At 47.7% G+C, this 133,768-nt stretch overlaps 1 protein-coding gene and 1 non-coding gene across 2 annotated transcripts; both read left to right on the top strand.

Annotated features, from left to right (window-relative positions):
• The first annotated feature begins 20,396 nt into the window (after positions 1-20,396).
• Positions 20,397-109,725, top strand: KCNK12 (potassium two pore domain channel subfamily K member 12). The gene is made up of 5 exons (XM_070379616.1): positions 20,397-20,498; positions 35,693-35,742; positions 57,608-57,758; positions 58,408-59,813; positions 108,707-109,725. Exons 4-5 carry the CDS (start codon positions 59,423-59,425, stop codon positions 109,606-109,608), a joined length of 1,293 nt encoding a protein of 430 aa, XP_070235717.1. The 5' UTR covers positions 20,397-20,498; positions 35,693-35,742; positions 57,608-57,758; positions 58,408-59,422; the 3' UTR covers positions 109,609-109,725.
• TRNAG-UCC (transfer RNA glycine (anticodon UCC)) lies at positions 39,751-39,823 on the top strand. The gene has a single exon. It is a non-coding gene; the product is annotated as a tRNA-Gly (tRNA).
• Positions 109,726-133,768: the final 24,043 nt, after the last annotated feature.

The following is a 133,768-nucleotide window of genomic DNA, read 5'->3' on the forward strand; positions in this document are numbered from 1 at the left end:
GCAGCAGGTGGGCTGGGACTCAGGCTTTGCCCAAATGTCAAGTCCTCACGGTCATTAGAGGACACACCTGGGCCAGGCCCTGGGCTAGCTGGCCTTAGGGGATCTCCCCCATCATAGCGAGCATCACAAGGCCCCCAAACTCCATGCTAAATATCTCTTTGCTCTAGAAAATTTGAAAGGACTTTTATACTTTTTAAAATAAATTATCCTTATTGTTCTTACTTTTTTGTTTGTTTTGCCATGCTGGATCTTAGTGCCCTGACTAGGGGTTGAACCCATGTCCCCTGCACTGGAAGCAGAGTCCCAACCACTGGGAACTTCCCACTACTGTTCTCTCTCGTGGCTCAATGGTAAAGAACCCACCTGACAAGCAGGGGACATGGGTTCTATCCCTGGGTTGGGAATATACCCTGGAGAAGAAAATGGTAACCCACTCCAGTGATCTTATCTGGAATATTCCATGGGGAGAGGAGCCTGGCAGGCTACAGTCCACGGGGTCTTACAGAGTCAGACATGACTTAGTGACTAACAACAAAGAGTTAAACTGTAGGTGACCACTGACATTTTCTGGGCATTTAATTAACATTTACTGATTTCAAATTAGAAACTTTTGTCTCTTGGAACCAATATATTTTAAACTCAGGTTTCAGATATTTTCTACAAGCCCTTAAAAAGCCAGTAGGCCCCGGGCACGGTGCCCATAAAGAGGCACTGCGCCACCTAAGGCAGGTTTTTCCAAAGCCATTTGGGGCTGGGCAGGAGGCCTGGGTTGGCACAGGCGTAGGGAGCCTCCGTGTTGCCACACAAGCCCCCGGGAGCCATCCTGGCACAGCTGGGGTGGTGAGCACAGTAGTGCTGCGCTCAGCATGGCCCATGTCCATCTGCCACCTGGGCACTAAATATAGCCCATACACAGAGCCCTCTCTGCCTGGAACCTGCAGAGTAGGCTTAATTGGCTAGAACTGTCACAGACAGAAGCTCTGTTAAAAGGAATTGAAAACAGACTTCGCCCCACAATTCTGGGATGTGGCGGTTCATAATTAGACAAAGGATTTTTCCTGCCAACACAACACAAGATTGCTGGATCTAGTCCCTGATAAATCCTTCAGCTTGATCATTTCAGGTGTTGAGGTCAGGCCTGTGCAGGTGTCCAGGGAATAGTTGCTTTTCCTAGGGAACCGACAAAGTAGGACTTTTCCCCTGTGTTCTTATGCTTAGTGCTATGGCCCGAGTGAGTGTGTCCCCCTAATATTTGTATGTTGAAAATCCAATTCACAGGCTTTCTTTGGAGGTAGGACCTCTAAGGAAGTGATTAAGCTTAAATGAGGACAAGGACTTCCCTGGAGGTCCAGTTGTTAAGACTATGTGCTCCCACTGCAAGGGGGCGTTTGGGTTTGAACCCTGGGTGGGAGACTAAAGAACTCAGGTGTCCTTCTGATGAGGACAGCAATCCTATTGAATCAGGACCCCACCCTGTGTCCTCACTTAACCTTTTTTTCTTTATTTTGGCCTCACCCTTGAGGTATGAGAGATCTTAGTTCCCCAGTTCAGTTCATTCAGTCGCTCAGTTGCTCAGTCGTGTCCAACTCTTTGCCACCCTATGGACTGGCTGCAGGGCTGCAGGTTCATAACTTAGCTTTGAACTCAGCTAAACTGGTGGTGTGATGGGGAAGTCTTTAAATAGCCTTTAACTGATACAGGGTTTCAATTTTTCCCAAAGGAGGGGTGGAGGTGTTTAGTCATTGACTAAACTAAAGCCTTTGACTGTGTGGGTCCAACAAACTGGAAAATTCTTAAAGAGATGGGAATACCAGACCACCTTACCTGTCTCCTGAGAAACTTGCATGCAGGTTAGAACTAGACATGAAACAATGGACTGGTTCAAAACTGGGAAAGAAGTATGTCAACGCTGTATGTTGTCACATAGTTCTTATATGACAACATAGTTCTGTATGTTGTCTTATAGTTCCTTGGTGGCTCAGCGGTAAAGAATCTTCCTGCCAATGCAGCAGGTTCAATCCCTGGGTCGGGAAGACCCCTTGGAGAAGGAAATGGTAACCCACTCCAGTATTTCTGCCTGGAGAATCCCAGGGACAGAGGAAACTGGCCGGCTTCAGTCCGTGGGGTTGCAAAGGAGTCAGACAAGACATAGAGATTAAACAACAACAACATGCAGAATACAACATCCAGTGAAATGACAGGCTGGATGGCTCACAAACTGAAGTCAGGATAGCTGGAAGAAATATCAACAACCTCAGATATACAGACGATACCTCTCTAAAGGCAGAAATCGAAGAACAAAAGAGATTCTTGATGAGGGTGAAAGAGGAGAGTGAAAAAGTTGGCTTAAAACTAAACATTCAAAAAACTAAGATCATGGCATCTTGTTTCATCATTTATTGGTAAATAATGGGGAAACAGTGGAAATAGTGACATTTTATTTTGGAGGCTCCAAAATCACTGTGAACAGTGACTGCAGCCATGAAATTAAAAGACATTTGATCTTTGGAAGGAAAGCTATGACAAACCTAGACATATTAAAAAGCAGAGACATCACTTTGCCAACAAATGCCAAAGCTATGGGTTTTCCAGTAGTCATGTATGGATGTGAGAGCTGGACCATAAAGAAGACTGAGTGCCGAAGGACTGATACTTTTGAACTGTGGTGCTGGAGAAGACTCTTGAGAGTCCCTTGGACTGCAAGGAGATCCAACCAGTCCATCCTAAAGGAAATCAAACCTGAATATTCACTGGAAGGACTCATGCTGAAGCTGAAGCTCCAATACTTTGGTCACCTGATGAAAAGAGCTGACTCATTAGAAAAGACTCCCAATGCTGGGAAAGATTGAGGGCAGGAGAAGCGGACGACAGAGGATGAGATGGTTGAATGGCATCTTCGATTCAGTGGACATGAGTTTGAACAAACTCTGGAAGATAGTGAAGGACAAGGAAGCCTGGCATGCTGAAGTTCGTGGGGTCGCAAAGAGTCAGCCGTGACTTAGCAACTAAAGAACAACAACAAGAGGTGTTTAGAGTGCATATCTAGTCTTGTTGAAGAACTGATAACAGATTTAGATTTTTTTGCCCTTTCACTTCCACATGTTCTGAGTGACTATTGGCTTGGCGCATTTAATCTATGTTCAGACTCTAATTAGCTGCTAATGGCTACCTGGAATACTGTGTTGAAAAGGATTTTAAGGCCTTCTTCTGGGAACCATGAAAAATAGATTCCTGATGGATTGACAGTGTCTGCTAGGAGCATGGGATGGGAGTGACTACCTGGTATTTGTTGATATGACCCTAATGCAAAAAGCAGTTACAACTGTTACATAAAATAATCAACCAAGTGATTATATGTTTCTGCTTCTACTATTGTCATTTATTTATTTGTCATATATCATCATCATTTATTTATATAAACAATATTTCCTAACTTTACTTGTAGAGAAAAAATGACCAAGAATAATTAGGGAAAAAAATGGAAAAGAAGAATAACTGGGGGAATCAGTCCTACTAGATAAGTACCATAATTCATTGGTTCTGCTTCCTGTTGACTGTTGTTTTTACAATTTAACATCTGCCACTGAGGTGGCAGTCAGGAGGTAATTGTCATCACCTGTCCATATACAAAAACACTGGCCAAGATTATCAGCAACTTGGAAGAAACTCTTGGACACAATAGTGGGGTATTCTTTTAAGAAATGCTGCATCATCAAAGTGGGACTCTTGCAGACACAGAGGACAAAATTGGTTGGAAAAACAAGGACATCAATGGTCAGAATCAAAATATGAATGTAAAGACACTTTAGAAATACTTTAGTCAATTCATTTTGCTCATTCAAATTTTCTTTCTTATATACCTCCAAGTGTGATATATGATGGGCTTCCCTAGTGTCCAGACAGTAAAGAATCTGCCTGCAATGCAAGAGACCCGGATTTGATCCCTAGTTCTGGAAGACCCCCTGGAGTAGGGAATAATAGCTACCCACTCCAGTATTCTTGCCTGGGTGATTCCATGGACAGAGGAACGGGGCAGGGTTGCAAAGAATTGGACACAACTGACTTAGCACGTGACATATGATAAACTTCTGTGTCCACATGAGGCTATGGAGGACTTAGTATATGCCTCTTCTAGATGCAAAAGACTGTCAGTAAAAGAAAATAATACACCTCTGCCCTCGTGGGGATTTTCAGGCTAGCAAGATAGACAATAAACAGACATAAATAAATATGCAATATTTCAGGGTTGTAAGTACACCACCCTTATGGCAGAAAGCAAAGAAGAACTAAAGAACCTCTTGATGAAAGTGAAAGAGGAGACTGAGAAAGTTGGCTTAAAACTCAACATTCAGAAAACTAAGATCATGGCATCCAGTCTCATCACTTCATGGCAAATAGATGCGGAAACAATGGAACCAGTGAGAGACTTTATTTTCTTGGGCTCCAAAATCACTGCAGATGGTGACTGTAGCCATGAAATCAAAAGACGCTTGCTCCTTGGAAGAAAAGCTATGATCAACCTAGACAGCATATTAAAAAGCAGAGACATTACTTTGCTGACAAAGGTCTGTCTAGTAAAAGCTATGGCTTTTCTAGTAGTCATGTATGGATTTGAGTTGGACTATAAAGAAAGCTGAGTGCTGAAGAATTGATGCTTTTAAACTGTGGCGTTGGAGAAGACTCTTGATAGTCCCTTGGACTGCAAGAAGATCAAGCCAGTCCATCCTAAAGGAAATCAGTCCTGAATATTCACAGGAAGGACTGATACTGAAGCTGAAACTCCATACTTTGGCCCCCTAATGTGAAGAACTGACTCACTGGAAAAGACCCTGATGATGGGAAAGATTGAAGGCAGGAGGAGAAGGGGATGATAGAGGATGAGATGGTTGGATGGCATCACTGACTTGATGGACATGAGTTTGAGGAAGCTCCGGGTGTTGGTGATAGACAGGGAAGCCTGGCGTGCTGCAGTCCATAGAGTCACAAAGAGTTGGACATGACCAAGTAACTGAACTGACTGACTGAAGTACAGGGTAAGAAGACAGAAAGTTGGGGTACAAGGTAGGGTTTCTATTTTATACAAAGAAGTCTGGGAAGACCTTCCCAGGAGGTGGCATTTTAATAAATACACAGAGGTGAGAGAGAGAGTCTCAGGTATACCTGGAGGAAGAGCATTGTAAGTAGAGGAAACAGCATGTGCTAAGGTCCTGAGGCAGGAGTCCTCTTGGTATAATCAAGGAACAGAGGGGGGACTAATGCTGCTGGAGCTCAGCAAAAGAGTGGGTGCACGGAAGAAAATGAAGTTCTGAGAGTTGGCTGGGGGCGAGGTTAGGTGGGTCTTGGGAACTTCTGTGGGGCTTTGGAAGTCATTGGAAAGTTATGAGCAGAGGAGGAGAGGATCTGACTACTTTTTAAAAGGATTGATTTGGCCACTGTGGGGAGAATCAGAGATGTCACAGAAAGACTGGTTAGGAAGCTACTGCTATAACCCAGGTGAGGGGTGATAGGGCAGTGGTGGAGGTGGTGAGAGCTGATTAGATTCTGCATGTTTGCAGGCAGAACCGACAGGACTTGACAGAGAGAGGGGATGTACAGAAGGAGAGAGAAGTCAAGACTTGAAGATTTGGGGAACTTCCCTGGTGGTCCAGTGGCTAGGACTCTACACTCCCAATGCAAAGGGCCCATGTTCGACCCCTGGTAGGGGAACTAGATTCTACATGCCACAACCAAGAGTTTGCATGCCACCACTGAAGATACTGGGTGCTGCAACGAAGATCAAAGACTCCGCATGCTGCAGCTAGGACCTGGCACAGTCAAACAAATATTTTCTAAAATACTTGAAGATTTTTGACTTGAGTTACGGAAAAAATGGGGCTGTTGTTTCTTGACTGGGAAACTTCGTGGGAGAATCAGGTTCTGGGAAAGATAAGGAGTTCAGATTTAGAAATGTTAAATTTGAAATGCAGATTAATCCTCCAAAGGGGAGACGGAGAGGACAGGTGGCTACATGGGCTTGGAGTTCAGGGGAGAGGTCTGGGCCAGAGAAATAATGTCATATACCATCAATGCATGGAAGCTGGATGAGATCCGTTTGGCAGAGAGAAGGGAAAATGTACTAGCACAGCACAGGATGGGTGCAATGAAACAGAGGAAGGGAGAGAAGGAAGAGCCAGAGACACAGATGAGAAACTGTGCCTCAGAGAGAACCCAGAGATCCAAGGGCAGAACAGAAACCTCAGAAACAGATCCCAATACTTGGAGAAATTCTATGTACAGTAAAGGCAGCATCTCAAACCAGTGCGGGAAAGGAATTATTCAATAAATGGAGTTGGGAAAAACCACGAAGTTGGATGAGGATAAATATCAATTGTGTCCAATATCTAAATGTACAAATAAATAAAACTTAAAAACATACTACAAGAAACCATAGGGAAAAGATTTGTGAATAATCCTTTGTTGGTGTAAAACAAAACCAAAAAGCTCTAAAATAGAAGATCATAAATATGCCTACATAATAATGAAAACTATACAAAAGCATCTTTAAAATTTACATTTGGGGTAATTTCCATCATGTGTAGAGGTCCTAAATAAAATCAATAACATAACTACAGAAATAAAAGAACAATAGCCAATAAAAACATGGCGAAAGGTTGTGCCCCAATCACTCAAGGAAAGAAAAATACAACTGGCTTCTGAGTCTCTCTGAAAGATGCTCAGACTCATTCACAATAAGAGAAATGCAGATTAAAAGTACATTAGAGGGACTTCCCTGGTGGTCAAGTGGCTAGGAGTCCCAAGTTCCATCCCCGGTCAGTGAACTATTACTAGATCCCACGTGCCACAACAAGAATTTGCATACTGCAACTAGGACCCGGCACAGCCAAATAGATAAATAATTTTTTTTTTTTTAAGTACTAAAGAGAACAGATTTCATCAACTGAATTATTAAAAAAAATTTAAATTTGATAAAACACTGATTTGGGGACACCATTCGCTGTTGTGCTGTGCTGTGCTTAGTCACTCAATCATGTCTGACCTTTTGCGACCCCATGGACTGTTAGCCCACCAGGCTCCTCTGTCCATGGGGAATCTTCAGGCAAGAATCCTGGAGTGGGTTGTCATGCCCTCCTCCAGGGGATCTTCCCAACCCCGGAATCGAACTCAGGTTTCCTGCATTGCAGGTGGATTCTTTACTGTCTGACTAACAGGGAAGCCCATCCCCTGTGCTGGGAGTGTCTATAATTGATAAGGCCACCATGGAGGGGGATAGGCGTGATAGTCATTACAATTAGGAATGCATAGGCCCTTTGACATAGCATTTCCCTTTCCCTATGTAAGAAATGACACATGCAGGGCTATTCATTGTATGAGAGCTTTAAAAAAAATATTTTTTTTTTGGCCATGCTGTGTGGCTTGCAGGGTCTTGGTTCCCCAATCAGGGACCAAACCTGCATTCTTGGCCCTGAAAGCACCAAGTCCTAACCACTGGGCACTCAGAGAATTCCCTATGAACACTTAAAAAATAAATCTATTTTGCAAAACCTCGAAGAAAAGTTGCAAGTATGGTTTGGAGAATTTTTTTTCCAGAATCATTTGAGAGTAAATTGCTGACTTCATGCCCCATCACTGGATATTCAGTGTGTATTTCTTTCAAATAAGGACATTCTCCTTCACAACCACAGGTTGGTTATCAACATCAGTAGATTAACACATATAAACAGAGAGAAAACGAACATTAACCCCGTAGTATTGGTTTGCAATTGCAGGCATCCATGTGAACTCTCAATTTTTCACGTTCAGAGAGACAGAAATAAATGTAGACATATGTGGGTGTGTGCTGCGGCCAGCACAACAGGTAGGGATCAAAAGTGGTCAACGCATGGTTTGGGAAAAAGAAACTAGAGACAGGATTAAAGTTTTAAAGATGGGACCGGGAGACTCAAGACCTCTTGGGTCCAGAGCCCTGTTCCTCAGAGCCACATCACTCTTATTTAGTCTTGGTAAGCAGAAAGTATCTGTTGTGCTACGATGAAGTCAGCCTCCTGTGTTCCCAGTCACATCTCCCGTTTTATTGATTAATTTAAACTGTTATTTTCTTGTACAAGGGCTATCCCTAGCTGGAGGTCATAGACCCGCATATGCCTTGGGAAAACATCTCAGTGTGTGCACAAGCAGCGTTCTGAACTTGCGCCGACGTGGCATTCCAAGGTCCACACTATGTTTTTCCTTAGCTTAGCAGGGCATGACAACCCCAGCTGATCAACCCAATGTACTTTTATTTGGGTTATGCTATATTGCTGTATTTTGCTTTTATTCTTTTCCCACGATGATTTTCTCACGGCTTAGCCAGAGCAACAGGCGGCTGACTATTAACCCCTGCAGGTGTGACTCTGTGTGTATGTGTGAATGTTCTCTGCCTCTGTCTGATCCCTGAAGACCCCTGGAAGCAGCAATATCCTAATAGCAGTGAGGATATCTAGAGACCAGATCTTGGCTTCTGAGTATCTTTTTCCACAAAAGGAATGAGGGCTCTTCAGAGAAATGAAGCAAGGCAAGTGGAAGATGAGCTGCTTTCCTCTTCTGGCCCTGTACCCCATTTTCAGGGAGTCCCAGCAGCCTTTTCTGCACCTGTCCTCTGGCCTTAGCTGATGTATTGACCAGGAATGTGATACTGAAACCAAGCTGGATCAAGCAGACGCTTAAGAGATGTGAGACTTGAAATTAAAGAATGAGAGACACATAGATAAGGAATCATGGAGGTTGAGACAGGTTAGTAGCTGTACTCTGGAGAAAGGCCACTGACATCTACTGTTGAATTGTTGTTATCAACCCTGCCTTATGATCCTTCCGGCAAATTCCCCTTTTGCCCTTAGGCAAGCCAGAATCCATTCCCATTGCTAGCAACCAGAAGAGTCCTTTTGTAAAAAATAATTTGTTTTATTTTTGATTGTGCTGGATTGTGGTGAGCAGGCTTTCTCTAGTTGCAGAGAGTGAGGGCTACTCTTTTTTGAGTGCACAGGCTCAGTAGCTGCAGCACACAGGCTCAGTAGTTGTGGCACACGGGTTTAGCTGCTCCGTGGCATGCAGGATCTTCCTGGACCAGGGATCGAACCCGTGTCCCCTGCATTGGCAGACAGATTCTTATCCACTGCACCACCAGGGAGTCCCCCAAAAGAGTCTTAATTAAAGTGCAAGAATCAGAAGTGGATTTGAATCTTAGTCTCCAAATTCCTGTTCTTTTCTACTATATGACACCAAGACTCCTGGAGGCCAGTTATCCACACTAAGAAATACACATATCTGTGGCTCTCTATTCTAACAAGTGTTTTAATGGGATCAACCCAGGCCCAGAGCAGTCTGACCATCCTGTTGGAAAGACTATGTTGGAGAGGGTGAGCCCATGGGATGACATAGAAAAACCCAGTCATCCCAGTGCTCCAGCTGGAATGTTCCTGCCAAGTAACCATCTTGGTTACTGTGAGTGAAACCATTTGAATGTCTCAGCCCCAGTTGCTGTCCGATTGTGGCCACTTAAGAGAGCCCCAGGACTTTCTTGGTGGTCCAGTGGCGGTCCAGTGGTTAAGAATTCAACCTCTCAATGCACGGATCCGGGTTCGATCCCTGGTCAGGGAACTTGATCCCAGACACTGCAACTAGGAGTTCGCATGTCACAACTAAAAATCCCGCATGCCACAGCTACGATCCTGCACAGCCACATACATAATTTAAAAAAGAGAGAGAGAGAAAGCCCCAAGCAAGAGCAGCACAGGGACTACCAGCTAAACCCAGGTAGCTTACCTAGGGTAAGGTTGTCTATGAGAAGAAGATGGTTGTTTTAAGCTACTAGGTTTGGGGATGATTTGTTACAAAGCGGTGGATAACTAAAACAGATGGTTTCTTTGGAAAGGTGGTGTGTAAGATGAGAACTAAAAGATGGAAGGGAGTCGGGGCACCCTGGAAGGCAAGCCCAGGCAGCGGGATCAGGAAATAGCCTGGTGCATCTGAGGAGCTGTAACAGGCCAGCGTGGCTCAAGTGCTCACTGATGGTGACAGAGAGAGTGGTACCAAATGAAGTGAGAGGGGGAAATGGAGCCTGATCATGCAGGGCCTTGCAGGTCTTGGAAAGAGCCTGGACTTTATTCTAACTGTCTCAGATGCCACCGAGGGGTTTTAAGCTGAGGGATGACACGATCTGATGTGGAGTTTTCAGATGTCTCTCTCGCTGTTGCATGGAGGCAGATGATGGGAAAGCAGGAAAACCAGTTGGAATACCAGTAGCAGACCCCATGAGAGGCAGTGGGAAGGCCTAACTGAGGGTGGAGGAAACAAAGGTGGGAGAAGGAGAGGTGCTCAGGGCACATTTTCTGCTAAGTCATTTCAGTCGTGTCCAACTCTGTGCGACCCCACAGATGGCAGCCCACCAGGCTCCTCCGTCCCTGGGATTCTCCAGGCAAGAACACTGGAGTGGGTTGCCATTGCCTTCTCCAATGCATGAAAGTGAAAGTGAAGTCGCTCAGTCATGTCTGACTCTTAGCGACCCCATGGACTGCAGCCTACCAGGCTCCTCCATCCATGGGATTTTCCAGGCAAGTGTACTGGAGTCGGGTGCCGTTAGGGAGAATAAACAGGGCTTGCTGATGGGCTGGATGTGGAGTATGAATGAGAAGGAAGTGCCAGAAATGATTCCCAGATCCCTGACTTGACAACTAGGTGGAGGCTGGTGCCATTCACCGAGATGGGAAAACTGTGGCAGGATGAGATTTGGGTTAGGGGCACAGATCAAGGGTTCGCTTTTGCACACATTATTTTGGAAATGTCAGGGAGATATCAAGTGGAAACGTGTGTCTGCAGTTGAATACATACGTTTACATTTTCAAAAAGTTATCTGGGCCAGGGATATGCTTTTGGGAGTCATCAGCCTACAGACGACATTTAGAGCCAGAAGAAGAAGTGAAATTTCCTAGCTAGGGAGGGGGAGAGAGAGAAAAGCTCCAAGGGACACCAAGGTTAGATGCCTGAAGAAGAAGCATGTGTGCATGCTCATTCAGTTATGTCCAACTCTTTATGACTCCATGGACTGTAGCCTGCTGAGGCTCCTCTGTCCATGGGATTTCCCAGGCAAGAACACTGGAATAGGTTGCCATGTCCTCCTTCAAGGGATCTTTATGACCCAGGGATCGAACCTGTGTCTCCTGCGTTTCCTGCGTTGGCAGGCGGATTCTTTACCACTGAGCCACTGGGGAAGCCCACTTGGAGAAGAAAAAACCCCAGCAAATAGCCTGATTGACAAAATAGGATTTCCCTCTGGAGCACAGGAAGCAAGACCAAGAGGTTTCTACCTGGTAGCTGCTTGGATATCTGAAGGCAGAGTGGTGTCCCCCGGAGGACCCTTCTCTAGATAAGATCTTCCAAGTTCCCTGTGTCTTTCCTGGGAAGGCATGCACGTAAGTCCATCACCGTCTGGGCCATTCTCCTTTCAAAGTTCCTTTAACTGAGTGTAAACGTCCAGGTAAGACTGAGCAGCCCAGAGTAGAAAGAGCCTAGCTGATCGATGTGAGGGACACTAAACAAAGAGTGAGTTGGGGACAGCTGAGGACAGATGGGCCATTCAGGCTTGTTGCTGAGAGATTTTCCATTGATTTTTCTCATCTATGGGAAAGGCCTGGGGATTCAGAGAAAGCCCCATAAACAACGGAGTGAGCTCAGGCACTCTGTTACTGCCTGACAGCCTCAGTGGCAGAGAACTAGATTGCTTCCCAGGGCAAAAAATAAATAGTGTGAAACTTCTAACAAGAGTGTCAGAGGGCTGCTTGCCTGCTTGATGTGAGACCTCAAGATGGATCGTTTGGGAAATGTCAAAACCTATAAACACAGAGCAGAAAAGTTCTCCATCTTCTGCTCATTTACTCCACAAAACTTCTTCATTGCCAAGATGGCAAGGTCTGAATAAATACACAACCTGTATGATTGTTCCAAGTCCTGGCTGGAACAGGAGGCCTGTATTCTCCACCAGTGTCATTCAGAGTCCCTGTGTGAGTTTTCTGCTGTGGTTACTACCAATTACGGATAAGGACACAGCCTCCTGGATGTAGAGTTTGGAAACGTGTGTTCAGTATAGCTTTGTTAAGAAAGGGGTCTTTGCTACTCTTCTCATCTCCTGTCTTCACAGCTACCCCACATGGATGGAGTCTTTGCAGGGACAGAAAAATGGTCTGATAACAACACGAAGATTCCCCAGGAAAGGCCATCAGCATTACTGACAAAGGTTGGTCTTACAGACTCTATGGTCTGAAGAAGGAGGGAGAACAGAGAGAGACCAGACCATGTGATGATCTGGGTGTTTTAAATAAAGGCTTGAACTTCCTTTGGGCTCAAGGATGGAATGAGGACAGTCTTCCTAGAGCAGTGATTCTCAAAGTGTGGTTTCCCTGCCCAGTGATGGCAGCAGCAGCGGCACCTGGAAACTCGTCCGCAGTGCATATTCTTGGGCACCCGCCCAGACCTCCTGAATCTGAGTCTCGGGCGGGGCCGGTGTTCTCCTGCTAGAGAGACGCTGTTCCAGCAGTATGCCTTTCTTTCCAGTAATGAACTGCACCTTCATGCTCTGTTAGGTGGTATGTGTATATAATTTTACATTTGGGGAGTGATGGGGAACTCTTATTTTTATAACACAAACTGTAGAATATTTTGGAGGAACAAGAAGAGGGGACATAATGACACATTAGAATCCCTGAGGTAGTTTAATGTTCGTTAACGTGGAGCAGGGCTAATAAAGGTCGTGAAACCCTGATTTAGAGAAAAGAAAGAAGCTCTCTCTGAGGCAGGTCCTGAGGGCTCAGTTCCTGAGGCTCCACACAGCAGGGCCTGTGAGAGAAGGCCCGGAACTCCTCCTGGCAGAGCTGGGAACAGGGTTTTCTTACGGTCTGTTAGTCACCCAGCAGACCTAATGGGGAGTAGTATGCAAGTGCACATGTGTCCTCACCCCTGTGTGTGCACACATGTGTGTGCATGGGGGATGAGCAGGTGGAGAAACAAAAGGGTGTGGCAAACGTCTGTCATCTACCACCGTCAGCAACTCCCAGTATCCATCTTTCAGCCGCAGGGGTGGTATGATCTGCAATATACCGGAGACCCCAGAATGCAAAGGTGGTCAATTTCTAGTTTCCAGGGGCTCCAAGGATGGTTCCTGAGATACTCCCTCACTAGCAGTGGTTCCCAGATTCGGCCCCCACCCACCCCCCTGCCCCATTCCCGCAGAGATCCTCATTCTATTGGCTTGGTGCAGAGCCAAGAAATCTGCATTTTAAACAAGCCCCTCCCACCAAGTCATTCCATTACAGCCTGCATCTAGGATATTAACAGACAATTTTATCTGGGGAGACGGTGACTCTTGGGGGAAGGGAGGAATGACACTCAGGAGCTGGAAAGAATATCCTCGGACATCAGAGCATCGGATGGGTCTTGTCATCCAGTGTCTACCAGTTACTAAATAGCAGTGAGACAGGACAGCCGAGTGAGAGCTGTCACCGCCAGAGACAGAGTGGTGTTCATTTGGGTAAATGTCAGGTTGTTATTTCATCCTTGGGGTTGCCTAGTCAGCTGGATCAGAGGCATGCTACCTATTCTTTCTGGAAGGGAGGTTTCACAAGGCTGGGGCAACCAGGTCTCTGGGTTGAGAAAGAAGCTTGTGGGTGTCAGCAGAGAGAATGAAGCCTCTGAATGTCCACCAAAAGGTCAGAGAGGCATGAATGCAACATCGATTGTATGGACAGGTCAGGGTACAGGGGATTTGATCAATTCTGTCAAACTTCTCTCCCAGTCACCTGCAGGGCTGTCCAAGAGAGCCTTCTGTGATGACAGAAGTGTTCCGTATCCATGCCATGTGATGAGGTAGCCACCAGCTACATGTGGAGAACTTGAAATGTGGCTAGTGCAATAGGAACTGTTTTTTTTTTTTTTTTTGCCTGTCACGTGGCATGTGGGATCTTAGTTCCCAGACCAAGCATTGGACCTGCACCCTCTGCAGTGGAAAGGCAGAGTCTTAACCACTGGACTACCAGGCAAGTCCCTAGGAACTAATTTAGAAACTTTAATTTACATAAATGTAGGTTCACATACTCTGGCATGGCTATGACCACCACATTGCATAGCGAGAATCTCTGTTATCAACCACATCCCAGTACTGAGGTGGAAGCATTTCACCAAGGGCCCCTCCTCAGAGGAATGGTGGCCTTCCCCCACCCTGGGGGAGGGCCAGGTGCTTTGTCAGCCAGAGGTCATGGATGTGAAGCATCTTGTGTCCTTCCAGCTCTTCCCTCTTTGCTCCAAGAAGGAGCACAGTCTCTGCTCTAGGATGACATCTCAGAGTTATTTCAGAGCAGCCACTCCGGGGGTGTCAGAGTGTGAACCAGCTGTGCCTGGTTCAAGGTCAAGAGGCGCATTGGCGGCTGGAATATGAGCTCTGCTCTGGAGCTGTGGAAGGAAGGTGCAGGGGCAAACCGGGGGAAGGGATCTTGTGTCCCTTGCTTAGAGCAAGCCTCTCAATTGCTCCCTCACTCTGGTCTTCTATTTCCCACTTAGAAGACAGAAAGGAAGACCGGACATAAAATAAAATAAAGCTCTTCTAGATGATGACATTTTAAAAAGGCAAGTACCCAGACATTATAAACATCCAGTAGAGGAACAAAAGATGAACTTTTCAGCTCGTCTAACAAGACTGCCCAGCGTCATCAAGCAGAATCCTGGGAACGAAAGTCCTTCACACAGGCAGACAATGGCCTTCAGCCTCTCTGCCGAGGTTGGCCAAGAACTCCCAACTTTAGCTCCCACCCAAGCTGCCCCAGCAAGGCTAAAGCCTGCGGCACTGGCCCTAAGCTGCACACCCATCTGAGACCAGGCATAGAGCAGGGGAGAGGCACAGACTGAGGTGAGGCAGAGGGGCTGGGCTGGGCAGGGGTGAGGGTGTGACCCAGGAGGCTACAGAACATAGACGAGATAAAAGGGGGCTCTGGGACTTCACTGGTGATCCACTGGTTAAGATTCCATGCTCCCAGTGTAGGGAGCCCGGGTTCCATCCCTGGTCAGGGAACTAGATCACACCTGCTGCAACTAAAAAAATCCTGCATCCCACAACGGAGACCCGGTGTATGGCAACTAAGACCCCGTGCAGCCAAACACATTTAAAAGGGGGTGGGGGGCACTAACTCTCACTCTCAGTACTGGGAGGAGACCATGACTCTGGCCTCTGGCTCCTTGAAAGTGGGTCCCAGAGGCAAGCACCTGTCCTCAGCTGGAGTGGTCCTGACCCACCCAGCTGCCTGGCTATGTCACCTGGTGATGGCTAGCTTTACAGGTGCTACCTTTCCCGGGGTTAGGGCCGAGATGTTCTCAGAACGTTAGAAAAGACCTCCTCTCTGGGCAGACGAACTCCTGCATGGGCTAAGGGTCACACAGAGGAAGGAACGAGAGCAAATTGAGGCCTTGGGGGAGAACAGGCTGCTGTGAAGATGACATGAGTCTTTCCTTCCTCCCACCTTCACAAACCAGCCCCCAAGCAGAGAACAGTCCCAAGGAGTAGAACTATGACTGGGTGGCTCCAGCTCTTCTGGTCAGAAGTAGAGCTTCTGATGGTTTAAGGGTAAAGAGTGGCAGGAGAACTATGAACAGAGGCCACTCAATCACGTGGCTTTGCAAAGGTTGCTGATGAGGGATGACAAAGATCTCTAGCCTGAGGCTACGGTGAGAGGCAAAGCCTGGCATTTGGAACCTCCAGCGCCTGCCTGCTCCCTCCTTCTCCCAGAGAGGCCGGGTGCTGGCAGGTCAGCGTCTCGGGGTGTGACTCATGTCTCCCTGCCTGGGACGCCGGCAGCCGCCCCCACTCCCAGCCCGCCCTTGCAGGCCTGCTGGAAACAAGACTGCTCACTCCTTTTATTTATTCCCTGTTCCTCAACCACCCCTCCTCACCCCAACCCATGACTAATGTGCTCCCACCACCCCAGGGCATACTGGGAGGGCATCACCACCACTACAATTATCTGGATCATTCAGTCCCTAAAAGTCTCTCCACTCCCCAGCATCAGTTATATTTTGAAATTATCCACATAACCCCAGTGATTCAGATGCTTGGCCTATGCAGTGAGAATGACTCTTCAATCACTGGTTTTCCTCTGGTTGTGAAGGTCAGCTCCAGTCTGGCCAGGAATTCCTACAGTTCCCCCATTTTACTGTGGGAGTAACTCAGAACCCCAAAGTTGGTATAACGATTGTTTTCAGCTGTAGACATTTGAGATTCAACAGATGCAGAAAGAAAGCTTCTCGGAGCTTCCCCCTAACTGACCAAAAGCAGAATCTTCTGAGAAATCAGGACTATCATAAATTCCCTCTAGGGAGGGGTCCACTTCCAGGAAAGAGGCCAAGAGTAAGTTTACCATAATTTGCCAATCCACCAACTCTCTCTGGGGGAGTTTTATGGCCCTGAAGAAGAGGTAAAGGCCACTCATAGCTGTATAGACAAATGTTATCACAAATTCTCTTATCTCCCACTTATTCTCCTAAAAAGTCATTTTTCTTTCTTAAAGAAACCCATTTGTTCTTCCCATAGGAGACTTTTTTCTCTCTCTTCCATTTCCTCTGCTAAATTAGGTATCAGTTCAGTTCAGATCAGTCGCTCAGTCATGTCCGACTCTTTGCGACCCCATGAATCGCAGCACGCCAGGCCTCCCTGTCCATCACCAACTCCCGGAGTTCACTCAGACTCACGTCCATCAAGTCAGTGATGCTATCCAGCCATCTCATCCTCTGTCGTCCCCTTCTCCTCCTGCCCCCAATCCCTCCCAGCATCAGAGGCTTTTCCAATGAGTCAACTCTTCGCATGAGGTGGCCAAAGTACTGGAGTTTCAGCTTTAGCATCATTCCTTCCAAAGAAATCCCAGGGCTGATCTCCTTCAGAATGCACTGGTTGGATCTCCTTGTAGTCCAAGGGACTCTCAAGAGTCTTCTCTAACACCACAGTTCAAAGGCATCAATTCTTCGGCGCTCAGCTTTCTTCACAGTCCAACTCTCACATCCATACATGACCACAGGAAAAACCATAGCCTTGACTAGACGGACCTTTTTTGGCAAAGTATTGTCTCTGCTTTTGAATATGCTATCTAGGTTGGTCATAATTTTCCTTCCAAGGAGTGTCTTTTAATTTCATGGCTGTAGTCACAATCTGCAGTGATTTTGGAGCCCAAAAAAATAAAGTCTGACACTGATTCCACTGTTTCCCCATCTATTTGCCATGAAGTGATGAGACCAGATGCCATGATCTTCATTTTCTGAATGTTGAGCTTTAAGCCAACTTTTTCACTCTCCTCTTTCACTTTCATCAAGAGGCTTGTTAGTTCCTCTTCACTTTCTGCCATAAGGGTGGTGTCATCTGCATATCTGAGGTTATTGATATTTCTTCCGGCAATCTTGATTCCAGCTTATGCTTCTTCCAGTTCAGTGTTTCTCATGATGTATTCTGCATATAAGTTAAATAAGCAGGGTGACAATATACAGCCTTGACGTACTCCTTTTCCTACTTGGAACCAGTCTGTTGTTCCATGTCCAGTTCTAACTGTTGCTTCCTGACCTGCATACAGGTTTCTCAAGAGGCAGGTCAGGTGGTCTGGTATTCCCATCTCTTTCAGAATTTTCCACAGTTTATTGTGGTCCACACAGTCAAAGGCTTTGGCATAGTCAATAAAGCAGAAGTAGATGCTTTTCTGGAACTCTCTTGCTTTTTCCATGATCCAGTGGATGTTGGCAATTTGATCTCTGGTTCCTCTGCCTTTTCTAAAACCAACTTGAACATCTGGAAGTTCATGGTTCACGTATTGCTGAAGCCTGGCTTGGAGAATTTTGAGCATTAGTTTACTAGTGTGTGAAATGAGTGCAATTGTGCGTAGTTTGAGCATTCTTTGGCATTGCCTTTCTTTGGGATTGGAATGAAAACTGACCTTTTCCAGTCAAATTAGGTATATACAACCCCAATTCTAACCATCCTTTTGAGTTACTCAATACTGAGCATATGCACATGTTTGCATGATGCACATAAATGAACATTTTCTTCCTGTTCATACCTGTTGTCATTTGAATTCACAGACCCCAAGAACTGAACCTACGAGGGTGGAGGAAAAGTTTTTCCTTCACTACATCACCATTCTCTCCTATCTCAGAAATATGACCATTTTACAATTAATGGGATTTTAGAAATGAATTTGTCCAGTGATACACATAAGAAGCATCAGCATCTTTTAAAACACAGACAGGTCCAGGCCATAGACATACCCACCAGGAGGACTAGTGCTAGGTGTAAGTGCCCGTCCACAGGCCTCACTTCCTCTCCTGCACACAGAAGAGCCTAACTCCCTGGACAGACATTCAAGGCTCTCTGAGTCTGTCCAACACCCTCCAGCCTGTCACCGATGTCCCTGAGCTTCCCTTTCAGATTTTTGGTCAGACCATTACTCCAGCCTGACATGTCCTCACCATTCCTCATGTCCTCTCCTGTTGGAGGCATGTCCACTTTCCACCCAGGTTTCCAGCCCTTCCTCCACCAAATCTTCCCTGCGTGCACCCGGGGCAAGACACTCCTGACCAAGAGCTCGCACAGCACTGTGACACAGACCTTGGGATTTCACCAGCTGCAGATTTGTCTTTTTCATTTTGGAATCTCCAGGAGGGCAGGGCCTCTTGCCTCAGGTGCTGAATAAACGTGAGGCTGTGAGTTGACGCTGCACCAGCTTCGCCCCATGGACCACCCTTAGGGGAAGCACACTGCACCTTTGAATGTTTGCTTTGGGAACTTCCCCACCTGGGTTCCTTTATAGATTGAACTCTGACATTTTTCATTTGTGTAAACATTCACAACAAGACAAAGGCCAGCTTGCTCTCCAAATAGACCGTAGAGGAACAGGGAATAGGTAACACTAAGGGTTGGGGGAGGGGACCATCCTACAGCCTAAGATGACCAAGAGTATGCAGGTAGCATGTAAGAGGTGGTTAAAAAAAGAAAAAGGACTAATGGTGTCAGCAGACAGAATGGGAAACATCAAAGTCTTGATTTAAAAAAAACTCAGGGAGCAATTTGGAATCCAGGTCCTTCCTTTAGCCAGTTTCATCTGCAAGGACACAGTTGGCTGGAGACTGATGGAACTGCCAAGTTTGGACACCTGGGAGGGCGGATATTGGCCTTCAGGCTCCTGCCATCTCCTGCACGATCCAAAGGGCACCGCCGGCCCAGCGAGGCTGTCCAGCTGGGAGGACGGTCCTTGCCATCTGCCCACCCCCTAAGGGCACAGGTGGCAGAGGAGGGTTCAGTCCAGAGACCAGTTCTGCTGAGGTCTCTGTCCCCAGGAGAGTAGATGAGGAGGTGGCTGGGATCTTTAGCTGCTGCTGGCAACTTGGAGGTATGGGGGAGGCAGCTCCCCTTAGGGACCTACAATCCAAATGAAAGCAGCCATGACCAGGAGTTTGGGGCAGCCCCAGGAGAAGGATGGGGAGCAGCTGCGTGTTCACAACTACCTATCTTCCATACTCCTCACTCCTCACAGTCAGCACATCTTGTTGTTCTTTCGTTGCTAAGTTGTGTCCGACTCTTTTGCGACCCCATGGACTGTAGCCTACCAGGCTGCACCTAGGATTTCCCAGGCAAGAATATTGGAATGGGTTGTCATTTCTTTCTCCAGGTGATCTTCCTAACCCAGGGATTGAACCCACATTTTGGTAGGTGGATTTTTTACCAGTGAGCCACCAAAACCCTACCTTTTGCCTCAATGTCAGGCCCCTTTCCTCCCCCTTGGATTCATCTCCCTGCCTTGTCCCACATGCTTATTTCCCCCTCACCCCTGGCACAGGGTTTCTTTCAGTTCTCTATGCAATCCTTTTTAGGGTTCAGTGACTTTGCTCTTATTATTCCCTTTATCAGCAGTACCCTTCCCCTGATATCTGGCAAACTCCTGTGCGTGCCTCAATACCCAGTTTAAATGTTACTTCTTTGGTGAAGCTCTTCCCAACTCCACTATGCACTCAGTCTGGCAGTGAGGTCCCTGAAGTGACTCAAGTGACTATTTCTTTAAATCCACTATGTACCAGAGTGTGAAGTACGTAAAGGTTGTTGATAAATACCAGTTGAATGCAGGAGTACATGCAAATTCTGCTTTCATCCTGCTATTCCCTGCTTCCTAACCTTCAGTGGTGCTGTCTTATCTGGAGACTAAATTCCTGGCAATTGAACTCATCAGGCATTTCCTGTACACATCATGAAGTGATTAGTCCCATGTTTGGCATTGTAGAGAAATACAAAAATGCAAAAGAAAGTGTCTCCACCCTGAGTTCCAAAGAGTAAGACAAGAGAGCCCAGATGAAACAATGAGGAAGGCAGTGAGAGCTTCGGGGACCTTCCAGATGAAGTGAGCATCGCATCCAGCAGGGATGGATCCAAGACAGTCCCCTGGGGCACCATGACACATGTGAGTCAGCCTTGAAGGAAGGGCAGGTCAATTTTAACAGTTAGACATGGGCTGAGGGCATGAGGGCCTGGGAAGGGGGCATTCCTGGTCCCAAAGGCAAAACTATCCAGGGAATGTTTGGGGCTGTTTGGCTGAAGCAAAGTCCAGGAGGGAACAGGGCTTGCCCAGGGGTGACTCTCATCAGCAGGGTGGGCTCCCAAAGGACTCATTCAGCACTGGGTGCCTCCGGGGCTTCTGGGGGACAGGGTCTCACCAGCACTCTAGCTGTCAGAACCCAAGCAGGCAGAGAAGGAATGGAGCAAGGTGGGAATGTTTTAGAGTTTCCTCACTTCTCTGACATTTCCTAAATCCCATACCTAGTAGGAGATTGTCAGGGACCATCCCAATCCATCAGCCTCCTGCATGATAACCCACAGAACCTCTCCACCCTCTCTCCTTCAGAAGATGGGGACCTGTGGATCTTCAACCTAGGACACACAGCTAACATCTTAGGCACCATCTACCTGAAAGGGGCTTCCCTGGTGACTCAGATGGTAAAGAATCTGCCTGCAATGCAGGAGACACAGGTCCAATCCCTGAGTCAGGATCATCCCTTGGAGAAGGGAAAGGCAACTCACTCCAGTATTCTTGCCTGGAGAATTCCATGGACAGAGGAGCCTGATGGGCTACCATCCATGGGGTTGCAGAGAATCAGACACGACTGAGTGACTAACACTTCCACCTGAGAGGTAGCATGTGAAACACGGTGGGGATACCCAAGGATAGAGGACATGGACTTCTAGTAATTAACCACGTCCACAACCACAGAGCCAGGCCAAGCCAGGGAGTGGTATCAAGTGAAGACAGGAAGCAACAAATCTCAGCTTTTCCAGGGTACCATATACATCACTGTATGAACCAGGCAAGTGAAAGAGTGAGCTATTAATAAATATGCTACAATATAGGCACGAATAGGCCAACTCCAGGATAACCAGATGGTGGTCATCTGACCCACAAGAGTCTTAGGATTCTAGTATCTCTATCTCCAGACCTGTCCTCGGTCCTGAGCTCAAGACCCATAATTAGTTGCCTGCTGGTCATTTCCACCTGGACATCCCATAGCTACTCAACCACAATATACCCAAACTGAAGTCAGCAGCTCCCCTCCTCCTCTTCCCCTCACCACTGACTTTCCCCCTTCTGTGTTCCCATCTAAAGAAACAGCCCTGGTTTCTATGCATCTGTTCCAAACCAGACCTGGGGAGCCATCCCGTGTTATTCGCTGCCTCAACAAACCCAGGCAGTCACCTCCAGAGCTACTGCTTCTCCCTCCTCCTGTCCTCTCCCACCTGTCCTTGTCTTGGACCACTGTAGCAGCCCCTAACTGGTCTTCTATTTCATCCTTCCATTTGTACTTCTCAAGTCCGGGTCTGTCATGGCAGTGGAGTGATCTATAAAATACACAAAATTTCAGTGGCTCCCCTTACACCTTTTAAATACATCTATGTATGAATATTTATGTATTGATTTATTTGGTTGCGTCAGGTCTTTCTTGTGGTATGCTGGCTCCAGAGAACATGGGCTCAGTAGCTGTGGTGCATGGGTTTAGTTGCTCCGAGGCATGTGGGATCTTAGTTCCCTGACCAGGGACTGAACCTGTATCCCTTGCGTTGGCAGGCAAATTCTTATCCACCGGACCACCAGCGAAGTCCCTCCCGTTACACTTGGACCCTTTCGGGTGGTTGTTTAGTCACTAAGGCGTGACCAACTCTTTTGCGACCCTGTGGACTGTAGCCCTCCAGGCTCCACCGTCCACGGGATTTCCCAGGCAAGAATACTGGAATGGGTTACCATTTCCTCCTCCAGGGGATCTTCCTGACCCAAGGATTGAAGCCAAGTCTGTTGCATTGGCAGGTGGATTCTTTACCACTAAGACACCAGGGAAGCCTTTTGAGTGGTAGCTGAGAACTTTTGGGTCCTCCACCCCCACCCCCACCCCAGGGCTTGTGTGTTCAGCCTCACCTCCACTTGCCATCCCACTCCCTGTTGTCTAGCTCAGTAAACGCTCTGTGCTGCCATCCTCCAAATATTTTTTCAAGCTGCTCTCTACCTGGGGTGGGTGGCATTCTGCCTCTGGTTCTCCTGTGCCACAGCTGAACTTCAGGTAGCACCCACTGCACAAGCCACCTTGCCCTTTAAGGACTGACTTTCCTGCCACTGCAGCCATTTGTTCGTTCACAGAAAACAGTGTTAGATGTTAAGGGGTTAGAAATACATATAACAACACAGAGATAAAGCAAATGTGGCAAAAATGCAATCAATCAAACCATCTAGGTGAAGGACTCGGGGTGTTGATTGTATCATTCTTACAACTTTTCTTTGGGCTTTAAATTTTTCAAAATAGAAAACTAGGCTAAAAAAAAAAAAAAAAAAAGAATAGAATATGGGCCTGAATAGAATTTCATTCAAACATAAGTTTACTGTGACCCGATTTGAGGGAGACCAGTATCCACTGAAATTCAGGCATGAGGTTTGCTGTTAAAGTTCCACATTTATCAGTAAATTTGTTGTGTTTAAATTTGAACATATAATATTTAAATGGGGGTGGGGGGCAGATTAGAATAAAAAACAGAGAGGTGGACAAAAGAAAATAAAATTATCCACAATGTCAGTACCCAGAAATAACAATTTTAACTATTTCAGAATATGCCTTGGTGGTAATTTTTGTGTGTAGATGTACTTTTTAAAGTAATTTTTACTGGAGTATAGCTGCTTTACATTGTTATGCTAGATTCTGCTGTATAGCAAAGTGAATCAGTTATTCATATACATATTATGTGTAGATATATTTTTAGATACAAAGTGGGTTATGCTCCACAGTTTTGTAAGTTCTTATTTTTACTCTATAGCATATTACAAATGACTTTCATATTGATAAATACACTGGCATTTTAATAACTGTACTGCTTTCCATGGAATAGGTGCCCTATAATTTATGTAACCCCATAATCTTTTTCCTACACACATGAACAGAAGCCCCATCTTTCTGATTCCTACACCTCCCATGACTTTAACCCAAAGAGGGGGCCAAAGTCAATGCTGGCCCTTTGTTTAGGGAGGTGACACGTAGCTATTTGGGCTTCAAAAGGCAGAATGAATACTGACAGGTTAGAATTAACTGGGAAAAGCTCCTCATCGCAAATGCCATGAGCATTTTAATAAGCAGAGTTCAATCTTCCTGGCAGCTCTGCTCTGGGAGGCCAATCGAACTTCAGGCCACGCCTGGCAAGGTTGAGAGGAGCTAAAAATAGCCCTAGAACTAAGCCTCGAGACTTTTCTGAATTCACAGGCATACAGGCTGCCCCAGAAGGACTTGCCACGCCAACATTTTCCATCTGCTGTTGTATGTTATGGTGCCTGAAATTCCTAAGGGTTACGGTTTTCTAAAAAGCTCCTGTCGGAAAGTAGGCAGCTGTCCTGGGAAGAGGATGGAGTGAGTCCCCATCAGGACCCAGAGGAGACAGCCAGGGCTTTGAAGTTAAACAGAATGAAGTTAAACAGTTCCACCCATCACCAGCTGTGTGAACTTTGGTCCAGTCTTCAACCTCTCTGAGTCTCTGAGTCCTCATCCAGTAACAAGGGGATAAAAGGAGATAAAATACATCTACTTGTTGTGAAGATAAAATGGGATGATGCCTGGAACAGGGTTTAGGAAGTGAACAAATGCAGCTTATTGTTATTACTGAGGACTTGAATTTGTTTCTCCGATTGGCCAGGTGTGGTTTTGGGAGAGCTGAGTTTTCTCAGGGGGAGTAGTGAGCATGAGAGGAGCACAGCAGAGTCCCCACGCGTGATACACCATACAGGAGACATGGCTGCATGTCCAGGGTCACCTGAGACTTCAGGCAGGCCAGACATGTGCTAGAATGGCGCAGGGACCTTCACTCAATGCCATACCTTCATCATTCACAAATTTACCATTCAGAATATCGAGTATCCTCCAGTTGATCCTGAAGGTTTGTGACCTGCGATAATTTCTGTTTGGCTAAAAATCCAGTCACATGGACTCAGTGAGCAAGCGTGTCTAGTAGATTTCCCAGGAGCGGCCCCTCACAAGGCTCTGTAGCAGACATGACCCCAGCTCCTGACCCCAGGCCTGACCTCTGCCTGAGGTCCCCGTGGACTCATCACACAGGACCCCTGGCCCTGATTGTGATTGCATCCCATCCAGGGTTCCAGCAGTAGAGAAATGAAGGGACAGATGGCAGAGGATGACTGCTGGGTCAGATTGGCAACATTGACAGACAGGGCACAGATAGCGAAACTGATCTTTAAATGGGTGCTCTGGACGGCGCTGGCCTTCACCTCTGTCTTACTTCCTAGGGCTGCTGTATTATAGCAGCACACGCTGGGTGGCAGAGAACAACCGAGATGCATTGTTTCCCAGTTGTGGAGGCCAGAAGTCAGAGAGAGCTGGAGACTGGGCCCCACTCTTTCTGAAACCTGTTGGGGAGAATCTTCCTTCCTCTTCTAGCTTCACCAGCAGCCCTTGACTTTCCTTGGCTTAGAGACACCTCATTCCACTCTCTGCCTCCCTTGTCGCATGACTGTCATCTGCCTGAGTAACTCTGTCCTCTTCTTACCAGGACACCAGTCACATTGGATCGGGGCCCCCCACCCCAGTTTGACCTCATCTGAACTGATTGCATCGGTAACAAACCCTATTGCCAAATAAGATTAATTTCTAAACCAAAAAAAGAAAGAAGGATCACTTTCTGAGGTACTGGCGGTTAGGCCTTTAACATATCATTTTAGTGGGGTATACAGCTGAACCTATAATACCCATAAACTCATCTTGAGATGAACATTCTCTCCTCAGTGCCCAAGCTCAGCTCAGAGCAACATCAAACATCCTCTCCACAGCCAGAAGAGCCCTTAGGACAGACCCTGGGGACCCCTGGCCCATGCCCTGCAGCCTGGCAGAGGCACATCAGAGAGGAGGGAGGCAGGCACCTCGCCCCCCTTTCTCAGTGACTGTCATCACTCAAGTCCTCCTCACGCCCTGTAGAGTACCCCGGGAGCTGGGAGCCCCAGAGTCCCGGGCTCTGACTCCTGGAAACTTCCAACCCCTGTAAAACAGGGAGTGAAGAGACAGAACAGAGAGAAGCACCCACCCGCCGCCTTCTCCTGTACTCAGATCATTACAGCCCAGGCAGGTTATGTGGCCAGAGGAATGGCATGAAGGGGACTGAGCCCCTGCTTCCTGCCCCTGAGACAGCTGGCCACCCCTGGTGGCCCGCCAGTGCAAGAGGCCAACAGGGACTTCCTGATCCAATCACTCAAGTACATTAGAAAGGGGAAAGTGATGACAAAGCTCTTTGCACTTTTCTTAATACATTTTAAAATCCTTAACAAAACAAACCTCAGGGCCTGAATAAATTGGCTCCCAGACGCTGGCCAAGGAACAAACTGCTTGGAAAGAATGGGGAGTTGGAGAGGGGATGGTTCAGGAAGCAGGGTGAACGAATAGCCTGTCCCCACACCCAGAGTCAGGGAGCTTCCTAATGAGATGCCTCTGCAACCTGTCTGGAACCCGGAGCCCCAGAGCCCCCAGGCAGGCAGGGAGGGGCTCCCTTGGTTCCCTTCCCCAGCAGTACCAGGACAGTGGCTATGGGCAAATCTCCCCCACCCTCAACAACCCCTAAGACAAAGCAGGACAAGCACCTAAGCCTGGACCTCCCCCAATCTCACCTGCCCAGAGAGAGGCTGGCCCTGAAATCCCTCCCTATGAGGTGGGTCAGCTCTGAGGCCAAAGGGCAGCCACAGACACAGCCTGTTAGAGCAGAGCTGGAGGAGGCCTTTGCCAATTCTCTCCCGTTGGCAGTCTGCTCTGCAGCAACTGACATCTGAGGGGTCAGGTGGGAAATTGCCCTCCTGGTGGAAATGACCTCTCAAGGCTTTTCCCCCTCGTTCATCTCCCCAAATCATGGGGATGAGTTTTCATTCTCTGAGGGCACTGTCCTCCATGACTGCCCCCAGCAGTGGTCAGGCTTTGTCTGGTTTTGGGCCTCCCGCCTCAGCCCCTGGTCCGCCCACTGGACACCAAGTGGGGCTTGATGGGGCTTGATGTGGACTCCGCAGCTCAGGGAGCAGGCAGGGCTGGAGACAAATGCCGGTGTGGTGGGGGCGGGGGAGCGTTTGCAGACCAAGAGGTTTCTGTCTAAGGCTTGGCCTTAGACAGGAGCAGGGACGGGTCCTCCACTGTGACAGGAGCGAGAGGCAGGTGGGCACTGGGGACTGGGGAGAGGTCAGTGAAGGAGTTCCCGTTAAAGGTTTGTTTTCTCCAGGAAGGATGAGATGGACAAAGAACACGGCAAGGGTGCAGGCAGACAGGGCTCCCATAGGAAGCCGAGTGACAAAGGCCTGCTGGTGTCTGGTGTTGTGTGAAGTTTGGGGTCATGAACAGAAAGAGGCCGCACAGTCAGCCCAGATGCAAGCTCTCCTGCAGCCGCAGAGTGGGAATGAGCTTGGGTTTAACAGAAGGGGAGGGAAGGCAAGGAAGTTAAGGGTATTTGGTAAGTTGGACGGTGGACTCTAAGCCAGATAAGAGAGGGTGGGGGAAATGGCAGGATGAGCATGATGCCACTCTGTGCCCTAGGCCGACTGACCTTAGACAAATGGCTTGCTGGGCCTCAGTTTCCTCATCTGTACAATGGGGATAAGACCCATCCTGCTTAATTATTGTGAGACCAACACGAGAGAGGGTTTCCCAGGTGGCACTAGTGGTAAAGAACCCGCATGCCAACGCAGGAGACATAAGAAATGCGGTTTCTATCCCTGGGTTGGGAAGACCGCTGGAATAGGAAATGGCAACCGACTCCAGTATTCTTGCCTGGAAAATCCCATGGACAGAGGAGCCTGGTGGGCTACAGTCCATGGGGTTGCAAAGAGTTGGACACGACTGACGCGACTTAGCACACATCCAACATGAGAGAACAAACTCAGTATCTAACATTGCCTGCTTTTCAGCACTCACTTCATAACTGCTAACTCTGGGCCTTTGATATCCTCCAGGGCCCACCTGCTTTGTTCTGGTAAAGATTCCAAGGATAGGTCTGGAGCTCATTCACAGGGGAGGGTAAATTACTAAGGCACTGTGACCCTCCCCTGGGCATCTGCATTTGAGCTGCATGCAGCACAAGGATCAGATTACAATCTTTTTTTTTTTAAAAAAAAAGGAGGTGGTGGGGAGGGGAGGCATCCTTCCCAGCACCTGAAATCACACTTACTCAAGGCTCTCTCCAGTGTCTGGACCCCTCGGATCCCCTCCCCCAAAGGCCTTTGACCTTGAGGAGCCTCTAGTCTCATAAAAGTGCCTCTTTTTACACGCAGCTGAGCAAACCAGCTGAGCTTCAAGTGGCTGTGCTTGGAGCTTTCAAATGAGCCTCGAGCGCCCCATTTGGATCGGAGTGCAGCTCCTCCCCAGACTTGCTTCTTTTATCTGAAAGTTGAAGATCATCCCCGAGACATGTCATGGCCCAGATCTCAGGGTTCTCCAAGGTCAGCCTGACTCAAGTGAGGAACTGCTGGGACGCCAAGGAGATTTCATGCCCCTAAAAACCCTCTCTGAGCTGCTAGTCAGGAATTGAGCATCCCTCACCCTGGGCCAACACCTTCCACTCTGCCTCGGGAGACCAGACACCTGAAGGAGGAGAGCCACACAGCTGCCACTTGCACCAGCAATGAAGTGACTGGCAGCAGGACTTTCCTGAGCGCTTGTGCTGGTAGGTGGAAGCTCTGGGCAGCTGCAATGGGAGCGTGGTCAGATCACACCAGCCACAGATTCTAGTTCACCAATCACACTCAACACAGCGTGAGGCTGGCATTTCATCCCAACTCTTGCTTTTCCCTGAGGTCTTCATTAATTCTGCAAGTTAACTTTCTGTGTTCTGTGTCAGTGGTCAGTTACAGGAGGAATCCATTCCTGTCACCAGATCCACAGTCCGTCCCCTCCCTCCACAGCACTGCTCTGAGAGGCTGTGTGTTTGAGAGGTTCAAAGCATGCATCGAGGGAGTCAGGCCTTGCAACGTCTGTCTCCAGGGCAACCCAGGAGTCAGTAGGAATCACTCAACTCTGTTGTATCTTCCAGATCCTGCGGAGATCTTGTGCCACGTCCTGAGACAGGGGACCTGGAACCTTGTGCTAAGTCAGCGCCAGTTATGACCATTGATATTAGGACAGAATGTTCTGGAACTCCCTGAGCTCTTTCCCACACATCTCATCTGTCCTCCCCTCTCGCCTGTGAGGAAGGGCAGGCAGGCTTAGACAGGAAGCAGGCTCAGAGAGGCTACAGGATTTGTCCAAGATACACAGTTATTGGGGGGTGAGCTGGGGTTAATTTCCAAGTCCTCCGTCTCTAGATCCAGGGCCGTTCCCATTGCTGAAGGAACAGTACTGGTAGCAAAACCTAAAGCAGGTCTGCTCCCTACCACGCCATCCACCAAAGAGGAAGAGGAAAGAGGGAGGTCAGGGCCGAACGCCATCCTGGAACCCAAGGGAAGTACATGCAGGCTAAGTTGCTTCAGTCATGTCCAACTCTTTGGGACCTCATGGACTGTAGCCCACCACATTCCTCTGTCCATGGGATTCTCCAGGCAAGAATACTGGAGTGGGCTGCCATGCCCTCTTCCAGGGGATCTTCCTGACCCAGACATCGAACCTACCTCTCTTGTGTCTCCTTCATTGGCAGGCAGGTTCTTTACCATTAGTGCCTCCTGGGAAGCCCCACCCAGGGAAGAGCCTGCTGTATTTCCCCAGTGTGATCGTTCTTTTCCTTCCGTGTTGTCCAGACACGTGTTTGGGGATCTTCCAATGGCTTTCTCTTGTGGTTGGGGATAGCACCTTACTTCTCCAAGAAGACAGAGACCTGAGATTTGATGAGTTATCTTCCCAGAGAAGGCACTTTGTGTACTGAAACTTTTTCTCCATTAAAGACTCTAACATGGATCAGAATGAGTGAGTTTTGATTTAGAAAAGTAGACGGAATCTAGATGCAGGCCTGGGACCTTAGAGAGCTGCGAGCTCCTGGTCTCCAGAGACACGACTGAATGTTTACCTAAGGTCATGTGAGTGCTACTGCAGTGCCAAAGGTCCCCCTGGAAGGGGGTGCAGTGTGGGGCTTGCCTGGTGAACTGCCCAGCATGAGTGGTGCTGCTGACCCCTAAGTGTTCCTACCAACATTGGTATCTTTTCAGACCCATCGAGTCAGTTACATTGAAGAAACTGAGGCAGCTTGGTAGGTTCTTCTCTCTGTGATGTCAGAACTGGAGCCAGGCTGACTCCTTCAAAGACTGCCTTGCAAAGCGAAGGATGTCTGCTCCATCCAGGAACAGCATCTCACACTCTCTTGGCTTCCCTGGGACCTCTCACTGAATCCTCCTATTTTATTCTGAGCCTTCTTAGAGCTACACTGTGGTGGTGAGAAGGGTCTAAGTGCCTATGAAGTTTGGGCAGTAAGAAAAAAACTTACAGGTTTGATGCAGCACAAAAAATGTCCTTAGCATGGAGAAGTCTACTCTATGACACCATCCTAACATTTCCTATTAATCTATTAAGCAGTCTTCCTGGCATCAGCAGGCGAGGAGTATGTTCTGCAGCTATTTCATGCCCACCTTCCATGAACATGTTTGCTCATCCTTAAAGCAAAGATCTTTCTCATTGTTTTCTCATAGAAGCCAGTTCACCATAATCAAAACACTGCAAATTTAGCGGCCCAATTAAGATCTTTAAATATATCTTGGTAATAAAAAGATGCTCAACATTGCTAATTATTAGAGAACTTCAAATCAAAACTATGGTAAGGTACCACGCCATTCCTGTCAGAATGGCCATCATTAAAAAGCCTACAAATAATAAATCCTGGGGAGCAGATGGAGGAAAGGAAGCCCTCCTACACTGCTGCTGGGAATGTAAACTGGTGCAGCCACTATGGAGAACAGTATGGAGGTTTCTTTAAAAACTGAAAGTAGAGTTGCCATATGATCCAGCAACCCCACTCCTGGGCATATACCCAGACAAAACGATAATGCAAAAAGATTCATGCACCCCTGTGGCTTAGCAGCACTGTTTACCATAGCCAAGACATGGCAACAACCTTAATGTCCAATGACAGATGAATGGATAAAGAATATTTGATATATATACACAATGGAATATGACTCAGCCATAAAAAAGATTGAAATAATGCCATTTGCAGGAATATAGATGTACCTAGAGATTATCATACCAAGTGAAGTCAGAAAAAGAAAAATACCATATATCTCTTGCATACACAATCTAAAATATAACACAAATGAACTTATTTATGAAACAGAAGCAAAGTCATTATAGAAAACAAACTTATTATTATAAAAGGAAAGGGGAAGGGATTAGGAGCTTGAGATTGGCAAATACAAACCAGCATATATAAAATAGGTGAAACCGGTCATGCTGTGTAGTACAGGGAACTAACATATTGAGTATAAGATAGTCAATATCTTATACTAAACCATAATGAAAACAAATATGGAGAAGATATGTGTGTGTGTGTATATATATACATATATATATAACTGAATCACTCTGCTGTACATCAGAAACTAATAACATTGCAAATCAACTATACTTCAAAGAAAAAAAAACAAATATAAATATATTTTGGTAGCTATTCTCAAAACCTTATTCAAAGAACATGTTCAGTGGATAAAGGCTTCTTCATTTTGCACACATACAGGACCATGTGTAAAAGCAAACTAGTTAATTTCCAGCCTCTGTTAGATCAAAACAAGTCATAGATGAATAACAGTATGATTTAAGGAAGGGCCATTGGTCCGTCCCTTGAGTGGTCAGAGACCAAAAGGATTTGAGAGCTGGACATGTCAGGTCAGGCCAACTGTTGGTTATAAATGAGCGTCTAGCTGATCTTGGGTTCACATTTTTTGGTCACTTAATGTTTCCTGAAAGACTGAGATGCCTGTGACTGCACGAGACAAGGAACAGGAATATGATTCACCCTGACTTCTGAGTTATCAGTATTTTGTCTTATTGTCCTGGAACAGACACTGTTGATGTTCTTCCCAGAACTCCTAGACATCCCCTTGAGCGTTGCTGTGCACCCCCTCCCCAACTTCCATGCGTCCACACCTACGTTAAGAAGACAGCCCTCAGGTTACTACTATTCTCGGCTGAAAGCGCCTGGGAGCTTGTATCCGCAGGGGTTAGCCCACAGCCAAGGACAGGCTCGTGCAGAAACAGGGCAGACTGGAGTTTCCCAGAATGGCCACATCAGTGTTCTACATGTTCTTCCAGAACACTGTTGCTGCCCCACCAAGAGCTGGCGAAATCGAGTGGGCCTTTGTGACTACCTCAGCACAGAATGTGGTGAAAGTGATACTGTATGATTCATGAGGCTAGGCTAGGAAAGGCAATACTGCTTCCATCTGCCTCTCCCGCTCTAGACACGTGGTCCTGGAACTCAGCCACCATGTTGCGCGCAAGCCCAGGCCATGTGGGGACGGTATGGATGGATCTGTTGGTCTCTGCCTGCTAACTGCAGCTGGGATGAATCCCCAGACATGTGGGTGAGTAAGCCTTCAGAGGAGGCCAGGCCACAGCCTTCCAGCTGCTTTAGCTCAACGGAATGAAAAAGAGATGAGCTATTCCCATCAAGTCCTGCCCCAAACTGAAGACGTATGAGAGAAGTGAGTGTTGTCATTGTCTTAAGCTACCACTCTTGGGGATGGTTTCCTGTGCAGCAAGAAATACTTCATACAGACTGAGGGGCCTGGAGGCAAGATGCTACCATAATAAAGCTGCCAGGGACTTCTCTGGCAATCCAGTGGTTAAGACTTCGTCTTATAATGCAGGGGGTGCAGGTTCTATTGCTGGTCGGAGAGCTTAGATCCCTCATACCTCCCAGCCAAAAACATAAACAACAGAAGCAATATTGTAACAAATTCAATAATGACTTTTAAAATGGTCCATATGTTTTAAAAAGACCTTAAAAAAAAAAATAAAGCCTCCAAATGCGTCTTTGGGACTGGGTGCTGGCGACTAAATGGACCTTGAAGAAATGACCGCTAAAAACCTAAAGGGCTTCAGAGGAACTGTCTGGACAAGATGGGTGGCTGTGGATCCACAACAATATTCCACTTGCCCTTCTAGAATCATGCCACTCCCCAGGAAGAAAAGTGAAAGTGTTAGTAGCTCAGTCCTGTCCAACTCTTTGTGACCCCATAGACTGTAGCGAACCAGGTTCTTCTGTCTATGGAATTCTCCAGGCAAGAATACTGGAGTGGGTTACCATTTCCTTCTCCAGGATTCTTCCTCACCCAGGGATGGAACCTGGATTTCTTGCCGGATTTCTTGCATTGCAGGTGATTCTTTACCATCTGAGCCATCAGGGAATCCACACCCCCACCCCACCCCCGCCCAAGAAAAAGTGGAGCTTTATTTTCTCTTCCCTTTGAAGTTGGGCAGGCTGCAATTTTGCCTAAATGAAAGAGCAAAATTATTACTGTCACTGTGTTAAGCCACCATGGGGGATGGACAGGGAAAGATGGAGTCATGGGGCTAATCTATCAATTACTCTAGACAAACACTTTAAAAACCAAATATACATTGGTTATTCCTAAATTTAATAAGAAAAAACCCAGCAATACCATGATTTTTATTACTTTTTCATGTTCCTACCTAATTCTAAGCCTTCTCTGGGTAAAAAAACCTCCAACTCACTAAAGGAGCAATAACTTTATCATTTGAAGGGGATCAGGGTCACCATTCCAGGCAACTAGGTGTGACTTTCTTGCCAGGCTAGAGTCACCCACAGACCACATTTTTGGTTGGGGTGAGATCTGCAGCAATAGACTCGTGAGATTTTTCTCATGACAGTAGGGACAACTGTAGCCCCGCTATATTGTAGCTCGGCTTAAACTTTGCAGTTTAAGACCACCCTCCAAACAGGGTGGTCTCACAGCCTGTGCCCTGCGTGACACCTTCCCTAATTATCAAGTGTGGTTTCAGTTTGCAAACCTCACTCACCCCCCACTCTTACCCCCATTCCTTCCACACTCCATTAGAACTTGTCTATTGACTGCTTAATGCTGTTCTAAATTCTTTTTGTGCTCTTCCAATCTGGCAGGGCCACGCCTCTTGAATATATTTAAATCCAATTGGATTCTGAGCATCTCTCCTGTCTTTGTCTGGCTCCTTTTGAGGCCATTTCAGTGACAGACAGAATGAACAAAGATGACCCTTGCAGCATCATTTATAACAGCCTAACAATTGGAAACAAGTGGAATGCCCAATAAAGAAGCTGTTGAGTCTTCAGTTGGGTCACATTTGGGGTAAGACAGCAAGAGGGGAAACTGCCAGCAGCCCATCCAGGCCTAGGAAAGCCTCTAGAACAGGCTGGGGCACTGGAGACCTTGGCCACACACAGCACTTGGGATCTATAAACCACATACCTCCTTAAACCCAAAGCAGTGCTGACTGCACAAAGCAAAGTTGTACAGCTGCCAGAGGGTGGAGACAGCCTGTGTCTGCTCACTGCACACATGCTTCCAGGTACACACAGGCACAGAGCACATAGGCGAGGACCTACCTCACATCCGCACCCAGAGCCCGAGATGCAGAAACCTAACGACTACAATAGGTCTGCGACCTGTGTCTCCCTTGCAGGAAAAGGCCAAATGTACTCATTCAAACCAAAATTCGGAGGTGGCTCTGGAACATCTATGTAGGAAGGGCTTAGGGAGGACAATCTGGTTGAAGAGGAAGCTGGCGGATTTGGGTGGAAGCCAGGTCAGCATATCAAGTATGGTGTTTGTAACTGGAGATTACAGCTCACCACTCTCACAGTCAGCCCTTGGCACTGTCTCTATTAGAGACAAGCAGCAGTAAAAGAGTCTGTTGGAGACTGCCTCTATTAGCGATCCTATTCCCCTCTCCGCCCCCAAACCCAAGACCCTCCAGTGTGGGATTCAGGTGCCAGAGGTAGGGACAGGAAATTGGACTTGATGAGGGAGGTCCCTGGAGAGCAGAAAATCCCTTTTAACAATATGTTATCTGGCTTAGTGAGCAGGTAGGGTGGGAAGAATGGCTGGGACTTGCTTTCCGGGTAGGAAAGCTGAAAAGTGAAGATCACGCTTGCACAGGCAGAGCTCTCCAGAAGGCCCCAGGGTTTACCGCTTGCTCCTCCAAGTGCTGAGTCAGCAGAGGACCTTGGCAGTCATTTAATTCTGTATCCAGCCGTGTCTGTACCAGTATCAGCCCCTGACTCGGAATTAACTGGCCTTCACATCTATCTCTGATGCTTGTCTTGTGCATGTTGAAGAATCACAAAGGAGGAGGAGAAAATTCAAGCTGTTGGGGAGTGCTGCATAGGCAGGAAACACACCAGTCCAGGGCAGACAGCCCTGGAGAGGGCACCAGCCCAACCCCGCTGGGCAGGACGTGGGGGGAGGTACTCAGGCTTAGTGCTGATGGCTTGACCTGCAGAAGGCTGAGAGGAGACCACAGCTGAGTGGTGGAGGCACCCCCCAACCCTGCCTGCTGGGCCCTTTGTGTCAGAGGAGGTCAGACACTCTGCCAGCTGCAGGTAATTCAACCAGCACGAGTGTGCCCAGGCTGCCCAGCTCTGTTTCAGATGTTGTGTGTTTGGGGTGGGAGTAGGGTCTGGGAGAAAAGCAAGAAGGGGGGCTTCCTGAATTAGAGGAAATGCAAGACTGTGGGCCAGACTCCAAGCGTGAGGGCAGGCAGAGAGGTGCCTCTTTTTGGCCACAGCCCAGGGATCAGAAAACCTGGGCTCCAGACTATGTATCACCATTCAGGGCTCATACTATTTTGATACAACCATTTGACACATGATTTTAAACTATAACATAGATGATATGTCTCAAATGGCAGTATTAAATGAAAGGGCCCAGGGACAAGAAGCTAGTTATAAAAGGCCAAAAATCGTATGATTCCACTTTTACATAGTGTTCAGAAAATAGGTGGTTCAGATGGTAATGAATCTGCCTGCAGTGTGGGTTCGATCCCTGGGTTGGGAAGATGCCCCAGAGAAGGAAATGGCAACCCACTCCAATAGTCATGCCTGGAGAATTCCATTGACAAAGGAGCCTGGCAGGAGTCGGACACAACAGTGCAACTAATACTTTCATTTTTTCACTTTCAGAATAGGCAACAGAAAGCAGATTAGTGGCTACGAGGAGCTGAGGGCAGCAGGTAAGAGAGAGAGACTTCTCAGTGAGTACAGGGTTTCCTTTGGGGTGATGAAATAAGTTGAAACTGAAGAGTAATGTTGGCTGCACAACTTTGGGAGTGTACTTAATGCCACTGAATTGCCCACTGTAAAATGGTTAAAATAGTACATTTTTTGGTTATGTGTACTTTATCACAATTTTTTTTTTAATGGAAGGTCCCATTGATTTCCTGCATGACCTTGCAGGCAAAAAGCTCTTGGCCTTCAATCCCTTTCCTCTGTAACATGAGGCTGTTGGGCCCGCCTGTGTCCAGGGCTGTAGGAGTTTGTGTGGGAGTGGAAAGGACACAGGCCAGGACTCCAATCTCACCCACAAGCCTCACCTGCGGTGTGACCTGGGCCAGTCACTCAGGCTCTCTGAATCTCCCCCCATGTCATCTTCTATAACCAGGACTGTTGGAAGTCCAGACTTTTGATGTGTGTTAGAAACAATTTTTTATAAGAAAACAAATATTTATAAACAAAGGAAAGAATGTAAAATTGTGTGTGACGTGTGTGTGGTGCCTGGCATAGATACAAGGGCTCCTCCTTCATTAAAAGGAAGCTCTTATTATTAGCTAATAATTATTTTAAATAAAACAAATGAAGGTGAAAGAAAGTTGTAAAGTAAAACTCCTAATTAAACCTGGAACTGTTAGTAGCATCTCATAGAAAAATGGGATTGGAATCAACTCATTTGGGATTTGAAAGGTGAGATTCGGACAGGTGTGCGTGGGAAAAGGGCAGGACAGGACGCCCATGAGTAAAGGCTTAGAGGTGGAAGCATGCTGAGGCCAATGAGAAGATTAGTTTGGCTGGAACAGACTATTTGGGATACATGGAGAAAGACCAGATTCTGGGCTTCTTTGAACATCAGGTCAAGGAGTTTGGACCTTATTCTGAGGGCACTGGGGAGTCATGGATAGTTCTTGAGCAGCTGAGCAACATGATGGCTATGGTGACATAAGAGGATGTATCTAGCCCTTTCCATGCAGAAATGATGTGGAGCTGAGAGTCTAAAGGCCAGGAGACCAGCCTGGCAACCATTGCTTTAACCTGTTATGAGGTTAAAGGATGGGGCATGAGTGTGGGAACTGACCAATCTAAGAAATACCCAGGGGAAGGACCTAGAGAAGTTTTTCTGGACTCCTGACTCACCTGACATCACTATGTCTTGGCTGCTGGCGTTAATAGCACCAGTCTGGCTATTTCTCATCTGTGGGTGTTTTCCTTGAAAAACTTAGAACGTGGTGTCCAGGAAAATGATTCAAGGGGCACACATAGATCTGAGATGATGAGCCCAGGTCAGAAATGATAAGCACAAAGCTGAGTGTGAGGAAGGAGCTGGCCTTCTGCAAAAGAGGCTCAATCCTGCTACTGTGGGTTTGGGTGCCAGGCCTGGATTGGGCACAAATTTCCAAGGCACTTGGGCTGGGCTCGCAGGTCTGCAGGATGGCATCCAGAAGGGCTTGTCAATCCCCAAGTGGCAGCTACAGGGCACCCTCTGGCAGGGAAAGTCGGCATTTATACCACTTATTCATAATCACCTCTATTTCCAGCAAGTGGTGCCACATCTATTGCTACAGATCTGGAGCTCACCTAGTAGATGACCATCCTACGTTAAGATATGTGGGAGCACAGTTACCCTGCAGAGACCTGAACACTGAAAACTGCAAAACACTGCTGAGAGCAATCACAGATATGAACAAATGGAGGGATATATAGTACTCTGGTCACGGCTCATAAGGCTCAGTATTGTTAAGACACCAATTCTCCCCAAATTGTTCCCTAGAGTCAATGAACCCCCAATCAAAATCCTAAAAGGCTCTTTTGTAGAATCAACAAACTGATTCCAAAATTTACATGGAATAGCCAAAAGGACTTCGAGAAAGAATAAAGCTGGAGGAAAATAAAGATAGACAAATAGATCAATGACACAGAATAGAAAGTCCAGAAACAGATCCAAGTAAAAGGACAAGTGATTTTCAGCAAAGATGCAAAGGTAATGCAGAGGAGAAAGGAACCTTTTAAACCTACCACATTGAACCAACTGGAGGGCCAAATGCAAAAAATGAACTTCCTATGCCTCGCCATATACAGAAACTAACTCAAAATGAATCATAGCCTTAAAGGTAAAGCCTACAACTGTAAAATTTGTAAAAGAAAACAGGAGAAAAATCTTGGCGGCCTTGGGTTAGGCCAAGTTTTCTTGTATTATCAAAAGTATGAACCGAGAAAGAAACTCATGCATCAGACTTCATCCAAATTAAGAATTTCTATTTGAAAGATACAGTTAAGAGAATGAAAAGATAAGCCACAAGTTTGGAGGAAATATTTGCAAATCATAAATCTGATAAAGGACTTGTATCTAGTATATAAATAATAAACTCTCAAAATTCAATAATAATAATATAAGCAACACATTTTTTAAAAATTGGCAAAAGATTTAACAGAGACTTCTCCAAAGAAGACACAGATGGCAAATACATGAAAAGATGCTCAACACTAGTCATTTTGAAATGCAAATCAAAATCACAATGAGATATCACTACACATTATTAGAATGGCTAAAATTAAAAGACTGATTCTGCCAAATGTTGGAAAAGACGTGGAGTAACTGGAACTCTCATATACTGCTGGTGGGAGTGTAAAGTGATACAATCAACTTAGAAAATAGTTATTTTCTTATAAGTTAAATATTCTACTCATAGATATTTACTCTGGGGAAGCCAAAGCATATGTCCATTCAAAGATAAATACACAAATCTTCATAGCAGCTTATTCACAATAGCTCCAATCTGTAAACACCCCAAATAGATATTTGGGGAATAGAAAAACAAATTGTTTTATATTCATACAATGGACTAATACTCTGTGATATAAAGGAATGAATTATTAATACAAGCAACAATATAGGTAAACCTCAAAATAATTATGTCAAGTGAAAGAAGCACACTAAAAATAACACAAATTCTAGAAAATGTAACTAATCTGTAGTTTGATCAGTGGTTGCCTGGGAGTAAGTAGGTAGAGAGAGAGACAGGTAGGAGGGAGAAATTAAAAAGGGGCACAAGGAAACTTTGGGGAATGATGCTTACTGTCTTGTGTTGATAGTTTCATAGATAGATACACGTTAGACCTCATGAAATTATACCTTTCATGCATGTGCAGTTCAATGTTTGTAAGTTATATTTCAATAAACCTTTTTGGAGAAAAAACAAACCTTTAAGTTCTTTGCATCCCATTTAAAGCAAAAGCCAAAGCCCTTACAGCAGTAAAGCTACATAGCTGGCTGACTTCTATTCATAGTGTTATCTCCCCAGCTCCCAGAAGAGTGCTTGGAGCAGTGAAAGAGTTAAATAAGTATTTGTTGAATGACTGCCTAGGGCCCCAGTTAATCAATTAGTCGTTTGGCAATTATGGTTAAGAACAAGGTGAGAAAAAAAAAAAAAAGAACAAGGTGGATTTCCTTGAATGATTAAACATGCAGGTACCACGTGACCTCGCAATTCCATTTCTAAGTACAGTCTCAAGAGAAATGTAAATATGTGTTCTTAATAAAAAGGTAGAAACAACCCAAATGTCCAACTGATGAATTAGTAAATAATAGATAATATATCCATACAATGGAATGTTATTTGGCCATAAAAAGGAACCACATACCACAACATAGATGAGCCTTGAAAACATACTATGAAGCCAGTCACATATTATATGATTCCAGTTACATGAAATGTCCAGATTGGGCAAGTCTATAGAGACAGGAAGAAGAGTTGCTGCTTGGGGTGCTGACATGGTGATGTGAGGGGAGTGATAGCTAAGGGATACAGGGTTTCTTTTGAGGGTGTTGAAAATGTTCTAAAATTGTGGTGATAGCTGTATATATCTGTGGATAAACTAAAACCATTGAATTATACACATAAATGGATGAGCTGTATGGTGTGTAGATTATATCTCAATAAAGCTGTTTAAAAATAAAGAGCATGGGGAGTTCCCTGGTGGTCCAGTGGTTAAGACTCTGAGCTTCCACTGCAGGGGGCCCAGGTTCAATCCCTGGACAGGGAACTGAGATCCTGTATACTGTGAGGTGTGGCCAAAAAATAAATAAAGTAGTTTAAAAAATAAAAATAAAGAGCATGGTGGTGGGTCAGGGGAAGGCACAGCTCTTGCTAAGATTTTGAGTGGAGAACAGTAATCCCTTGTTACAGTCCATTCACGGGGTCTCCAGCTCACATGCCCTCTCCTGGCACTGCCACCCACAGTTAATGAATCAATCAAGAGTAATTCCATTTTTGAACAATGCGTGCCTGCTGCGGGGGAGAGCACTTCACTTGTCCTGCCTGGAGAGATGCAGATGGTTTGAAAGATGGGAGCCTGAGAATACCTCCCAGGGCATGAGGAAGCCATGTGGCACAAAATTCTCAAGGGGTGCAGTCCCATCAAATGCCCACTGAGAATGGACATGGTCCAATGTGTCCAGCAGAGAAGGGGTTAAGGGCTCAGAGAGGACTCTGGGTTTGCTGAGGTCACCCTGAGGGTGAGCTCTGACTGGAGGAAAGGCCCTTTCTCTCGGGACAAGCAAATGAGAGCAGGTGGCTGACAGCCCCACAGCCCACCGCTGGGGTTCTTACAGCTGCCTTGAGCTGCCTGAGCCACATGGCATCCCCCAGTTGCCTCACAATGATAATACCTTCTATTTATACCAAACACCTCTCCTCCCAGGAGAGTGCTGTGTTTTCCCAACATCGATTCAGTAAGCCAGCCAGACAGAATTGAATTAAAATTCACAGCAACCACTCACATCAAGCCTCCCCCCTTGCTCCTGCCCGTTCCCTCCTTCAGACACTGCAGTGACTCTCACAGCAAAAATAGAGAAGAACATTGGCCTTCTACACACCCACTCCCCTTCAGGGTCTTCCACCCCCAGCCTGTTCCAGATTTGGGGGGATGGGGGATTTGTGACATCCCAGGGCACTTCTCTCCTAGGAGAAATACAATGCAGAAGAGAGGGGTCTTCAAGTGTAACGTCCTCCCCTTTCTGTAAACATTTAAACCTTTAAAACTCAAAGATGACAACTCCTGATAACCAGAGATCAGGCACAAAAGCGAGATGTTTCTCAGGTGGCACTGGAGCCTCTTCCACGTCTTAACTGTCATCACAGAGAAAGCTATCTCTAAGCTATCACAGAGAAAGTCTATCTCACCCAGGCAAAGCTGTGACACCGACTCCTTGTTGGCTTGATCAAAAGGGTCTCCACTGGGCAGAGACCCCTGGCTCACTGGAGAAATGAGAAGGAAGGGGCTGATGGGTGGGGTCTGCCAGCCCTTTCCCTTTAGTACAGATCCAATTGGCCCTGCCAGTCCCTATCCCTGGCCTGAGGGACTGCAAGCAGAGAGGAAGTAGTCTGCACTGGTCCGATTGGAATGATGGATGGATGTCTCCCCAAATCCCCTGCCATCACCACCCTGCTCCCCCCTCAACAGCCTCACCCTCTCTGTGCCTCTATTGTGCTCTGCTGCATGGCAGAGGGCCAGGAGCCAGGGGAATAAGGATAAGGGGTCTCCAGCTCACATGCTCTCTCCTGGCACTGCCACACACAGCTAATGAATCAATTAAGAGTGATTCCATTTTTAAACAATGCGTGCCTGGTGTGGGGAAAAGCACTTCACCTGCCCTGCCTGGAGAGATGCAGATGGTTTGAGAGACGGAAGCCTGAGAACACCTCCCAGGGCATGAGGAAGCCATGTGGCACAAAATCCTCATGGACTACAGTCCTAGAGAGCCTGGGATCTCAGGGTGGGGAACACCTAGTGGTCATTTTGTCATCCCCTGGCCAACCCCAGCCCTCACCCATCACCTGCATCCCACTGCCAACATCAGCAGCATTGAGCAGAAGCCCAGTGCTGGTCTCCTTCACCAAGGCCTTGCCCACCTTCTCTTCCCTTCATTACCAAGGCCTCTTGGGGCTACCTGTCATGAAGAACCCTTATCCCATCTGTAACCTCAGTAACCTCTGCTCCTTGAGAGGAAGTAATCTGGGAGCTTCCTGGGTGAAATTGAAACTGACCCTCATACACAGAAGGCAAGGAGAAATCCAAGGAAAAGGCAGACTACTTCAGACTGATGGGTGGCAGGCTAATAAGTAAGGGAACTTACACACGAGGCTTGTCTTGCAATAGACACACAAACAAGTAGACCCCTGCACTTGACCACCAGCATCTTTAAAGTTTATATAAAGGATTTAACTGGGTCCAGTTAGACTTAGTGACACATTACTCTCTCAAGGCTGCATCTTTGGAAAAGTTCCCACTGTGGGGACAGTGGGCAGAATGTACATTCCAAGGACAGAGGAAGGAGTGAGGAGCCTCTGACCGCCTGGGTCCAGCTAGCTGTCATGTCCTATGACCTCCTCTGATACCTGGGTTCAGCTCTCCCGAAGGCACCCAGGCCAGCATTCCCATCGTGATGATGGGTGGGCAGCTGTTCCCTCACCCATCTCACCCATCATAGCCCTGGGTCTATGGAGAGAAAGACCATCCTACAGCCTTGACCCAACCTGAAAGTTGGCCCAAAGCAGCCTGGCTCCTCTCAGCACTGCAGCCAGGCAGAAAGCACGGACAGATGGACTGAGGGACATTGTCCGGATGTGTTTCTCCCAGCTGCAGAAATGGAGGCTGTTCTGAGACATGGTTCCTTAGGGGCCTTAGGAGGCAACAGGGCGGGGCTCCGTAGCTGTGATCATTCCTGGGTGTTGGATCGCACCATTGCAGTCACCAGCCCAAGAACTGTTCCAAACCAGTGAGGATATCCTGCTGGAGGCACTGGAGATGGTCAAGGGCACAGCCTTGGCTCCTTGAGTCATAGTGAAGTCTCTCAGTCATGTCTAACTCTTTGCGACCCCATGGACTATAACCTGCCAGGCTCCTCTGTCCATGGGATTTTCCAGGCCAGGATACTGGAGTGGGTTGCCATTTTCTTCTCCAGCGGATCTTCCCAACCCAGGGATCAAACCCGGGTTTCCTGCACTGCAGGCAGACTCTTTACCACCTGAGCCACCAGGAAATAACCTTGAGTCATACACGACAATAAAGGAATTCGCATTCACCTGTTATGGAGAAAGAGTCTGGCTGCTCCTCAAAAAGTTAGACATAGAATGCCATATGACCCAGCAATTCTACTCCTAGACATATACTCCAAAGAATTAAAAACAGGTGTCAAAAAAATACTTGTCTCTGAATGTTTGTAGTGGTGCTGTTCTTCACAATATCCAAAAGGTGGAAACAACCCAACTGTCCATCAACAGGTGAACAGACAGACAAAATGTGTCTGCCCAAACAATGGAACACTATTCAGTCTTACAAGGGAATGAAGTGCTGAAACAAGCTATAATGTGGATGAACCTCAGACACACTATGCCAAATGAAAGAAGCCTGTTACTGAAGGTCACACATAGTATGATTGCCTTTGTGAGGGTCATGCTGCACAGCTTGTGGGTTGCAGGATTTACTTCCCTGAGCAGGGATTGAACCCAAGGCCTTGGCAGTGAAAGCTCTAAGTCCTAACCACTGGACCGCCAGGGAATTCCCAGTATGATTCCATTTAGAGGAGATCTCCAGAACAGGTAAATCCACAGAAAGAGAAAGTGGATTGGTGGTTGCTAGGGTTGAGGGGAGGAGACGTGAGGAGGACAGGGTATGGGGTTTTATTTTGGGGTGCTGGAAGTGAAACTAGACCAAGGTGGAGGTTGCACAACATTGTGAATGTCCTCCATGTCACTGATTTGTTCACTTTAAAGTAGCTAAATCAAAAAGTTTTTTTTTTTTTTTTTAAAAAAGCATTTTATGGGCTTGAGTAACCAGAAAATCCAGGAAGGCACTCACAGGACCTCATCTTCTCTTTTTCTTCAAAGACAGGACGTCTTCTCTCTTTGTCTCCATCTCTCAGTCTGCTCCCCTTGGCAGGCTTGGCCTCCTGTTGGCCTCTGGTCCCTCTGCTCAGATGTGATCCACATAGCTAATGATGCCCACTGAATGAGAACTTCACTTTCCTGATGGATCCACCAAATGTCCCAGGTCTGTCTTGTTTGCCTGAGCGGACACTGTAGCAGGTGGATGGAGTGCACTGCTGGGCCTGGCTGGGTCTCAGCCCAACTCTGTGTTTGGGGTGGCAGTGGGGGGTGAGCTCCACAGGACCAGCCTCCCAACCCCAAGACCAGAGAACTGAGGGGATGTTTCCCAAAGGGAATGGAGTCTGGGTGGACAGAAACCACCCATGTCTACTCCAGGACCACGAAGACCATGATTTCTCCTGTCTCTTTCATCCCTGATCCCTCTCTCCTCTTTCTGAGAACTTTTTGGAGGACACAGCACAAGAGGAATAATTCCTGTGTAAGTGGACCTGACTATGGGTCACAGGTCCCCTGGCACAGCCCTGATTTTCAGTGATCTGTCCCTATGCTACATTTGGATCAGACCATGTGTCCTGGTTAGAAAACATGGCCAGTATCCCTCACAGCTCCACTGACACCTTAGACTCTCGCTTAATCGTCTCTGCAACCACCTGACAGTCTTAGCCACACCGGAACAAGCTAACAGGAGTGTTCTTCTTCCTGCCCCTTCCCTCTCCGGGGGCTGCCATTTCTCTCACACGGGATCCTAGTCCTCCTTCCATAATCTCCTTCCACAACCACTTCCCTGGTGGCTCAGTGGTAAAGAATCTGCCTGCCAATGCAGGAGCCAAGAGTTTGATCCCCTGGGTTGGGAGGATCCCCTGGAGGAAGAAATGGCAATCCACTCCAGTACTCTTGCCTGGGAAATCCGAAGGACAGAGGAGCACAGTGGGCTACAGCTCATGGGGTCGCAAAAGAGTCAAACATGACTTAGCAACTAAACAACAAGGTAATGCCAAGTTTCTGTAGGGATCCCAGATATATAGATTATTATAAAGAGTAAAAGAAGTCATAATGCCACTTCCACAACCACTGTGGCCCATGCCGGGCTCTTTCTTCCCAGAATTTGCTCAACACACACAGTTAGAACCACCATGGCTCTCACTGTAGAACTGGTGATGATCAACCAAGGAATATACCTTGGTCAAGAAATGCAGAAGGCATTCATTCCGGAACGCTTCTGTCCTCTGGAGCAGGGAATGATCCACCTTAGGGTCCTCACTTCCTGTCGGCCCTCAGGTCCTGTACTTGTATGAAGAAATAGTGTAGTTGCTGAGCTTTTCCAGAAGTAAGGAGGTGGGAGTAGGGTGGGGGCAGGGAGAAGGTGGGTACCAGGCCCTTTGTCTGGGCACAAGGCAGGCAAACATCCAACTTACATTCAGAATTTGCTGAGTCGCTACAGTTTTCTTTTTAAAGAACTAGTGCTGACTTGTCTACTTACTTGAAAATTTAATTAACTATCTTTGCCTAAGAAACAGGGCACTTCTCTCTAGAGGACAAGGGAGGTGACTTTTGGTCTTTCTGAAATGCCGAGGGAATCTAGTGTCTTGGAGGCAAGGACAGGAGGCACATGAAGACTGTAGTCTGGAGAGCGCCAAGGAGGATGGAGACTGGGAGCTGGGTAAGGAGGCTGACCTCACCTCCTTCACTGCCCAGACCACTTAGCTTCGCTCTGTTTCCCAAGAGCAAGGCTCCTACGTCTTTAACCTGGCTCACCTGCCAGTTCACAAGGATGAAAACAGTCCTGGCAGATTATCCCCTCTCTGGGGAAAAAAGCAAACTGCACAACAGAAAGCTTTTACAATCACAAATTAAACCTCCAGTGAGATCCTATTAAATGCAGATTTACTCCTGTGTATTGTGTCCTCCGCTGCAAATGTTTCAGCCAAAATATTTGCCCTGATGGCCTGACCGACTAACCGCACTACCCTGTGGACTCCACTTGTTGGGTAGACTTTGGGGCTAGGTTGCCTGCGTTCAAGTTCCAGCTCTGCCATCTGCCAGTTGTGTAACTTTGGGCAAATAACCGAACTTCTCTGTGCCTCAATTTTCTCATCTATAAAATGGGGACACCAGGAACATTCATCTTTTAGGGTAATTGTGAGGATTAAATGCATTAATCCATCTAAAGCATTTAGAATAGTGTGTGGCATATAGTATGTGCCCAGGAAGTATTAGCTCATAACAAATCACTCACATAATTTGTCTGCAGTATGGTTAAATTCTCCTTTGTAATATGAGTGAGGGTTTCCTTATTAATCCATGGGAAAATATTTACACAGGTTTTCATAGATTAATTCAGTCCCTGATCCACTGCAGATGGTGACTGCAGCCATGAAATTAAAAGACGCTTACTCCTTGGAAGTAAAGTTATGACCAACCTAGATAACATATTAAAAAGCAGAGACATTACTTTGTCAACAAAGTTCTTTCTAATCAAGGCTATGGTTTTTCTAGTAGTCATGTATGGATGTGAGAGTTGGACTATAAAGAAAGCTGAGCGCCGAAGAATTGATGCTTTTGAACTGTGGTGTTGGAGAAGACTCTTGAGAGTCCCTTGGACCGCAAAGAGATCCAACCAGTCCATCCTAAAAGAGATCAGTCCTGGGTGTTCATTGGAAGGACTGATGCTAAAGCTGAAGCTCCGGTACTTTGGCCACCTGACGCGAAGAGCTGACTCATTTGAAAAGACCCTGATGCTGGGAAAGATTGGGGGCAGGAGGAGAAGGGGACGACAGAGGATGAGATGGTTGGATGGGATGGATCACCAACTCAATGGACATGAGTTTGGGTGAACTCTGGGAGTTGGTGACCAACAGGGAGGCCTGGCGTGCTGCCATTCATAGGGTCTCAAAGAGTCAGACACGACTGAGCGACTGAACTGAACTGAACTGAAACTGGTCCATTATTGTAAATCAGGTCTTAAGCGTCTCTATTGAGAATTCTCTAATCACAAGAGTGTTTGGGACATCTTGGGGAGAAGCAGGTTTGCTGTAATTTCCACTTAATGGTGTGTCTCATAGGTCTTTTGGAGCTGGAGACGGGGATTTGAGTCAGTTGTTTGAAGTGGAGTCAACACAAGCATCTTCATTAACTGGGGTTTTTTGTTGTCTTTCTCTTCTGAAGTGACCATAGTGATGTCTTCAATCTTGTACCTTCTAGTGTTTTCTCATTTTCCTCAAAAGGCTGCATTACTCAGTGGTAACAAGTTCAATTTAAACAACAAGTACAAGAGTAACAAGTAAAACCCATATGTAGAAAAATGTTCAGCTCATTCTCTCTCCCTCAGGAGCAGAAACGATGGGTCAGAAGAGCTCAGCTCAGCCCCTCTGGTCACTCTTGAGCTAAGAAGGACACATGGTTTCGCTCTCCCTCAAAAGGACCCCCCTCCTCAGAAGGTTTTCATGATAAACCAATGAGCTCATGGGCATGAAAGGCTTTGAAAATTTATTTTGGTCACAGTCTAATGAACAATCCTAGTGATAACTTGTTTCTCTGATACTAGTCCAAGTTTGGTCTTTAGCAAAGTGGGCAGTGTACATACTGAAGATGACACAGACCTGGTAGCTTCTCCCCTTCAAAGTTTCTACATGAGCGAGAAAAAGACACATCACGAGAGAATCAAATCCCATTGATCTAACACTGCCAATTGGTATTATAAGTCAGACTTTATCTGTGATTGGATAAATTTTTCATTTCAAGTAAAATGTTGGCTAATGGGGGACTGAATAACCAATAGGGAAAAGACATGAGATAAAAGGAAATTAGAAAATAAGATAAAGTGATCCGTTACTCATTTATCTTTTTGTTTCTTTTCCAAAATTTTCTGTTGAGAGAAAATTCAGAGTACATAAAATTCACCATTTAAACCCTTTTAAACTGTACAATTCAGTGGTTTTTTTTTTTTTTTAGTATATTCACAATATTGTGCAACCATTATCTAATTCTAGAACATTTCCATTACCCCAAAAGAAACCTCATATCTCCCAATTCCCTCTTTCCCCCCATCCCCTGGCAACCAGTAATCTGTTCTCTATCTCCTATGGTTGTCTGTTCTGGACACGTCATATAAATGGAATCACATAATATATGGTCTTTCCTTTCACTATTTCTTGAGCATCCATTATGGGCCAGCACTGCACGAGTGTTTGCCCTCAAGAGAAGTTTGCCCTTCCTAACCAGGGAGAAAAATCTGTAGCAGCAGAATTTTCCTGCCTGGGGGTCAGGGATGGGGGGTTGATGGTGTCCTGGTACAGGAGGTGATATGCCTGCTGCTATATTAACAAAGGAGGAGTTTCCAGTAAAGAAGAAGGACTGGCACTGCAGGAAGAGGGAGCAGCGTAGAGATGGTACGTGTGTGTTGAGGAAGGCTGAGAAGTCCTTCATCTGCAGTTCCTGCATCAAGTGTACAGGGAGGGCAAGCCATGCCAGGGAGGAAGGAGACAAGGTAGCGGGTGGTTTAGGTCAGAAAGAGCAGAGATGAGAGAGCTGCTCTGAAGAGACCGGGACTGCTCCTCCAGGCTCTGGGGACCACCAGAGCTGCACAAGTCAGGGAGAGGCCGAGTGTGTGTTTTCAGAAGGAAGCTGCTGTGGAGCGTGGACTGCAGAGGGAAGACTCTCAAATGGAGAATGCGGAGGATGGCAACAGTCCAGGGAAAGGAAGGCTTGATAGTGGCAGGGGACCAGGAAGTAAGGTCCATTTGAGAGCAATTTCTAAAGTGGGATGGATAGGAGTTGGGTGTCTGCTTAGATGTGACAGGTGAGAGAGAGGAAGTCAGGACTCCAGACCAGTCTCCCCCTGACCCATAATGAGACCCTGGGAGAATCAGAGGCAGCCTGAGAATCCAGCACCCCTGCGTGCAATGTGACAATGGCTTCCCTTTCTGGGAGCCATTCTCTTAGGGCTTCCAAAGCTTTGAGGGGTGAGCCTCTGCTGGCCCCACCCACTCCACAGCACCCTTCCTCAGTTCCTCCCAGCTGCCCAGAGGCCTTTGCACAGGCTGTTCCCTCTGTGTGCCCACTCTCTGGCACTCACACGCCCTCCTCTTGGTCAATGCCTGTACATCCCTGCCCTGTTTGGTCAAAATCTCCCTGGATGCATTTTTTACAGAACCATGGCATTTCCCTCACAGTGTTGTTACATTGTTAATTTCTCATATGCATGTTTGATTTGTGATTCCCCAGGGGCTTGAAGCTGCAGTGAAGGCCAGAAAACCTCAATTTTGGCTCTTGTAGCTGGCACTTACCAGCACACCTGACATGTGGTTGATGCCCTATAATACTTGTTGGGAAATGAAAAAGAAATGAGCAAATGAGCCTGGGATCTTTTCCATGAACCTGCGACCTGTTGAGATGCAGTTCTCTTCAGGGAAGTGGGAAGACAGGAGAGTCACTGAAATCTCAGCATTTTCATGAGGGCCCTCCCCATCGCCCCCAGCCTGGACTTTTCTCCTCATAATATCTGCTTTTGAGGAAGGCGGCGGGCAGCCATACCTCTCAGAGTGAATCCAGCCACTGGCTTCTTACCTCAGGTTACAGTATCTTATGCTTTTTGTGTGCAATATATTGAGGGCTCATGAGAACACCTCCCAGATTGTAATTAATCTCCAATTTGCTTTTACTCAGCACTTTGCTCCCGGCTCAGCAAAGTGGGGAGAGACTGGAACTTTTATGGCAAATTTTCTAGAGCTGGTCCCTCTTGTCTCCGTTTTCAATCTCCCTCACCTCTCTGCCTGACGATTCTCAGCTGTTCTACAAAAGAATGTGAGTTGTTGAAGCGGGCTTCAGGCTGACCTCCTCGGGGGCCCTGGAGATGAACTCCTCGGGAGCCCTGGAGATGATACAGATACATTTCACTACAGCTCCTGGGAAAGATTGGGTTCCTTGGCTCCAGGGAACTTTCTAACAAGGCAGGAGAGTCTGGGATAGAAATAGAATGTCCTCCAACTCTGAAGAGGTTTCTCTTAAGAATCACTCAAAGGAAAGGTTTTTAATGACATCACCTCTTTGTCTGTGGGCTGGGCATCCAGGATACCTGGACATAATCATGATTCTAGATCAAGGAGGGGTATGTTTGTTGGTGGGTTTGGCTCAAATAATTACTCATAGGCTGTGGTCAACTAGTTAAGGTCACCTAGCCAGTAAGTGGCAGAGCTGGACCCGGAGCAGGCTTTGTATTTCTTTTACCTTTCCTCATGACACTGGAATTACAGCCAAATATATTTCCAGGCAGGCTTCCCAGGTGGCACAAGTGGAAAGAACCTCATTGTCAAGGCAGGAGACATAAGAGACACAGGTTCGATCCCTGGGTCAGAGAGATTTCCTGGAGGAGGACATGCCAACCTACTCCAGTATTCTTGCCTGGAGAATCCCAAGGACAGAGGAGCCTGGCAGGCTACAGTCCATAGGGTCGCATAGAGTTGGACAAGACTGAAGCGACTTAGCACACATGCACACATATTTCCAGACTCTGACCCTCTAAGGCCCACTTCAGCTGATCCAATGGCCCAAACCCACCTTCCACAAACTGGAGGGTCCAGGAAGCTTACTTGGGAAGTCTGTGGCCCATGAAAGTTTCCAGGCCCAATCCCTAGATATTGGGATTCTGCAGGTCTGGGCTGAGTCCTTTGAAGTGAAGTAAAAGTTTCTCAGTCAGGTCCAACTCTTTGCAACCCCATGGACATATAGTCCATGGAATTCTCCAGGCCAGAATACTGGAGTGGGTAGCCTTTCCCTTCTCCAGGGGTCTTCCCAACCCAGGAATCGAACCCAGGTCTCCTGCATTGCAGGTGGATTCTTTACCAGCTGAGCCACAAGGGAAGCAAAGCCCTGAGTACTGCATATTCAGTAAGAGCTCCAGGGAATTTGGTTGCAAGAGGCTCTAGTACTAAATAGATGTAGAATTCACTCTACTTCAAGCCCAGTAGTACAGTGGGCTTTTGGGTGGATAGATTACAAATGCACTGCAGGATATAAGTACCTCCGACTCTCTGTCTGGGCCTTAGCTTTCTCATCTATGATTCCAACCCCCCCAGTGGCACCCTGCCCTCCTTCCTACCCCATCCTAAAATCACCTGTCATGAGTCAGAATCCTTAATAGCACAGTGCCTGGCCCAGAGTAGAGGTTTGGAAATATTTATTGTATAGGTGGATGGAAGGAAGGAAAGAGTGGAAGGAGAGGGGGGGAAGGGAGGAATTAAGGCAGGCTGATCACACTTGCATATTCATCTATAGAGAAGAGCTTCTATCCACAAGGAATATTGTTGCATCTAGAAGCCCTACTGACTTACGTAATACTGGAAAGGGTCCCCAAGATTCTTCCCATCCTATCTCTGCATCTACCTCCATCAGTCCTACCCCTCCAGATACCATCCCCATGTCCATGCCCTCCTCCAGCCTCTCTACCCACCAAGATTCATCACTGGACTGTTAGCAAGGGAAACAGCACATGTCTCTCTCATTGTTTAAGGTGAGCATGATGCTCTGTGCTGTGATCCATCTTCAGCACAAGGGTTTTAACTGATGCCTAATGAACACACCTTGTCTTTGTACATGTTTCACAGCAACAGTTAACAATCTGAAGAATGATTTGGTTATGTGAACAATTTCTTCCCCAAAATGCCCATTCTCCAATGCTGCCTTCCATTCCTCTCTCTTCTTGGGCTCACCCCTCTTTTATAAGAGTTGCCCAATTAAATTATCTAATCTCTAAAGATCAGTTCAGTATTCTTAGACCTCTGACTCATTCAAACAATGAAATATTTGCTATGGTAACTCCAAAGCATCTTCATCCTTGTGCCCTCCTCTGCTTTGTTTTTGCTTTTGAGTCTGGTAAAGTGGCGTTTTTGAATTAGAAAAGTTGCTGATATTGCAGCTCCCCCAACTAAAAGAATGTGTATAATATTCAAGTGGAAATACACACACGTCTTTGGGCTTCCCTGGTGGCTCAGTTCTAAAGAACCCTTCTGCTAATGCAGGAGATGTGGGTTTGATCCCTGGGTTGGGAAGATACCTTGGAGAAGAAAATTGCAACCCAGTCCAGTATTTTTGCCTAGAAAATCCCACAGACAGAGCACCTGGTGGGGCTACAGTCCATGGGGTAACAAAAGAGTAGGACACGGCTTAGTGACCAAACAACAAACACACACGCACACATCCTCAGAGGAAAGTCAACCACGGTGAGAGCACAGAAAGCCGCAAGACATCTGGAAGAAGGGAAGTGGGGGATGTGAGGGAGAATGTGAAGCAGAAGAAGGAGTCAGGCCTGTTGATTGTCTCACAACATTTGAAGGTCTAAAGTCTCATCTCAGACTGATTTCAGGCAGGAACTTTTGAATACTCGGAATATTTGATTAGTGACGTGGATCAAATGCATAAAGGTTAATTCTCTCCCATATAAGAAGACTAGAGATAGGCATTTCTCTGTTATGCAAGCTCATTTCATCATCTTGCTCTTCAACAATGAGGCTTCCTTCATTAAGGTCGTCTCATGATTCAAGACGGGAGCTGAAGTCCTAGCCATCACATCCACATTCTAGGATGCATGACTGAGGAAGGAGGAGTAGTTGCAGGATAAAAGGGCATTCACTCCTATGGAATTATCTCCCTTTACTCAGCCTTCCTGAAAGTGCCATATAGTATTTTGCTAGCACTTAAAAGCACAGTCTCACCTAACTACAAAGGAGGCTTGAAAATGTAGTCTTTGAATTGGGCACATTGACACCACAAATAAAATGGATGGTCTGTTGTTGAAAAAGAGGTAGAGAATGGATTTGAGTGGGAACTAGCAGTCTCACGGAGAAGTCAAAGCCAAACATCTACTGAAATTTTGCATGCATGCTAAGCCACCTCGGTTGTGTCCAACTCTTTGCAACCCTATGGACCGTAGCCTGCCAGGTTCCTCTGTCCATGGGAATTCTCCAGGCAAGAATACTGGAGTGAGTTACCATGCCCTCTTCCAGGGGATATTCCCAATGCAGGGATGAAATTCATGTCTCTTACATCTCTTGTATTGGCAAGCAGGTTCTTTACCATTAGCGCCACCTGGGAAGCCCATTTTAATAGGGGACTAAAGGAGCCTGGCAGGCCATGGTCCGTAGGGGTCACAGAGAGTCGGACACAACTGAAGCGACTAAGCATGCACGCAAAGGACAATACAAAAAGATAGAGGAGAGCAATGAGGGGGAAACCTTAAAAATCCAGGAATACTTGCCAATGTGAAATTTAGTTAAATTTTCATTTGGAAGGACAATATGCCAACAAATGACACACTCTCTCTCTTTCTCTAGTAACTGCCCCACAGACATGTTTGAATTGAAATACTTGAAATATTTTTTGAATGACCTATAGTGTTACAGAGTAAGTTTAAAGTGGTATGCAACATATCCCATAATTTTAATAAAATTAAGTATGTATGTGTAGATAGATAGACTAATAGAGCCAGCCAACCAGGCAGGAGAGTTATTAAAACAACTGATAATAGTAATTCTCTCTGGATAATGGAATGGAATTTGGAGTAATTTTTGTTTTTTCCTTTACTGAATCTTCCAAGTCTTCCAATCATTCTATTTATACATTACTTTTATAGCCTTTTAAAAGCTGTATCAAAATCTATTTGGGACAAAAATCAGTACATGTATGGCCTTAGCTACAGAACAACAACAACAAAAAATCAGATTTTAAAATAAGAATTAAGATAGACATTTGAAAATCACTTCTTAATAAAAAGTGATTTGGCATTGCAAGAGTGGGCTCATGAAGACATTTAGACAAGAAATCCACAGTTTTCTGGACAAGAAAATTCGGCAAGGAGTGGTCTCCAGTGGCCTCATGGCAGCTCCTCACTCTAGGATGCTAGGCTTCATTTCTAAGCTCCTTGTAAACAGACAGGCATCAGTGACTTCATTTATCTTCAAGCATCGTTTGATACAAAGATGACACAGTGCATTCTTTGCAAAGACATTTGTGGAGCCCAGGGAGATTTTAGCACTAGAGCCCTTGACTGTGTGCCCAATAGGTTCCACTTGTCCCTCTCTTCCTCTGTAGGCACGGCTAACCCCATGTGGTCGTGTATATGGGGAAACTAAACATTTATCATTAAATTGGCTTCATTAAGCCTGAGTCGATTTATATTAGATATCTGATTCTCACTCTGGAAGGAGAGCATTGATCTTTGAGTTTCACAGGGTCAGTTATTGCATACAATAGTCATACTGAGAGGCTGAGAGGCCAGTAAATGAGGTCATGGAATATAAAAGACAGAGGCTATTCCCTCTCTTCTCACCCACATCTACTCTCTGTGCACCACAGTTCCTTGAACAAAATATGCTCTTTCCTGCTTGCACGCTTGTACCCAGGTCAATTTTCCTGGCTGGAATGTACCCTTTATTTCCATACATCTGAACCCTATCTGTTCTCAGGACTAGCCCACATAGAGCCTGCTCCTGCTAAGCTGCTAAATCGCTTCAGTCATGTCCGACTCTGTGCGACCCCATGGATGGCAGCCCACCAGGCTTCCCCGTCCCTGGGATTCTCCAGGCAAGAACGCTGGAGTGGGTTGCCATTTCCTTCTCCAATGCATGAAAGTGAAAAGTGAAAGTGAAGTCACTCAGTCGTGTCCGACTCTTCATGACCCCATGAACTGTAGCCTACTGGGCTCCTCTGTCCATGGGATTTTCCAGGCAAGATTACTGAAGTGGGGTGCCATTGCCTTCTCCAATAGAGCCTGCTACCCAAAACTAATTAAAGAAAAATGAGAGGAGAGGGCTTCTGCATTTGTACAAATGAGAAGGCTGCTCAAGTGGCCCTTCACAGGAGATAGAGATGACCAGCTTCTCCAGATTTTATGCTATATTTTCATATTATATATAATATTATATATATCCTGTAACACAGCTAACTACCAAATGAGTAATGTAGACAAATATTAGAGGAGTTCTGAGGTCAGGAAGATCAAAGAGGTTTGGAGTACCCAGAACACTTTTAATTTGCTATTTGGAATGCTGAATTTTTCATCAAAATATTACCAATACAGATTAATTTTTAAGATAAAGTATTTCGTGACAAAAACTCCTTTATTCAAGTTCAACTTCATAATAAATTTTCCCTTTAGCACAGCCATATTGCTTCCAATTTTTCCCATTTTCATTTTATTTTTCCCCCATTTTTAATTTTAAAGAAATTATCTTTCTTGGGATAAGTTCTTTTCTATTTCCATTTTTTCAGTAAAGATTTCCTTGGTTAATTGCATTTCTATTTGTTTTTTAACAGCTTTATTGAGATATAATTCACATTACATACAATTCACACATTTAAAATGTACAATTTGAAGGTTTTTAGTATATTCACAGATCTGTGGAATCATCACAACAATCAATTTGAGAATTTTTTTTATCATTCTCAAAGGAAATCTCATACACATTAGCAGTCATTCTCATTCCTCGTCAATTCCCCAGACCTAAGCAACCACTAAGTAATCATGTCTTTATGGATTTTCCTATTCTGGACATCTCATACAAATAAAATCATACACTATGTCATCTTTTGTGACTGGCCTCTTTCACTTAGAATAATGCTTTTAAGATTCATTCATGTTGTAGCATGAATCAGTACTTTCTTCCTTTTTATTACTGAATATTTCTTGTATAAATATACCACATTGTACAGCTTTCCTCATGGCTCAGATAGTAAAGAATCCACCTGCAATGTGGGAGACCTAGATTCGATCCCTGGGTCGAGAAGATCCCCTAGAGAGGCAAATAGATACCCACTCCATTATTCTGGCCTGGAGAATCCTATGGACAGAGGAGCCTGGAGGGCTTCAGTCCATGGGGTCACAAAGAGTTAGATGCAACTGACCCACAAGCACACACACACCACATTGTACTGATTGGTTTGTCAGTTGATGGACACATGGGTTGTTTCCACTTCTATGAATAATGCTACTATGAACATCCACACTCAAGTTTTCACATGAGCGTATGTTTTAATTTATTTTGATATATACCTAGGAGTAGAATCATTTGATTGCACTTGACCTGACCTAATTTTCTTGATTAACACTCCTTCCATTGTGCTTTCTTTTACAAAGTACAGAAAGACACAGAGAGAGACAGGGTGAGAAGACAGAGGGTGTATCTGCTCAAGTGTCTTGTCTAAAGTTCATGAGGACATTCAGAATCAAATGATCTACAGCAATCAATGTGATTGGGTCAAAATAGTCTATAAAGAAAAAGTTTTCTGGAAGAACTCTAATCTGAGTTGAGCTGTATACACAAACAGCTGGAGAAGAAGAGAAAGAAGATGGCACTCCAGCAGGGGCCACAGCATAAGCCAAGCACTGGTGGTTGGGCTGAGTATGGAGTATTTGGGGGATAAGTAGCAAGTAGTAGAAGGTGAAGTTGGAATGATTCGATGGGAATCACATCATCAAGGTCTTTGAAGAGCAGCCACCAAGGGTTTAAAGACTAAATTTTTATGGTTTTGAAGGAGCCATTGGAGACTGTAGTCTAGGGACATGAGTGACATGATCAGATCAAATGGACATGATCAGGGTAATGACGGCCAGGTACAGGCAGGATAGACAGAAGCATGGACATGTTTATGATAGCAAGCCCCCATTTTTTGGAGGCTGTTGCAGCAATTTAAGGTTGAGGTTAAAGCTTTGCGGATAGCCAGTTGGAACCTGGTGACTTACATTGATTCAGTGGGCAAAGGCATCATTCATCATGGCGCTGGTTCCCCAAAGGACCCAAGTCTATGTTCAGGGAAGCGATCATTTCCCTATTATATAAATCGATTAGGTCATTTGGAGCTGAGATTGATGCCAGGGGTTTCCTACTAATCAAGCTAGAATAACAAGCTGGAGGACAAGGCAGGCCCTGTGCCAAATGGGTAAGGAGAAAGTCCAGAGGCACAGAACACTGCAGCAAAGCACTCTGTTCCTGCCCTGGGAGTCTGGGCAGAGAAAACCACCGAGAGATCCAGCAATGCCCTTCAGCTTCATCTGGAGACTCTACGGCCAGCTCCTGGAATGACACTTATAAGCCTTCTGTCAAAGCTGACCAGTCAAGTGGAATCCAGCCCTGGAAGCCCATGGCTGGGCTGTCCTCCCTACCTGCAGGAGCTTGTAGAGACAGGGTTATTACAGGGATGGAGGAACAGGCTAGGGTGATGACACCAGTAGTGAGCCCAGGGGAGGCAAAGGCTTGGAGAGAATTGTGTATTTTGTCAATAATAACAATAGTCTGCAATGGCAATGATTTGTGTTTACATAAGGCTCCCACTGTGCTTCATAAAAGGAGAGGGTTCTGTATTCTCAGTGGATGAGATGCTCTCCCCTCACTCAAAGGTTCCCTTGACCCTTTCTGAGAAGACCACCGTAAAACTAACCACATGCCATCCAGGACCAGTAAGGCTGCTTCTGACTCTGTTAGTGGTAGAGCCTCTCCCATTTGTCCCTTCCCTAACACAAAGGAGAGTACAGTTGGCTCCATCTATAAACTGGAGTAGAATTTCTAAGAAGAGCCAAGTCTCTGATGTGTCCTGGTTTGGGAAAAGCAGTATCTCAAGTCCAATGCCTTTCAGCTTCTGGACAGCTCTCTTGTACTCCAGGCCTCCACTCTTTCTGTCAGGGCATGGGTCAGAAGCGTTTCCAGGCTTTGAAATGGTGGAGGCTTGCTCAAAAACCACTGAGTTCCTTGACAATTAGGGGACTGACGATGTCACTACTTTGGGTGGAACTTAGCTTGAATATTTTCTATTGTAGAGATCAGACAGCCTGAGATTTGGGGTGAGGGGCTGGTTTTGGATTTCTTCACAGTTCACCCATCTAGGGTATCTAAGCACAGTCCCCTTGATTATCTTCATTTTCTGTCATCTGCATCATCTCATCATTATTCAGGGTCCCCCTCTCCTGTGGAAGGGGGACGGACAGAGAAGGGGCTGGCTGCCAGAAGAGGACAGTTTTCTGTCTGTTCCAAGGGCATTCCTCGACACAGAACTTAAGAGATCCAGGCAAAGCCGGCCTGCGTCTGGGCGAAGAAGCTCCAGCGGTAAGGCTGAGCCCCGCACGGTGTTCCCCTGTTGCGGCGGGGCGGAGAAGGGCGAAGATATCCGGCCCCCGACACACACCCTCCCCCTCAGGGCTCAAGAACACAGCCTTCCCACTGCTGGCCTGGGGGAGCTGGTTAGTGAGCTCTCCTTACATCTTCTCTACCCACCCTGCCGCCTCCGGGATCTTAACCAGGGTCCCCCACCACCCTGGGTGGAAGGATCAGAGGGTAGGGGTGACGAATGGAGATCCTGCTGCCGGGTGGGCCTGAACGCTCCCTCCTCCCGAGGCACCTTGGTCCCCTACTCGCGCTTGACTCCTCCCCCGTCTCTATTCCGCAGCGTCCCCGCCCTGTCAGCACTCTGCTTCAGCGACCGCACCTGCTTTAGGGGTCGAGGGGACACACGGGAGGCAGAAAGGGAAAGAAGGTTTGGGGAGCGTAGCGCATCAGGGTGACCGGCTGGGCCCGTGCCGCGGGTCCCCGCAGCCGGAGCGCCGCCCGCCCCGCGGCTGCGGCACCGATGCGCTGTCCGCGGTGCTGACGCCGGCCGCCCGCTCGGTCGGCAGGGGGAGGAGACGCCCTCGTTCTCCCGCCGCCCGGAGCCCAATGACCCCACCCCCGCTCCTAAGAAGGATCCTCTCCCCCGAAGGAACTCTCCGAGACCGGGCGCTGTGGATGGATCCAGGAAGAAGAAGCGAGCGAAAGGGAACTTAAACTTCGGACAGGAGCCCAAGAACCCGGTGTTGGGGAACTAGCGTCTTTCGGCCTCCAGCACCTGAGACCGCAGGGCAACGTCAAGTTGAGCAAAGTTTGGCTGCCGCTTGGACATAGGGACGGATTCCGGGGCCGAAGCGCAGGGAAGGACTGGACGGTGTTCTCCGGCGGGGTGGTAGCTGCACCGCAGCCCGGACACCTGCTTCGGTGCCCCGCATTGGTGTCACCAGAACGACCGGGAAGGCGTCGCAGGAGCCCAGCTCCCCACCCCTTCTCTCCCGTCCTTACTCCCCACCCCACCCCCACCCCCGCCCAACACCCCGCCCCGGGCGCCGGTGACTCCGCCTCTCCGTGGCGGGCGGCTCTCCGGCTGGAGCTGGAAAGGGAGCGCTTCCCCGGACTCTGCTCGGTTCCAAGGCTCCGAAGCCGACGCCGCCAGCTCAAGCCCGGGGGCGGGAGCTGGGCTGCCCACGGAGCCTGCGTCTGGGAGCCGCTTGGCCGGGAACGCCTCATGGGACGCCCCCGGGATCTCTCTCCGTGCCCTGCTGCCCTGTCCCAGTCCTAGGCGCCCGGGCTCTACAGCCCGCCCCGCCCGCAGCCCGCGGCCTGTCTGGAGGGGAGTATGAGGCCCGGGGCCCCGCGGACTCCGGCCACAAGGCGGCAGGGGCCTATATTGAGACCCCCGCGCCCGAGGGCGGTGGGTAAGGAGCCGCGGGAGCCGGCCAGGCGTCGGGGCGCGGAGAGGAGCGCCCCAGCTCTGGCGCCCGAAGGGCCGCGGGACCGGTGTGCGGCCTGAGCGCCGAGGAGGAGGCGAAGGCGCCCTGCCGTCCGGGCTGCTCCGCGGCGGCCCCAGTCCCCTGGTCACCATCCTCACGTTTCTGCTCCCGCGGGGGGGATGTCGCGGCCCGGGCCCCGAGCGCCGCCCCGGCCCCGGGGCTGAGCTCCGGACCATGTCCTCCCGCAGCCCCCGGCCCCCGCCCCGCCGCTGCCGCCGCCGCCTGCCGCGCCCCTCCTGCTGTTGCTGCTGCTGCCGCCGCTCACACCTCAACGAGGACACTGGCCGCTTCGTGCTGCTGGCGGCGCTCATCGGCCTCTACCTGGTGGCGGGCGCCACCGTCTTCTCGGCACTCGAGAGTCCGGGCGAGGCGGAGGCACGGGCGCGCTGGGGCGCCACGCTGCGCAACTTCAGCGCGGCGCACGGCGTGGCCGAGCCGGAGCTGCGCGCCTTCCTCCGGCACTACGAGGCCGCGCTGGCAGCCGGCGTCCGAGCCGATGCGCTGCGCCCGCGCTGGGACTTCCCCGGCGCCTTCTACTTCGTGGGCACAGTGGTGTCGACCATAGGTGAGCTACGCGCCCGGCGCGCGACTTTCCTCTCCGCGTCTTTCACCTGCCGCCCTTTCCACTGCTCCGGGGCTCGAGCCGCGTCCTTCGGCTCCCTCTTCCCTTCTAATGCCCGAGCGCCTACTTTCATCGCGCCCTCTCCTCTCCGCCAGTCCCTCTCTTACTGCCTCGTCTTCTTTACTGGCTTTCGGCGCGGGAGGTGGCCTGAAAGGCCCATCACTGGCGCTTACCCAGCGGTGACTGACTGCCCGGCAGAGAGGCCAAATGGGGAGAACCCTCACCTGGGCACGGGGCAGACCGGGGCCCGCCTGCGCTCCAGCACTTGCCAACTCCGTGACCTAACCTCCTGTGCCTCAGTGTTCGCTTCTGAAAAGGACAGGGGAGAGTATGTATAGGGGGCCTGGGGCTTCCTTCTTATTTCTCACTGCTCCCGGTCCTCGGTTTCCTCGTCCAGGTAATCTGGAAAGCCCTTTCTCTCTCCACTCGGCGTTTTTCTCTCTTTTGCCTCTCTTCTTTCTTTTCCCACGCGTTTTCCCTGAGTCCTCTAGACCCTTTACCTTGGAAAAGGTGACCATTTTCCAGACTAATCCCCAGGTCTCCTTCCCCCTTTTTCCTACAGTCTGTACCATCCCTTCCCAAAGCAAAAAGCCCATTAGACTCGGAGAACAGGACTTCAGCTGCTCTGATTCTGGTTTTCTGCCCTTAGTACCCACCCCGCAATTTCCCTCCAATTTCTTGACCTCTTTTCTTTGTAACCTTGTTATCTTTTCCAATAAATATTGGCACCAAGGGGTAGCTTGAATGCAGGGATTAGTTTCTCTATACTTTCCATCATCCCTTCCTCTTATTTTCGGTAAAAACAGCTCATGGTTTTGTAACAGTACAAGAAATGCTGTGTAAATGTTCCTTGAAGCCCCTCCCCCCACTTCTTTCACCCTCCTCTGAGCTGCTTCTATACAGACTCGGGAGCCACCACTGCTCCCCACTCCACCCTGTCTCTGTCTCTCTTCTTCTCTTACCCACTTTCTCCATCCCCCCATTTCTCTGGGTGTCATGTGAAACAGATCTCCTCCCATTACTGTATAGAGTGCAGAATAAATACAACATTGTCACTTTGGCATGACTCTGTGTCTCATCCACTCCTCCTTCGAGTCCCAGGGTGAAAAAAAGCATTTGGCTGCTCTTGCTTCCAGTCACCTCAAAGCACTCTCTGCTGGTGGTAGGTTTGACAGAGGGGACTGGACTCACAGGACTGAAAGGTGAAGGATTTCATAGGCAGCCTTCTCTGGGTGAATTCTGGCCTGGAAAGTGGACTAACTGCCCAATGTAAGCCATTGCAGATGGCTGCTGGAAGGCAGAAAGACTGCATCCATGTGGAGAACATGAGCAGCTAGAGATGGCTCTCTGAGCGTATATGTATAGTCTACGAAAGGACTTCTTTTCAATGAATTTTCATGTGTCATGTTTGATCTGATGACTTAAAATAGAAAAGGCAAATATGGCCCAAGTCCAAAGCACAAACAAACTGGATTAAAATACCCTGTAAAAGCTATATCATGTTGTTATGGTGATTGAAGATATAAAATGACCCCCTTAAAAAAAATCCCCTTTTAAGAACTGCATCAAGTTGCTATAGCAACTAGTTTTTTTTTAAGTGCTTTAAAAGTGCTAAAGATGCTTAGTCCTGATGACATCATGTGTTCATAGCTCATTATTGATTTATGCTCCTCTTTTAAACACACCCATTTGCTTTCACCTAGAGGCACACCTGTGCACATATTGGACAGTCACAGCAGTTCTGTCCCGGTGGTGTGCTCTGACTTTGGCTTCCTAATGGGACCCACTGGTTAAGGGAAAAGGTGACAGCAGTGTCCCCTTCCCCTACAGGCCACGAGTCCGTCTAGATGGGGCCTCATTCCAGGGACCTGTGGTCTCTGTGCCTTTCTGATGAGCTCCCTTCTTTATTCTTCATTCACTGCCTTTATTCACTGCCCAGTCATGGCTTCTACAGCTTCTTTTCAGCCCTATGCATGAAATCAAGTCAACATGTTGGCAAATGGTTCTAAGCCCGAGCCTTTAATCTACTGGCAGGATTGGCTGTTTTTTAGTCAAGCAGAAAGAAACTATGTTCTCTTTCTTGATTTGTGTTTGGGAATGTAGGCAAGCCTTGTAGGAGGACTATGCTGAAGCTTGTGGCTATGTTACAAATGACCCAGCACATTGTTTCCAAATTCTGCTGCAGGGAGACATTCATCTTGGATAAGAGCTGGACTTAGGGACCAGATTCAGCTGGTGGACAGCTCAGCATTCAACTAGCCCCTTTGCAGAGGTGCCAAGAGGGCCACGTAGGTAGCAGGGTCTCTGCCAGTAACCCACCTGCTGTCATGGTCTCAGGAAGTTAGATAAGTTCTGCTGAATCCTGAAGTAGCATGATTTTTATTTCAGTCTTCTTTTGCAAAAATGTACTTGGATGAAATTTAAGTAAAGACCTACATACGTCAGTTTCACTTCTGTTTATATAGTTCCTTTCCCTTAAATGCCCTGAGTCTTCAGAGACAATGATTATCACTACTGGTGCTTTTATGGATTCAGCAGCTCAGGGAGCCAAAGCTGAGTCCAAAATGGGCTGTCAGGATTCGATATCTACCATCTCACCCAGTGAAGAGGAAAATTAGCATGCACTCAGTTTTATTTGCTTCCCTGGTGACTCAGAGGTTAAAGTGTCTGCCTGGAATGCAGGAGACCCGGTTCGATCCCTGGATCGGGAAGATCCCCTGGAGAAGGAAATGGCAACCCACTCCAGTACTCTTGCCTGGAGAATCCCATGGAGGGAGGTGACTGGTAGGCTACAGTCCATGGGGTCGCAAAGAGTCAGACACAACTGAGCGACTTCACTTTCACTTTCATGATCCATGCAGCAATGTGGACATTTTCTTGTATTGTGTAGACCCATCTAACAGATTTGTCTAGACCTTAGTGTAGAACACTGTGCCGTCATTTATCCCATAAATGATGTATTGTGATATAATGTGTATATCAGGCCCTGAGTGCTATATTTTGAAAGGTTAAAGCTTATTCTACAAGGCAAGGGTTGAAGCATATTCCAACAAGGGCAGCTGAATTGCAGTGTTCATGGGCGCCACATCTTGGCTAGCCTCACTAATGATGATTGGAACAAGGACGAGTCCTTTGGTCCAGTCCCATGTGGCTCAGAGTGTTAAGGGATGTGTCTCAGGTCACAGTTAATTATGTGTTCAGCTGGGTCCAGAATCCAAGTTATGCTGTGTTTATTCTACCAGTTTCATTCATATAATTGGTGGGCACATTCTTGTTTGAGGCTGAAGTATTTAATAACGTGTGTGTGTGTCTGACACTGCAGCAGGGCTGAGCAGATGGACTGGTCTGTTGGTCAGGCCAACAATGAAGTCCAGAGGGAACTTGAAGGATCAGACACATCTTAGAGGTCAGACAGGCTAGAAAGAAGCATCTGGCAAGTCTTAGACAGCTGGAAAGACAAGAGCCAGTACCAAGAAGGTCAGAGACAGAAATGCTAGCAAGCAGGAGACATTTGGGTAAATTCTGGTCCAAGAACAGTAGCCACCAGCTCTCTGCCTTCTTTTGCACCAGTTCGTGTGTGTGTGTGTGTGTGTGTGTGTGTGTGCATAGAGGAAGGAAAGAAGTGTCAGGAATGGGCCTTCAGCTAGAGGGAGAGATAGAAGAAAAATTCAGGTGTGGCTGTATATACTCAGGTTAGATGAAACGTCCTGATGAGGTGGAATACTTGTCCTGACATTTGGCTTGAACAAGGCCCATATCTGGAGCTAGGTAATTTGCAATTGTGAAACACATGTGTGTCCACGCAACATAGACCCAGTGGGAAGATTTGCCAGTGATTGTTCAGTGGTCGTTGAGGCTGAATAGAAATTCAGTCTGAATAGCTCAAGTAAAATGAAAATCCACTTTGTGGTCTAAATTATTCATATTGATTGCTTACACTGAACTGAAATCCTGGGCAATTATTTCTCCCATTTGTGCTCTGTGACATATTCCCAAGGAGATGAAATCAAGTTTGTTTTAATGTAAATGCATTCAGTTATTCATTCCTCCATTTAACAAAATCCTAAGCAAGCAGAACTCACAACCATGCATGTATCGCCTTTGGCATGTTGTTATCTGCATCTCCCATGATAACTTGAAGTCCTGAAGATAAAGACAGTAACTGGTGTTCTTTTAGTACTACACAGTATTCTTGGAGGCAGTCCCTAGGTGAATGATATTCAAACATACAAAGAGTATTAACCCGTCATTTCACATCCTAAAGGATGTTTTATTGGTTTACTTTGAAAAGATTAAAAGGAAACTCTCCACTGGGGTTTTAATTATGCAACTGCTGTCAGATTTACACATAGGGAAGAACATATTTAAAAGTCTCTCTCAAATGGCAGCTTGATATAAACAGAAATATTTTTGCTTCCTTTTATTAGGTTTTCTGGCAGCGTATTTTAGCTATAAAGCTAAAACCATGCCGCTCTAGCCGGGATGGTGTAGGTATGAGAGATGTCAGTTTTGGCACTGAATAATTTAGGTTGCTACTTTCAGAATTAGGCATACTTAATTATTCAACTGCAAGATTAGTAACAAGTTCTAACTTTTTTCTTCCTTTTTAACATGGAGTTTTTAAAATGTTTTTGTTTCAAAGGAAACTAAGACATTATAAGACCGAAATGTCACTACCCCATTTACGTTTGGTTTTCTTCTGACATGTATGTAATCCAGCTGGAGCTGGCTCTGATGCCGGGAGTGAAATACATTACCCAGAAGGAGAGGAGCACCTTTCTTTGCTTATTTTTCTCATCAGTTTGGTTTTTTTTTTAATTGGAAGATGACACTGTGACAACTTTGAAGGACATTTGGGAGGAGGAATCCATCATTAGATTTGAAACTCTAGATGGACAGCGAGGAAAATGCATTCTAATTCATTGCTCCTTCTTCAGCAACCAGCACTGGACCCAGCACATTGTAAATAATCAATAATTATGATAACTCATAATACTCTGCTCTCATATAACTGTTTTCATTTTTGCAAGGTCCCTTGCACTCCTTTCTTTTGTAGGAAAATGAGAGGAGACTAATTGACAAGTGCTGAGCTGAGCTGCTCTTGGTCTAACACTTTATAGTATCATCAGTGTTGTCTCCATCTTTCCACATGTCCTGCACATCCTAGTTTTATGTATTCATTTTTTAGCTGCGGTGTGTCTTCGTTGCTGCACGTGGACTTTCTCTGGTTGCAGCAAGCGGGGGCTTCTCCTCGTTGTGCTTTGCTGGTTTCTCCTTGTGGTGGCTTCTCTCTTACTGTGGAGCACGGGCTCTAGGTGCGTGGGCTCGGCGGTTGCAGTTTGTGGGCTCTAGAGCGCAGGCTCAGTAGCTGTGGCGCAGGGGCTTAGTTGCTCTGCAATATGTGGGATCTTCCCAGACCAGAGATCGAACCGGTATCCCTTGCATTGTAAGATGGATTCTTAACCACTGGACCACCAGGGAAGCAGCACATACTAATTTTAATGAGTGCCTAATATTCTATCTAAATGATGTGCTATAAGTTACTACCCCTATTGTTGGGTATCTGGGTGTGGTTCTCAGTTTGGGGGGCTATTTTGAGTAATACCACAGTGATTATCTTTATGCAGATGGCCTTCTCTTCATGCAATATCTCCTCGGGTTGAATTCCCAGCAGTGAAATTGATAGTCAGGAGACACTGCCATCTTCATGGCTCTTGGGGCCAGTCCCTTTGGAGTGAAGGACTGTCTGATCTCTCCTGAGCTGAGCCTACAACCTCTACAGAGCCTAGAAGAGACTAGACAGTTACCCAGCAAATTGCTCCATGGAAACAGCCACAGGTCCACTTGGTTTTCTCCAGGATTGCGCTCAGTCCCTGGGACTGAGCTGTGAGCCCTGAACAAGGCAGTGGCTTCAGCATCTTCAGCCTCCCCTGCTTTACTGAGGGCCACTTTCTTTGGGAAATTTGGGTGAGTGGAGAAGGGCAGGAAGGAAAACAGGAACAGCTTCCCAGCCATCAAAGACAGAGAGGGAATACCTGGAGCCTCTTCCTTCCTATCCCCTGCGTTCCCAGGGATGTCTGCCACCACTTCTGGGCCATGCCAGCTGACGGAGAGGGTGCGTCCCTTTGGTCCTGACTGTGGCCAAGGACCCCAGCCTGGACTGGCCCAGAACTGTGCCACATGAAGCAGATACCTATCTCTAGAATATTCCAGCTGGATAACACTGTAAGAATCCTCTAGAACTTTCCCCAAGCATTTATACCTTTTTGTCAACAAAAAACAGCAAGCCACCTATTACAGAAAGCAGACAGTAGCCGAAGTCTTACAGTGTCTGGACACAATGGCATTATTTTCCCAGTAACAGATACTGCCGACCAAGAAGGTGGGGCACACGGAGCAGTGCTTCTCAATCAAGACAGTATCCGAATTACTAGCTCTGATCATAGTACGGGTGTCGGTTTCAGGAGGTCTGGGAGGACCCTGAGACTCTGCATTCCTCACTAGCTCCCAGAGATGCCCATATTCTTGGTTCCCAGACTGCACTGGACGCAGCATGGGTATAAAGAAGCAGCAGTGAGTCAGGGACTGCAGCCTAGACCCACACTGCTGCTCACTGGCTGCACAGCTGAGAGCAGGACTGGTCACCATGCAGGCCACAGGGTCTTCATTCCTAAAAGTAGGGAGTGCTGGGGTCACCTGGGTCTCTTCCGCTCTGATGTTCTCATATCTGGGAAGGCTGCTCGCTCACATCCTCTGATGCACTCAGTGCAGGCTAAGCACACCAACTCTGCAGACTGGGTCCCGGGCCCAATTCTGCCACTTCTGAGCCATGCGCTCCTAGTGAGAGGGCATGCCTCTTCTCACCTCAGTTTCCTCCTCTGAAAAGTGAGGATAGCAATGCCCCCTGCCCGTGGGCGCCCACAAGGGAAGAAGGAGCTAATCTGTGTGTGCAGTGCCTGGCGAGCCCTCAGAAAGCATCAGCCCCTCAGAACAGGGTGAGCCTCATGGGCGAGCCCTGCACTGCCACCTGTGCAAAGGGAAGCTGAGTTCAGCCCTGACCCACTGTTCTGCGTCCAGCCCTCTGGGTCTCGCCGCCCCTGCCCTGTGGCATCTACCACCCTTTCATGGGCCACTATCTCTGGGGCTCATTGCTGTCTGATGCTGTTACATAACTGACCTGGGAGGGTGCTCTTTAAAATGCATTTTCTTTGGGTCTTCAACTAGAATTTTTAATGCCTCGTGTGTGTGCTGTTTGATCTTTTTAAAGAAGACTGGTGAATAACTGAACGAGTGACCGAATGGTGGTTTAGACTGGTGTCCCTGCTGTGTCTCTGGTCTTCATCGCTCAAGCAGAGCCCTGGGAAGCCACCCTCTATCCCCCACCGCCCACCCTCTGTGTTTGGTGGGCTGGGGCCTCTTGGCAGAGCCTGGGCTTAGGGGGAGGTCGTGGAGCTGAGACCAGCAGAGAGACCAGACATGGCTCAGGCCAGGCCTCACCATGCTTCTCTGAGGCGGGTCTGGTGTTGGCACTGTACGGAGAGGCAGTTGTAGGATGGCACTATGGCGTCACCCCATTGTTGGGGGAGCCAGGTGCTGCTACTCCCTTCACTCTGGGGCTCCTCAGCTCCCCCAGTGGGTGGAGACAGCATCCCCAGGTCTAGGGCAGGAGAGGCGAGGCTGCAGAGCCTGCCAGCATGTTCCCTCTCCAGACTCCACCCTGCCAGGAGTCAGGGCCTTTGTTCTGGGGAGCCAGAGGGTACCGGAAGCATCTCTGATCCCTTTGATTATCACCCCCGCCCCCGCCACACACACATGTTATGTTTCCCCTGTACAGTGTTTTTACCTGTGTTTACTCAGGAATCTTTTCCCAAACCCCAGAACCTTAAAGAGAATGTATTCCCATTTCACAGATGATGAGACAGCTCAGAGAGGTTAAGCGACTTGCCTGGGGTTACACAGCAAAGGAATCAGGGGCAGGATAGAGGATTCAGGAGCCCTGACTGCACAACAACCTCTCTGTTGCCCTGAGCCACGCACAGCCAGAGGGAGACGAGTCCCAGCCCAGTCTAGGGTCTGCTGAGTAGTGGGGGTAGAGGAGGTGAATGTGCGGCTGTGTCAGCAAGGGCTCAGGCACAGTTTAGGGATTTGGATTTGGTTCTGCTGTGCTCCTTGTAGCCCCAGTGGCTATGCTGAGCCGAGGGCTGCCTGCTTTCCATCCCACACCACCACGCATCCTTTCTGAGGGAGGCTGCAGACAGGCAAGAGTGTGGATGAGCAGGGTACTCTGTGCAGAGCTCACTACAACTCTAGGAGCTGTGTTGATGGGAACGTTCAGGGCCCATTGCACCCAGCTCCTGCCCAGAGAAAGGACCTCATGACCTGAGGGCCCTCAGCCTTGTACTTGGGATAGCAGCAGTGGCCAAGGAGAGGTGGGAACAGAAAAGCAAATAACCCGAAGGTCCGCACTTGAGCACACCAGCCAGGAAACTCTGGGGACATGGCCAGCTCAGGACTATCCAAGGTCATGTCTTAGAGGCAGACCTGCTCAGACATTGAGGGAATGCATGAAACCTAGGACCCACCAGTGCACCCCCAACTCTAGCCACTCTCAACTTCTGGCCAGCCCCCCTCCACCTCACCCTCCCACACAGCCCACCCCTGAATTCCAGGCGCGTTTAGGCTCCAGGCCATTGTTCATACTGTTTTCTCCACCTGGATGGTCTTCCCTTTCTTTCCATTTTCCACCAAATGAACTTGGTTTTCAAGCTGCAGCTCAGATGAGACCACAAGAGTGAGACCTTCTTGGAGCCCCTCTTACTGCCCCAAGACACGTGGTCATTATCTGTTTCCATGCCAGTTTCCCTGGCAATAATGCCAGCCTCTGTGCAGTGGGCTAAGGTATAGCAAAGTCTGGCACAGGACCCAGAACCCAGTAGGTGTCCTTTCTCCTTCCTCCAGGTCAGGAGCCCTGTCTTAGTCGTGCTTATCACCGCTAATTAATGACAGTGATAGCCATATGGAAGCAGCCATGCATTGAATGACTACTATGAAGTGGGCACCGTGTCTGGAGATGGAGATAATTGAAAAGCAAAGAGGTAGTTTCTGCAAATCATGGAGCAGAATGCTTGGCACAAAGTCGGCGATTAATCAACGTATGTTGAATGGATGGAATGAATAAATGAGTGTGAGTAACTGAAAACCTTGGACTGCTGGAAATAATAAAAAGAGAGTGGAAAAAGCTGGGTGCGGGCTGGGCTCCAGGAACCTCCCAGCGCCTGCCTTTCTCCCCCGCCCTGCGGAGCCAGAGGGGCTGGCTGTGCCCTGGCCCTTCTGCTGGGCCACTGGTTTAACGATCTCTCAGTGGCTGGCAGGTGTGCAGCAGACAGCCAGCTCACTCTGGCTGGGGATCCCCTGGCGAACAGTGCTGTCTCCGTGGCTCTCTGAGTCAGCCGGGTCCTTGTCCTACCCTGCCTGGGGCCCGGCAGAATTACTGGAGTGAAACCAAACCAGATGATTCTGAGCCTCAGCCCCAGTGCCCCAGGAGTGGTGGGAAAAGTTCAGTTCTGAACAATGAAGCCAGGCTTCTGGTCCCAGCTCTCCCTCCAACCCAGATGGCCCATCTGGCCCTGGCCATCACTGCAGCTTCTAGCCACAAGGAAGCCCTGCTGAATTCTGTCTCTCAGCTCAATAGCTCTACCTTCTCCATCACTAGCCCATGGCACACCCCTTAGAAACCAGATGTTGGCTCATAAATTGAACAGAAGTTTTATAAGTAACTAAATGCAGTTCCACAAATCCAGAAAACCACCTCATCCACACAGCCGAGCACCATCACAATGCCTCTAAAAATACTTGGGAAAGCTTTTATTGGAATGGGGGTGTCCCAGCTTTCTGGAAAGTTACAGTTGAGATAAACATAAGCCTCAAATCGCACTCCGCGTGACTTCTCCCTAATCCTTTCCAAATGGCCACGATCTCATCCCCTTGCTGCCAAGTGTTCTGAATTCTGAACGCCTTGTGGTGAGCTGCTCACACCAGGACCTGCCAGAAAAGCTGCAGGGATAGCCCGGGCCAGGGAGGGAAAAGAAAACACAAAACTGCCCATGTTGAGTGCAACTGCAGGGCCTGACCCTCCCCATACCCAGAGCCTCTTTCTCCTGTTCTCTGCTCCATCTCCCCATGCCTGGCACCGGGCTTGGCACATGGGAGGGAGGGGCTCCATGAATACTTGTGGAATGAACATAAATTTGAATAATTGGTCATTTCCAAGATTTTCAACTCTACTTAGACACCAGTTTAACAAAAAAGTAAAATACGAAAATCTCCACTTAATCAGATGATGATTCACTTTGTAAAAGAAAGCTTCAGTTTGCAGAGGGATTCACTCTGGTGCATCTGTAAGTAGCCAGGGACACCAGTGTATTTCAAGTGAGATGCAGCATGCAGCCAGTATGTCAGGAAGCCAGCAGCCACATCAAGTCCCCTTACTGCCATTGCTACACAGACCCCAGATCTCTGAGGCAGCCCAGTCCCTAAAGTAAAGGGGTTCTGGTCCAATTCATAAACATTACACTTGACCAGTGGGCAGTTCAGAGGCATAGATTTCAAGAGCTCTTGTGAGTGGTGTGCCCTGTTCCGACTGGAGTTGCTCAGGTCCGCTGGAGTGGTCCAACCAACAGAGCATATGCCCAACATGTGGAAAGTGCATTATAAAGCTCATTGCTGTGCATTATTCAGCCAAGCAGGCTGGTCCTGTAGGCGCCTCCATGTTAAGAATGAATACATTTATAGTGTAGTGATTACAGGCAAGTGCTGAGGACCCTGGCCTGCCTTAGGGTTCCAGCTCTGTCATTCACTAGGGGGGTTGCCAGGGAACATCTTCTGGCCACTCACTTAAGAAGTCCGGCTCACTGCCTTCATCTCCACCCCTGTCCAATCTCCCAGGCATGACCCATCCAAGACCCCAGCCTCACATTCCTTGACCATATCATCTATAGCAGTGTTTTCCTCTATCCCCCTCCAGCAAGTCCTCTGTTCCGTCCATGACCAGTGAACTGCACTGCCTTCAGAGCTATGACTAGTGAGCTGCACTGCCTTCAAAGCCCATCTTCTGGTCACCACCTCCCACTTTTCCAGCTCACATCCTCTGTTGCCCCAATATAGTATTCCTTGGATCCCAAACCTGTAGTCTCTACTCTGATGTTTCCATTATTTTCTTTGGGCCCTCATTTCTTTCCTAACCCAGCTTAGATTCACTCTCTGCGAGGACCCTTAACCTCCTTGCCCCTCTCTCTCCCTGCATTGTGTCCCTATACCTACCCTGCTGCTGCTGCTAAGTCACTTCAGCCATGTCTGACTCTGTGTGACCCCATAGACGGCAGCCCACCAGGCTCCTCCACCCCTGGGATTCTCCAGGCAAGAACATTGGAGTGGGTTGCCATTTCCTTCGCCAGTGCATGAAAGTGAAAAGTGAAAGTGAAGTCGCTAGTCGTGTCTGACTCTTCGAGACCCCATGGACTGCAGCCTTCCAGGCTCCTCTGTCCATGAGATTTTCCAGGCAAGAGTACTGGAGGGGGTTGCCATTGCCTTCTCCAATACCTACCCTGATACCATCAAAATACCAGCTTTCCACCCATTCCTTACCTGTGCCCAAGCTGCTCCATGTGACTAGAAAAAAATCATGCAAAGATGCTGACCAGTCCAACTTTAAATTAATGACCCTGGGGACCAGCCAGACACTCCATCCTGGCAGACCCTCCTCCTGTCTTCCTACTGTGTCAGTTCACCGCTTATTCATCTTCTTCCCAGGGAGGCTGACTTCCTAGCCTCCCACACCCCTCACTCTCTGCTCACACTTCATTGAGAAAATAAAAGTAATCAGACAGAGACTCTTTCATCTTTACAACTCCAAATCCGTTCATCATGTGGAGCTGCCTCTCCCTTAAAACAGCAGATGGACTGCCCACTTTCAAATGCCTGCCTCACTGGGTCTCATCCTGTCCAGCTTTCTCAAAGACTTTGTTTTTGCCATTACACACACCATGGTCTGTCCTCCAGTATGCAAACATGCTGTATTTTCTTCCTTCTTAATAGACCCCTCCCTTGACCCTTTTCATCATCCTCCAGCTGCCTCCCCATTTCGCTGCTTCTTTTTACAGGAAAACATCTCAAAAGAGTAGTCAACATCTCTCTTCCTCCACTGGATCCACCTCAAACCAGAGTCCAGCCCCATATTTCCACCGAGTCTGCTCTTGTAAGATCCCCCATGGCCTCCTTACTATAATTCCAGTGATGACTTCCCTATCTTCATCTTACTCAGCATCTCAGCAACATTTGACACCACTGGCCATTCCTCCTTGAAATCCTCTTTTCTCTTGGCTTTTGAGGCACCATGCACTCCTTGACCCGCACTGGCTGCCATCCAGTCTCCTTTGCTGAAACCTCTCCTCTCTGCTCTCTTACTGTTAGAGGGTCCCTTTCTCCCTGGATTCTCTTTCCAGACCTTGTCACTCGACCTGTAGGACAGGAAAACTTTTTTATTCTGTCCCCTTAGGTTCTAAACCTGGAGCACTGCAAATTAAATTGATAAAAGAGATGAACATAAGAAAAGGCTTATTATGTATGCATATGGAGGCCTTTATAGAAAAGAATTGAAGACCCAAAGAAAGAGCAATTAAGCCTGGGGCTTATATGCCATTTTAACAAAGCTGTAAATTGTGGAGAAGTTATAAGGAAGAGACAAGGGTTTGGGCTTCTAGGAGCAATAGGCTGTGAGAAGGTAAACATATGGGGAAAACTTATGGACAGAGGAGCCTGGCAGGCTACAGTTCATGGGGTCATAAAGAATAGGACATGATTGAGTGACTAACACTTTCAAAAAACCTTTTCAATGGAAGGTAAGGGTTATTTTAGTAAGCTTTGTTGTGCAGACTCCATCTCTTGCAGTCTTGGGGTGAGAAGTGTCTCTGGTGATTAAGAGTTGTTCTTCTTTCCTGCTATAGTTGAGAGGAGGGGGACACCTTCACAAAGGAAAACTTATACCTTACCTTTGGGCTTATAGGGGAAGGGTAGAGAGCTTTTCCTGCATCTGTTGTTTCTCTATTGCCTCTAGCTCAGAGTAATCCTTATGCCAACATTGAATATTTTGGGGTAACATTCTTTGAGCCCCTTCAACACTGTTGGCTTTAAACCCCATCTATCTTCTGATGACTTCTAGATGAATAACCCCAATCTTCCACATTATGCTTCAAAAGACTGGAGGTCCAACAGCCTAACTGGCATCTCTGCGTGGAGGTCTAGTATGTATCAAAACTTAAGAAGACCAAAGTAGAACCCTTGATTTCTGCTCTATTCCAGCCTTCTTCATCTCAACCATTGGCACCATCGTGAGGAGCTGTCCTGATTCCTTTCTCTCTAATCTTCCATATTCATCATCAAATCGGGTCAGCTCAATCTGCAAAATATGCTCCAATTTTGTTGCAGGAGGGGGGACCCCTTCCAGAGCCCAAGAGTGGACTCTTGTCTAACACTTGGAAATGAATTGTCCAAGGAGACACATGTGCTGATGAAGAAAGAGACTTTATTGGAAAGGGGCACCTAGTTAGAGAGCAGCAGGGTAAGGAGCCCAGGAGAACTGCTCTGCCACGTGGCTCAGAGCCTCAGGTTTTATGGTGATGGGGTTAGCTTCCGGATTGTCTCAGGCCACTCATCTTGCCTGTGCCCATATTTGGTCTGACTCAGGGTCCTTCCTGGTGGCACATGCATCCCTCAGCCAGGATGGATTCCAGTGTGAAGGAATCTGGGAATCTGGCTATCTCCTCCTTCTTTTGGTCCCTCCCAAATTCTGGTTAGTTTTTTGGACAGCAACACCATGTTCCTTATTGGGACTTCCTGTTGTGAGACTACTCAGAAAGTGGTTGTCACTGTGCCTGGTTGATGGTTTTGGTCAACATTTCCCCACCTCCATCCCCTGTCTCCATGCCTATCACTACTGGGATACGTTGATCACAATCATCGTATGTTGCTGGGACAACCACATCAGTCTCCCAACGAATCCTCCAGCTTCCTCTCTGCTTTTTGACCTCTTTTCCACACAGCAGCCAAAAAGATCTTTTTTTCTTTTTTTGCCTCATTGCAGTGCGCAGGCTTCTCCAATTGTGGTGTGCTAAGATCCGCAGCATGTTGGAGATCTTAGTTCCCCGATCAGGGATTGAATCCATGTCCCTTGTGTTGGAAGGCGGATTCTTCACCCCTGGACCACCAGGGAAGTCCACAAAGAGATCTTTAAAAGTATGAATCAGTCAAGTCCTTCCCTTATTTGAAACCTGCCAATGACTTCCTGTTGCAGGAAATCTGTCTCTTCATCGTGACCCACACGGCCCTGAGTGACCTGGCCCTGCCTCCTCTGGGCCTCACTGGTACTGCTGTCCCCTTTGCTCAGCTCACTGTGGCCAAATTAGACTTGTTAGATTTCATTGCATTTGCATTTGCTGTTTCTGCTGCTTGGAGCCCTGTTCCCTAGATGTCCCCTCGGCATAGCTGACTTCTCAACGACATTCATGCCTCGACATCTAAAATGAAAACGTCACCCCTGAGGAGCCTTCTCTAACCACCTGACCACGATAGTGCCGCCCACTCTCCCCCAGCTGCTGTTCATCACACTGCTGTCTTATTAGGGTATATACCACTTTCCTAAGTCATCCACTTCCTGTATTTACTTGTTTATTGCATGGCCTCTAGCCACTCCCTGCTCTATGAGAACAGAGGTCTTGTCTCATCTACTGTTATATTCTCAGTGCACAGCACAGCACCTGGTGTTTGTTAAACGAACAAACTTCTAAAACTTCTGTTTTAGCACCTACAAAAGGGGAATAAAACAGTGTCTATCTCACACGGTTGTTGGGAGAATTATATGAGACCATGAATATAGGTGCTTCATCTGGCCATGGCATTTAATAAACACTTTAATATGAGTTAGTGTTTTTATTAGTAATTTGGCTGATATCACACAGCGAGTGGCAAAGCTGAAGCCCAGATCCTTTGCTCATTCCTGTGTGTCTGATGCCACCTCTCGTGGTAGGCCTGGGGGAGCAGTGTGCGGGAGGTCAGGACCGGCCTGCCTTAGGCATTTTGAGGATGAGCAACTGGTAAAACTGCTTAGTAGGTTTAGGTCTTATCAGAGGTCATATTGAAAGCTGGGCAGAAATGCCTTAGATTTGGCGTGAGGAGCATTAAGGGGCCGATACACGTTCTTGAGCAGGAGTATAATGCGATGATGAGTGTTTGAGAAGAACATTCTGACTGATTAGTCACTATATAGTTATGCTATTAAATCAGGCAATCCAGTTAGTCTAAATTGTCGGTCTGTAAACGGCCTGGAAACAACCAGATAATTGTGAAGTCCCTTGTTTTGGCTGTTCACTTTAACATTTAAATCAGCCCACTACCAGCTGTCCCATTCAGTTTATGGGGAGCTTATGTGTCTCTAAGGTGGCAAATCCTCGCGTTTGTAATATTCATCTCTGAACTGCTATGTGATTCCAAACTCATTCAAAGGGATTGCCAGTGTGTATTATTTCTTCATTAGCTCTAAGTGGCTCATGATATATGATAGCTCTGGTGTATGCACTGTGGACAAAGAGCAGAATTTGGCACATCCAACTTAGCAGCTGTGTACAAATCTTTCTCACAATGACATCTCTCTTATGTGGTCGTGGGAAGGACCCACGTAATTGGCCACATAACAGGTCAGTAAGTGTTGTTCATTTGTTAATGTGGCAGCCCCGGATGCTAAATACTTGTGTGCAGAGTGATTTGAGTGGAGGTGGATAGCGATAAGGGCCAGGCCAATTATCTGTGGCCTTTGGAAAGGAGAAGAGGAAGCATGAGAAATATGAGAGATGTTCTCAGGAGCCAAATGGCAGGGTCTAGTAACTGACATTCAACATGACTCAATATGATCCCTGCTACTCTTGGTTCTCATCCTCTCTTCCTCCTCGATTTCTTGACATCAAAGTTACACGTGAAGATCTAAGGAAAAGGGCTAACTGTGGGCCTGGGGATCTCTGTGATGCATCCGGAGATTTGTATTCATGTCTAATAATGGGAGGAAGGGAGTTGAGGATGCTGCAGCTGTACAGAAGGTAGAGAGTGAAGTCAGGCTGAGTCTGGATGAAAAAGCCCCTCCTCCAAAGCAGAATTCAACAGGGTAGCCCTCCCCACCCCCAACCACTGCTCAGAGATTGCTGGGGGCAGCTTCTGTGTCCAGCAGGTGAGAAAGGCACTGAGGGAGGCTGGCCTGAATGCAAAGGACGTTAGTGTGTAGCAGTGACCTTAATTCATGACATCTTTGTCAGCATCACCTTCATTTTCTTCTAAATCCCTGGTTTATATCTTTTTAAATGTTTTTTCAATAAACTGTGGAAAATTCTGAAAGAGATGGGAATACCAGACCACCTGACCTGCCTCTTGAGAAATCTGTATGCAGGTCAGGAAGCAACAGTTAGAACTGGACATGGAACAACAGACTGGTTCCAAATAGGAAAAGGAGTACGTCAAGGCTGTTTATTGTCACCCTGCTTATTTAACTTATATGCAGAGTACATCCTGAGAAATGCTGGGCTGGAAAAAGCACAAGCTGGAATCAAGATTGCCAGGAGAAATATCAATAACCTCAGATATGCAGATGACACCCCCCTTATGGCAGAAAGTGAAGAGGAACTCAAAAGCCTCTTGATGAAAGTGAAAGAGGAGAGTGAAAAAGTTGGCTTAAAGCTCAATATTCAGAAAACGAAGATCATGGCATCTGGTCCCATCACTTCATGGGAAATAGATGGGGAAACAGTGGAAACAGTGTCAGACTTTATTTTTGGGGCTCCAAAATCACTGCAGATGGTGACTGCAGCCATGAAATTAAAAGACACTTACTCCTTGGAAGGAAAGTTATGACCAACCTAGATAGTATATTCAAGAGCAGAGACATTACTTTGCCAACAAAGGTCTGTCTAGTCAAGGCTTTGGTTTTTCCAGTGGTCATGTATGGATGTGAGAATTGGACTGTGAAGAAAGCTGAGCACCAAAGAATTGATGCTTTTGAACTGTGGTGTTGGAGAAGACTCTTTGAGAGTCCCTTGGACTGCAAGGAGATCCAACCAGTCCATTCTAAAGGAGATCAGTCCTGGGTGTTGTTTGGAAGGACTGATGCTAAAGCTAAAACTCCAATACTTTGGCCATCTGATGCGAAGAGTTGACTCATTGGAAAAGACTCTGATGCTGGGAGGGATTGGGGGCAGGAGGAGAAGGGGACGACAGAGGATGAGATGGCTGGATGGCATCACTGACTCGATGGACTTGAGTCTGAGTGAACTCTGGGAGTTGGTGATGGACAGGGAGGCCTGGTGTGCTGCAATTCATGGGATTGCAAAGAGTCAGACACGACTGAGCGACTGAACTGAACTGAACTAAAAGGAAATCAGTCCTGAATATTCATTGGAAGGACTGATGCTGAAGCTGAAACTCCAATACTTTGGCCACCTGATGTGAAGAACTGACTCATTGGAAAAGACCCTGATGCTGGGAAAGATTGAAGGCAGGAGGAGAAGGGGACGACAGATGATGAGATGGTTGGATGGCATCACCAACTCGATGGACATGGGTTTGGGTGAACTCTGGGAATTGGTGATGAACAGGGAGGCCTGGCATGCTGTGGTTCATGGGGTCACAGGGAGTCGGACACGACTGAGTGACTGAACTGAACTGAACTGAAATGTTTTTCCATAAAATTTCTTCTTCTTTTATAGCTGTTTATGGCTGAAGGGCACTCTAAGTTCAGCTAGGAGCTGAGTACTCTGATCAATTCTGTCCTAGCTCCTGACCCTCCCCTCTCCCCAGGGCTGAGGAAGAGGAAAGAGCTGATGCAGACTCTGCAGAGAAAGGCCCAGTTCTCAGTATAATGTGATTGAGTGAGCCAACATCTGCAAGGCCCTGGCTGTTCTCCCTTGTAATTTTCCCAGGGTTTTCAACCTCCGAGTGCTGCCACTTCAGTGACACACATGTCCTTTAGAGCTCCTCCCAGCCCCTCTGAGCTAGGCACAGGGAAGCCTGTGGTTAGAGTTGAACTTTCAACCAATGACCTGTCTTACCCAGAACTGGGACAAAAATGTTTTTATGTATCAAGAATCCAGAACAAACTTGAGGTAGAGATGCATGCATGTGTGTTACTGATTTCACATTCTATGTACATCAGTGAGTAAGCAGACAAAGTCCCTGCTGCATGGAGCTAACATTCTAGTTGGAGGAGGCAGTCGGTCAACAAATAAGTAAAAGGCAGACAGTGATAAATGCTATTAAAAGAATAAGGTAACAGAATGAAGAGTGCTGGAAATAGGGGTGCTTTTTTGGACAGGGTAATCTAAAAGGGTCTCTGATGACATGACCCTTGAGGAAAGACATGGGGTGAAGCAAGGGAGCAAGCCGTGTGGCTGCTTGGAGGAAGATTATTCCAGCAAGTGTCAAGGTCCTTAAGCAGGAGTTCGCATGGTTTGTTGGAGAAGCAGCAAAGAGGCCAGTGTACCTGGAGGAGTGTGTGAAGAAGGGTCAGGTGGGAGAATGTTAGAATGTGAACTCAGAGCAATATGTATGTGTGTTAGTCACTCAGTTGTATCTGACGCTTTGCGACCCCATGGACTATAGTCCACTAAGCTCCTCTGTCCATGGGATGCTCCAGCCAAGAATACTGAAGTAGGTTACCATGCCTTTCTCCAGGGGATCTTCCTGACCCAGGGATTGAACCTGGGTCTCCTGCACTGCAGGCAGACTCTTTACCATCTGAGCCAATAGCCAAGGACTAAATCATGCAGGGTCTATGGTCCATGGCAGGGCCTTGAGATTTTACTCTAAGTAAAATGAGAGCCTTAGGAGGGTTGTGAGAAAGAGGAATGCAGTGAGTTTATAGGCATAGGGGACCAAATGTTGAAGCATGGAAACTAGTTAGGAGGCTTTTGAAATATTCCAGGTGAGAGATGATGGTGACTTGGACAAGAGTGTGATGGGCAGTGTCAGAGAAGAGTGATTAGATCTTTCAGAAAAGAGATATTCACTAAGTATAGAAATCTATACTTATTTTCTTGGGCTCCAAAATCACTGTGGACAGTAACTGCAGTCATGAAATTATAAGATGCTTGCTCCTTGGAAGAAAAGCTGTGACAAACCTAGAGAGTGTATTAAAAAGCAGAGACATTACTTTGCTGACAAAGGTCCGTAGAGTCAAAGCTGTGGTTTTTTCAGTAGTCATGTATGGATGTGAGAGTTGGACTATAAAGAAAGCTGAGCACTGAAGAATTGATGCTTTTGAACCGTGGTGTTGGAGAAAACTCTTGAGAGTCCCTTGGACTGCAAGGAGATCCAACCAGTCCATCCTAAAGGAAATCAGTCCTGAATAGTCATTATGGCTGAAGGGCACTCTAAGTTCAGCTAGGAGCTGAGTACTCTGATCAATTCTGTCCTAGCTCCTGACCTCCCCTCTCCCCAGGGCTGAGGAAGAGGAAAGAGCTGATGCAGACTCTGCAGAGAAAGGCCCAGTTCTCAGTATAATGTGATTGAGTGAGCCAACATCTGCAAGGCCCTGGCTGTTCTCCCTTGTAATTTTCCCAGGGTTTTCAACCTCCGAGTGCTGCCACTTCAGTGACACACATGTCCTTTAGAGCTCCTCCCAGCCCCTCTGAGCTAGGCACAGGGAAGCCTGTGGTTAGAGTTGAACTTTCAACCAATGACCTGTCTTACCCAGAACTGGGACAAAAATGTTTTTATGTATCAAGAATCCAGAACAAACTTGAGGTAGAGATGCATGCATGTGTGTTACTGATTTCACATTCTATGTACATCAGTGAGTAAGCAGACAAAGTCCCTGCTGCATGGAGCTAACATTCTAGTTGGAGGAGGCAGTCGGTCAACAAATAAGTAAAAGGCAGACAGTGATAAATGCTATTAAAAGAATAAGGTAACAGAATGAAGAGTGCTGGAAATAGGGGTGCTTTTTTGGACAGGGTAATCTAAAAGGGTCTCTGATGACATGACCCTTGAGGAAAGACATGGGGTGAAGCAAGGGAGCAAGCCGTGTGGCTGCTTGGAGGAAGATTATTCCAGCAAGTGTCAAGGTCCTTAAGCAGGAGTTCGCATGGTTTGTTGGAGAAGCAGCAAAGAGGCCAGTGTACCTGGAGGAGTGTGTGAAGAAGGGTCAGGTGGGAGAATGTTAGAATGTGAACTCAGAGCAATATGTATGTGTGTTAGTCACTCAGTTGTATCTGACGCTTTGCGACCCCATGGACTATAGTCCACTAAGCTCCTCTGTCCATGGGATGCTCCAGCCAAGAATACTGAAGTAGGTTACCATGCCTTTCTCCAGGGGATCTTCCTGACCCAGGGATTGAACCTGGGTCTCCTGCACTGCAGGCAGACTCTTTACCATCTGAGCCAATAGCCAAGGACTAAATCATGCAGGGTCTATGGTCCATGGCAGGGCCTTGAGATTTTACTCTAAGTAAAATGAGAGCCTTAGGAGGGTTGTGAGAAAGAGGAATGCAGTGAGTTTATAGGCATAGGGGACCAAATGTTGAAGCATGGAAACTAGTTAGGAGGCTTTTGAAATATTCCAGGTGAGAGATGATGGTGACTTGGACAAGAGTGTGATGGGCAGTGTCAGAGAAGAGTGATTAGATCTTTCAGAAAAGAGATATTCACTAAGTATAGAAATCTATACTTATTTTCTTGGGCTCCAAAATCACTGTGGACAGTAACTGCAGTCATGAAATTATAAGATGCTTGCTCCTTGGAAGAAAAGCTGTGACAAACCTAGAGAGTGTATTAAAAAGCAGAGACATTACTTTGCTGACAAAGGTCCGTAGAGTCAAAGCTGTGGTTTTTTCAGTAGTCATGTATGGATGTGAGAGTTGGACTATAAAGAAAGCTGAGCACTGAAGAATTGATGCTTTTGAACCGTGGTGTTGGAGAAAACTCTTGAGAGTCCCTTGGACTGCAAGGAGATCCAACCAGTCCATCCTAAAGGAAATCAGTCCTGAATAGTCATTGGAAGGACTGATGCTGAAGCTGAAACTCCAATACTTTGGCCACCTGATGCGAAGAACTGACTCATTGGAAAAGATCCTGATGCTGGGAAAGATTGAAGGCGGGAGGAGAAGAGGATGACAGAGGGTGAGATAGTTGGATGGCATCACTGACTCTATGGACATGAGTTTGAGCAAACTCCAAGAGATGGTGGTGGACAGGGAAGCCTGGTGTGCTGCAGTCCATGGGGTTGCAGAGTCAGACACGACTGAGTGACTGAACAACAGCAACAACATAGAAATCTAGGTTAAAGGGCTGTTTCGTTTTTTGTTTTTTTAATTTCATCATTCAGAAGGTTGTTTCTTGCATAGTTTCTGACAAGAAGTCTGTGATTTTTATATTCGTTTATGTTTAAATAAGCAATTCATGGGGTCGCAAAGAGTCGGACACGACTGAGCAACTGATCTGATCTGATTTTTAAATAATGTGCCCTTTTCCGCTCTGGCTGTTTTTAAGATTTTCTCTTCATTCTTGATTTTCAGCAATTTGACTTTTAAAAATTGGTCACTTATTTATTTGGCCACACAGCTTGTGCGATGTTAATTCCCCAGCCAGGGATTCCCCAAACCCATGGCCCCTGCAGTGAAAGTATGAAGTCCTAACCACTGGACTGCCAGAAAATTCCCCTGACAATTTGATTGTGATGTGCCTCCGCAGAGTTTTCTGTATGTGTTTACCCTACTGTGGGCTTCTTGGATCCGTGTGTTTATAAGTTTTATTAACTTTGAAAATTTTTTGACCAAAATTTGTCAAATAGTCGTTTTTACTTCCATTATCTCTTTTTTGGACTCCAATTACACATATATTAGACTACCTGATACGGTTTCACAGGTAACTGAGGCTCTTGCTTTCTTGTTTTTTCAGTCTTTTTTTCCCCCCTCACTGCTTCATTTTGGATAGTTTTTATTGCTATGTGCAAGTTAAGTTTTTTTTTTTTCTGCAGTGTCTAACGTAGTATTAATCCTATCCAATGGAAATTGTCTTTCAAATATTATATTCTTTATCTCTAGAAGTTCCGCTTAGTTCTTTTCAATTTTTTCCCATTTCTCTCATTAAGTTCATCTTTTCCTTGAAATCCTTGAGCATATTCAATATATTAATAATAGCTGTTTAAATGTCTTTGCTCATTCCCTAATCTCTGCCATAGTTGGGTCTGTTTATGTTGACAGATTTTCCTCTTTGTGGATTACATGTTCCTTCTTCTTTGTATGTCTGATCCTTTTTTATTAGAGACCAGAATATTGTGAGCTTTACGTTTTTGATGGTTGATTATGCTGTCCTCCTTTAAACAGGGGTAGACTCTGTTATGGCAGACAGTTAAGCTGCTTATGGGTAAGTTTGATCTTTTCTAGGCTTGTTTTTAAGCTTTTTAAAGTGAGGTCTAAAAGAGCCTTTTCTCTGGGACTAATTTAGCCACAGTGTTAGGGCATACCCTTTCTAGGGCTTAGTGGAATTCCTCGTGTGTTTATTGAAGCCTCTTCACCCAGGAACTCAGGTGATTCCTGGCTCTATGAGAGCTCTGGGAATTATTTGGCTTACAGCTCTCTGGCAACTGTCCTTTCCTGGAAGTCGTTCACCGCCACCCCCATCTTGGTCTTGAGGAGCTTCACCCTATACCTGCACTGACTGTTATTCAGCTGAAGACTCAGGGAACCCCTGCACAGATTTCTGGAGCTCCTTCTCTTGGTAGTTCCTTCCTCTCTAGTCTGCTACCCTGCAAGTCTGCCTTTTTTTTGGAAGCTGCTTTGTCCTTCAGTGAGACCGCTAGGTTCTGGATCCCTATTCCCTCTATTGCTATCTGCAAACTGCATCCAAGCAGAATACCAGGGCCATCAAAGGTTTCACCCTGTTTGTTTCCCTCTCTCAGGGACCATAATCTTGTACTACCTGTCTTCCAGGGCCTGAAAATAATTACTTCATAAATTTTGTCCAGTTTCCTAGTGGTTTATGTTGGGAAAGAAATCTGGATCCAGTTATTCCCTCATGGCCTGAAGAAAAAGCCAGTGGTTAGATTCTGGATCTATTTTGAAGGTAGATTTGCTCATGGATCAGATACAGAGTATGAGATAAAGGAAAGAATCAAAAAGGACTCTAAGATTTTTGAACTGAACAACTGGAAGGATGGACTTGTCATTTACTGAGATAAGGAAAGATTTAATAGAACGAAGAAGAGGGTGGTTGGGAGGGAAAATAAAGAGCTCAGTTTTCAAAATATTTATTTTGAGATGTCTCTTGACTTCAAATTGGATGTCAGTCAGGCAGTTGGAACCGAGATGCAGATTTAGAATTTGTGAGTCTCTGGACCACTGGTTCTTAACCCTGTCTGCAGCAATATTAACATCACTTAAGGGGCTTCCCTGGTGGTCCAGTGGCTAAGAATCCAGGCTCCCAATTACAGGGGCCTCAGGTTCCATCCCTAGTCAGGGAACTAGATCCTACATGCTGCAACAAAGAGTTTGCATTTTGCAACTAAAGATCCTGCACGCCACAAAGAAAGATTAAAGATCCCACATGCCGCAATTAAGACCTGGCATGGTCAAATAAATAAACATTTTTTTAAATCACTTAAGAAACTTCAAAAAAAGAAATCAGTATTCAGACCTGACCTTAGGCCAATTCAATCAGAATCACTGGGGATCAGGCCTGGGAACTGATACTTTTAAAAGTTCACCAGATGATTCCAATGTACAGGCAGGGATGAGAACCACTCTTCTATAGTATTATTTAAAGCCCTACCAAATATCAACAAGGACAGTGTTCTCAACCCTGGCTGCATATTAGAATTATCTGGGGAGGACCTCCCTGGTGGTACGATGGATAAGAATCCATCTGGGACATGGGTTCAATCCCTGGTCTGAGAAGATTCCACACGCCATGGAGCAACTAAGCCCATGGGCCACAACTGCTGAGCTCACGTGCTTCTAGAGCCCATACTCCGCAGCAAGGGAAGCCACCACAATAAAAAGCCCGCATACTGCAACAACAAGGAACCCCTACTCGCAGGGGGTCGTAACCCCTACCCCTAACAACTAGAGAAAGTCCGAGTGCAGCAACAAAGACCCAGTGCAGACAAAAATAAAAACATTTTAAAAAAATTACCTGGGGAATTTTTGAAAGTCTTGATACCCCTCCCCCCACCCCACCCTCCACCACCAATCCAACTGCATCATACTCCCCAGGGGTGGGACTTAGAAATTCATATTTTGTTAAATTCCTCAGGTAATTTCAATATACAGCCAAGATCCTACAGTGTGCTCGTTGATACCCAGAAGAGAAGTGATCTGAAGACAAAGCCTTAGTGGTCTCGAAGATAAAGGTGGGACTGAGCTAGAGGGAGAGGTCCCAGGCTTATCTCAGATGTCTGAACTGTGGCTGCCCACTCACATTTAGGAATTAGAATCAACTCTGGTAGCTCAGTGGGCACAGGTGGGGCTTGTGGACTCAGGCTTCTCTTTAGGTCAGTGGGCAAGCAGGCAGTGTTATCTGTGTGGTGTTGCTCAGACCCATGTCTCCCCAGGGCTCTATGGGACAGTTCATCTTCCTCCCCTCCTTGGCTGTCGTCCTCTCTGAGCAGCACCCACCTTTGCCAGTCACCCTTCACTCCTGCTGGCCACCTTCCTAAAGTCTGTTGAAATTCCTCATCCACAGGAAATCTCTCTGCCCCTTTCAGTGTTTGAGTCTTAATATCCCTTTACTATCATTTTAAAAGATTCTTAGGAGGGAAAATAGATAAGATCAGGTGATGAGATGATCATTTTAAATCAGAAGTCTGCCATGTTTTTTTAAGTGTGAGGACCACTTTAAAAGCTAGAGATATTTTTACAGAACCCGTCTGACAGAAGTCACATATACTTCCAATATCTATTCATTAATAGGGAAATGGGCTTCCCTGGTGGTTCAGATGGTAAAGAATCTGCCTGCAAGGTGGGAGACCCAGGTTCGATCCCTGGGTTGGGAAGATCCCCTGGAGAAGGAAATGGCAACCCACTCCAGTATTCTTGCCTGCAAGATTCCATGGACACTTGGCGGGCTACAGTCCATGTGGTAGCAAAGAGTCGGACACGATTGAGCGACTACACTTTCGATAGGGAAAATACATTCTGACACACAAAGCCCTCTGAACTAATTCAATACCACTTTTAAATGCATCTTTTCACCATCATAAAATCATTTGATATGTTTGGAAACCAATAGTACAAATGTAGGAGAAACTCATGACAGCTGAGCTGCCTTTGCAGTAACTGCAGTCATAGGCGTCCGAGCCAGGTGACTGGGCCCCGTGGCTCTAGGCCCTCGGAAGGCGTTGGAGGTTTTTGAATGAGGGGAGGGGCTGTTCCTGGAACCCTCAAGTGCTGCTAGCTTTACAGCTTTTCCCTGTCTGGTCTGGTCCAGAGTTATCTCTTTCTCTTTCTGTCAGGTGGATTCCTCCCCACAATAGAGCACATAGAATAGGTGAGCTGGCCTCCTGAGCAAATTATTTCCCGAGAAAACAAAAAGGAGCTTAGAGAAATCGAAATTTCTGTTTGTCTTTTACTCATTCTCCCACCTTTTTCTTCTCCATCCTTCCTTATGCCCTATCTTTAGAAACTCTGTTCCTTGTTCTCTAATAGTACAACTGGTCAACATTTCAAAGCCCCATGCTAAGTGCTTTGCACACTTTATCTTACACAGTCCTCATCACCTGCTGTGGAAGTGGGTACCATTCATACCCTCACTTTTCAGATGAGGAAACCGAGGCAAAGAGAAGTTCAATGGCCTTCTCAGATGAAAGAGCCAGAGAGTGACAGAACTGAGATCCTAAGCCAGGTGGCCCTGCGGCTTCTGCCATTTCACCCACCTCCCACCCTACCCCCTGGACGGCAGAGTTGGTGCCCCTTGAATGATGAGGAATTTAGAGATATAAAGGATACTTAATAAATGACTGAATTGGGGAAAGACATCGACATGTCTCCAAGCCTCCCAAAGGGTCTATCCTCTGCTGGCAGGCTCCCTGCTTTCCTCCAGGGAACCTCCTTTAGTTTCAGGGCTCTACAGACTGGGCCCAGTCCCTCCAACCCCGAGAAGGGTTAAGGTTCTCCTTGCTGCACCCTCAGCTCTGGCCAAACTAGACCAGATACTATGTACCTCATTACGTTACCTCATTATATTACCTCTGCCCAGAATACCTTCCCCCATCCATCCCCCTGTACTTCCCCCTAATCCATGCCATGCAACAGCCACTTCCTCTGCAGAGCCCATCCTGATAATGCAGGCTTCATGACCCTCTTTCTTAGCTTCTGCTTATGGTCATCTGACCACCCACCTCTGACCCATCATGGCCTTATCTGCTCACAGATGTGTGACTTCCTACCCTACCATGCTGTCAGACCCTGACTTTAAAAAAATAATGACAAAATGAATCGTCTATAATTCATTAAAATAATATATGCCAATTAGAACTCCTGAAAAAATCCCCACATTTTCACCATAAAATAGAACCACTACAAGTCTTTTTTTTTTTTCTGGACAAAGATTTGGAATCCTAAAAAAAATTGGGGGTCCTGCTTTTTATATACTTATATATATATAATGACTTCCCCAGTGGCTCAGCTGGTAAAGAACCAGCTTGCAAATTCAGGAGAGGTGGGTTTGATCCTTGGGTCAGGAAGATCCCCTGAAGAAGGAAATGGCAACCCACTCCAGTATTCTTGCCTGGGAAATCCGATGGACAGAGGAGTCTGGCAGGCTACAGTCCATGGGGTCTTTAAAAGTCAGACACAACTGAATGCATGCGTGCATATGATGTAGGAATAAACTTTTCAAGCATTCCTGTTGTTAGACACATAGTTTTTCTTGGAGAGGATGTGCTATAGTTTTTCAGAAGCACAGTTACATTCCCTCCTCCACAGCCTAGCCAGGGACCCTCAGGATGGCATTGCTGAAGACTGTGTGAGTAATTGGGTTGTCTGGTGGGTGGAAAGAAGGTGGGTTATGTTTGGTGCATGGTACATGTTAGCTGCAGGGGGGGCATTAAGAGGCTGGAAAATTACAGAGAACTCATGCCGAGCCCACGTCTGCCAGCAAAGGGCATTTAAAACAGATCCCAGGAAATTATAGTTTTTACAATCTATGAGTTACTCAGACAGGAAAGTACACGGGAGTGATGTGTTTTAGTAAGAGCACAGAGAACAATGGGGCTAGCCATCTCTAGGGCCTGGGGAGGAAGGGTGTGAAAAAGAAAGGCTTTCCTAGGTGCTGCTATCAGTAAGCAAGCCCTGCCTTTAAGAGCTGATATAGAGATGCGGGGCTTCCCTGAGCTGTGTGGCCTTGAGGGACAGGCTGAGACCAGCTGAGAACTGATATGATGAGAATTCCTTTGGCCTATTTTATCCCCGGGATGCCATGTATATGTCGAGAGAGAGAGGTGGGGGGCTGAGGCAGCAAAGATGGGGTTCAGGCATATCTGTGTGTCCGACATCAGGGTCAAGGTCTGTCTCCTCTGAGATAGAGGAGTCAGTTGAAAAAAAGAGGTAAAATTGGTGGTGTCACGAATGTTTCATGGCCTTTTGCTGCCACCTAAGAGCAGACCCTGGGGACTCCACACCACATCTGGGGGAGCCTGCTCCCAGGAGACCCCTTTATGAAAAGGATCTGTGCCCTGCTCCCATCAGTGGCACAAGAGCTATGAGAACTGAAGCTGGTGGATGGTGCTGCACTCCGTGGCAGAGGGATGGGAAATAGACTTTGAAAGAGGAAAACAAATATCATATATTAAGGCATATATATGGAATCTAGAAAAATAGTACTGATGAACCTATTTACGGGATAAGAATAGAGACACAGACATAGAATGTGGATTTGTGGACACATCAAGGGAAAAGCAGAGAAGGCGATGGCATCCACTCCAGTACTCTTGCCTGGAAAATCCCATGGACGGAGGAGCCTGGAAGGCTGCAAGTCCATGGGGTTGCTGAGGGTTGCACACGACTGAGTGACTTCCCTTTCACTTTTCACTTTCATGCATTGGAGAAGGACATGGCAACCCACTCCAGTGTTCTTGCCTGGAGAATCCCAGGGACAGGGGAGCCTGGTGTCGCACAGGATCGGACACGACTGAAGCGACTTAGCAGCAGCAGCAGCAAGGGGAAAGAGAGGGAGGGACACATTGAGAGGGTAGCATTAACAAATATACATTACCATGTATAAAATAGATAACTATTTTATATAGTCTCTGAAACTGGCTCTCAGAGAGAAACGTTAAAGTTCAGTTATGATGTCTGGGTGGGAAGTTGCTGGGGAAGTTCTGGGTGATCCTCCACCCTGCAGAAAAAAAAAATAATAAAATAAAATAAAATAGATAACTAGCAGGAAGTTGCTATACAACACAGGGAACCCGGCCTGCTGCTCTGTGACAACCTAGAGAGGTAGGGTGGGGGGTGGCTGAGAGAGAGGCTCAAGAGGGAGGGGCTATATATACACTTATGGCTGATTTGTGTTGTTGTACAGCAGGAATCAACACAACGCCGTAAAGCAGTTATCCTCCAGTTAGGAAAAGAAGTGTTGAACATTCTTCTCCAGATCCCCAGAACCACAGCAGCAGGGGAAGAGGAAAGACGAGCCATTCTGCACCTGAGCCCAGCTTCCAGAAGACCAGTCCAGGGGCAGTGTCCAGAATCTCCTGACCGTCCTTTCTCCCAAAGAGCCAGCAGGGCACACACCGGGGGGAATACACCCCATTGCCTTGTGGGGCATCTGTCCAGCCAGGGGGCAGCTGTATCCAGTGGGCCAGCTGAGCTTCCCACAGGTTTCTGCTCTGAAAGCCCCAGATGGTCACAAACCTGCAAGGGGAGCCACCCACCATGGGGTCCCTGAGCCGAATTCTGACACCACCTCAACCACTTACTTGCCTTGGACCGTGCCTTTCTGAGCCTCAGACTGTGCATCTAAAAACTGGATAGTAGTCCCCCAATCATGGATGCTTGGGAAAAAGGAAGATAAATTCTGTGAAAATGACCTCTAAAACCATAAACTCACAGAAGCCTCATAAGGAAAATGACACAGTGCAGTGATAGGAGCTTAAAAAAAAAAAAAAGAGGTTGTCATCTGTGCTCTGATGGAGGGGTTGTGACTATTCGTGGTGGTGATGAGGCCCTGGCAGATCTTCTTTTCATAATTCCAGGGACACCCTTGCTCAAGTAAAGTTCCCTTCTCAAATAATTCCTTTAAAGAGCAAACATTCACATGTCATGTAGACTTATCCACCAGAAAAAGTGTTTCTATAGCCAGCACTTAAAACCCATCAGCTCCTCCCTGTCTTTTCTTACGTGTCCCTGTGGTGCCCTGGTTTCCTGTAAGCTTGGATCTTCTCCAGCAGCAGCAGTGTCCCTCTGACTTTGGTGCTCTCACCTTACACTCTCCCTGAGGAACTCAAGGATCCCAGTGCAGCAGCGGGTCTCAGTGGTCCCTGTTCTTGCAAATAAAACTGGAACCTGTGCAGTATGGCCAGGGGTCCAACTGAAACCTCCTGTAGGCTCCTGGCTGGCTGCAGGACCCCAGAAGAGCCCAGGGTTGCTGAGACCCTCTCCCAAGAGACTATCCCCTCAGGGCTGTCAGGAGAACGGGTGGTAAAGGCACTACAGTTTATGAAGAGAAAAAAATAAACAAACCCTTCTTATTCTGTTCATTGAGTACCTATTAAGTACCTGGTATTGTGTTGAATCTAAGTGAGGCTGGTGCAATGGATAACCCACCTGACTGCAGATCAAAAGATTCTAAGTGAGATTAGCATCACGACTTGCTTGCAAAGGCACCAGTCTTTGGTCTGGGCATGTTCTAGAGAGGTTGTGAGAAGCAGTCTGCATCCTCACAATTCACATGGATGCCAGGTAGAATAGCTCTGGCCTGGGAGCCCAAGCCTGGTGTAGGGGTTAGGAGAGCCAGGCATCAGAGAGAGCCTGCAGGGAGGAGGCAGCTCAGAAGCGTGGGGCCTGAGTGTGTGGGCCCTGCTGGAGGGACCCAGTGGGCCTGACAGAGGCAGCTGTTTCCTTGGCTGCCCTCAGCTCCCCCAGGAGGTTATTGCTGTGGGTAGAAACAGTCCCTTGCCGTTAGCAGGATAAATATAAACACAGCCTCCTGATCAGGGCTCAGAAACTAAGCTTTGCATCTGAGCTCTCTGCAGCCTCAGCTACTGCAGAAAACAGAACAAGCTAGGGTGCAGCAATGCAGGGCTTCTGCAGCCCAGCAAATGGGCTGTTAGCTGGCTCAGGCTGCCCAAACAAAGTGTCACAGGCTGGGTGGCTTAAACAGCAAAATTACAATTCTTAGGCCAGAGCTCTAAGATCAAGGTCATCGGCAGAATTGGTTTGAGACCTCTCTCCTTGGCGTAGAGATAGCAGCCTTTCCACCGTGTCCTCACATGGGCTTCCTTTGGTGCGTGTCTGTGTCCTGATCTCCTCGTATAAGGACACCAGTCATACTGGATTGTTGTTGTTCAGTCCCTAAGTTGTGTCGGACTCCATGACCCCTTGAACTACAGCATGCCTGGCCTCTCTGTCCTCCACTATCTCCCGGTGTTTGCTCAAGTTCATGTCCATTGAGTCAGTGATGCTATCTAACCATCTCATCCTCTGCATATTGGATTAGGGTCTATTTATATGACCTCATTTTACCTTATTTACCTCTCTAAAGGCCCTATCAACAAATACAGTCACATTCTGAGATACTGGAGCCTTCAACATATGAAATCTGGGGGAGATAAGAGGTCCTTGTGGCCATCACCCTGCCTGTAGACTAAAACATCTTAGGACCCTGCTGTGTGACAGACAGTTGGCCTGTATTTTAAACACCAGCTTAGAGAAAGAGATCCCATGTATTTGGTGGGGTTTCCCTAGTGATTCAGCTGGTAAAGAATCCACCTGCAATGCGGGAGACCTGAGTTCAATCCTTGGGTTGGGAAGATCCCCTGGAGAAGGGAAAGGCTACACACTCCAGTATTCTGGCCTGGAGAATTCCGAGGACCCTTTAGTCTATGGGGTCGCAAATAGTCCGACACGACTGAGCGATTTTCCCTTTCACTTTTCACTGTGACTCAGACACTTCTGGAAATTGCTGTTGCTTATTATATATGCCTAAAAGCCAGCTTAAAATTCCACAAAGGACTTGAACAAATTTGAGTGATAAAACTAGAATAAGCTGAACTGCACTCTTTAAGAGGGCAGCACTGTGTCCTAGCATGGTGCTTGCTCACAGGTGCTCAGCAGATCTTGTGGACAGGAAGAAGGGGACAGGTGGGTGGGCAGGAAGGGAACTAAAAATAATTAAGAACTGATGAGAGATGTACCACATGCTAGAGACCTGCAGCAACTGAGCACTGTGCTGGCTCTATCAAGAGGCAAATGGAGCTCAGGGTTCACTAAAAGGGGGCAAGTGGACGAGTGCCCCTAGGAAGCCAAACTTTAGATCCTGAATTCAAGGAGAAATGAATCTCACAAGTCTTTAAATAAGGGACACGGGCAATGATATTTTTTTCTGTGGTTTTGCAAAAGACACAGACATGGTCTTCAAAAAGATATTTCCACCATCCCTTCCTAAAGGCATGAGGCAAAACATTAAATAACAGTGAATGCATTTCTGTGGGGAGTGGGATACTGTGGTCCATGGTGGCTATTTTCTGATGACCTGACTTAATATAGAAATGGCATTTGGAGTTCCCACAAGGAGCGTAAAGTTCCCATCACTTTACATTCCTGCCATCAATGCACAGAGTTCCACAAGAGGGGACTTACTGTGTTAGGTCTCTGGACTATCATTCAAGCCCCTAATGGGGTAATTGTACCCTCCCACATCCCAGGCCAGACACTGAGCCCTTTGGCACAGCAAGCACCTCATGGTTGGCACAGGGTACGTACTTCATGATTTTATAAGAGTGAGTGACCAGGTGAGTGCACGCGTGAGGGACTGCTGAGTGTTTGTGGTCTGAGTGTCTGTGCCCACCCACCCCCGAATTTGTATGTTAAAACCTAACCCCCAGGGTGTTGTTATTAGGAGGTGGGGACTTTGGGAACTGATCAGCTCTTGAGGGCAGGGCCCTTATGACCGGGATTAGTACTCTTGTAAAAGAAGCCCAAGAGAGCTCCCTGGCCCCTTCTACCATGCAAGGACACAGCGAAACTCTGCTGTCAGTGAACTAGGAAGAGGGCTCTCACCAGACCTGAACCTGCCAGTGACCTGATCTTGGACTTCCAGCCTCCAGAACTGTCAGATATTAGTATCTGTGTTTATAAGCCATCTGCTCTGTGGAGTTGTGTTATAGAAGCCCAAGTGGACCAAGATAGGGAGTAAATGCCTTAGAAGCAAAATCCAACAACTGACATGCAGTTGTGAAAATTTAGGTCCATCATTCGTGCGTTCTCCTAGACAGAGGCCTGCCCAGCTCAGCCTTCTCCCTTCTTGGCCCTCTGCAGGGGGTGTAACCTTAATAATGAGCATACTTACTGAGTGTTCACTCTGTGCCAAGCACTCTGCTGCCCGTGGGAGCCACCCCATGCAATCCCTGTGGCTGTCCTGTGAGGTAATACTGTCTCCATTCCATAGATGAGGACATGGACACATGGCCAGGAGCTCTGAGTGGGCACTGGGCACTAAGTACAGCCCAGATCTCTGACTCCAAGGCCAGGGATTTAAACCACTGTGCTTGGATACCCTAGCAATTGACTCAGCCTCCCTGTCTTAGTCCGTTCAGGCTGCTATAACAAATATGCCACCGACAAAGCAGTTTAAAAAGTATTTCTTTCTCACAGTTCTGGAGGCTGGCAAATCTAAAGTCAAGGTGCTGGCAGATTCGATGTCTGGTGAGGGGCCAATTCCTAGCTTCCAGATGGCCGCCTTCTCTCTGTGTCTTCACATGGCAGAAAGAGAGATAAAGAGAGATCTTGGGACCCCTCTTACAAGGGCACTTATCCCATGCATGAGGGCTCCACCCTCATCTGATCACCTTTCAAAGGCCCCACCTCCTAGTGAAAGTAAAGTCGTTCAGTCGTGTCCGACTCTTTGCAGTCCTATGGACTGTAGCCTACCAGGCTCCTCCGTCCATGGAATTTTCCAGGCAAGAGTACTGGAGTGGGTTGCCATTTCCTTCTCCAGGGGATCTTCCTGACCCAGGGATCAAACCCGGGTCTCCTGTATTGCAGGCAGATGCTTTACCCTCTAAGCCACCAGGGAAGTCCACCTGCTAGTACTGTCACATTAGAGGTTAAGATTTCAATCTATGAAATTTGGTGGGTGGAAACAAACATTCAGTCCATAGCGCTCCCTGAGGTAAGTAAGTGAAGAGCTTGTTTTGACCTTGACCTTGGCCTTGGCCTTCCCAGGTGTGGGTGTCCCAGCTTTTCTCATATGCTGCTTCAAAGGCCTTCATTCATTCTTCCCTCTTCAGCACCTCGGCAGCCCCTTGCAGTTTGGCATTCATGAGGTTGTCTCCCTCCCCTCACATGTATAGCCAGCTTCCTCCCAGTTGCCAAAGCCCAGGGGAGCTGTTGGGAAGTTTCTGAGCACCCCCTCGTTCCTGCTTCCTCCTCTAGTTTCCATGCCTTCTGCCAAGTCTGTGGCCTCTCTTTGGCCTCTGTTCTTTGCTCCCTTTGGGCTACTGTCGTGCTCTGGGCAACCCCACCTCTTTGATACCTCTGAACTGGACTCTCTGACCTGCTGCTTCAGACGGCCTCATCACAGCAACCAGAGAGACTGGCCTTTTCTTTTATAACTGTCACGTAAAATTTTTAGTAGGTAAACATTGATAGAGCATATATTAACACTGTACTCAAAATATAAACTGACATGCCCTCAAATATTTCCCTTGTTATAACTGAAAGATTATAGGCTTGAGAGATGGGGTTGAGAGACCGGAGACAGGCTCAGACTCGAGGGAGTCACATGCCATTTATGTCACATTATCTCTCATGGATTCAATTTCCTCATCTATAAAATGAGACAATGATGACATTCTTTCCTGGGTTATCGTGATGACCAAATGAGATAAGACATAAAAATTTGCTCTATACACTGTCCAGAGATATTAAAAAATGTTGATGGTTATTCTTATCATCTTAATACCTTCTAAAATGGCAGGAGGTTCTGCTCATAGAGAAAAAAAATTATATTCAGCATCTCAGATGTCCCTTGGAATCTAGTTGAATATTTATTGCATTTCTTCCTCTTTTTATAAAACCACGTGTTTACCTCTTTGTCCCTCATGTTAAGGTCAGATGAGGGACTTCCCTGGTGGTCTCCATAAGACTCCATGCTCCCCACGCAGGGGGCCCAGATTTGATCCCTGGTCAGGGAACTAGATCCCACATGCCACAACTAAGCATTTTGCATGCTGCGATTAAGACCCAGTATAGCCAACTAAATGAATATTAAAAAAATAATAATAAAAATAAAATGAGAGTGATAGGTTTTTTTTTTTTCATATTCTGGGGCATTTATGTAATTGAAACTTTGTCCAGAGAGTGTCCATAAGAGATTTGATGACCAATCTCTTTGTCCTGTGTTTCCTTTATTTTTCCCTCTTCCTTTCTCCCCTACTCCCACCTCCTTGCCTCTGGCTGTTGATTGGCCTGGAACACCCTTACCGTAGATGTCACCTCCCTCCAATTTTTCATTAGCTGTTACTTCCTCAATAAGGCCTGTGCTGAACTACCCCACTTAATACCACAAACCACCTCCTCCCTCCCCCAGGCTTCTCCACCCACTCAGCCAACTCTTTTCTTCTTCTTCTTTCCATAACACTGCCACTTTCTAGTATACCATGCAGTTTACTTACACAATATGCTCACGGTTTATTATCCATATTCCATGCTGAAATGTAAACCTTGTGAGGACAGGGTGCTTTGTCTGTCTGGATCACTTATAAAGCCCAAGGGCCTGATAGATAATGGGCCCTCGGTCACTATTTGTTGGCTGAATGAAAGCCTCCTTCACGGGCTCCTCTTCAGCCCCTTTTCCAGGGGCCCCCATTCTCATACTGTACATGCTTCCTGGGAAGTCTTATCCACATGACCCTTGAACAGATGTTCCAACCCAGACCTCAAGACTGTCTCCCATTGCCTCCACCTGCTTGGGTAACGCATCTTTGTTGCTTCTCTAGGAAGCCCACTCAGATCTTTTCTTTTGTTTCCTGGCATCCCATGATGTCTCCCATGTTGTTATTTTTATAAGGTATCATGGTTATTCTCTTGAAAACGTGGGTCTTATTCATTTTTTTAAATAATTAAAAAAAAACAATGCTTATTGGGAAAAAAGTTATGGTTTCAAAAGTAGCCATACTTTTGAACCACTTTTGTATCACAAGGAAATGTGAAATATTTATAACAGCAATGCAGGAGACAGGTTGAGAAGATTCCCTGGAGAAGGAAATGGCAACCCATTCCAGTATGCTTGCCTGGGAAATCCCATGGACAGAGGGGCCTTGTGGGCTATAGTCCACAGGGTCACAAGAGTCAGACACAACTTAGGGACTAAACCACCATTACAGAAGAAAATGGAAATAAAAATCACCCATATTTTCACAATCTAGATGTATGTTTCACCTACAGAATTAAATACACGTGCAGGCATACATGCATACACATATATAGCCAATATATTGGGAAACTTGGAAGGAATTAATTAAAGAAATAGCGTCTATGGAACACTTAGAGCAGAACTATTTTGAGAAAGACAAAGGCAACCTCTGAGAGTCAGGAGCCAACCTGGAACTCACAGTTCAGCAACACGGTGTGGGGATGGGGTTTGGACCTTGACCAAGCACTTTCCCAGGACATCTACAGCAGCCAAGGCCACCTTGTGGCCAAGGTGGAGAGAGATTAAAAATGAGACCACTCACCAACATCATGTCTGAACACAGACCAAATAGCAACATCATCCAAACCACAGAAATGACCAAACACCCCCATCAGGTTAACATGAGCAACTGCTACTTCTTTATCAATCACAGCTTTGGCTTTCCTCCATTATTCGCCCCCTTCTAGGTAACAATTATCAAGATACTCAAGCCTAGACTTATCCTCTGTTTCCTGCTTTGGTGGCTTCTAGTTCAGAGCAAAGCCCTGCTTTCTCGAGTCCTCCCCTAGTCACCTGACTCAAGGCCAAATCCTAAATGAGTACCCCAGATCCCCATGACAGACAGTCTCTTTTGTTACTATGAGTCAATAGATTCCATTTTGTTGAGCTGCAGGTGTGTTCCTGGTGACCTTTGGCAGCAGGGTATGGGCAATATTGTACATCTGAGTATTCTTCCCCACCCCCATACCTGGCACATGGCAGGTCTCAAAAACATGTTAGGTAGATTAACTAAAATGAAGATTGAAACCACATTTCTGGTACAGAACCTACTGGTGGTCACCAGACAAACTGCAGTTTCTGCCCCTGCATTATGAAGGATGAGAAGAAACCTAAGACATGGGCCACGTCCTCATTGGCAAGGCAACACAGAAACACACAAGATGAAATGATATTCCAGGACCATAGTCAATAGTACAGAGGCCATTAGCACATAATTAAATGCCTGATGAGAGCTAAGTGCTGCCAGGTGATGAATGGGATTCAGGTAGATGAACAGAAAAGGAAAGTAGTCATTGCAGACTTTCAGAGATGGGAACCAGTGGGTGCACAGGCACGAAGCAGGGAGTGTTCATGGTATGCTTGCTAGACACTAGCTTCTTTCAAGCTGGGATTCTGCCCTCCTTGCTCACCTCATATCCCCATGATGTGGTGTCCATTAAGAAGCAGGATTTTAGTAATTACCTGGTAAATGAAAATGTGTGTGCATGGATCAGTGAGGGGACCTATGCCCCTGAAGAAGAAGGTTCAAAGAGAGATGATGCTAGAAAAGTTAATCAGGGCCTTGAATCTAAGTCTAAGAAATTCTGGATCTTCCTATCACTTGGGAGTTCATTGCAATGTAAGCAGAAGAGAGATCTGGGCAGAGCTGTGCTTCAGTGCATTGGGTCTGGGACAAAGTTCAGAATGGACAGGAACAGAATATTTCCAAAAAACCAGAAGTCTGGTCCCAAGTCATCAGGGCCTCTCTGTGCAAATGGGGCGAGGGGGTTAACACAAGGTGATGAGGAAGGAAAGTGGGATTTGGAGTTGGTGGGCCTGAGCTGGAATTTCTGTGACCTTCAGCAAGGTCCTCAACACCTCTGTGCCCCAGCCCCTGTCTCTCGTTGCTTAGGATCTGGTACGGATTCATGCCATAGGCCCAGGGCAGGCATTTTGGCCACAGCCAGTCCTCCTGCATGGTATGATTGTTTGCATGTTTCAAAGCAAACTCACAGCCACAATCTCCGAACCAAAGGCTGAGTCAGGCCTCAAGAGGCAGAATGGAAAGAGTTGTGAATGTGGGGCTTGAGGCCTGAGTGCTGGGGGTGTTCTTTCAGGCACTATTTTACTTCTCTGAGCCCTGGTTTCCACACTTGAATAATGACCAGAAGTCACACACTCCCTCGCCACACCCAGGAGCTGCTCTGGGGACGTATCTGTGATAGCACCAGCAGAGTGCGGGGCATAGCGTAGGCTCCAGACATCCATCGCTCCACCCTGCCTTCCCGTGAGCCAGGGATCAACCTCCCTTCCCTGCAGGGCAGCCGAGAGCTGAATGTGCAGCGGGGATGGCTCCCCCCCATCTGGAGAAGGATGCGCCCCTCCCTACTGAGCCTCAGTGCAGGGGCCACAGGTTTGGGCCCTCCTGACCCAGCCAGGCCCTAACAGACGTTCACATTGGTCTACCAGCCTGAGGCAAGGGGCCATGTCAGCGGGCCAGCGCGGCATACCCATGGTTCCCCGGGGACCCGCTCCACTGTACACGGCAGCTGGACCTGGCTGCAGCTTCAAGTGCAGTTTGCTTTTCTCGTGGTTTCTTGGCTTGTTTTCTCCTCTGGGGCAGCCACGCAGGCCGCCTCCTGTGAGGAGAGGTGTTGGGAGGTGGCCAGGTTTGGGGACCAGAGTTAGCGAGATGGACTCAGAGCCCCGAGAAGCAGCCCCTTACCCATGTCTCCCCTGGGTGCAGAGACCCCCCTCAAATGTGGCTCTGGGCTGCATGGGTGGGGAGGAGGACATGCTTCTCCAGATGAATAAAAACTGAATTAACTGAGAGGAACTGGAACTGTGCGCCTGAGAGGACAGTTTGACAGAACTACCACAGGTTCCCTTTAAAAAAGAATCTGCACCTCTCTCATCTAGGATTGGCGGTGAAGTGTGATTCAGTTGACGGTGTATGGACACTTCTGGGTGGAGGGACCTGCCTTCTCCCCACAGCGGGTCTACCCGCCCTTCTGGGGGGTGACCTGTGCCTCACCACAGCCCTGAGTGGGGACCCTGAGGTTCGGGGGGGTAAGGCCGGGGCTGCGTGGGCTTCAGGGCTTTCCTCACCTCACTGCCCCACCTCCGGCTGTTGTTAGCCAGACTTTTGTTGCATCAGGGGCTGTTCCTGCATTCCCTGGCCTTGGAGTCAGTCTTCTGCAGTTCTGGGCTAAGGCTAAATTCTGGGCTCTGCTCTTTTTGTGGTGGGCAGGAGGGGCGGTGAGCTCATCCCTGGAAAGGATTAGTCATCAGAGAGACAGGGACAGATCTAGGGGGGCAGGACAGAGGACGGGCTCTATGTAAATGAGTCATCTTCCCTGCAGCTCCGAGGCCCCAGCTTGACAGCTGCTCCCCAGGAGAGGTTGTTAAGCGGGAGCGTCCCGGAGGCAGGCGTAGTTAACCGGCTTTTAATAACTCATTTTGCTGAATGATTTTTGGTGAGGAGAGAAAAACCTTAATCCCACAGATGAAGCGCATGGTGGGGGCAGGTTCAATTAGCCCCACGGGCAAGAGAAACAGCACTGAGTTTCAAAGCCAACTCTTGTGGTCACGTGTCCATCACTCCCAGATTACCAAAACTTTTCTAATGTTAAAAATCCATGGCCTGCAGCCTGTGGGGTTCAGCCTACTTTTTTTAAGCCCCAGACCCTCTCAGGCATCCCCACACACCCCCTGCTTTCAGCAAAGGTCATCCCAAAGGCCCCCGAAGGACAAGCAAAAGCGAACAGGAGAGTGAGAGAGGGCCCGCTTTCTCCACGGGACTTGTGTTCTGTGTCGCCTCTGTGTCCTGAGTCAGGGAGCTTCTTAGGTGGTGCTAGTGGTAAAGAACCTGCCTGCCAATGCAGGAGACGTAAGACATGGGGGTTCAATCCCTGGATCGGGAAGATCCTCTGGAGAAGGGCATGGCAACCCACTCCAGTATTCTTGCCTGGGGAAATCCGAGGGACAGAGGAGTCTGGCATGGTCCATGGGGTAGCAGAGTCAGATACAACTGAGCAGCTCAGCACATGCACACAGGGAGCTTCTAGCACGAGGCCAGCCCCACGCTCCGCTGCGGCGCCAAGCCCTCACCAGCACTGAGCCCTCAGGGGCTTCTAAACCAGCTTCCATCTGGTTTACAATTTAGACAAATCCTCAAGTACCAGTGGGCTTCCCCGGTGGCTCAACTGGTGAAGAACCCATCTGCCAGTACAGAAGACACAAGAGACACAGGGTCGATCCCTGGGTTGGGAAGATCCCCTGGAGGATGAAATGGTAACTCACTTCAGTATTCTTGCCTGGGAAATACCACGGGCAGAGGAACCTGGCGGGCGACAGTCCATGAGGTGGCAAAGAGTCAGACATGGCTGAGCACGCACGCACGCACGCACACAAGTGCCAGCAAATGTCACTCCCAGAGTGTCCGCTTTTCCACCACAGGCCCACTTTCCAGGATCAAGCCCTTCCCCCCACTAACACACTTGATTTCAGGATTGGAAAAGGTGGTGCCTCCCCGCCAGCATGGGGACCAGAGCCTGAAGCCAGCCCAGAGGGGATGTTGCCACTCACCCGGGATGGCTGAGGACACGGAGGCCTGGTGAAGTGAAGGGACAGCAAGTTAGTGGTGGAGTCGTCTTGGGTGTGTGTACGGGGGCTTTTCCTTGCCGCTGAAATGCCTAGTCGTACTTCACCCGGGCCCTGCTCCACCTGCAGCTCTTCAGCTGTGATGTGAGGGCCAGCCTCGCCTGTGTGTTTCCCAGTTAAGCTCGCAGCTTCTTGAGCGCCTGCCACGTTCTAGGCGCCGTGGGAGGCACGAGGGAACCACCTCCTCATCCACTCTTCACAGCAACCTCACGAGGTAGGCAGTCATCAGGCGATTTTTAGAGGGAGAATAACGTGTCCCCGTCGGCCCATTAGCAAGTGGAGGTGCCAGAGCTTGACGCCACAGCCCCTGCCCTCAGCTCTCCAAGAAAGCCGATGTTGGCCCTTCCTAAGCCTGCAGGAAGGGAGGCTCACTGAACTTGATGTTTCCAGAGTTTGTGGGTTTCTACTGTACACACACCCAAGACGACTCCACCACTAACTTGCTGTCCCTTCACCTCACGGGGCCACCGTGTCCTCAGCTGTCCCAAGTGAATGTCAACATCCGCTCTGGGCTGGCTTCAGGCTCTGGTTCCTGCGCTGGGGGGAGGTACCACCTTCTCCAAAGCTGAAATCGAGTGTGTCAGAGTTTGTGAGTTTCTGTTGTACAAGGCCAGACATGTTGCTGGATGCCATGCCCAGATGACGGAGAAGCTTCTAGAGGTGTCAGGTGACACTGTCACTGCCACAGAGCTCCCGCAGGTTCAGCCTGAGTACAAAGTGGACAGGAGGGTCCCCAGCCTTGCCCTCCCCCTTCTGCCTCAGGTTCACCCACTCCATCAGCAAGAGTTCCTGAACGCTGTCTGTGGGCCGGACAGCAAGCTGCACATGGGAGCCAGCCAGGCTGGACCCAGCCGCTTACTCTGGCCCCATGCACACCGCTCTCCCAGCAGGGCACACCAGGTCTCTAACTTCCTCCTTCTCGAAGTCCCATCCACACTTCAAGACTAAACATGAATACCTCTTCCTCCATAAGACTCTCTCAGTCGCTGCAGAATACCAGCCCTGCTTCTGACCTAAGCTGCTCTGGAGACTATTTTAAATTTCCTAGGCGATTCCACTTTGAAGCCAGAGTTAAGAACTGCTGCTCTAACCAAAAGCAGCCTACGTCTCTTTTGTCTGAACTCTCCTGCGTTTGACTCTTAGTGCATCACAAACTCCTTCCTCTGGTTTCACACTGGGCTCTGTCACTTGCTTGCTCTGTGATCTGTGCAAGTTATTTAACCTAAGTGCCTTTATTAAGTGTGACTCAGTTTACTAATCTCACAAATGGGAATGAAAATAATTCCCACTGTAGTTGATCAAGTCTAAGACACCAGCAATTATAGATGCACCAAAAATGTATACTATTAAGAATTTTGAATGCTGCCAAATAAACTAAGTCATCAATTGTAAGGTGCATCCTGATTTCAGGGGTGTTAAAACTTGAGGAAAATAGCTATGACTTAGGATGAATGACACCCAGTGCCTCACTGAATTGTGAGAATGGATGCATTGATTTACATGAAGCTTTGGCACAGTGCTTAGAAAGAGTAAGGGCTCAATACATATCAGCTATTATGTGATAATATAATTATCATATATCCCATGTTTCCACTCCTCACTAAATGCTTTAATAACTTCTTCCAGCCTTCCTTTCATTCTCAACCCTCCCAGAAGGTATGGCCAGGCTGCTCGGCTATCCTCCTCAGGAGAGGGACTTGGAGAAGGATGACATGGGCAGCCTCGAGGTTCCAGACCTGGGGCTTGCTGCTGCTACTGCTGCTAAGTCGCTTCAGTCATGTCCGACTCTGTGCAACCCCATAGACAGCAGCCCACCAGGCTCCCCAATCTCTGGGATTCTCCAGGCAAGAATACTGGAGTGGGTTGCCATTTCCTTCTCCAGTGCATGAAAGTGAAAAGTGAAAGTCAAGTCGCTCAGTCGTGTCCGACTCTTTGCGACCCCATGGACTGCAGCCTACCAGGCTCCTCCATCCATGGGATTTTCCAGGCAAGGGTACTGGAGTGGGGTACCATTGCCTTCTCTGAGACCTGGGGCTTATGTGAATCTTAAGTCTCACCTCTCAAGTGTCCAGCCCGCCTCCACAGAGTGTGGCCATGTGCTTCCTACCTTCTCCCCAAGTCAGTGTCAGCTCCAACCACAGAGCAGCCTGAAGGCTGCCCCAGCCTCTGCCCCACAGCCCATCCCACAACTCCCACTATTTCCTGTTTGGAGAGGGAGAGGTGCTGGAAAACCCGGCTGCTGGCCTGGCCTTGGGCAAGGCCCAGCTCTGTGTGAGCTTTAGGCCCCTTGAGTGTTAAAGTGAGCCTGTTACCCCTCCTCCAGCATTCAGGAAGGATCCCAGGAGAGGGGGATGTTGGAAGATGCTTCCCAGAGGAGTGTGCCCAGCAGACAAGTAGGCCATGGGTAGGGCTGCCAGATTTAGCAGATAAAAATACAGAACTCCCAGTTAAATATGAATTTCAGAAACACAACGAATCTTTTTTTTTTTTTTTTAGTGTAAATATGGCCCATGCAATGTTTGGGATGTTCTTACACTAAAAAGTTCATTTGTTTATCTGAAATTCATGTTTATCTGGGAGTCCTAATGGGTCTTTTCCCCTCCTCTGCCCATTGATCCCCTGACCTCAGCTTTCTCACTCTCCCTGATATTTAACTCTCATCCTGGAGAGGTTCTTGAAATTTTTATTTTCAGTTATTCGATAACAAGTAACTATCAGTGCCTAATTTATACATGATTCCCTTGTCCACTGTGGAGAATAGAAAGAAGACTTCATAAGCGCTTATTAATGTGCTAGGCAAGGGCTTCTGCAGTGGCTCAGCAGTAAAGAATCTGCCTACAATGCAGGAGACACTGGTTCGATCTCTCAGTCGGGAGGATCCCTTGGAAGAGGGCATGGCAACTGACTCCGGTATTCTTGCCTGGAGAATCCCATGGACAGAGGACCCTGGCGGGTTTCAGTCCACGGGGTTGCAAAGAGTCAGACACAACTGAAACGGCTGAGCACAGCACAGCACAGTGTGCTAGCCGGGCACTATCCTAAGTGTTTTAGATGTACTGACTCAGTTTAGTACAAAAATGCAAGTATTATCATCTCCACTTTACAGATGAGAAAATGGAGGCACAGAAACATTAATTTGCTCAAGGACAAATCCTAGTGGAGCTAGGATTCAAACCTGAGAAGCCTATATAATCTATAATTCCGAATTGCCGATATAAGGGTCCCTACTCCCAAGGGGTTCCCAAACTCATGGGGCCGTTTGACTGGACAGTTCATTAGGGCTTTCAGGATACCGTGACTCAGGCTCCTGCAGTGTCAGCTTCATCTAAGCTGGCTCCTCATGGCCACAGATGGCCACCAGCCACTTCTGGGGCCACCTCCTCCTCCTTCCATACCCAGGGCAGCACTCTTAAAGGTGAGAAGCATTTGACCCAGAAACTGTCAGAGAAACTCTCCTCTCATCTGATTGGTCACATCCCTGAGCCCAACCCTGTAGCCATGAAAATGCCCCACACTGACTGGCTTAGGCCCATCCATCCTCCAACCAGTTATAGTAAGGGACTGGATTTTCCAGATTGGACTAGACTAATGGAGCCCACGGGAGAAGGCAATGGCACCCCACTCCAGTATCTTGCCTGGAAAATCCCATGGACAGAGGAGCCTGGTAGGCTGCAGTCCATGGGGTCGCTAAGAGTTGGACACGACTGAGCGACTTCACTTTCACTTTTCACTTTCATGCATTGGAGGAGGAAATGGCAGCCCACTCCAGTGTTCTTGCCTAGAGAATCCCAGGGACGGCGGGGCCTGGTGGGCTGCCGTCTCAGGGGTCGCACAGAGTCGGACACGACTGAAGCGACTTAGCAGCAGCAGCAGCAGCAATGGAGCCCACCCCTGGCTGTTGGGTCAGTTCTTTGGCTGCTATACTTAGGGGTGGGGGGTGGGGTGATGGTTAAAGGAGATAGCTGCAGTGTCCACAACAAGGGTTTTATGTTACTTGAAATTTAAACCAACAAATCATTATGATGTATATTTTAAATATCTTACAGGTTTATATGTCAACTACAACTCAATAAAGCTGAAAAAAAAAAAGGTTTAGGGAATTTAAACCAAAATATTTGAAATTGGGCCAATTCCAACCAGTAGGGTCATCAACGATAGAGTATTATATTGTTTCTTAAAGGAAGCGCTTTAGCCCATTCACATTAGAATCATCAGGGGACAATTTGTTAAAATGCAGAGTCCTGGGCCATTCTAAATAAGTCTCTGGAGTGGGACCCGCCTTGGAATCTGCATTTTAATCATGTGTCCCAGTTGCTTGGATTCGCTGTGGCTTACACCTGTTGTCCTGGGGTAATTATTTGCTGTCAAGTATCTCAGATTAGATTATAAATTATATTTCCCCTCCACCAGATGACACTGCAGAGCTAGTGGGAAAAGTTGCCCCAGATGATGAACCCAAATGTCCCATTTGGTGCAGTAAAAAAGGTCAGCACAGTCAGTTCAGCCGCTTACAAACAGTAACTTGCTGAGTATATTGCTCAGCCCATGCCCTTGCCTGCACTGTTGCGGTTGATGATGCGTCCCTCTCAGGATGGTTGAGGGGACCGGGTGAGAGGACATGTCCAGTGCCCAGCACAGAGGCTGCACCCAGGGCCTGAGACAGATCAGTGCTGGCCTCCCCATCTCACTTCCAGGCTCTCAGAGCTGAACTCCAGAGGCCCTGTCACTGGGGCCCCATTTGCGAAGGCGGCACCAGACAGACTGTGGGAATGAGCTTCACAGCTTTTGTCAAAGTGGCATAATAAAGCCCCCAAGTGTCTGCTCTCTGCAAACTGGGATGGCAGATCAATTGTGGCATAAACAAAACAGCAGGCTTGGTGCGAACCCGGGGACAGATTCCGCCTCTGCAGAGTGTGAGTGGGGGAAGGGGGAATTCTCTGGGTGGTTGGGTTTGCCTTTTCTCTGGCTGAAGCTTCAAGGTCCTTCTCCAGAGCCAGCCTGGCTCCCCACAGATTGCCAAGAGTTTGGGGGGACTGTTCTTCCATCGTGGGAACATCTGGCTAGGCAGCAGCACCAGGCATGACCCTACTGCCCTCAGCACCCCCAGAGCTCTGAGCCTCTAGGTGCTGATGGGGAAGGAGGGTGGACCGTGCCCCCTCCACCCTGCCTCTGGAGCTGAGCTGACGGTGGGTCTGCAGGAAAGCAAAGGGAGGTGAAGTGGGCATGGGGGCCAGACCTCAGGAAAAGGCCAGTGAGAGGGACCCTGGCGTTGGGTGTCCTCTGTGATGTCAGGGAACCTCCTACCTGCCTGTCCTCTTCATTTTCGGCAGAAAGTGCCATAGCCAGCCATGCATTTGGCGTCATTTGGGGCCTGGAGTCATAGCCACGAGGAGACCTCAGGCCCAGGTCTGGCCCAGCCCCTGAGTGGAGGCAGCAGGGAAAAGCTCTGCCCCTGTCCAGGGGTGAGCCGCTGACAGCAGAGGGTCAAGTGGGGAGCTGTGTAAAACCTCTAAGAAGGCAGCCTAGGTCATCTGTGAGGGTGTCTGTCTGGTTTTCCACCAAAGCCCTGAGCCTAGCACAAGGCCTGCCAACCAGGTCCTCAGTGTTTGCTGGAAAAGGAATGAGCCGGTAGGGGTTGGCCTTACGGCTGCACCACAACACCCACTGTTAGGACAGGCATACCTTTTCATGGAGCCCATATGGGTCTTTGGTGATCCCCCCAAACACAGGCACCACCACCCTGCACCTTTCCTTGAGTGGGTGGTGCTTCCTATGACTACACTGCATGCTCACCTGTCCTCTGCCCCTCAGGCCCCCATGATCCAGCAGGCAGCCCTCCTGGGCAGTCTCTTCAGATTTGGCTGCAGAGTTCACTTGACCCCTGTCACTCTCCCCCGTCCCTGGCACAGGATGCCCTAGGAGACTGCCAGGGCAGCAGACTGCTCCCACTAGTGCCCCCTTCCTGCCCCTGCCTGTGTGAGCTACACCAGTCAACCTTTGGCCCAGGGAACTGTCCGGCACAGGGTTAGATTCCAGGAGACACCTCTGACTCTCCCAGAACCCTCACCATGCTCTGCTCCAGTGCTCCAGGGTGAGTGGACAAGTGTCTGCAGTTCAGCCAGCACCCACCAGGAAACAAGCTGCCAGGCTGCCCCTGCTGTAGACTGATATTCTCCTGACCAATCCTCCCCCCACCATCTCTTGACTTGGGGATGCCACAGCACCCTGCTATTTCAAGGCCATCTCCCATTATCCCTGGGTACTTTCTAGTCTTTCTGTATAGCCTGGAAGTGGGTGGTGAGGGTTACTGGTCACCCTATTTTGCTGACTTAATAGATAAAAGGTAGACGTATTTAAAACTTCTCTTTATGGGTTTCCCTGGTGGTTCAGTGGCTAAGACTCCAAGCTCCTGATGCAAGGGGCCCGGGTTTGATCCCTGGTCTGGGAACTAGATCCTGCATGTCACAACTTGGACTCAGCACAGCCAAATAAATAAATATTTAAAACTTCTCTTTAGAATGAGGGCTAATGTATTACATGCCACGCTAAACTTTTAGCTGAAAATTCTAAACAACAGGAAAATCCCATTCAGTATTCTCTTAGGCATAGTATTAATATTCCAGGCTCAGCATTTTTCATTTCTTTAGGAATTTAGCCAAGTGATTCCCCCAACCAGAGGGGTTGTTTTCCCTTCCTGAGTAGCAGCAGTGTTGTGTATGATGGTCTCAGCACCAAGCTAGAAGCCAGGACACAAGTATGGCATCTGTCCCCCATGAGCTGTAGGTCATGTTCCCTCAACCCCTGCTCCCTCATCTATACAGTGACAGGTAGAGCAGAATTAAGGTCCCTCATAGTTCCTAATTGTCTAGGCATTTTGAGGTTTTTCTTATCGTGAGAGTAAAAAAGCTCCAAAAACACATAGTTTGAAAAGTTATTATACAATGAACACTCATGCAACCACCACTCAGATCAACAGATCATTTCCAGCACTCCAGAGTCTCCCTGGGTCCCCTTCCATTCACCCTGCCCTGCCACCCCCAGAGCAAACTCCAATTCTGACTTTTATCTCAATTTCCCTTGTAATTTTACCAATCAAATATGCATCCCTAAAAAGATACTGTAGTTTGGTTTTGCCTGGCTTTGAATTTTATGCCAGTGGAATACTTTTTTTGTGTCCAGTTTCTTTTAACATTCTTTTTGTGAGGTTCATTCATGTTGCAGGTAGCAGTGGTCTTTGCTTTTTCTTTGCTGCATAGTATTTTCTTGTATGAATTGACCATGAATTAGTTAGGCTGGTGGACACCTGGGTTATCAATCTATTAATAGGATTTTTTAATAAATTCACACAGAGACAAATACAAACACTCCCACTCCACATATAGTCATACTGATTCAGAGTTGAGTTCTTTATGAATTCAGAAACTTGAGTTTGACTTTAAAGTGTAGCAAAATCCCTCGTTTTGAACTCCTGGTTACACTGCTAGTTTGGTTTTTTTCACACTCTTATAGCCAAATTCTGAACCTAGGGATATAATCCAACTTCCTCAACAAAGGTATCACTAGAAGATTTTCTCCTAAATTGAGTCATTAAGCATAAGATGAAGACAATGTCAGGCAATGGGGCATTTCCTCCAAGGATTCTAGAAAATGATTAGCATACACATTTAAGGGATCATTCTAAAAAAAAGAAAAAAGAAAAAACTAACTTCAAGGTTTTTCAGGGAAATAGTTAAGCCACCCCTTTCCCAGAGTTGGCCTTACCCCACTAACAAGGCATAAGTAGACCTTTTGACCTTGGGCATGCCTTAAACAGGGATGCCCCTGAACTTCAGCTGCAGAGGTCTTGATAGGTGCTACCGTGCTGCTCTGATGATGTGTTTTCAGCTCAGACTCTAAGCAGCAGTGGATCTTCATGCTAAGGGATAACATACCCTCCCGTAACCAGAGTCAGGTAGCCATGGGTCCCACAAAGACATCACAGCTGGCAGCTGGCTGAGAGCTCATAGTGGAGGAGCAGAGCTGCCGCTCTGCAGGACCCTGGCCAGCATGGGCCAAGCACCCTGGCGGGAAGCCAAGCCTTCTGCAGCAATCAGTCGATAAAGAAACTCCCTTCAAGACTGTGCTTTGAACAAGCGGGTAAATCAAGACTTAATTATAAGAGTTCAAAGCACTAAGCCGCTGCCCAGGCGTAGAGCAGACCTCTCAGAATAAAAGCCACTCCAGACACACAGCAGCACAGGACCCAGCTGGGCAGAAACCTTTCCCTTAGCTACCATCAAATATAGCTGGACTAAATACAATATATCTGGTCCCCAGCGATTCTATCAAATGAAGCCTTTATGGAATTCTGTCCTAGCAAGGCCCAAGTGTGCCACTGGTACATTAAAAAAATGATTGAGTGGCGAGACAACAGGTGACACTCGTGCGAGTTGTGGGTATCTCAGTATCTTCCCCTGTGCAGCTCTTCTGTGTGTTGTGATGGGCCTTTCCTAGTGACTCTCTCACCACTGGCATGATTTATAGATCCCCCAGAAGAGGAGCCATGTATCCTCCATCAGTTTAGGGGTTGTCCAGACTTACTTAGGAACCATATCTGGTGCCACCAAGGGAGAGAAACGTCTTGGCACTGTTTCTCCTCCAGTTGAGTGATGCCACTCAGGTAAGAGCCATGTCAACACCTAGATACAACTGTGCTGCGCCGGGTGGGGACCACCTGTCCAGCCAGGATCGCGCTGACCCCTGCTCTGTCCCCACAGGTTTCGGCATGACCACCCCCGCCACGGTGGGCGGGAAGGCCTTCCTCATCGCCTATGGGCTGTTCGGCTGCGCCGGGACCATCCTGTTCTTCAACCTCTTCCTGGAGCGCATCATCTCGCTGCTGGCCTTCATCATGCGCGCCTGTCGGGAGCGCCAGCTGCGCCGAAGCGGCTTGCTGCCCGCCACCTTCCGCCGCGGCTCCGCGCTCTCGGAGGCCGACTGCCTGGCAGGCTGGAAGCCCTCGGTGTACCACGTGCTGCTGATCCTGGGCCTGTTTGCCGTGCTGCTATCTTGCTGCGCCTCGGCCATGTACACCAGCGTGGAGGGCTGGGACTACGTGGACTCGCTCTACTTCTGCTTCGTCACCTTCAGCACTATCGGCTTCGGGGACCTGGTGAGCAGCCAGCACGCCGCCTACAGGAACCAGGGGCTCTACCGCCTGGGCAACTTCCTCTTCATCCTGCTCGGCGTGTGCTGCATCTACTCGCTCTTCAACGTCATCTCCATCCTCATCAAGCAGGTGCTCAACTGGATGCTGCGCAAGCTGAGCTGCCGCTGCTGCGCGCGCTGCTGCCCCGCGCCCGGCGCGCCCCTGGCCCGGCGCAACGCCATCACCCCGGGCTCCCGGCTGCGCCGCCGCCTGGCCGCACTCGGCGCCGACCCCGCGGCCCGCGACAGCGACGCCGAGGGCCGCCGCCTGTCGGGAGAGCTCATCTCCATGCGCGACCTCACGGCCTCCAACAAGGTGTCGCTGGCGCTGCTGCAGAAGCAGCTGTCGGAGACGGCCAACGGCTACCCGCGCAGCGTGTGCGTCAACACGCGCCAGAACGGCTTCTCGGGCGGCGTGGGCGCGCTGGGCATCATGAACAACCGCCTGGCCGAGACCAGCGCCTCCAGGTAGACGCGCAACCTGTCGCGCCACGGACCCTCAAGCAGGCTGGCGTGCAGCCGGGCGGCGTTTGCTCTCCTCTCAGACGCTGGCGCTTTCTTAACCTTTATCCAATAAAATGAAACAAAAAAAAAAATTTTTTTTTTTAAAAGAAATACTATTTGGCCAGGCCTGATGTTATCAAGGGCAGGTTTTGGGGGAGCCTGTTATTCTTGTGGGTCCCCTTCTTGGAGAACCGTGGTCCCCAGCAGATTCTCCTCTGGGGAGAGAAAAAGTGGCACCCCAGACCCTCGCCTGGTACACACAGCAGCCAGGGGAGTGCCGCCCCTGAGTTTTGCAGACTGGCACTAAACCCCGCCTCCATGCACATAAGCAGCTGGCAACCCCAAAGCATATGGTGCAACTTTCCATGGCTCCGAATTACCTCTGCAGCATTTAGAATCCTGGCCCAGCCTAGCAGCTTCCTTCTGGTCGTCAGAAATGATATAGTCACAGTTATGACAGGTGGGGGTGGGGAGAGCCATATGTTGCCTCCTGATGTATATATATAGAACAGCCGCTACACACAGAGAATGGTGTAGTATTATGCAATGAGATGAAACACAGCACCAACTTGCGGACTGTGGCATTTCCCAGAGACCTGGGAACTGCCATGGTAAGGGGCTTAGGAGGCCTTTCTCAGCCTGGAGTTAGTCCACTTAGAACATGGAGCTGGCCAACTCTTTAAGGAGGGAAAGCCTGGAGTGGTCTGCAGGGCTCATTCAGGCTACAAGGAGCCCAGCTCTGCCTCAGCCGGCTGATCTCTGTGGCTCAGGGCGCATCTCTGAATCCCCTCAACTCTCCTTCCTTTCACCAGCATCATCCACGGGAATGCTTTTTGTTGTTAGCCAGGAACATCTGAGTCTTCTCAAACAAGATTTTTCTTTGTTGGTGGGGATTTTTTTTTCTCAACGTTTTTTTCCCTTGTAGAGAGCCTGAGGGGTGCAGAGCACCCCCTCCAGCTGCCCCTCCCCTGCAGCAGGGCTCTGCTAGCTGCATTGGTGGGCACCAGGGCCTGCAGCCCTGGGAACCAAAGCAGCCATCCTGCAAGTGACAGAGAACATGACTCCAGAGCCCATGATGTGTTTGGGATACATCCCATTCTGAGCCCTGTTGGTCTCTGATTCTCAGGTGAATGTGTTTTTTTTCCACACACACAGTCTGTATTGGAAGTGGAAGCAAGCCAGAGGGAGAGAGCTGGTGGATGGAAGAAGCAGTTTTGGGATTCAAGTTTTGGTCTGGATGATCCTCAAGCTGAAGGACAGTTTCTCCTAGACTCACCCTCTGCCTCACAGGGAGTCATCCACCTGAAGGAAAGCCCAATGCCCAGTCTTCATAGAAGAGATGAAGGTCTCGGACTATAAAGGAACAATCCTCTATCCTCTATGGGCCCATTTTCTCATCTAAAAAGATGATGATCCAAGGATAAATACCAGAGTCTAGTCAGACACAGTGTGACCCACCAATACATATACAGCTTCTGACAGGAAGTCTTAGAAAAGCACTAGGACACCTCACACCCTCTGCCTGAGAGGCATCAAAAGCCGTGAAATCTCCCTTCTTGGAAATGAAGGAAGCATATGTGCCTGGAACTCTCAAACAACACACACAGCATTAAGAGTCATGCTTGAATGTCAGCCTCCCCTCGCCCCTTCCAGTTCATGGCAAGAAGGAAAAGACAAATTCAGATCTGAGCAACTCTCCAGCTACTTTGGGATCATTTCTTTTTTGAGTGGTGAGGGGTCATTTCTAATTTGGATCTGAATTGGCTTTTACACACAGACCCTAATCTGGGGGTGAAGCCAGTGAGGAGCGGTCCTGGACAGAAGTCAATCTAGCCAATTCCTGAAGGGTAGGCTTCCAGACAGCCAACACTTCCAGGATGCACTGTGACATCAGTTAGGCTGGCTCCATGAGCCACCCTTCCCAACCCCCGCCACCCCTTCCTCCATCTGAGCGACAGCTGCAGTCACACTGAAGGGACCACATGTTCAGAGAGGCACACATGTTTTCAGGGCAGAAGTCCTCTAATGGGACCTAGAAATGAAGTTTCAGGTCTGTCCCTTTAAAAGAAGGAAAGATTAAAAGGCATCCAATTAGAGATGTCACCTAGGCAACGGGAAATAACTTGGGGATCTGAGCCATCCAGAGGGAAAGCAGACAGCCCCGTGACAGAGATACCTAGACCACGAGGACTTAACAACAGGCAAAACAGCAGCCTACCCAGAAAGGTGAGCCCCAGGAACAGCACAGGGAACTTAAGACACAGTCATCAAGGCTGCTTGAGCCAGGCAGGCTAGAAGGGGCATCCAGCAATCCTCTGACCTTGAACAGGACTGCACAGAATCCCATCCCAAGAGGGAACAGGATCTGCCTCCAGAGAAGAAAAGCTCGCCACCTTCCTTGGCAGTCTTCTCTGTCACCGCTGCTCCCTAACGTCTCTTCTGGGTTGCTCATGCTGCAGCCTTAGCTGTTTTCACTTCTTTTCCTGTGCTTTGGCTTTGGAAGGAGGCAGTTGCAGACAGCTTGAGCACGCTTCTGAGGGAATTGAAAGCATCGTTCAAGGGAGCCAGGAAAGGGACCTTTCCTCCTCAGTAACCTCCCAGAGAAACACCAGTCCTCTAGTGTATAGCAGCAGATCAGGGCTCAGTGGCATGCACGTACTTTTGTTCATGTTCCCTTAGTCTACTCCCCCCTTCTCAATAAACATTGTCTTTCACCTCAGGCCAAAGGGCTCAGTGCCCCAGATGTCAGGGGCTGCTTCCCTTGGAAAAGCCAAACTCGCAAGGTCAGTGGGATTGTCGGAGCCTAGACCCAGAGCTAAAGGGCTTGTTTGACATCCTGCTTGAGGGCGAGCATCGAGAACTAGACCCGCCTGACAAGCTGGGATGGGGTCCTCCTGTCATTTCAGGGTTATAGACATTATTAGGGACCCCTTGTTTGGTGCAGGTTTCTGAACCCCCAGCTAAGAAAGTGCTCCATTCTCTTAGATGCTGTGGCCGCTCCCACCACATGGGGGGTCTCCGGTCTGACGCACAGCTGGCAGCTCACAGTGCCCTCAGGCTCCAAGAGTTGCTTCCTAACCTTAGGCCCACACTCACTCCTCTCGTGCTGCGGCTGTGAGGCTCCTATAAAGACAGCATGGGCTCTAAGAAGCCCTTGTCACCCATCTGTGGCCACGCAGGGGCCAGAATCCTAGACAGGAGCCCAGCCTTCTCAGAGCTGAGCAGGCAAGGGCACACCTTGGTGCCGTGTTCAGTAAGAAGACCAAGTAGTCTGGCCAGCCCTTGTGTTCTCTGTCTGAAGCTAGTGCTTCTGTCTGGGTCTGGCAGAGGAGGCAGAAGGCTCAGGCAGCCTTAGGCCCTCAGACTGTGGAAAAAGCCAGGCAATCCTGGGCTTTTGCCAGAAGTGTCACATATTGCAGCCTCATGCACGCATGCACGCACGCGCACACACACACACGCACACATACATACATACACATGTGTCAGCTTTATAAAGAGCTACTAGCCCCTTTCCCTAAAGCAAAAAAAAAAAAAATCCCAGTCTGGGCTACTTTAAGAAGAAGGATTTTTGCATTTTTAGCTCCTTAGAAATCTGCAAGGGCCTGGAAAATTCCTCCCTGTCTTGGGGGAGTTTCATGAACACTTTGCACAAATCTGTGTTTTACACAGAAGCCAGCGACCAAACCCAAGCCAAACCCTGGAAAACAGCTGCTGAATGTACTCAGGCTCCTCCATCCCTCAGACAGGCCTCCCAGCAGAGCCCTGCTTCCTGCGCACCCCCTCCCAGGTGGGTGAGGAGCAACCTGGCACAGTAGGAGCCATGGGCCAGACGGCTCCATCTTACTGTAACTTTTTACATTTTTCACAAACAAAAAGCACAATTGCACGTGCTCACTGTCTGGAAAGCACATTCAGACAGACTGCTGAGGCACTTCTGAGTCCAGAAGAGGCACTGGCTGGGGCTCATTTCTTTGTTGGAACAGTTGTTAGAAAATGTGCTGCTTGGTGCTGCCAAAGGCTCCCTACTCCGTGGGGTGGGGGAGAGGAGGAGAGGGCTGCTGACAGCACTCCTGACCCCAAGGACAGGGCCATCAGCATGGACTCTGGCCCCTGGAGCAGCTCTGACACCTCCAGGTGCCCACCCAGTCAGGCTCCACACTGAAGTGGTGAGATTTCTGCATCAACCTGACCCAAGACCCTCCCCTTCCCCTTGCTGTCAGCCTCCTCCCCGTCCACCCCCAACCCCGTCCCCCCTTCCACCCTCTCTTCCCAAGGGAAGCTCCCCCCTTGCTTTACAGATCATTTTCTATGCTCCCTGTTCTCTTAGGAGGGACTTAGAGCATGCGGGGCCAGTCTGCAGGATTTCTTAAACAATACATTTATTTTTTCGAGCAGCACTCCAAGACAGGGTTTGAAGGGTGTTGAAATTAACAATGAATAAAATGCAGCCTGCCACCCCTTTGAGCTGTTTGCTTTCTGTCTGTCAGAGCCGCCTGCCTCTCCACCTCCCTGATCACACCTCCTCTCAGGGGGCCCCAAGAGACATCGGCTCTGAGGACTGGGCCTGGGTGGCAGCGTCCTGGGGAGTCACTCTGGAAAACAACAGTGACATTCATGTGAGCTAAGGGCACCAACAGACATCTTAGGCAGCTTGGCCAAATGGGCCAAGGTAGAACCTGATAGCCAGGCCCGGAAAGAAGGTAGGGGTGAGGAGGACCCAGCACTGGGGACACAGTCCCAACTGCACCCAAGGTTTCCAGTTCTAGCTGTGCACTAGGCTTTCCAAAGGGAGCTTTGAAAGATACTGATAGCCCAGCCCCATGCCCCGATTCTGATTTCAATGGTTGCAGGAGGGAAGCAGGCAGGCCTTGGAATTTTTTGGCAGCTGCCTGGGTGATTCTGAAGGGCAACCGTCTTAAACCTTAAACCTTGTCTAAACACAGTGCTCGCATTGTGGTGTGGTGGAAAGGCCACCCATTCAGAAGCTAGGAAGACTGGATTCTCATTCTGCATCTGGCAGCTTTCTCAGATCCTCAGTCTCCCCACCTGCAAAATGAGATAATGATCTCACCCCTCCCCACACCTCCTAGGAGGCTTGGAACATTGAAGTGTAAATGCTCCACATATACAATATCACCGTTATAGAAGCATTTCATGATAAGAGACCAGGGAGCTCCTACGGCTTCTGCAGCAGGCCCTCTGTGGTGCCAGCTAGGAAAGAAAGTGCATTAGTCACTCAGTCACGTCCAACTTTTTGCAACCCCGTGGAGTGCAGCCCGCCAGGTTCCTCCATCCTTGGGATTCTCCAGGCAAGAATACTGGAGTGAAGGCTGCAACCAAATGATTTCTTCTGCCCATGATGCCTTTGCAAACCTCTCCTTTTTTACCCTTCTTTAATCACCATCTCCAATTCCACTGAGGCTTCCTCTCTCCTCCTCAGCCTCCTCCCCAGGTTATCTTTATCCTTCAGTTTGCTCTAGAGATGAGAAGTAATTGATAGGTCACTCAAGTACAGGCCCTGCCCACCTCAATCTACAAAATCACTCCCTGGCTCCCCCAAACCCCAAAGTTACTTATAACTGCAATGATACACAGTGTACTATTTTCCATTCCGGTTTGTTTTGTTTTAATGCTATTAAATTGATTTCCTGATCTGCCTAGGAATCATACCCAACTTTGCAAAACTGTAGCCTGTGGTGTTTCTGGAAAGAGGCCTTCCCATTCCCCTGCTTCCAGCGGAGACCTACCAGCTAGCTGTTGCAGTGGAGGAGCCTGCCCCATGGTCACCCATCAGCCTTCCTCTGTCTTTGGGCCTCTTTCCCCAGCTGTATAATCAGCTCAGGTGGGTGTTTCAGCTGCATGAAGTGGTCCTTACCTTCCTTTCAAGCTCTAAGGCCTAAGATCCCTATGACGTTTGATCAATAGATCTCCACCCAGCCATCCCGGATGGATTGCCAACACTTCCCTTCTATGGTCAGTTACCTTTCTGTTTTCCTGATGAAAAGTGAGAGGTGCTCAATCATGTCAGACTCTTTGCGACCCCACGGACTATACAGTCCATGGAATTCTCCAGGCCAGAATACTGGAGTGGGTAGCTGTTCCCCTCTCTAGGGGATCTTCCCAACCCAGGGATCAAACCCAGATCTCCCACATTGCAAGCAGATTCTTTATCAGCTGAGCTACAAGGTAAGCCTGATGAGAAGATAAGAAAATAACATATTTGCCAAGCCAGGCTCTTGGACAAGGGATTTGTGTGTTTATCTCAATCTCCTACTAACCCTGGGAGTTTGGTACTTTTCCCGTTTAGGTCCCAGATTGGAGGGGATAGGTCATTTGTTTAGTTTGGGGCCAGCAACCTCTTGCCATGCTAGGGTCTGGAGACACAGGCTGAGAAAGACATCACAGCCCTTACTCCAGGCTTGTGGGAGGCCGATAGCAGAGAGGGCCTGGCAGCTCTGCAGGATGAGCATTCCACATCCGTGGGCCGTCTGGGCTGCCGGGAGCGCCCATGGAGAGGCAGCCAGCCCACCAGGCAGTTGGGGGAGCCTCCCAGAGGCAGGCTGTCCAAGCTGAGTGCAAGAGGGGCCTAATGAGCTGGCTGCTGAGGGGTAGAGGTGTCCCAGGCAGAAGGAACCGTGTGTAGGAAGAGAAGGGACCTGTGTGCAGTCCCCTGGGCCTAGAGCTGGCACAGAGCTTTCTTGATTGTAAGAAGTGGAGTCTGGGCAAAGAAAAGTACATTTGTGGCTCTTTCCGATTCCACTTTAAGAGAAATGTTCACAGAAGAGATGTTGGTGGAATCACTAAAGAAAGGTGTAACCATAAGGCAACGAATGCCTGGTGTGAGAGCTCACTTCTGCCTCTCCGGTTTCTGTCTCTCTGGCCTGTGGTGAACAGACCTCCCAGCCTTTCTATGGTCAATTGTCAGCAAAATGAGGGGCTGGCTTTTAGCCTGCAACTCTGAGGATCTGGAGGAGAAATGTCAAAGTGCCACAGGGATTCCTATCAAGAACCATCCTTAGCAAACCTCAGCTGTTTCCCCGACCCAGCTTGGACAGTTTGTCCCAGTTCTTCTTTGTCCACTGACTGGGCTGAGTGGGACCAGCCATCTGGATGCAGGAAAGAAGGAACTGTGCCCCACTGAGGTTGGGCCTGCTGAAAGCTGCAGGCTCAACACACCCCTAACCCTGTGAGAACCTCCATGAGCTCCGGGTCATCCTGTTGGTCTGTCCTCTTCTTTACAGCTGTGATGTCCAATGCAGTAGCCACCAGCCACACACACCTCTTTAATTGTAAGTGAATTTAAATTAAATGGAATGAAAACTTCAGCTCTGCAGCTGCATTAACCACACGCACTTGCAGGCAGAAAACAGCAGAAGCATGGGCTCCGCCTCCAATCTGCCTCTCAAATCTGTGCACGTGCACCTAACATGCATTATCCAGACTGGTAGCTGCCCGAGAGTCAGGGATGTGTTGTTTTCAGCCTTCTAGCCTCTGCAGTAAGGACAGCCTGCTACAAGGTGGGTGGGTTAGATGCAAGGGCCTGTCAGCCAATGATCACGCCCTTCCTCAGCCATGTGGAGGGTCTGCCTACAGGAGGGGAGGGAGGCCACTGTGCAGAGGAAGCAGAGGCAGACCGAGGTGCCCACCTGAGCCTGCTGTGCCCCCCGAGGCCTGGTGCCTACGGGTCTTCCTCCAGATCTTTCTTCACCACTGTGAGCCCATCATTCTGCCTTTGCCTGTGGGCTGAAGTTAGGTTACCTTACCCTGCAACTGAAAAAACCTTCCCTGGTGGCTCAAGCAGTAAAAATCTGCCTGCAATGTCGGAGACCTGGGTTCCATCCCTGGGTCGGGAAGATCCTCTGCAGAAGGAAATGGCAACCCCCTCCAGTATTCTTGCCTGGGACATCCCACGGACAGAGGAGCCTTGCAGGCTACAGTCCACAGGGTTGCAAAGAGTCAGACATGACTGAACGACTAACACTAACAGTCATTTTACCTCAAATTAAATCCTTCCTTGCTCCTTGAGGGGGTCTTTTACAGCAATGGCCACTTTCATAGCAAAGTTCAGTCTTTGCATACATCTCTGGGAGAGTGAGTACAGTAACCTTTCACAGTAAAGCGTAATGACTGATAGTGGAGCCTGTCTCGGAGACCAGATTCTGATGGAGCAGAGGGAAGGGAAAGCCTTGGCTCCTGGTAGAAGGCGATGCAAGCTCTACCAAACAGACAAAGGCCACAGAAAGGCCATTGGAGGGCATCAGGGATCTGCCTTGTTGACTCAAGCTGCAGAGAACAGAAGCTGAATAGAAGCCCTAATACTCCTTCTCTTTAAAAACAAATTTCCAGCCATCCCTTGTTTTATTTCTAACAAATGCTTAGTCTCCTGTGTTGACTGAATGTTTATGTGACAGGGTCTCTGCCAGCCCGGCTTCTAATTCTATTAACCAAACACCCCAACATTCACAGGAGTCTCTCAATCTGTCTCCCTCTTCCATGTTCCAACTTCCCCAGATTCTTTCCTGAGCATCCAGAGCTTAGGGCAAGAGGGTGGTGAGAGGGAGATTTCTCCTGGCTAGAGAGCCAGAGAGCATCTCTGTTCCAGAAACTTGGAAGGTCTGCCCCTCCCCAGCCCCTCTAGCCTCACCCCATTCTCCCTAACAAGGAATTTCCCTTTTCATTGGTCAAAGAATCAAAATAGGGCTTCCCTGGTGGCTCAGTGGTAAAGAATCCATCTGCCAATGCAGCAGACACGAGTTTGATCCCTGGTCTGGGAAGATCCCACATGCCGCAGAGCAGCTAAGCCTGTGTACCGCCACTACTGAGCCTGAGCTCTCGAAACCAGGAGCCACAACTACGGAGCCCATGTGCTGCAGTTACTGTAGCCCACACGTGCTGGAGCCCACGCTCTGCAACAAGAGAAGTCACTGCGAGGAGAAGCCTGTGCACCACAACTAAAGAGTAGCCCCTGCTCACCGCGACAGAAAAGCCTGTGCAGCAACAAAGACCTACCCAGCACAGTCAGAAACCAGTCAATCAATCAATAAATTGTTAGCCCATATCCCATATGGTTTTTGCAAGAATAAAAAAGACACAAAGCTTGGAAACAGCACAACTGTTAAGTATAAAATCTCTTTACTCCCCACGTCTCCATCATCAATCCCCACCCACATCTGCCCCAGCGGCCACATCAGGGCCCAGCCCCACCAGTGCTTACCTGCTGCTCCCAGAGAATGAAGTGACCAGCACCCCACCTGAGACATTCAAGAAAACCTGCACCCCCCAGGCAAATCAGCAGCTGCCTCTGGGTTGAGATATCAGGCATCTCTTCTCCAGTTTCACCAATGGTGCCACTTGAAGAAAAAACAATACTTCCCCCCACTCCCAGCTTCCTGATGCTGAAAGTTGGCAAGAGCATCTGCTGTAGGATCTTTGAAACAAACATGAGGCTCAGGCCCAGGCACCTTTTGTCAGGGGTCCCCCAGAACCACCCTTAGGATCAATGACTTACTAGAAGAACGCAGAGAATTCAAACAAGCTACTATACTCACAGTTGTGGGTTAGTACAGTGAAAGAATACAGATTACAATCAGCAAAGGACTAAGACTCTGTGCTCCCAATGCAAGGGACTCCAGTTTGATCACTGGTCAGGGAACTAGATCCCACACACCGCAACTAAAGATCCCACGTGCTGCAACTAAGACCCAGGGCAGCCAAATAAACAAATAAATCAGTAAAGGACAAAAGCACATAGAACAGAGTCCAGGAAAAATCACACACAAGCACCCAGGCATCCTTTCCCAGCAGAACCACAGAAACAGCACTTAATTCTCCCAGTAACAACATGTGACAACATGTAATGTATTGCCAATAAGGGCAACTCACTCCAGCTTTGGTGTCCAGGGTTTTCATAGGGGTCAGTCACGCAGGCAGGGAGCACCCACAGATGGACCTTAGCTACTCAGTCGTCAGTCTCCTCAGAGAGCAAACCAACACCGCACTGCTCAGGGCCCAGGCGATCACTTTGAACCACATTATTAGGTTAAACTATGCAGCATGGCTCAAGCTCCCAGGTGAACAAAGACACTGCTATCCAGCAGGATCTTCCCAGGGCTCAGAGGTTTTCTCCCAGGAGCAGCTCAAGGGCCAAGCCTTTGGAAAGTGCAGGTGTGAGCACCCCAGCCTGCTGAGCCCACCCTTCACTGCACACACCTGCACCCAGCCCCACTCTTCACTGGAAAGCAGCCCCTCCTGCCTGGGTCATTCCAGCAGAGGCCAGTGGCCAAAAGGGAAAGGGGAGCTTGGGAGGGCTTCTCTGCTGGCTCAGTGGTAAAGAATCCACCTGCCAATGCAGGGGAAACAGATTCCAATCCTGATGGAAGATCCCACAAGCCACAGAGCAGTTAAGCCTGTGTGCCTCAACTACTGAGCCTGTCCTCAGGGCCCAGGAGCTGCAACTATGGAGGCCCATGAGCCCTAGACGAGTAGCCCTGCTCACCACAACTAGAGAAAAACCTGTGCAGCAACGAAGACCCAGCACAGCCAAAAATAAAATACTAAATAAATAAAACAGAAGTGCACGGAACACAGCTGGGCTTGGCTTCAGGCCCCCTCCCAGGAGAATCAGCCTCAGATCCCAGCCCCACAGACCCTCTCTTCCTCTAACAAGGACCCAAGGGGATTGATGTGTTCTCTTTGGTGGCCAACCAGGCTTCTGGGAGGACAGGCCCACAACCAAGGTGAAGTAGGCTTCTGAGCCAAACCACAATCATGCTGGGCTGTCACCACCGATCAGTCTCCAGAACCAAATCCAGTCTGGGCTCCCAAACCCCTCTGCCCACTTGCTCCCTGCTGGCTCATCTCCTCTGAGCTCTGCTCCTCTGACACCAGCGAGCCCTGGCCTGGGGCTGTTCCCAGGAAGCCCTCAGCTCCTGTCTCTTCTCGCTCCTCCTCTGAGGCTTGTCCATTCACTCAACACCTGCTCTCTGCTTTTACACCGTGGGATAAATACTGAGAAGGGGGTGGTCTGCTGCCTGGGGGAAGGCAGGGCTGGAGGACATGGGAGGGAAGGAACAAGCTAGGCAGGGTCAGGCGGCCCAGGCACCCCTTTTTCAGCAAACAGCATTCCAGGACATGCCTGTCAAGGCCACACCTTTCAGGCTCCTCTCAAACCAGGGAGGGACACAGTCTTCTGAGGCTGATGCAATATAACATCCAGGCCTTTGGGTGGGAAGGGGCAGCTCTTCCCTCAACCCCTACTGCAGACCCTCAGTCAAGCCTGGGCCTACTCCACTTTAAGCCACATCCTCCTGCTTTCTGAGTCAATGCTCTGAGTAAACAACATCACAAAAGTCAGCTTTTGGTGTCTACTTGGTGCTGGGTTGACTTTCAAGTGTGGTGTCATTTTCTGTTCAGACCGACCTAGATGAGGTTCCCATTAAGTGAATTCCTTAACCTCTCTTAGTATCAGTTTCAACATCTTGAAATAGAAAAACAAACCTACCTTACTGCATTGGTGTGAAATGATACTATAAAGTGTCAATCACAGTATTTAGCACAGCTACTCAGTTCCCTTACCACCCTTTATCAATCCACAAATCCTACTTTTCCTAGAGGCCATCCATCCAACCGCTTATCCATTGATGCAGCCATCCACTGCTCCACCCATCTACCTATCCATCTACCCACCCAACTATTCATCTGCTCATCCACACACCCATCATCTACCCATCCACAAATGTATAGAACATCATTTTTTGAACACCTTCTAAGTACAAGCCACTGTGAGTTGTCCACTGAAGTCGATACAGTAATATACAATCTAGAAGCAAAAATTAAATATTACGACCAAGATATAAATAACTTGGCAGAAAGTGAAAACTGTCTTCAGGGAAGGACAGAGAAAGTGTTGGGAGATTAAACACTCCCAGACCTCTTTTCACGCTCTCATAGAAGGCAATTGCCAGGATTACGCCTAATTTGATAAAACATTTCTCTTTCTCTAACGATTGGAGACGACCAGGACTTTTTCCTCCTGCACAAAGAAGACGCCTCAGGTTCTCATTATCCTAACTTGGCTCTGGCTTTGTCTCAGCTTTCATTTTACTGTGTTCAGCTCTCAGTTGCTCCACTGAGGACAATGTACAGAGTCCAAATTCCTTCCAAGTTTTTAATTGGACTGTCCATGAGGGATTTTGAAACCAACAAAATAGGCTAAATGAGGAGATGATGGATACATTAAAGACAGCTGCCTCGGGCCAGGCATTCCCTACACAGCAGTCTGCCCGAGAGTCCATTAAGTGAGGGCTTTGCAGCATCAGCAGCCAGCCTCCACCTCCTTAAAAACCTCTCCCCACCACCTGAGTTCTGTCCAGACTTAAGTCAACCCCTGGAAGAATTAGGGGAAAAGTATCTCCCTACGAAAGTGCCAGATAAACAGTGTGGGGCTGTATTTCTCAGCTGATGAAAAGAGGAAAATCTTACAAATTTTGTTGCCGCAAAGGACAACAAAGGACCCGTCAACGTGATGAATGCAACACCCCATAATCTCTGCAGGCCACTACCCACCAGAAGTTTGACTGGAAAATTCCTGCAAAGGGGACTTCTCTGGTGGTCCAGTGGTTAAGACTCCTTGCTCCCAAGGCAGGGGGCCTGGGTTTGTTCCCTGGTCAGGGAACTAGATTCCCACACGCAGCAACTAAGAGTCTGAATGCTGAAAGGAAGATGGAGGATCCTGAGGGCCACAAAGAGGACCCAACGCAGCCAAATAAATAAATACATAAAGCTTTTTTTAAGTTCCTGCAAAGACATTGCTGAGTGAATGCTGCCGATGCAGCCAGTGGGGTTGTTTGGTGTTGCAGATTTAAAGACAGAAGACCCAGCTCTGCCACTTACCAGTCCTGCGAGTTTGAGCAAGGCCCTCCAACTCTCCGAATCTGTATTTACTAGCAGGTAAGTCGGGAGAGCACGGGCCTCACCAACCTCTGTCGGCCAGCTTGCTGGTGGTGGTGCAGTCCTCTCCATGAGCCGGCTCACGGGGGAGGAGGCATGGTGACAACCATCACTTGTGAGCTCAGAGGCTGGGACAACCAACGTCCCTTCCCCAAGCCTCCACTTCTGTGTCCGTGTAGGTTACACATTTGCTGCAAGTTAAATGAGATGACGTGTGCAGAGTGCGTGGCGCACGCCAGGTGCTCACTGGCCCTCCCCCGACCCTCATCCCTGCAGCCTAGCACAGGAGGCACAGGGCCCCCCAGACACCCAAGTTGAGGTCAACAGAGTACTGTTTAGTGTCTTCTCTTAGGCTGACTTCCACTTGGAAACCAAGCCAGGCTCAGTGGCTTCTTGGTCCTCGAAAATGATTTTCTGAAACATTTCCTCCTTTCACGCTCCATGCAGCATCATTTACCAGACTTGAGAATTATTTTTCCCAACTCTGGCCGTTCTGAGTTCAGGGATTTCAGTTCTGTCTCAGCACACAGATCCCCTCCTCCTCAGAGGCCAAGGCTCACTCACGGGGCTCAGGGTACCAGGCACCTCTCTGAGCAGATAAAAGGCCAGACCAGGGTGACTGGTGAAGGCTGCAATGTTGACCCTTCAGCCACAGGCTGGCCCCCCCGCCCCGCCTGCGTGCAATTCGCACAGTCGCCACCTCGCTGCTCGTTTCTTCCACTTTCTCCTCCTCTCCCTCCCTCCCAACTCTGCGGACATTATAGCAGCAGCTGACTCTTATTGAGGGCTTGCTAGGAGCCAGAGGCTGTGCCATGTCTCTCTTTTTTTAAATTGGAATATAGTTGTGTTAGCTTCTACTGTATAGCAAAGTGAATCAGTTGTGTGTACATATTTTCCTCCCCATTTTTTGGATTTCTTTCCTATTTAAGTCACCAGAGCATTGAGTCTAGTTCCCTTAGCTATAGTCTGTTCTCTCTAGTTATCTATTATATACTTAGTACCAATAGTGCATATATGTCAATCCCAATCTCCCAGTTCACTTCCCCCGCCTTTTCCCCCTTGGTATCCATACACTGGTTCTCTGTGCCTATTTCTGCTTTGTAAATAAGATTGTCTATACCAATTTTTTCAGATTCCATATATGAGTTAATATATTTTTCTCTTTCTGATTTACTTCACTCTGTATGACAGCCTCCCGAGCCATGCCTCTTTTGATCACACAAGTCTCCGTAAAGATGTGGACACATGCCACTTTCCTCAGCCCAACATCCCTTCCTCATTTCCTCGCATCAGGGTACTGCCCCTCATGTCCTCTAGAAACCCCCTCCTCCATGCCACATGGTTCTGGGGGCTGCCCTGGTAGACTTTGCCTCAATCAAAGTGAGTGGAATCCTTCCTGGGACTTTACATTGGGACCCGAAAGAGAGAGACGTTTCTCTGGACTGAGAGATGCAAGGAGATGACCCTGTTACTATTTGTTGGTGGCAGGGTCCTCCTGTCACATGAAGGAACCTGAGGACACGATCAACACCCAAACAGGCAGGGAGGAGGGAGGGAGGGAGGGTGGCCAGCCGACACTGCTCCAGCTTCCAGCAGCTCCAACCTCAGATGACTCTTTTTGTATAAGCTGGTATAGGTCGACTTTCTCTTATCTGAAAGCAAAAAGGTTCTGATTATTAGTAGATAGATAGGTACATTAGCTAAACTCTCTTATTATGATCCTCAATTTACAGATGTGGAAGGTGAGGTTAAGATTCTGAGGTCCAGAGGCAAAAATGTTTGCAAGGATATATTTCATTCTAAATGAGTGCCCAGTGCAGCCATGCGCTGGATACTGTGCAAATACAACAGTGGGGAAACGACTGCTCTCTCACAAATTACAGCCTGGGAAAGAGGTGCAGTCATGTGTTACTGGTCTAACCCCACTTTACTCAAGTCCACACATGCAACGCCATATTTATGGTCTTCAGGATGCTGCACAACATCGCACGTCAGAGTTGCCTTAAATAGTGGATGCCTGAATAATTAACAGAAGCACGAGTCTCCTATGTCTCTTCTGAGGCCCATTAGGAGTTGGTTGTCACGGGTTTTCATTTTGGCTCAGAACAAAATCTGTGCATGAATCATCCAGGGACCCTTTGGTTACAAGCAACAGAAACTGCACTCAAAGTACCTTAGCCAAAGGGAATTGGTTGGCTTGGTGATGCACAGCCCAGGGGTGAAGCTGGCCTCCAGAAGGAGGGAGGCCAGGGACTCTAACAACATGGTCAGCCTGGTTTTGCACCTTTTCCCCACCACTCTCTAAGAGCTCTGTTGACTCAAATTTTCCTGCTACTGCTGGGCTCCATGTGATGATGGCTGGGTGGGCAACGGAAGATGAAGGGAGGGGAGGGACATGCCTGTAAACAGTTCCAGGTGAGCACCACCCCAGTGTAAAATCTTGAAAGAGGGAGAGCTGCTCATCTGTGGGAAGCTTGGCTCATTCACCCACCGCTCTGGCCAGGACAGTGGGCCCTGTGACCTGCAGCCCCTTCAGAACTGCATGGAGAGGCTTTGCCAAGAAAGATGTGGAGGGGACAGTGAGCACGTATCAGGCATCATCTCACCACTGAAGTGGGTTAGAGTTTGCAAAAGGCTCACTGGAGGACATCCAGTCTAGCCTCCTCCAGCACCCGGGGATGGAGACACACAGGTGGCTTATTAACATGCCCATTCCTGGCAATTCCACTCCATACCGCCCATGTGGCCTTAATTTTCTCAGGTGCTTGAACTTGACAGAGCTGTCTAAAGATCCTCGCAGTCCTGATTATCCAAGGACAGTCCCAGCTATATGAAATGAAATTTCTCTTGGCAAAGGGACCCTTCCCACAGCCTAAGCCTCCACCTGTGCAGGAGTTGGTGAAGTAGCTGAAGCGGGGGGTGGCCAAAGGCAGGGAAAGGGTCAAGGACAGGAGGAGGCCAGCCCTTGGGAAGCCAGATCAGGAAACAGCAGAGCTTCACAATCTTAAAAGATCAAGATGCTTGTGGGTAAGGAAGAATTGCCATCAGATTGTTGAGAGTGGTGAAGGTGCTCCAGGAACTTGGCCCTTAGTCTTCCTGGACTATGGGGGAGAACATGAGGCCAGGATGGCAGGGATCTGGAAGCTCCAGAAAGGAACCAGAGAGGGTGACAGAGCTCCATGTGTAGAAGAAGCAACTCAGTTGCAGGCCGAGGAGGTGGGGCCTTTTCTTACTTGGCTGCTGTGCTGCCCGGGCCCAGGTGGGATGTATCAACACAAGAGAACATCTTCAACCTAGTAAGAGTCCCCAGGTCTCCTAGGGGATGGTACCCTCCCTCTCTGAGCTGTCACCTGCGACCTCTGGTGACCACAGAATCTAAGCCGGAGTCACCCTGGGACTAGCTCCAGGGGAGATTATGAGGCCTCCATGTCCCTCACTAGGTAGATAGAATTGCTTGCCAACCCCTGAGACTAGGAAAAAGGGTCTCCATTAAATGCTGTGAAGCAAGCTAAAAACAAATGAGTTGAGGATTCATTTGGAGGAAACAAGAGATATCTGTGGATTGATTTCAAGTGATCTGAAAGACAATGTCATTAAGAGAGCTACAAAATCTACTGTGGGAAGTCCGAAGAAAGCAGAAATGGCCTCAGAACACCCTGAGGTGGCCCTGGGGCCTCTGTCAGCAAGACTGCTGGAAGGAAAGGGTCTGGCCCATGACTGCAGGTCCTGAACTGGCCTTGTTGCCCCCTGGAACCTGTCCGCCAGTGACTCTCCTTCAAGCACGATCGCTTCCCCAAAGGGAAGAAGATGGCATTTCCAGCACTTAAGAAAGAGGACACAACTCCTAGAAAAATTAAACTATCTTTTTCTCCAGCTCACTTTTCTGGCTTGTCAGTTCTTTATACCAAAGGAAAAACCAGGAGAGAGGAGAGAAAAGGATTATCTTAGTAAGTATTACAGTCTCTGCGAACGAGGTACAAGTACAGTAATTACACTTAGATCTGGTGCTCAAAAATCAGTTCAGGTTCATTATTTCCAATGAGTTAGTCAATCCCAAGAGGAGGGGAGGAGAGAAAAAATCTCTGAATACATAAAAATTTATCATCCATTTCCATTGTACTTACTGACCCTGTGCAAAGTGGCTGTCTGAAAACGTCTGATTGAGAAGCTCTATGTCAGAGGTGCCGGACAGTCAGGAGGCTCACCCTCGAGGCCAACTCTGCCACCAACCAGCCACGAGGTCAGTGCCTCCCGCCTCCCGTGGAGGATCATCTTGTTCCACCCGTGCCAATGTTCAAGTGCTCCCCTGGCCTTCACAATGACACAGAGAGAAGCAACCACACCGGGCCCCATTACAGTCCCTGCTCCATGGGTCAGTGACCCATGTCTCCAGGGAGATCACAGTCTGTGCACAAGTCTTTCCTAAGATGCTATGCCTGCTGTGCTGAGAACTGTGGGCAAGACAGACGAGGTCCTGAGTTTTTAGCTTAGTTGGATTCAAGTGGAAACAGGATTACAGAACAGAGTGGAGTCCAAAGAAGCTATTACTCAGGAAAGAGAAAGAACAGAAGCCAAGATATGCCTTGAGAAGAAATAAATCAAATAATAACAGGAGTGGGTTGCCATGCCCTCATACAGAGGATCTTCCAGACCCAGGGATCAAACTTGTGTCTCTTGCATCTCTTGCATTGGCAGGCGGGTTCTTTACCACTAATACCACCTGGGAAGCCCAGTAGTAAAATTAACATTTAGACAAGGTGGGGCTTTGAAGATGGCGGGCAAAGGAAATATCATCATCCCAAACCACCAAATTAAAAATCCCTTGCCATTCCCAAAACACACTTTTCAAAATGAGTTTGGTCCAAGTGCCCTTATGAGGTAGGGAGGACAGCCAAAAGACTCCATTTCCTGGCTTTCTCAGTGTGGACACATGACTCAATCTAGCCAAGAAGATTTAAGTGGAAGCAATCTGTATAACAATCCAGGATTCCTTAAAGCAAGGAATAGCATCCTTACACAGTCCTCCTTCCTGTTGACTGAAATGTGGGTGCATTGGCTGGAGCCCCAGCAGTCACCTTGGGCCATGAGGGGGTCTTGGGAAGAGAATCTGAGCACAGTGGAGAGACAAACTTGACGAATCGGGGTCCCTGATCCTTATGGAGCCAACTTACCTAGTCTTCCTCCCTCCAGACTTCCTTTACATGAAAGAAAAATTTGTATCCTAATCTACTCATGTTTGATGATCTTTGGCAAGCCACTTGTCTTCCCTACACCCCAGCTTCCTTGTCTCTAAAATGGAATAATAGTATTTACCTAATACTTTGTGGAGAGTAAACCGTAAACAGAGTAAAATGAGTAAGCCAGACACACAGCCATTATTACATCTTACGCAAGCTATTATTTTTTAACAGCTTTGAGAAAAAAACATACATACTACATAGTTTGCCTAAAGTATACAACTCAGCATATTTATAGTGTTTTTATTATCACCATGATCTCATCTTAGAACATTTTTATCATCCCCCAAAGAAACGTTGTACCCATAATCAGTCACTGCCCATTTTCCCCTCTGCCTCCCAGGCCCTAGATATGTTTTTTTTCCCAATAGTAAACTCTCTTTAGTCACAATTTTAAGAGTGCTTGAAGATATTCTATAATATTAGATAGTCCTTGATGTAAGATAAGACAGATTTCCCTGTCAACCTTACATTATAAAGCAATTTACTTAGGGCAAAAGTATGAGACTGTGTTTCCTGGGTTTTTCTTAAGAAGTCAACAGACGAATTGAATAATATTGTAATTTAAATATACTCTTAGGCAGTTTTCTTTTTCTGTGTTCATTTTCAATTTAATATTGATTTTCTCACTGAAGCAGTAAATACAGTTTTAAAAAAATCAAACTGTAACATCAGGAGGTTTGTAATAAAAAATGATAGTCCCTCCCCTCAATGCTGCCCTGGTCACTTTTAGCTCTTAGAATCCTCCAGCATTTATCTCCATGTTTTTTAACATGCTTATTCTGCTATTTCTTTATTTTCCAATTTTAGACATTATCTTACAGAAAGAGTGGTAGATTTATTCTCTTAACACTCTTCATTCCAAACATAGGTTTTTAAAACTATTTTTCCTTAAATCACTTATTGGTGTTTAACTTATTATAACTAAATGAGGTAAATTCACAGTTAAGAGAGGCAGTGTACTATCATGATAGTTTTGATATTTCTGGAGTTAATATTCCCACCCCCTTTCTTCTCAATTGTTTTCCTATCATTAATATTAGCTATTATTAATTCACCCCCACACTCCCTTCACTGCACTCAAACACGACAGGTCCATTTCTTCCTTGCATCCATCCTTCTGGGGATTCCTGTCCTTGATCTGGTTGCTGTCTGGGTTTGCTTCAATCCTGAAAGTTACTTCAGTCATAGTGAATCCTGAAGGAAACAGCCTGCTTTATCTCCTTAGCCCCACTCTCCGTAAAACCTAGACGTAAGCTCACGGAGCTCAAAGAGGCTTGGAAGTGCCACTTTGGCCTGACCACCTTGCCTTTCCCTTCTCAGATAACCTGACATCCTCACCCCACTCTCTCTGCTTGCAATTCATTGGGCCTTTTCTCTCCATGTCCAATTCGAGTTAAAGGACCACCAAGAAGGTTCAGGGAAAAGCATTATCAATGAATATTTCCAAGCCTCAACAAACTTGGGTGCTAAGATCACAGCTAATAATACAAAATAAAGCAGAAAAGCGCTCTATTGCTGATTAGAGAATGAGCTAGATTACTGACATGGCCCTCTGAGGAGAAAGGAGGGCAGGTACCACCTCGGGGTGGCTCTCTGGATGCTGGCTTAGACCAAGTGCAACCAAGGCTTATACTCTTTTACAGCACCTATGAAACAAACTATTCATGTAATCAGGAAACATTAGTGGCCACCCTGTGTGTACCAACTGGCAGCCCTAGGACCAAATCAGGCCTGCACACATATTTTCACGGCCTATAGGGTTTTAAACTTCTCAATGTTTCTAGGTTGGGGCATTCACCTTAACCCTCCTAGTCTCTATATTTTGCATCTGTCTGGCCCTGAAGGTATGGCCTTTGAGACCTGTAACAACCGAACCCCATTAAATTACTGAAGAGGGGAAATCCATAGAGGGGCAGTTTCTAGTCACACAGCTCAGTGGCAAATCAGGGGCTAATCCAGCACAAGCAAGCTTTCTGATGCATCCCCTGCTGCTCAGTTTAACTCACCCACATCCTGACCTGTAAAGGTCAGCCCTTCACCCACTTACCAACCCTTCACCTACTAAGCATGAATTCAGAGCATAGCAATAGAGCAAACTTTCAGGGTTATTCCCCACAAGCTGGATAAAACACTCCTGGCTCAACACAACATATACAACCTCCAAGTCAAGTGATCAAAATATCTGAGTGCACCAGATTGGTGTCCTGCTCCAAACCTGCTGACATTTAACTGCATCTCCTCATTTTGCAAGCTTCTGGCTGACTGTCTCTCTTCTCATTTAAACCTAATCCTGTGTCCAAACAGGGTTCAATGCAACCCCTTGGCTGGATGTCGGCATTTGGTGACTGGTGAACTTGTGAAAGAATGCAGTTGCTGAACTGCTGTTTCCTTTGGGTGATGAAGCCCAGAGAGCAGCCCAGTAATTTGCCATGAGCCAGATAGACAGCAGTACGCTGGTGGATGCCTCTTGCTGTATCCACATCACTGAGAGAGAGAAGCCTTCTGTAGGAGAACCAGCTTCCACAAGAAAACTAGAAATAGTACTTCCTAACATCTATACCACATCTCCTATTTTCCTTAACTCCTGCTATGCTGCCTACATCAATCATTCTGACAATAAATAATATTTTCAGTTCAATTCAATTGCTCAGTCCAGGCTTCCCTGTCCATTACCAACTTGCAGAGCACCAACTTGCTCAAACTCATGTCCATCGAGTCAGTGATGCCATCCAACCATCTCATCCTCTGTTGTCCCCTTCTCCTCCTGCCTTCGATCTTTCCCAGCATCAGGATCTTTTCCAATGAGTCAGTTCTTCACATCAGATGGCCAAAGTATTGGAGCTTCAGCTTCAGCATCAGTCCTTCCAATGAATATTCAGGGTCGATTTCCTTTACGATTGACTGGTTTGATCTTCTTGCAGCCCAAGGGACTCTCAAGAGTCTTCTCCAGCACTACAGTTCAAAAGCATCACTTCTTTGGCGCTCAATTTTCTTTATGATCCAACTCTCACATCCATACATGACTAGTGGAAAAACCATAGCTTTGACTAGTCAGACCTTTGTCTGTGATGTCTCTGCTTTTTAATATGCTGTCTAGGTTGGTCATAGCTTTCTTTCCAAGGAGTAAGTGTCTTTGAATTTCATGGCTGCAGTCACCATCTGCAGTGATTCTGGAGCCCAAGAAAATAAAGTCTGTCACTATTTCTATTTTTTCTCCATGAAGTGATGGGATTGGATGCCATGATCTTCATTTTTTGAATTTTGAATGTTGAGTTTTAAGCCAGCTTTTTCACTCTCCTCTTTCACTTTCATCAAGAGGCTCTTTAGTTCCTCTTCACTTTCTGCCATAAGGGTGGTGTCATCTGCATATCTGAGGTTATCAGTATTCCTCCCGGAAATCTTGATTCCAGCTTGTGCTTCATCCAGCCTGGCATTTCGCAAGCTGTATTCTGCATATAAGTTAAATAAGCAAGGTGACAATATACAGCCTTGACATATTCCTCTTCCTATTTGGAAGCAGTCCATTGTTAAATTTATCACATGTGCACATCTCAGATTCCTAACACTATTTTAAGCCTTTAAAGGGAAGAAAAACAGTACAGATTTTGGAGACATACTCTTAGGGTTCAGATCCCAGTACTGCCACTGACTGTGTGGCTGGGGACAGTCACTGAACCTGTGAGCCTCAGTGTTCTCACCTGTGAAGAGCAGGTAACAGAAGTACCCACCTTTCAGTACTGCTGAAAAGGATGAGTCTTCTGAGGTACCCAGCACCATCCTTTGCCTTCTTCAGATAGCCACAAAGTATTTAATGTTGCCCAATCATTCATCGATGGAAAGCCCTGGTGGCTCAGTGGTAAAGAATCTGCCTGCAATGCAGAAAACTAAGGTTCGATCCCTGGGTTGGGAAGATCCCTGTAGCAGGAAGTGGCAACCCACTCCAGTATTCTTGCCGCGAAATCCCAAGGACAGAGGAGCCTGGCAGGTCACAGTTCATGGGGTTGCAAAGAGTCTGACACGACTTATCGACTATACAACATCAATCATTCACCTATTTTGTAATATTAAGGATTCAATGTGAAACTCATTTTCATGGGGGATTTAGCCGAGTCAGATCATGTTTAGCAATAAAACATCACATTAGAATTGATAATAAAGTCCTGATCATTATGTGAAGAAAAAATTGATAAACCACATCTTGCTAGATGGGCAGTGCACCATAAAATTTCAGATCAGTGGCTGACCTGAAAGTAGTTCATTGTCTTAGATTTAACTAAACTTTGTTTGGTTTTAAACTATCTCCATTCAAGATTATTCATAAAATTAAACGGACTGCTAATTTTAACAGGTAAGTGTCAACAAAATTCTAGGAAATAAATGCAATAGTAATAGTGTGATAACACAGATGTTAATCCCTATAGTCGGTTTCATTTACTGGTTGATTTTAAACACTGAAAAATTCACTGCCATTGTTCTTTTGTTAGAATAAAACATTGTCCAGACAGAATTATCCTTCTTTCTAAATTTAACTTTTAGGGAGTTTATCATTTCTCTTTACCTCTTTGAAGCAAAGCAAGGCAGCAGCAGCCTGGCCCTCTATTTCCCGTCTAGAAATAGGATTGTGATGGTCCAGTGAGAGCCGCCTAACACCTTGTAGCGTTCATGCCACTGCTGAGTTGCCCACAAAGCTGGATCAAAGATGTGCGTGGGCACTTCTATTTGGGCAAACCACACGCTGAAGCAAAAATATGCTAACACACTTTGAATCTGGATCATGTTCTGAATGTTGTCTGTCACGTGACACACTGCTGCTTCCAGGACAGCGGGGAAACTGCTGTGTCAAAGGCAAGACAAGGGCTCCCCACTTTCCTCCTCAAAGAACAGGAGGCATTGTTACCTACAATGAGGTGCTCTGCTAGGGACTATTTCCTGTGGATACCCTGGCTCTCTACCACAATGCTCACAGATACCTGAACGCTGGCCAAATAGGTAAATTCCAGAGCAGAATATAAGAGAAACCAGCAGCTCTATCAAGGGAAAGGGGAGTGGGGAATGAACACGTCAGGCAGAAAACTACCGTTTTAGGGACATCCCTGGTGGTCCAGTGGCTAAGACTCTGCACACAATGCGGAAGACCCTGGTTAGGGAACTAGATCTTGCATGTTGCAATTAAAGATCCCACGTGCTGCAACTAAGACCAGGTGCAGCTGAAGAAATATGTGCAGTATTCTGGGTGCTTTCACCCACCTTCCCTGGCCACACCCTATTCCCTTATCCCAAACACAATGACCCTAGGAAAGTGATAATAGAAATTTTCTTTGTATATGAAAATTCTCTTTACTCATTTGTTCTTCCCCATAAGCTGATTAACATTAATTTATTTCAGACCAGGCACTGGTTTTCCTTCTGACTATTCTGCACACCATCTTAATCAACAGAATATACCAAGCTTAAAGAGCCACTCAGTACTGAATCAGCAGCTCATACCATATGTTGTGGGTAAAAACATACTTCCCAAAAAAGCTAAATGCAGAAAGACCAAGGATAGAATATATATTTAATACTCATGAAGTCTAACAGGATGTGCTTAGTATGTGGAACACTGAGATTTTACAGGGAAAAAGTTAGTCTTTAAATATATCCTAAAACATCTTTCTTCTGTTCTGTTACAGTTTTTGCCCTCAAAAGAGTATTTTAAGGGAAAAAAATCTAATTACAAAAACAATTGCATCTTGGATGGATTCTTAGTGCTAACTTTTTTAAAATGTAAAAAAGCCATGTATTTTCTCAGAAATGTGGTGATGTGGCCAACAGATTTCATGGTAACAGTATGGCTGAGTCCTAAATCTTGGGTAATATTTATAGATTCAGCTTTATTCTGGCATTATCCAAGTTCACATTCGAGTGGAGAAAGAAAACCAAACCACACTGCAATTAGAA

This window comes from Bos mutus, chromosome 11 (assembly GCF_027580195.1).
Source record: "Bos mutus isolate GX-2022 chromosome 11, NWIPB_WYAK_1.1, whole genome shotgun sequence".
Lineage (NCBI taxonomy): Eukaryota > Metazoa > Chordata > Mammalia > Artiodactyla > Bovidae > Bos > Bos mutus.

Bases quoted from the DNA above. Each gene is read 5' to 3' on its own strand.
- KCNK12 (XM_070379616.1), top strand. From the start codon at position 59,423: ATGTCCTCCCGCAGCCCCCGGCCCCCGCCCCGCCGCTGCCGCCGCCGC. The intron at 59,814-108,706 runs GTGAGCTACGCG...CTGTCCCCACAG, and splicing joins CACAGTGGTGTCGACCATAG to GTTTCGGCATGACCACCCCC.